Here is a 142,930-nt window from a genome sequence, read left to right as displayed (position 1 = left end):
CAAATACAACATAAATATAAATAAGTTAAAGAAAAATTATTACACATCGTCAAGAGTTTTGGATCTTGGATGCTTTAAATTTGTCATAAATCCATGGAGTCCAAATATACTTAAAGGTGTTAATCTCAACTTGCTCAATATATATTTGAAAGACGCCAATAAATACTTTTTATTGAATATTTTTTTGTTAAATAAATTTTCTATTATAGTATATGTGATTGTGTGATAGTAATGAAATTGCATAAGATTATTTATTTTAAAATATCACTCTTTGATAGTTTATATTTATTTGTAGACTAAAATCATTTTCTTAACATTGAGGATTAAAATTAACTTTAACTTAAAAGAATAAACTTACAAAGGATTAAATCACAATCAACAAGTTTTTTTTTTTCAAAACCCTTTACAGGCAGGTTTGCTCAGCAACTACCAAAAGAAAAATTGGACTCAATTTATTTAAGGGGAATGCAAAAAAACGTAACAATATTCCAACTTAATCTATTTGTTAACCAACCATCAAATTCAAGTTCATTGATTAAACCGCTTCTCATAAAAACTTGTGAGCATACAGATTAATAAATTACTCAGGCAGCTCTATAACAACTTGGTTTCACTCCCCGATGTTAAGCTTATGGAGTCAACATTCACTCAAGTGCAACATCAAAATATTGAAAAGACAAGAATATTTTATTGGAGTAGACAAACTGAACGGGCTTTTGATGCCACAATCAGGACTCACTTAAAAGCAAAAAAAAAATAAAAATTACAATAATAAGACTTCGTTAAAACGATATATACTTTACAGAAAGCATACGTTTAGATAAATATGATATACTGTGTTTATACACAAAGTTCCTAGCATTGAAAGAAAATGGAATGCGGCAGGAGCAGAGATCTGTTCCCAACGGAATGGCCAAAGTTCCCAATTATGATTTGAGAATTATGCCAAAAGCCAACTCCAAGCAAAGTATGAACATTAAAAATCACAACTCTACAAGCACCATCTACTCAAGAGATATAGAAATCATTCTGGTTCCACGATCGTTGATCATTTCCAAAAGCTCCATGTAGTGAATTTTATTGATAGTGAAAATCCTCCAGAAACATGCCCTGTGCATGGGTCAATATGGTGTTTTTTTTGGATCGACGGTCAATATAATAAGTCATGAGCTTCAAGGATAACCAGTAAACATGATAATACAACAGTTTCTGAAGTGCATTCCACATTCCCTGAACAATGAATATGATTTGATAGACCCTTTCCCAGGTGATAAACCAACACAATGGATTCCGGTAGCTTGCCTGAAGATTGACAAACTTCCACTAATCCATAGTTCGGTCATTATCCTAGACGCAACTTAGGAGGCATAAGTCAAAGGATTCACGGGTTCCGTTCAATAAGTCAATATCCAAACAAAGTATGTGTAAAAACATAAGTAGAAGCCAAAGTTTTGAGGAGAGTATTTCCACTGTGATGTATAAGAAACCAGTGGCTGAGAATTTGAACCTCAGCAACCAGAAGAGACTTTGGGGTTTGTAAGTTTCAAGTTTTAGTTGTGGTCCAAAAGCTAATTTCTTTTGCCCCTTGATCAGAATTGAAGAACCTTACCAATAATCAATTATATCTTAAGCTATAGCATTCACGCTACTTACATACTACAGCTCATTATTACTAACTACCTTTGATTCGCATTACAAAGAGAGGTTGATTCAGATAACTGTTTCATTTTGCCGGCATGCCTTTTCGAATTATTGGCATCCTACGACCTCTGAATCAGAATTGACCTCAGTAAGGGTGACTTTAAGTGGTTGCCAGCTCAATTGTTGATGCACAATCCATTTTTTAACGGTAATCGCTATGTTCAAAATTTGTAGGACATCACCCAAAGCATGATTTTTCAAGCACATATTCTTAATCACAATACCTGCTTCGTACCTAGGGAAAAGACAAATATATACTTATAATGAGAAGCAGAAAATTTCAGCAGCTAAAAATAAACTAAGTTACAGAATCCTTACTTGCACTGCGTACTCATTATTGCTAATCTTCCCGAAGAAGTAGATAGAAATTTTTTAATTTCATTCCACGTCTCTTTTGAGTGCTTCTTAGGATTACCACCTATAGTGTTTACACACTTCCAAACTTTATCATTCTTACCAACAAACAACCGCAAAGCACCTACTTTTTGCTTCACCACCATCTGCTGCTCAACTGCACTCTCCAGAGCCTTCTTGACATCTGTACTGCGATGCTTGGGATCTCCACATCGAATACAATCCGTTATATTTGACTCAGTTGGCATAATTTTTTCAGTTTTTAGTGTGTTCAAGGCAAGTAAAACAACCCCTATAAGACCTTGGACGTATTCAGAAGGTTTAGGAAATCCTGGAGATCCCCACATACCATTACCAGGAAGATTATTATTACCCACAGTTGCTGATGTAGGTTGGTGTTTTGGACCATGTGAATGGCCACTATACAAATGTTGTGCATTCTGTATCATGTGCCCATGTGGTTCATCAATCGACTTAATAATAGGATTTGAAGAAATACTGCAAGAACTCCGTTTCAAGTCCCCGTTCAAATGTTTAACGGGGTGTGGATCCTGAGCGTTACTAGGATAAATATTACCAACATCTGGCACCTTCGTAAGTGGTGCTGCAGAAAAGCTGGGCCCACAGGTTCTAGTTGGCACTACTGAAGTTGCAAAAGTTTGGGAATTTGGGAAAAATGAACTGCTTGGTGCAAAAGGAGGCTGCAAAGGAAAATAATTTGATCTTAATGCCTGTGAATGTGGATTTTGATGATTTCCTGGTGGAGTACCATTATTGCCCCGCATTTGATCAGGATTGCCACAAGTAAAATTAGGAGTAGAACCACTTGGGGGAACATTATGGGTAAAATTTGGTGTAGATTCACTTGGGGGAACATTATGGGCAAAATTTGTAGTAGAACCACTTGGGGGAACACCATGGGTATAGTTGCCAGGTCGAGAAGAACTTATATAGCCATAATTTTCTTGAAGTCCAACTGGAGCTGGATTCAAGACCTTGGGTCCATTTGGTTTACTTGAATTTTTCCCATTCGTCTTCCCATGATGTCTAGAATCAAGTTGCCTTCCTGTACCAGGAAATTTCTGATTTCCAGTATGAACTTCTGAATAGGATTCCAGATACTGCGGTATCTGAAAGGCATTATGGACTGTACTTTGTATGGAGTCAGAAGAGGATCGGATGTCATTATTAGCAAGTTGTAGTGATTCACCCTTCGTAAGGGGAGGTCCTCCAGCCAAGAGACTAGTCCAAAGCCACACACTCTTAGCAGCTGCTACTAGGGGTGCAGAAGCTTTCTTAGGCTGTGCAAGAAGAATATTATACCTCCTCAACCGCAGCTGATGAAGAGCATTGGAAAAGTCTCTATCACCAGATATTAATAAGTAATTAGCAGGTGCAGGATTGTCCACAGCCCAGAATAACATGTCAACAAGAATCTTTTTGTCACTTGCATCTTTAACACCTGGCAGTAAAAATATGAAATCATTAATTACACGAATTCATTATTTGAAGTTCACCATTATCAGGAAAGTAGATAGATTTGTAACAAATTATCCCGAGAGGCTCCTAACAAGGTTCTTCAACAGAGAAGACTAACAAATTAGTAAACTCGTTGACAACCCCTTCTCATGATCATTATAAATTGATTGTCACCTCAGAGGTTCATAACATAATATCAACGTACTTCAACAGAGAAGACTAACAAATCAGTAAACCATTGATAGGAGTGGGCATGGATTGGATATTTAAAGATGCAATCCACATCCAATATAGATCCAAATATGTAAATCTGATTTCAAATCCAAATCTACTTATTGTGCAAAACTAGTTTGGAATTTTTTAAAGTCCAAATCCAAATATTTGAATCAATTAAGCAGGAAATCCAAATTCATTTCTAATTTCTAATGAAACTTAACTTTTTTATAAATCTATATTTTAAAAATAAAATAACTATTTCATCTAATACGCAAATATATAAAAAAGTTAAATAATATATAAAATAATAAAAAATTTAATAATATTATAATTTAATAATATTAAAAATTAAATATAATATATTATATAAAATTTCAAAAGTCAAGTCATCTCAAGTTGTGGTAATTTCACTTTTAAATACTTTTTACATCACACAAGTAGTTATAATTTGATACTACTTCAGTTCATCTACAGTAAAGTCAAGTCGATTCACAAGTTGACACGCCTTGTCTGTGTGGGTATTTCTTTAAAACTTGTACCGTCAAATTACATCAATGGTGAAAAAACCGTATTATGATTATAAATAGACTGTCACACCATAGGCTTCTTCAATTCCATATTTAATGTCTTGTTTGGTACCAACAAAATAGGAACGGGAGGATGAAAATAGGAGTGAAAAGAATATCAGTTGTTTGATAAGATCCACAAGAACCATATTCCCCTTTATTTCTCACTATTTCCATTCATTTTTTAAAAATTTCTATCTTTATTACTTTTGGCTCTACCAACATGGTCCTAAAAGATAAGCATGATTGAACACCAAGAAAATCAAACAAACTAATATGGCAGAGAATTCAACAACTGTTAGTTATAAGCGAAAGTACAGAGTCAAACTCTTCTCTCATTTATTTATTTTTTTCTTATAGTACAAAAAATATAACTTTTAATTGATCTGATATAAATGGAGTGGTTTGATCATGGAATCTAGTAAAAGTTCCGTAAGTTTATTCAAGGCTAGGTTACTGGAAACATAAGAGTAATGCATCCTCCTTCCTGAACCGGAGTAGACAAGTCACAAAATCGATAATAATGATGATGATGATAAGCATAAGAAACAAAACCTATGCTAACAAGTAAGTTAGTTCAGGTTCTGTTAACAGTGAAATTCGAGATCAATCATTTTGAAGGAATTGAATAGAATATTTGGATGGTCAGGGAAAAAAACCCGAGTCAAAGCGATATAGGCAAGCAAGTCAAGTTTGGGGATTGGATAGAGATAAAAAATGGATTACCGGCGGGGACATGGTTGAGGGAGATGCCGGTGCTGGAGAGGGCATGTTGGACGGAGGCAGTGATACCAGTGGTGTCACCGTAAGCAGAGATGGAAACAGGGCCGCAATAATTCATCCGAACGAGAGCGGAGCTTATATTCTGCGCGATGGCGTGGGGATCGCACCCTTTGGGCACTTGACAGTTCTCTATGTCCCACCAAACCGAAGTCTTGACCAACGAGTATTGTGCCTCCGCAACTGCCGTCGCCGCTCCGCCTTCGCCCATCTTACTGGTTCTGGAACCTTCCTTTAAGTCTACAGTTAGATGATGTGAAGTGAACCTTAACTTGTCGCTCCAGTTACATTGTGGAAGAGAATGTATCTGGTTGGAGGATTTATGGGGAGGGAAGGCGTGTAATTTGACGTGTTTGCCCTTTTAGTTTGGAATACTTAGGGAAGAAGGAGAGAAGAAAAGAGTGTGGTTGGAAAACAATGGGAATGGACTTGACTTCGAGGAGTGGTTCTTGCAGGTTAGCTTCGATGTGGGACATTGTCTTTCTAATCTTTTATTTTTTCCTTCAACATTTTCCTCTTTTTTAACCCCTTCTTAGAAAAGTTCTTCTATTATGACGTTCAAAGTTTGTGTCTTTCTTTTTCAACGAGTGTGGTAGGTGCCTCGCTGATGGTGGAATAATTGTACTTTTTAATTTATAAAATGACAATTGTGTTAAATTTTATTTTTCTTATATTAGTGTTATTGTTTTCTTCATATTTTGGTAGAGTGTGAGGATAAGGGATACGCATAATCATGAGTGACATATAAAGGATGAGAAATCGCGGTGATTTCAATGTGTGGTTGAGTAAGAAACGAGAAAAAAAATTTAAAATGTTCTATACTAGTCATGCATGTAAATAATTTTTATTAAATATAAAAGTAAATAATTTCTATAATTATTTTATTATATAAATAACTATAAATCGTTATTTAAATTTTAAAAAATATTTATTACAAAAAACTATTATGAATAGGTATTTTTATTTAAAAAGGTGGTTATTAAAACATAAAATTGGAAAAAATATGTATAGAAATTTTCTTTATATTATAATAGTATATATACTTTTAAAATTTTCTTTTCTTCTCTATATTTTTATTTTTTTTATTAAAAATATATTTATAGAGATAAATAAGATCATCACAAAAGTATTTTTAAGCATAATAAACACTGGTTATAAAAAATTGTAATTTATATTTTATAAATTAATTTAACCAATTCATAATTTAATTAAATTGTTTATTGTTACTTTTTATATTTTAATATATTTTTTTTTTATTTATAACTTTTGTCAAATCTCATGAATGTAAATTTTTTTAAATTAAAAAGAGATTTTTCACTCTCATTTTCATGTTTTTTTAAGACTAATTTTAATCATTTATCGAAATTTTTTTTTTCTTTTTTTTCTTGATTATGATCTTTTTCTGAGAAGACATTGGAGAACTTATGACACCAATATCATAAAGAGTTGTAATAGGATAAGTGAAAAAAAATGTCATTCTTAAATCAGTTTTAAATTATATGTAATTGTCTTTTTTCCCTCTTGCATGTGTTGTTAGAGCTTTCTTAGGGGTTTTCTTTTTTATTTTGGTTCTAGGGTAGTTTTGCACTAATTTGAGTTATTATTTATTATAATTCTATATCTAAATAATAGGTCAATGTTAGGTGTTTTTTTTGGAGAAAGAGAAAGTGTCAATAAAAAGGTAATAAAGAAAACTAATTGTTTGGAAGGATTGCTTGAATTGTTGTTTTAAAATTACATGATTAGATGTTATAAACTATATTTTGTGATCGAGATTGTAAATAAACAATATTGGATCTTGCATGCGGGGTTTGGGATCTCTACCAATATTTTGTAGGTGGCACTGGAATACCATTCAGATTTATCCAAGGTATTATTTTTTCAGGCTTGTATTCTGAGTTTTTTTAGTTTGAGGATCACTTTTTTTTTCCCTTATGTTTAATTCAGTTAATGATGCTGGTTTTGTAGCGATTAAGATATGGACACCTTGCTTGAATTGTTTGAATGCAGGTAGAAGAAGGTAGAAGAAGCTAGTGACTGTGTTCTAGATTTTCTGTTGATGTGGAATTACGAGCAAAATTATGAGCAAATGGTTCATTTTTAATTCGATATACCCTTGTAAAGCCTCTTTAGTAATGTGATTATGCAATTTAAGTACTATAAGCTGTAATTACTTCAAGCACATATTTTCCTCTTTAGGATAAGTTGGGTTAGACCTATTTTCATTCTTTTTCTTTTTATTTTCTTTAGTGACTGATTGATTGACTGCTTCGTAATGACTTTGGATATCTTGGATTCATTAGCTATCAATTTTGGAAATTTTAGATTTAGGAATTCTTTTTCACTGGAAGATTTTTGTTTGTAATTTGGCCATAGCAAATTTCACTTTGGATCATGGCGTGTTGCACATATTTCATAACTGGTTAGAGATTTGCTAGAGTTAATGTTTGCATTAGAAGGAATTTAAATTTTTTTATGTATTTCAACTTATGTCAAGTTTATGTTTCTGCTTAGCCTGCTATTGATTATGCTGGGAGTAGGTCATACGCCTAATAATAAACTTTTGAAAACAAACTGTTTTTCCATAGGGATAATTTAAAATCAGCTTATATATATAATTTAAAACGGAGAGAAATTTAGATAAGATATATCATATAATTTATGCATAAGCTAAATTATAGTTAATAAAAAAGTAGTCAATTTTAACTAAAAAGTTAGTTTTGATTTTTCTTTTTAGTTTTTTCTTTTAAAAGTTCTTATACTCAAAATAAACTCTAACTAACACTATGACAGCGTGGTCGGATTGATTAAATCAGCATTAGACACTTTAGTAGCTTTCCAGCAATCTTCTTATCCCATGGTGCAAAACAATTCTTTGAAACTTTGCTGTCAAATTGGACCATGGGGTATGAAGGTTTCAGTTTATCACTGGGTATAAACGTTTCAGTTTATCTTGGAGTGACTATTTAATATGGAATTACTATTTAGCAAATCTAATTTCACTTATTTATTACACCAGATTCTCCGTGCTCGCTCCTCAATTTTCTCTTGAGTCCGCGGGTGAAAGACATGCGAAAGATTCTCCGATGCGAAAGTCAGTTGAGAGCTATGACGTTTTTCTTAGACAACAATAAATGTGCAGTAAATGCAACCTATCTACCACTCACCTACAATAAATGTGCAGTAAATGCAACCTATCTACCACTCACCTGAATCTGTATTTATAGTTTTCGCTATGAGCTTGGGATTAGTGAAAAGTTAATCACGGCCCAAGTCAGCCCAATAGTTTTTAAACCCCTACTTACCTTAAGCTAAGTTGATTAGTAACGCGGGCGGCCGTCCCCAAGGGTTTTTATCCTCATGACCGACCGCCCTTAACGGATCCCCGGTCTGACCGGCCGACTTCGGGCGAGTTGTTTTTTCCCCAAGTGTCAAGCGGTAGGGTTGCATGATTATGGGCATACGGGTGTCCGGCCTACCATGCCCAACCCTTCCTAACAGTAAGTAGAAGGGTAGTCTCCTGGGTTCTATATGTTGACTTGGGTATCCGGTCCGTTTGGTGGTCCAATGACATGGGTGTCTGTTCCGTACGGCGCCCGGTCCCTGCTGGTACAATTAATAATTTGAAAAAATTTAAATTTAATTTGATTTATCATGAATTAAGAAATTAAATAGGTTAGTTTAGTTCATTTAATTATAATTTTTTTAATTAAAAAATATAACAATTTTTTCTAATTTAAATATAAATAAAAAAAATGATCTTAAGTTAAATTTAGGTTTAATACCCTATTTTGTCCCCAGTTTCGTTCGAAAATGTCAAATTAGTCCATTCTTTTAAAAATGCGTCAATTACGTCCTCACTTAATAAAATTTGCATCAATTAAATCCCTTCCGTTAAATCCGTACAAACGGCGTTAATTATTTTTCTCTTTCTTCTGCTTTTTCTGCGTTTTCTGCTTTTTCTGTGCAAGCAGCAGCTTTATATTTAACTATTAATGAAACTAAGATTTTATATAAATTTTCACTCTAGGTGAACAATTCTCTCTGCATCCTTAAAAGAGAACGGATACTTTCACAAACAGAAAATTATTATACTTATTTTACATTATTTTAATTCAGTTTACAAATATAAAAGTTTATATTTTTTCCATATTAATAATATCTTATAAAATAAATATCATAAGTGTAAAACCAGTGTAAAAATTTATTAGTATGTTTCTGGTAATTAGACAGTGTAGAAGATAGTTACTGTTAGAGTTTGTATCTTTGTCCAAGAAGAGAAAAACGACCTCAACAGAAAGTCAAGGTGAGGACAGTGCAGTATGTATAATTCCAGACACAAGACAATCCTCGTTGGAACATGGAAATTATTAGCAACCAAAGTCCACACAAAGCGTAGGTTGTTTCCATAGTTTTGCTTCGCAATGTTATAGTTCCGTTGCAACCACAAATGTTAAATACACAACCCTTTTTCACCAACAATCACCACTCTCTCCGATGCCTCTTTCCAGAAAATCTCTTTCCACCAGAGCCCACCCCAACGATGTCGGACCCGATGACTGCACTCCATCGTGGCGGTTGACCAGGCAGAGGAAGCTCCGCCACCTCAGCGACCATGATATTGGCTTCTCCTTCTTCCACTCCACCGACTCTTTTTCTGCCTTGCCGGAGCCCCGCTACCACTCCGCTTCCGAACACCGCTCCCTCTCTAGTCTGCCGCAGCCGCTGCCTCTCCCAGAAGCGTCGTTGACCCGTCGAGCCAAGTCAGTCAGCTCTGGTTCCATACATCCTCCCCTCTCTGCTTCCGTAGAACATCCTAATTTTTCTTCTTCCGAGTAAACTTTGCTTTGTACTCTAATTCAATGTACAAAATTGAAAACAAGCATGCAAGTGCAGTAATAGCTTTGAATTCAAAAGCCTGCAACAGTAAATTCAGAAGATATTCACACTATGTAATATGGTTGAAAAGAAGTGCAAAATTGAATATTACTTGGGAAAAAAAGACATAAAGAAATAAAATTAGTTTATGTTTTGTAGGTTATATGATTCTTGCATGTCTCGTGCTAATCTATTCATGGAGATAAAAAGATAAGATAGATTAGTTAATAACACATGCATACCTGGACAGAAATCAAACCAGTGTATTTTTGTTGGTTAGAAGAATGATTCCTGCATAGCATGTGCCAATCTTTGCCTAGAGATAAAGAGAGAAAAACTGTAAACTTCATAGGTAGTTTTATGTGATAAAGAAAAAAAAAACAGTTTCAATTAAGTATGTGTATCGTGAGAACTTTCGTATATTAATATCATAACCAAAAGGAAAAGAATGTTCGTAATTCCTTTTACTTTTATTTTTCCTATCCTAATGGATCCCAGAATCGGCTAGAGTTTGAAAAACTGTTTCCTTTTTACTGCCAGGGTATCATGTGTATACCAATTTTATTGCTTATATAATAATCAGTCTGTAGATTAATTGAGTCTTTGATAAGAAATGCTGTGAAATGGGTGGAGTGATTAATCAAGGAAAAGTTATTGTGAAATAATGTTTTAAGGCAATGTAAGAATGTGTATGCTGTCAATCATAATTAAAAGGTTGATGAAAGTTCAAAATTTAATGCTTGGAATTTAGCAGAGAGAAGAAGAATAGTAGAAGAGAGAAAAAAAAGCTGTTGCTTGCACAGAAAAAGCAGAAAACGCAGAAAAAGCAGAAGAAAGAGAAAAATAATTAACGCCGTTTGTACGGATTTAACGGAAGGGATTTAATTGATGCAAATTTTATTAAGTGAGGACGTAATTGACGCATTTTTAAAAGAATGGACTAATTTGACATTTTCGAACGAAACTGGGACAAAATAGGGTATTAAACCTTAAATTTATTATCAATCAAATATAATAATATAATATTTTATTCACACGTAGATATCACAATATTTTTGTATAGATTTTTTTTTGTCTAATTATTTTATACAAAAATAATTTTATTGTAAGTATCCTATATAACTCACATGTTTAATTTGGATAAGTCGAGTTATTAATAAGTCAGATTTAAAATTAATTCATTTTCAAATTTTAATTTTTTTAATTTATTTGGTAAATACTTGCAATTTTAATCCTCAAGGTTGTCACACGTTGTAAAACTATGGTAAATATTTTAAGTAAAGTCATAAAAATCAAAAGTCATTCCACATCTTACCAAGTAGGGCATGGCAAATAAACCAAGCTTTATCTATGTGCTTCTTTTGAAAGCTTTGTCCACGTCTTACCAAGTAGGTGCTGAATGAACAGTCCTTGATGGATGGAGCAGCACTCATGATGGAACTGACATGTTAATTGTTAGCCCTCCTAGTCGCATAGATATTATTAACCACATGATTCCATAGATATTAATAATTTCAAGAAATTAAAATAAATAGATTTGAATTACTTATTCTTTTATTTATTTAAATAATTTGTTTGGATAAATTAATTAAAATATCTTAGATTTCAATTTTTTTTGAATAAAACAATTTAATTTTTATGTTTACGCAAATTTAATTTTATTTTTTAGTCATAGTTGAATTAATTTGATTTTCAATTCAGGACAACTCGTCTTGATTTTTAGTTCAAAGTAACTCTAATAGATTTAATTTGACTCTAATAGATTCAACCTAGCTCCATCTTTGGTCTGACCCGAATTGATTCAACATTCGGTCCAAGCAAACCTAGTTCGGTCTCTGATCCTAACCGACTCAGCTCTATCTTTAGTTCGAATCGACTCAACTCGACCTGCGACCTAGGCCGACCTAGCTCAACCTCGACCTGAGTCAACCTTTGGCCTAGGACGACCCAACTCAACCTTTGGCCTAGGATGACCCAACTCGACCTTCGATCCTAACAAACTTGATTGAACCTTTAGCCCAAGGTGACTTGACTAAGCCTTTAGCCTGGGTTGACTCGACTGAGATTTCATCCTAGATTGACTCGATTAAGTCTTAATCCTGGGTTGACTCAACTCAAGTTTCGACCTTAGTTGACTTGACTGAGCCTTTATCCTAAGTCGACTTGGATTGACCTTTATGAATGGAGTAAAAAATAGCGAAATATCAAATTTCTTATATTTTTGAAGGTCTTTGAAATTATTATATTTTATTAATTTGAAATACCTTCTAAAATTTCTTAAATTTGAATTTCTTTCTAATTTTTTTTATCCAAACAAGTCATTTTGGTATAAAGAACTTAAAAATCTTCAAATAAATAAGTTTCCTTCTAAGTTACCTCATCTAAACACAACATAAACAAAATCCGAATATTGTGCCTAGATGAGACATTTCAACAATTCCAAGAAATTGAAATCCATAGTATTTGAGTTATTTACAGCTGAATTCTCTTAATTTCTCAAATAGTTGTTTAGATAGAGTAATTGAAATATCTTGTATTTTAGTTTTCACGTTTGGATCAAGCAGTTCAATTACTCTTTTAAGGCAAACTCAACTTCATATTTAAGCTCGAGTTATGTCTCGACTATCGACCTGGAGCGACTCGGATTGACCACCGACTCAGATCAACTCGAGTCAACTTTTATTTTGGACCAACTCAATTCAACCTTTGTTAGTGGAGTGAACATGAATGAAATTTCAAATTTCTTATATTTTTTAGAGTTGAAATTATTCTATTTTATTCATTTGAAATATTTTTCATAAAAAAATTAAATTTGAATTTCTTTCTAATTATTTTATCCAAACAAATCATTTTAGTGTAATAAGTTTTAAATTCTTTAAATAAATAAATTATCCTTCTAAATTACTTAATCCAATCACAACTTAAATTCTCTCTAATGTGATAGAGTCGCAACGGGTATCAATCCAATAAATCTCCAATTTTAGTAGCTAAATTGTGTTATGTTATCCATGAAAACTAAAGCAAATGTTGGAGGAAAATACAGAAGATGCTATCTACTCTAGCACAGTGCAATAAACTCAAGAAAAAAAAAACTAAAAACGATGCATGAAAATGCTCAAATCAATACTTGAATGATGTAATATGATGAATGAATATGAAAAACACCTAGAAAATATGAATAGAAAATAATTTGGCTCCTAAATATACCTAAAACAATGCAGCAACATGAAACCCAAAACTGTTGGTGAAAAGTACTGAATGAAAATCTAACTTTCACTAGGTGTTTGATGAAATGCATGTGAGAACCAAAATTGTGTTTTACGCAAAACTAATGCATGGAACATATTTCAATGATTATTAACATGCAATGAATGTATTTAAAACTGTCAAAACACTCATAAATCTTAATTTCACACTTCTAACCAATTTTTGGCAGCAAATGGGCTAAAATAGTGCATCAGTATCTTTTACAGCAAATGTGATATGCATAAAATGGGTCCATATGATATATGATGCATGAATTCATGATATGAAATATTATAAAAATCTAAAACAATGTAGAAATATGAATTACCAAACTATTTGATGAAAATTTTACAAGAAACGCTAATATGCACAATGTGTTCGACAAAATGCCTAATAGAACTACAATGTGATTTATACAATGGAGATGATTGAAACAAGTTTAGATCACTAAAATAATGTATGATATGAATTTAGAAATGTTAAACTACTCAAAATCCACAAAATCATCCTCTAAACCAGATTTGGCAGCCAATGCAAGGTGTATCAGCATTACAGGAAAATTAACAGCAAAAAGGGTCTAGTGTGGTCTGTGATGAATAATGTATTTCTATGTCATGCTATGAATGTAAACATGATATGAATATACAAAACTCCTAAAATTAACCAACTAGGAAACCCAACTATAGGGTAAGAACTGGAAAATGAGGATTAGAACTGTAATTAGATGTATAGACATGAATATAATATGGAAACAAACAATCATGAAACAGTGATTAGAAATGAAAGTAAAACAGAAACTAAAAGTCATCATTCAAACCCAAGATAGAACTATTGGCACAGGATGTAACAAACATAACTACCAAAACTGGAAAAAATAGAGATCTGAGACAGAACTGGAACTAACTATCAGAACAAGTTTAAAATGATTAAAATGCAATGTTGAAAGTGAGATTAAACTGGAAAACAATTGCAGAAAGTAAATCATATGTAAAACTGGAAATCAAAGAAAACAACATGAAGGCAGTAGCATAAACAGATAAAAACTGTCTAAACCAGAATTTCAAAATTGAATTAATGTCCACTAAGATTCACTCATGCTAGCCCGGGTCAATTCTGACCTCTTGGTGTTTAATTAGTCACATTGTGCTCACTAGAACATCAGCATGAATCCATAACCGAGTCTAGTTAAAATGCAAGAGTGAGACCCAAATCTTCATCTATAAAACCTGAGTTTCTGATTTAGAAGGAAGAAACTAACACAATGCATTGAAATATAAATGGGAATGACTTAAACTCAGAAATTAAAGACAAGAACAGTAAAGAAATCTGTAAAAGTGCAAAGGAAAGTAAAATTGCATGAAAAACAGAATTGGATTGAATAAACCTGGTTCAAAATTACAAAGTACAATGAAGTTTGGTTGCCTTTGCTCACATTGTAGTCTAAGACAGCCAAGAGCTCCAAGGCAAATGTTCTCTCAAACTCAGAACTACTTTAGAGAAACTGTATTGTAAACTATACTACTGAAAATATTATAAACCCTACTAAGAAAGCCATATTGTAAACAAGTTTCTACATGAACACCCAAGTCTTTTTATATAGGCTGAAAGTGAAGTCCAAAACTGAAAAGGGAAGAGACAAACTGATTGCACAGGTCATGATTACACTAAGCTCAGACTAAGTTCCTTAACTGCTTTTACTGGTTACTCCAGTTACAAGTCTTCAGGTCAACTGACTTTTCCAGCTCCAAAGAATCAGCTACATGTTAGACTGGTTGTCCTAAGTTGCTTTAGTTGAAGCTAATCTGCCCACTCCACTTCCAACTGGCTGCAGCAAGTAGCCCTCACTGGTTAGACAGGTTACACGTCCAGGTACAGCCCTTCTTCACTTGACAGGTTCAGCTCCCAACCAATCAGCTCTTAAGTGACGTTGACAGTCTTGTCCAGGTTCCATTTTCAGCTTTTCCAGGCAGGTGTAGGTTACTGCTGTCTTTTCCAGCTCCCACTCTTCATAAGTGACCTTTGGCAGCAGGTCAGCACTTGTCAGTCTTTGGCTACAGCAGGTCATTTTATTAACTGAATTCTTCACTGCACTAAATTCTCACAGCACCTAAAATCCACAAGCTGAAAATTCATACAAGAATTATTAAGCACATAAAAACGAAAATTTTCTCTGCACTAAAAATCAAAGGCTGAATTATATGTACAAACTAAACTAGGATGAATCCTCATCTCACTACTCAACTGCTACTGTTATGAACAAAAAGAAGCACCAAACAAAGCATCAAGATTTCCAAACAGGCTGAAAACAGGCCAAGCAAGTAAAGCAAAGTAATATTCATTCAAAAATCAGTTCATAGATCAGAATCACAGCCTCACAAGTCAGTGTATATCTCATCCTCTCATGGGTATGAGGTTAGTGTTTATCCATCAGCATATTACATCATGAATCTAGCACCAGCATAAGCTTGAAGAGCCTCTAACATTGCTACTCATTATCAACACAACTGAAGATCAATAGGACTTTAATCAAGCTTCACAAATTCAGTGTAAGATATGGAAAATTATTCAAAGCTAAAGCACTAAAGATTAAGTGTAATATCATGCTCTAAAAGATTCACAGATTCAGCCATCACTCTCTTTCATTTTTTTCTTTTCATTCTTTTTCAGCTTTTCTCTTTTGAAACTTAGCCACATTTTTTTTTCCTTTTCTCATCTAATCTTTCTTTCTCAAACCACTTACACAATTTTCAGCACTTTCAAATTGATATAATTGTTATAGCAAACTCCCCCACACTTGAATTTTACCAAAATCCAAAACAGTTCCAGAGCCCCTTCACAGCTCAATAATAAGGTATGGCATGGTTTTTCTGGTCTAAGGGCTTGAAATGAGCAGGTCAATCACAAGAACATGTCAAACAGGCTCAGAAATTGGGTTCAATGGGAAAAATTGCAAGGTAGACTTTATTTAGTCAAGTGGATAAAGAAACAACAATGGCCTATATCACATCAAGAGTTGCAACTGAAAACAAGCTATGTCAACTAGAGTCAATTCAAGTTCTTCCAAACACTAGAAATCATGAGTGCATCATATACAAGAAGGAAACAGTAATATGGCTCAAGTCTGACAAGGTCAAATCTGTCAAACTGATCTAGAACTGAAGTTATCATGAAAAATCTACTCTACTATCAATGAATGACTGAAGTTATCATGAAAAATCTGTAAACAAATTTTATAACAGCAAAAGAAGTTCAAAACTAAAAGCTACTATTCAAATCAGCAAAAGAATTATCTAAACCAGTCTAAAAAACAGCAAAAGAAACTAAAAACAGAATCAAAATACTCAAAACCTCAAGTCAGTACAAGAAATAAAAAACTGGTTAGTCAAAACTGTTAGCTAAACACTAGCAAAATCCAGGTTAGTGACTGATGAACTCAGCAAAAAGGGTTAGTGAAACTAAAAAGGGTTAGCCAAAACTGACCATGTCAGAAAAAAGAGTTAACAGAACTGGTTAATTAAAACTGGTTAGCAAAACTCAAACTGCATATTGGACTAAACAAAATACTACTACTATAATATCAAAACTAAGCTAGTTACCATCTAAAAACAATAAATAATACTCAAAAATACCAAGAGAAATTCAAAGTAGCAAGTAAGACTCAAAATAGAAAAATAGAATCAAAAGAGGAGATAAGACTCAAAAACAGCAGTACTGCACTTATCTACTCCTAAAAACAGCAAATGGTTCAAATATGACTAAAAGAAAAGCAATCAAGAGTGTAAAACAGCAAAAAGAAGTTTAAAAGCAGCTAAAATAGATAGCAATCAGCAAAAGAAAATCAGCACAAAAGCAAAAAAGAAACCATTCCCCCCACCCTTAAATCACACATTGTCCTCAATGTGCAAGGGGAGCAATCTGGAAACAGCAAAGGGAGTACAGAATTAAGTATAAAATGCAGAAAGAAAATTGTTCTGAGGTAATGAAAAAGAAAAAGAAAAACCGGAATGAAAACTCTGAAGCTGAAGTGCACTAGTCTTCCACTACTGGTTCTGTCATATCCTTGGATTTCTCACTGGCTGAGCAGGAATTGCTCCAGATTTTTGCTGAACCAACTCACTCACAGCAGTAGCTAGCTGACCAATCTGTGTCTTCAAGTCTTGAATGGTAGCTTCTACGGATGTCTCTTTTCACTTGGTGCTGTGGTGCAAAAGTTTGTGGTCTGAACTGTTGAAAATGACCAGGATTAAGATTCTTTTTACACAATGCTGAAGTATCATGTATCCCCGAGGCCTTCGGCAAGAATATTGCTAACAGAATCTAGTGAGGCAGAATCGTCAAACAACATTGCTTGAGTCATTCCTTTTCTAACATCAGATCCAATCAATAGATTATGAGTGGTTGCATCAGGAACCCAACCTTTTTCTAACATTGAGTCTAGTAATCGACGGGCCTCGTGTTCCCTACCCTCTTTCAACAGGCCAGTTATCAGTAAGCCATACATTGCTGAATTCAAAATGTCCCCACATGAAATTCTATCAATTGCACTAGAAATCATAGATAACTGAGAATGATTGGCCATGAATAACAGTTGATCAAATAGTTTGTCTGGATCAGGTGTTAGACCTTCATTGATCATTGTATTGAAAAATAAAACACATTCCTTTATTTTGTTTTGTCTACTCATACTTTGAATAAGAATACAATATGCTTCCAGGTCAAGATTACTGCCCACCATCAACATTTGCGAGAGGAATGCTAACAAATCTTCTGCCCTCCTTGATCTTAACAACAACTGCATGATAGCAGTGTGTGTGGCAATACAGCAAGAAATAGCACAAAAACAAGCTAATTGCCATAGTCTTATGGCTTCTTTGACCTGTCCAGAGTCACAGACACATTTTATCAATTTGTAGAAGGCCAAGGAGTGAAGAGAGCATCTCTTCATTGACATATAGTGAAACACTTCCATGGCATCTTCAGAATGTTTGATGTCACAGAGACCACCAACTAGTTCAGAATATGAGGCAAAATCTAAAATCCAGCATCTGGCGCAAATTTGATGAAATAGTTTCATTGCTTCTTCATACTTGCCCAATCTACAGTTGCCAATTACAAGAGCAGAATATGTTGCACAGTCAAGAATAACAAATGATTTGATCATCCTGCCAAGAAGTATATGTGCCTTCTTGATGTCTTCATTCTCACAAAACCATCTAATGAGAATGTTCCAAGATTCACAATCTGCAATGTGTCTCTCAGACATTGTCTCCAGCAGAACATTTGCTGCCAGAATTTCACCAGCATTACAGCAACCTTCAAGCAATGTATTGAAAGGAGCAGTTTCATGAACTTGTCTATTTTCTAAAAACACTATAGCCTCCTTAATTTTCCCTAATTCACAGAAGCAATTCATTATATCAACAAGAACATAATGCTTTGGTGGCATACCACTTTCTATCATCTCATTTATAAGGGCAACAGCAGAATCCAACTGCAAGTTGTTGCAAAAACACCTTACTAGAACCTCATAAATGAAAGAATCTGGCTCAAGATCAGAATCTTTCATCATTCTAAACAACTTCACAGCCTCCTCTATTTTATTTTCTCTGCAAAACAGAGGTATTATGCAGGTATGAAAACTCAAATCTGGTTGACATTGAACTTTGAACATTTGTTCTAAAATAATAGCAGCTTCATCCACTCGACCATTTTCAATGAGAGCCTTCACAAGAATCTCAAACGTCTTCGTATTTGGATTGCACCCTTTATTTTTCATTCTCCTAAATTGATCCAAACCTAAGTCAATCTGATTGGTGGCAAACAATGCCTTCATCAAACAATTCAAAGTTTCAACTGTGGGTAACACACATGCCTTCATCATCTCTTTATAAACAAACAACGCCTTTTGAAATTCTCTACCCTTTCCTCCCACAAGAGCACGCAATAAAGCATTAAAAGCTTCAATGGGCAGTCTATACCCACCCAAATTCATGTTCACTAAGACTGTAATAGCTTCTTCAATCCTACAATGCTCCACAAATGAGTGAACCAATCTCACAAAGGCTTCTTCAGTACCAGGGCACCTATCCTTGGCCATTTTATCACAAAAATCCCTCATCTCCACAACTTTCCCAGCCATACCCAGTTTCAAAACTATCCTATAATATGTGTTCGAAGTGTGATGAAAACTCTTTTGCCTTGAAGCCCAATTGAAAATCCTAACCGCTGAGTTCAAATCATTTGTACGGTCCAAGATCCGGATTAAGTTGTCAGGGGCAAGCTTATTTCTCAAAAAGTTGAGATTTCGTTCAAATTCAGATGAATCCTTGAGTTTAACAATCTCAGGGGTTTCTGAAATATCTGCAATACAGCTAGAAGAGAAATAAACCCATCTGAAGAATCGAGTAGGATATGTCAAAGATGGAAGCTTTATTGCCATGGAACAAAGTCAAAGAATAATTGAAGAGATGGGAAAAATTGAAACCCTGACCTGAGAAGGATATTTGTCGTCAATCATGTATGGAATAAAATTTCAGAAGGAGGGAGTTCAGTAGGTTCTCAAGGAAACAGGAACACAGCAAATTTTGTGATTGTAAAAGTTTTATTTTTCAAAATATGTCTGTGATGATTTAGGTCTTCCTGGTTGATTACGCTTAAATTTTGGAGTTTTTCTAAAATATTTGAATGATTATATGTAAGCTTTTTATACCAACATGATCTGAATTAAAAAAAAAAACAGAAATAAGTTAGGTTAATAACTTTTTATTAAACTTTTTTCGAGTTTTCAATTTATTTCTTTGATATAAATTTAACCAATCTTAGTTTCTAAAAGATTTTCATTCATGTTTTATTAAAGAAAATAGAGAGCAAAAAAATAGATGCAAAATAAGTAAAAATAAAATGAAAAAATTAGTATAATATTTTCATTCATGTGTTTACACTTGTAACCAATAGAAATGGTTGTTTCACACAAGTATTAAATAGTTTCTTGTTATTTGCATCTGTCATCAAATGTTTACTAAATTGTTGAGTTTGCTCAAAACAAATATGCTAAATGGCTTCTTCTTTTTTCCATACCAAACCGGTTTTTTTACTTAGTTGTTTTGTTTTAGAAAGTAATTTATCAAATTTTATTGGGTAATTATGTTTAAAAATATAAAAGCAAAAATACAAGAAATAAATGTTTAAATTAGTCCCTGAAACGATGGAACAGTGTGCGATAGGTGTGATAAAAAATTTATATGAATTCTTGAATGATTATTTTTATTATATATGTTATTTCGTTAATAAGACTTTTAATAAAGTATAAAATACACAAAAAGAAATATAACGAGTAAATATTTAAGCTGGTATTAGGAGTGGACAAATAGAATTGAACTGCACTGTATTATTAAAATATATATTGAACTAAAAATCAATTTGTATAAACTGAACTGAGCTATACTAAATTGAACTAAACTACAATATATACTAATTTTAAACTGAATTATACTAATTTTAAATCGAATTGTACTAATTTTTAAACTGAATTCTACTAGTTTTTAAACTGAATTGTACTAATTTTTAAACTGAATTGTATAGTTTTTAAACAAAATAGTATAACAATACATGTTCTTTTTAATTGAAATTTATTTTAATATTTATTTTATTTTATTCATAAGTGTCTTACAAATTAACTTTTTAATTATTTGATATTATTATTTTCTATTTTATTTATATTTCTTTTATTATTATATGTATATGGAAATTATTTTATTATTTATTTATTTATTTAATTTTATTTAATTTTTTATTTTTTTATTTATATTTATTTTTTCAGGAATATTATTTTACTTTTATATTTATTTTTTTAATTTTTTATTTATATTTTTTTGTTTTATATGTGTATATAATTTATTTTATCTTTTTATCTACTTATTTTATTTTAAAATAATTTTTTATTTATATTTATTTTGTTCCCTCGTAAAATTGTTTTATTAATCAATTATTTATTATTTATATTTTATTATGTAAAAATTAAACTAATATTTATTAATTATTATAATATAATAAAAGATGATACTAAAAATTTACTCTTAATAAACGTTTGTTAATTTTTTTGTCATTTGATATTTCTATAATATTAATTATTTTTGCTACATTACTATTTTTTTTATGATATTTCATTATATATTCATTTAATAAAATTTAACGTTAAAAAATATATTTTAGTTTTAGTATGTAAAATACTATCATTTAAAAATAATAATATTGATATTTATTTTAAAGTAAGTTGATTTTTAAAATAAATAGTTATTTTAGTGTGTGCGCTTACACACATTTTAATATCATTAAAAGTTTTTTTAATATACTTTTACATATTTAATAATATGTTAAAGAATATAATATATTTAAAGTATTATTTTTTTTATATAGTCTTTTTTTTATGATTTATATTACTTAATAATTTAATAAAATTAAATTAAAAAATATATATTTTACTTTTATTACTTAAAATAATATTATTTAAAAAGTAATATATGTTTATTGATGAAAAAATAAAAAAATTTGTGATAAAAAAATTGTCTTAAAAAATTCATTATTAATTTTTTATTTTAACGGTTTCTTTTATTAATATTTTATTATTAAATAACGTTTTTTTAACCGGACGGAACAATTGAACGGGAACTAGAAAAGAGAAAAGAGTAGATAATTGAACTGAAACTCTTATAAGTTCAGTTTTTAAAAACTAAACCATAAAATAGTATACTGAACTTTTAGTAAAAGTAGATCACTTTTTTTAAATATAATATAGTATAGTTAATTATAGTACAGTACATATCAGTTATTTTTTTCCAACTCTAGCTGGTATTCATGGGTGCTGTAGTGAAGGATGGAGATTTTCTATAATTTTCATGCAAATGAGTTTTTGAATCATTCATCTTCTTACTTGTAGGCCAATATAGTGAGAGTACTTCATCTTAATTTTAATTGGCTCTTTGTGCTTTTCATGATGCTATGTATTAAAGAGTTAAAAAAGTTAATCGCGTAACCAACAGTTCCTTTCATTCTCAAATTTTCCAAATTTTCCTTTATTTTTCTTTGAAAATTTTGAATTCGGATCTTTCTAATTTTTTTTAGACATTTTCAATATATTTATTCTTAATTGATGTGATTAATTTTTTTTTTACTTAATCTCTTAAAGATTTTTTTTTTTCTGTAAATAATGAAACTTGTGTTCATTGTTTTTCAAATTGTAAGATAGTTTGTTTATACAGGGTATAACATTTCAAACAATAGTCTTTTTCTTTTATTATTTTACATAACATTCTTTCATTTAAAAAGTATAGGTATTTTTTATTTATTATGTAAAAAGAAAAAAAAAACTATTCTTGTGTGTAAGAGTCTAAAAGATTGTAATTTAGAATTTATAATGTAATTAATATTGTGATTAAAATAATATGATTGAATTATTTTAGTATTAAAAATTTTAAATATAAATAAACTTTTTATAAACTAGTTTTATTATTTAAACATATTCTTTCTAAAAAAAAATTCTTATATTTCTTTTTTTCTCTTTAGGTTTTCTTACATTTTGTTCATATATTTGAAGATCAGAAATTGTTCGAATAATTCTTATTCTGTTGGATTAATTTCTCTGATAGAGTATGTTGGTTTTTTGTCTATTTTCTTGGTATGTATGTTCTTCCTCTATATGTGAATAATTTTGGTTCGCATATAGTATTTGAGTCTTCTATATAAGTATTTGCTGCTCAGTTGTTATAATAGTGTACTTTGATAATTTTTATGTTGTTACTATGTATAAATAGGATATCATGTAAGCTTGAAGCGATTTCAGATTCCTTAGAACAATTTCATCTGTCTTTCAAGTGAGTGAAGTTAATTACATAATTTTTATGTGATTGATACGTATAACGGTTAATTGTATGCTTTCAGGTAAGAGAAGCTAATTACATAATTTTTATGTGATTGATATCTTGTAAATGCTAATTGTCTGCTTATACTGTATTGAATTGAAATTAGGGTTTTGAATTGGCTTACCTGAATTGTATGATAAATTGAGAATGATGCTTGATTGGTATTGCAGATAATATTGTTTGAATTAATGAGGATAGTGTAATTTGGAATTTGGTATGTTTTAACATTTGTGATAGTTGTTGAACTATTGGCAGGGTTGGCCAAATATGTGGTGAGAGGTGCAAGAGGTCGTACTCTAGGGTCTTTACCTTGGTCAAAGATATCAACAGACTAACCTTATGTGTGATATGGTGAAACTCATTGACAATGAGTTTTCTAATAAGTAAAGGTCAGCACAAGTGCATACTCACTAGAGTTAGATATTAATACATGTATCCATTGAGTCTAATGTGAGTCTTTATATGTGATATGATTGTTATTATTTATGAATGAGTTATATGTGATAATGTCTCTATGTTTGTTTTATGAATACTCCTTTTGCATATTAGTTTATTTTTTCTTTTATGTTGTTCTTTCTTTTGTGTAGTTCTTGTCTATATGTGTTGTTTTTGTCTATGTGTTTTTTTTGCAATAATTATCATAAATGGTGTGAGTATAAGATGAGGCAACAGTTGATCATGTGCATGATGCAGGTGATGCAACAATTTAATTACTAAGTGAATCTAGTGGTGTATAGTCGTTTTTGAATAACTTTATGATTCTCTTTGTTTTGATGTAGTATATTTTAGTTGTATAAAAGCTGTATATATATTTTTAGTATCATAGTTGTATTTTGGATAACTGGAATAACATTAAATATTTTGAATTATTTGTTTATAGATATTGAATATGCAATATTTCTTTTAATAATTATATGTCATTAAATGCGATGTTACATTGTTTTATATGATTTTTTTTCTTATGTTCATCTCGAAATATTGATCTTAAAAAAAAATAAAGAAGACAATAATTATAGAATATGTGAATTTTAAGATTTGTTTTCCTGTTGTGAACTAATTATTTCTTTGAACCTTGATAGACATTGTTTCCAAAACTAGATTACTCATTTTATTATTGGTGTGAGATTCTTGATTAAACCGAATCTTACCAAAACTTGTAAACATATAATTATAAAATTATTAATTTGCATGGTCACAAATTTTGATAAGACTCGTTCATGAACTTGTATTTGATGTTTGGTGAACAAATAGATTAAGTTGGAATTAGGTTATGTGGTTTCGTATTTATTTGAATAAATTGAGTCCGATTTTTCTTTTGGTAAGAAGTTGAAGCTTAGCAAACCTGCACTCAAATTTTGTCTTGTCCCAAACAAGTTTTACACTTATAATACAAGGATTTTGGAAAAATTGTAGTTTTAGTCTTTTAAGTTAAAAATAATCTTAATCATCGTATTTAAGAAAACGATTTTAGTTTATATTTGATAATTAGTTAACAGCAACAACAGATCATTATTGTATAATTATAAAATTATGAAGAATTATTTTATAACTTTAAAATTATAAAATTTAAAATTTATAAAATTACATAACGACAACTATTCAAAGTCAGTAAATAAGAAAAATATAATTTTGTCAAGTCAGTACATGAAAAAAAAAGAACTTTATTAGGGCATCAACATTCACTCAAGTGCTACGTGAAAATATTGGAAACACAACAATATTGTATTGGACTAGACAAACTTAATGGGATTTTGATGCCAATATCAGGACTAACTTAAAAGAAAAAAAGTTTATAATAATTAGGCTTCATCAACGATATGGTATACTGTGTTTACACACAAATGAAAGGCAGAAGGAGCATACACCTATCCCAACTGAATGGCCTAAATTCCCAATTATGATTTGAGAAATATGCCAAAAGCCAACTCCAAGTAAAGCATGAACATTAAAAATCACAACTCTACAAGCACCATTTGCGCAAGTGATATTGAAAGCATTTTGGTTCCACGATCATCGATCATTTTCAAAAACTCCATGTAGTGATTTGTTCATAAGTAGAAGCCAAAGTTTTGAGGCGGGCATATTCGTTACCAGATAGATCCACTGCGATGTATAAGAAACCAGTGGCTGAGAATTTGTAACCTCAGCAGCAACCAGAAGAGACTTTATGGTTTGTATGTTTCAAGTTTCAGGTTTCATTTCTTGTCCAAAAGCTAATTTCCTTTGCCCCTTCAACAGAACGGAAGAACCTTACCAGTAATCATATCTGTTAGCTATAGCATTCAAGGTACTTGTATACCACAGCTCTTTATTACTAACTACCTTTGTTTAGCAGTAGAAAGAGAGGTTTATCCAGATAATTTCCGATGTCCTAATCAAACTGGCTGCTAATATATTTGGTAACTTTTCATTTTGCTGACATGCCTTTTGGAGTTATTTGCATGCTATGACCTCCGAATCACATTTCTCTGCAAGGGTGATGTTAACTGGTTGCCAGCCCAATTGTTGATGCACAATCCATTTTTTATAGGAAATCGCTAAACTCAAAATCTGTAGGACATCACCCAAAGCATGATCTTTCAAGCACATATTCTTAATCACAATACCTGCTTCGTACCTGGGGAAAAGACAAAATATATAAATATAATGAGAAGCAGAAAATTTTGAGTAGCTGAAAATAAACTAAATTATAGTATCCTTACTTGCACTGAGTATTCATTATTGCCAATCTTCCAGGAGAAGTAGCTAGAAATTTTTTTATTTTGTTCCATGTCTCTTTTGAGTGCTTCTTAGGATTACCACCCAGAGTGCATACAGACTTCCAAACTTGATCATTCTTACCAACAAACAACTCCAAAGCACCTACATTCTGCTTCGCTACCATCTGCTGCTCAACAGCAATCTCCAGAGCCTTCTTGACATCTGTATTGCGATGCTTGGGATCTCCAAATCGAATACAATCTGTTATATTTGACTCAGTTGGCTTAATTTTTTCAGTTTGCAGTATGTTCAAGGCAAGTAAAACAACCCCTATAAGATCTTGGACGTGCTCAGAAGATTTAGGAGATTCTGGAGATCCCCACATACCATTACCTGGAAGATTATTATTACCCACGGTTGCTGATGATGAAGTTCGGTGTTCTGGCCCATGTGCATAGCCATTATACAAATTTCGTGCGTTCTGTATCATGTGCCCATCTGCTTCATCAATAGATTTAACAGGATTTGGAGAATTACTGCAAGAACTCCGTTCCAAGTCCCCGTTCAATTGATTAACAGGGTGCGGATCGTGAGCATTACTAAGATATCCAGAAATATTACCAGTATCTGGTACCTTCGTAAGTGGTGCTGCAGAGAAGCTGGGCCCACCAGTCCAAGCCGGCACTACTGAAGTTCCAAAACTAATGGAATTTAGAGAAAATGAATTGCTTGGTGAAAAAGGAGGCTCCAAAGGAAAAATATTTGATCTTAATGGTTGTGAATGTGGATTTTGATGATTGTCTTGTAGATTACCATTATTGACCCGCATTTGATCAGGAATGCCAAGAGTAAAATTTGGTGTAGAACCACTTGGGGGAACATTATGGGTATAATTGCCAGGTGGAGGAGAATTTATATTGCCATCATTTTCTTGAAGTCCAACTGGAGCTGGATTCTTGACCTTGGGTCCATTTGATTTATTTGACTTTCTCCCATTTGTCTTCCCATGATGTCTAGAATCAAGTTGCCTTGCTGTACCAGGAAATTTCTGATTTCCTGTATGAACTTCTGAATAGGATTCCAGATACTGCGGTATCTGAAAGGCATTATGGACTGGACTTTGTACGGAGTCAGAAGAGGATTGGATGTCATTATTACCAAGTTGTAGTGATTCACCATTCGTAAGGGGAGGTCCTCCAGCCAAGAGACTAGTCCAAAGCCACACACTCTTGGCAGCTGCTACTAGGGGTGCAGAAGCTTTCTTAGGCTGTGCAAGAAGAATATTATACCTCCTCAACCGCAGCTGATGAAGAGCATTGGAAAAGTCTCTATCACCAGATATTAATAAGTAATTAGCAGGTGCAGGATTGTCCACAGCCCAGAATAGCATGTCAACAAGAATCTTTTTGTCACTTGCATCTTTAACACCTGGCAGTAAAAACATGAAATCATTAATTACACGAATTCATTATTTGAAGTTCCCCATTATCAGGAAAGCAGATAGATTTGTAACAAATTATCCCGAGAGACTCCTAACAAGGCTCTTCAACAGAGAAGACTAACAAATTAGTAAACTCGTTGACAACCGCTTTATATATATATAATCATGCTTTATATTTTTTGTTAAATACTTAATCAAAATCAAATATAGAATCTATTGAACATTGATTTAACAAACAATACACACTTGTATACGGACTGTCATGAATTGGATTTTAGGAAATCCAAATATTTAGTTTAAATTTTGAATCCAAATCCATTTTTCCTACAAATTCTAATTTGGATGTTTATATATCCAAATATAAACATTTCGATCAAGTTTTAAATCTAAATCTAAATATCAAGTTTTAAATTCAAATCTATATTTTTATAAAAACAATCTAAAAACAATTTTTTTTTCTAAATCTAATTTTAAACTTAAATATATATTTTTTAAAATAATAGATTCTACTTCATTTAATATATAAAATATTAGAAAATATATTATCATAATTTAATAATATCAAAGACTAAAGATAATATATTATGTAAATTCTTAATATTAAAAGAAATACAACCATCTAAATATCAATATAATATCCAAACAAATAAAAAAAATTCACGTAATATCTATTTTCAGTTACAGAATTATTAAATTAAAAACTAATTATCATTTTCATATATATATATATAGACAAAAAAAGATACAGCATCACATATACATTATACATTACAATGCAAAAGAGAAAAAGCTTGTTCATGATGTCTAACCAATCGCATTTACAGGATCCTAATTGCACTTCTTTTAATATCACGTGTCTATTCATTCCAAAAACAAGACTTTTGTGAGCACGCTGTCAATTAAGATTGGAAATTTGGATTTTTTAATTTTTAAAATCCATATAAACAAAATGGAGATCTGATATGGAAAATGGATTAAAAATGGATAAAAAAACAGATTTAAGGGAATGGATCTTTAATGGAAAACACATACATTTAAGGGAATGGATCTTTAATGGATCAGAGCAGACCAAAATTAAAGAAGTCTAATACAAACAGATTTTTTGCCCACACAGCAATCCCGTATTATAATCATTATAAATAGATTGTCACCCTCTCGTATTATAAGGCTTTTTCACCATTCTGGTATAATTTCATTTTGAAATTACTTGGTACATGTTCTAAAAAAAAATTACTTGGACAAGTCTTGTCAAGTTTACACGACTTCACAACAAAGAAGTCGTATTAAATTGAAGCAACCTCAGATGAACTGTGTAAAGTTTGACTTTTATGAAAAATATATAAGTTGTGTTATGTTGATATGACTTTATTTCCAAAATAAAATAAACCGAGGTCGTATGTGATGATTTCAATTCATTTTATTTAAAACTGAAATCATCTCAAGTTGTAATGCTTGACTTTAGTTTATTTCATTCTAAAAATAAAGTAGTCTCTGCATGAAGAGACTTCATATGAAGTCGTGTTGTCCATCAGCAAACTTTTTTAGTAACTTTAAAATGAAATTACACCAATGGTGAAAAAATCGTATTATGATCATTATAAATAGACGGTCACCCCATAGGCTTCTCCAATTCCACATTTAATGTTTTGTTTGGTAGCAACAAAATAGGAATGGGAGGATGAAAATAGGAGTGAAAAGAATATTAGTTGTTTGACAGGATCCAAAAGAACCATATTCCCCTTTATTTCTCACTATTTCCATTCATTTTTTTAAAACTTCTATCTTCTTTATTTCTTTTGACTCTACCAACATGGTCCTAAAAGATAAGCAAGAACATCAAGAAAATCAAACAAACTAATATGGCAGAGAATTCAAGTACTGTTAGTTCTAAGCGAAAGTACATAGTGAAACTCTTCTCCCATTTATTTATATTTTTCTTATAATACAAAAAATATAACTTTTAATTGATCTGATTTAAATGGAGTGGTTTGATCATGTAATGCAATAAAAGATCCGTACGTTTATTCAAGGCTGGGTTACTAGAAACCTAAGAGTAATGCATCCTCCTTCCTGAACGGGAGTAGACAAGTCACAAAATCGATAATAATGATGATGATGATGATAAGCATAAAAACAAAATCTATGCTAACAAGTAAGTTAGTTCAGGTTATGTCAAGCGTGAAATTCGAGATCAATCATTTTGAAGGAATTGAATAGAATATTTGGATTTTCAGGAAAAAAAAAACCAAGTCAAAGCTATATAGGCAAGCATGTCAAGTTTGGGGGTTGGATAGAGATAAAAAATGGATTACCGGCGGGGACATGATTGAGGGAGATGCCGGTGCTGGAGAGGGCATGCTGAACGGAGGCAGTGATGCCAGTGGTATCGCCGTAAGCAGAGATGGAAACGGGGCCGCAATAATTCATCCGAACGAGAGCGGAGCTTATATTCTGCGCGATGGCGTGGGGATCGCACCCTTTGGGCACTTGACAGTTCTCTATGTCCCACCAAACCGAAGTCTTGACCAACGAGTACTGTGCCTCCGCAACCGCCGTCGCTGCTCCACCTCCGCCCATCTTACTGGTTCTGAAACCTTCCTTTAGTATCTACAGTTTGATGAAGTGAAAACTTGTCGCTCCAGTTACGATTGTGGAAGGGAACGTATCTGGTTGGGGATTAATGGGAAGGGAAGGGACTGTACTGTGCCCGTGTGATTTACGTGTTTGCCCTTTTAAGTTTGGAATACTTAGCGAAGAAGGAGAGAAGAAAAGAGAATGGGTGGGAAAAATGGGAATGAATTTGTATTTTTACTTTTCACATAAATTTGAGGATGAGTGAATAAATGAATGATGGAAGTGAATTTCAAAAATAAAGTATTTGTTATTGTTTTAAAAGATTTTAATATAATATGTAGTATATATTGTTATTATATTTATTTTTGTATTTTTCAGTTATATCAGCAAATATTAAAATTTGTTATTTGGAAAGTATATGTGTTTGATTCTGCTATGGAAAGTAGGTATGTGATAGAGTAATTTTAGGATTATTATGTGAAATATTAGTGGTGTTATCTTTGTATATATCAATAGAATCAGAGAATTTAAGAATTGACAAATTTAAATAAAATTTATTATTAATTTGATTTATTAGATAGATTAAAAAAATTAATAAATAAAAATTTAAAATTATCAAATTATTCTTAATAATAAAAATAAAATAAAATTATATTTATGAGTTACATTTATTTTAGAAAAATTATTTGAAATACTAAAATTTTAAAAAGTTATAATAAATAAATAATATAATAAATTTTGATAACACTGAAAATTACGTTTAAATAATAATATTTTATTACTATATAATTTAGTCACGGGTATTAATTTTTATATTTATATGATTTTGATTGTTTTTTTAGACTTAATTATAGATTTGGTTTTCGTATTTTAATTTCGTCCCCTTATTTTATTTTTATTTTTTTATTCAATTTAGTTTTTTATTTTTTTAAAACATCATTTTTATTAATTTGACATTAAGGTCGTGTTTGAAATTTGTTAATTTTAAATTTATTTTTTAATATTTTTTAATTTAAGAAACAAAAAAAAGGTGTCAATTTATGATTATGTTACGTGTTATTATTTATGTTATATGAACATGCTTGTTTTCGATTTCTCATCGTATTTATAAATTTGATTTAATTTAGTATTTTTTTAAATAAAGTAATTTAATTATTCTTTAATTTTAGACCAATTTAGTAATTAATTTTAATTACAATTTCATTGCTAAAATACTTTTAAACTTTATACATCAAATTAGTCTATCTAGAGATTTTAATGTGACAAGTATCTATGTACATTTATATTTTTAATATTTCTAAAACATTATAAGTTTAACTAGGGATTTTTTTTATGTAAAAAAGTAAAAGAAAAATAATAATTTGAAAAATTAGGTGAATGAAATTATGTGTAAATTATATAAAAAAATAACTTATATATATAAGTTGTGATTAAAATTAATTATTAGTTTATTCTTAAATTGGAGAAGGACCAAAATGTTCCATTTAAAAAAAATAAATTAAATCAAAATTATAAATATGGGATTAAATTGAAAATAGGTACATGTGACAATAAAGTAACACATAGCATTGTCATGTGACACTGTCACTGCCACATGATATGATCATGACTTGACACATGGTAGTTTTTTTGTTTTTTAAAAAAATAAAAAATTTATCCGATTGACATGTAACATGTACGGGACATGACATAACGTTAATGTCAATCTAAAGAAAAATATCAAATTGCATGGTTTTAAAAAATAAAACAACTAAATTGAATAAAAAAACGAAATTGAACCAATCAAAGAAATACATAGAACAAATCTAGAATTAAGCTTGTTTTTATTACTACTATTATGGTTATAAAAGATTATGAATGATTATTGATTGGTTCATGTATATTAAATTTTCATGATCACACGGTTAATAAAGTCAACTTAAAATATGACATGCGAATACATAGATGAGAAGTTACAATATGATTTATGATAAATCAAAGTGAACTTCCTTCATTCATGTAAGAAACTTATTCCAACGATATTGTGTTGGTGTCCTTATTATACATCTTGTACGGGGTAGGTGTGAAGAGAGAAAGTCGTATCATTGTATAAATAAGTTATTATTTTGAATGTTCATTGTCGTTAATAACCTAAAAATTTGCTCTCTGGTATATTGAGATGAAGGGGTTCCACCAATTAGGTTATTTCTTTTAGTAAGGAGGACATTTCCACATTTAATAATTGCAAGTTATCGATCAACAATGTTCATCTTGTTTGAACATTTGCTTCCTTTAGTGTGTTCTTTGTTCTAAAATCATTTGGTGTGAAGAGCAGTAAATTAAAATGACAATAAAAAACATTAATTTTAATATTTAATAAAAAATATAATTAAAGTTGTTGAAATGTAATGAAGCAAAGAGTACGAGGATATAATTGTGCGAGTAGAGTCCTAGTAATCCTATAATTTATGGACAATTAAGTTGACACTGCAATTCACTTTTGCCATTTGTCGATTTATATCTAGAGTCGAATTGGATAAATTTTCTTCAATTCGTTGAACACATCATTGCATTCAGTTTTGCAAGTCTTGCATCCCTTCCCACATTTGAGTTAGCAATTCAGAATTTGAGTGGAGGGGAGGTTGTTGAAAGTGACCACTAAACTAGTGCGTTCCTACAACAAGCTCATCATGCAAAAGAATTTGTTCTTTTGCTTACCCTTCATCATCATTAATTGGACGATCGTGTTGCCATACACTATTGACACTAACAATATAGAACTTCTTCAAAAAAATTGTAGAAAAATGTTGTCTCAACCCAATAGTTGTGCTGGTGTTGGCAAAAAAATATACACTTTAGTGTATTACATAATTTGGGTGATTAATATACCATATGGAAGAGGTGTTTCACTTGCCTTGCATTTAAGAATATGTTGCATGATATGATTAAGCCAATTAATTGATATGTTATTTTTTAGCACCCATATCGTAAAAGTATCTTCTTGCAATATTGAAACGTGGATTCAATATATGTACCACCACATAATGAAGAAGTTTATCATCTATGTTAAGAGAACCAACAGGATACCTAATGGGAAGTATCTTTTGAAACTTAGACTTGGAACAAGATAGCTAATGGAACTAGCATCTTGGATGAAGTTTGACCCATTAGTTGTCTTAAACCCTAGACCTTGAAGTGGGTTTTCTTATTAAGTGTTCAAATGATTGTTTTTTGGTGAGGAACCTAGGCCCTTTCACCTAAGGGATTAGGGTTTCAGTGTTCTTGTGTGTTGACTTTAGTGTTTAGATGTAGAGGAGATGAGTTTGCTTGTGCACAAGAGTGAAGCGCGTGAAATCTACCTCCAATAATGACGTTTCATACCATTTCTAACCCTTTTTCATTCCTAGGTGTCTTCAACCTCCAAAGTCCAACCTTTATTCTTTATTAATTTGTTTTCTTGCACATAATCTTTGATTCACGAACTACTATTAGTTTAGATGAATTATTAATTGTATGCTTATTTAGTATTATGTAAGTTTTTTGGAACCGATAATTGGTCTTACCATTTTATATTACTCAAACGATTCGGTATGTTTGTCGAGAAATTAACAACCAACCCATTTTTGCCTATATTAATTTAAAATTTTGGATGTAATTAGAGCTGTCAAAACGGGTAACCCGACTCGACCCGGCCCGACCCACCACAGGTCGGTCACTTAGTAAGCCAACCCAATCCGACTCACTTATTAGCGAGCTGAAAAAATTTGAACCCGGCTCGACCCACCACGGGTTGGTGGTGGGTTAAATGGGTTGGCTCACTAACTCACTTAATTATAATTTTTTTTTTCAAATAATTTTTTTTTAATTCAAATCTAAATAAATTTCACTCTAAAATGATGTTAAACTTCAAAGACAATTCAAAATAAAAAAATAAAATACAATCCAAGCGTAATCCAAAAATAAACACAAAAGACGAACAAATAAATTTTTAATATTGATAATTTTGGGATCACTTGTCCATTTATAATATTAGAGACTTGAATAGATAAATCTATAATATTTTCCTCTCTTGAAACATCTTTTTTTATCCCATATACAATATAATAAAAAATGTTAACTAATAATATTGAAACACAAAATAATAAATAATTAAATTAAATTTGGTGGGTTGGTGAGCCAACCCGGCTCACCACGGGTTCAACCCGTGTGAGCCGGGTACTAAGTGAGCCAGGTTGAAAACTAACCTGCATAAAAAATTTATATTTTTTTCAAACCCAACCCGGTTCAAACCCGTGGTGAGCCGGATTGGCTCGCGAGTTGCAACCTATTTTGACGACACTAGATGTAATGATGTATGTTACCAAATATAGACTATTCTTGTTAAACAGTGCCACTTTTAAAATTGCATAAACCTATTGTGTTTGTGAATGTCCTAAAACCCTTCATGTTGATGTTAAAATATCAATCATAAACCCTTCTTAAAATTCTTACTATGCAGTTAAAAGAGGTTACATTTGTTTTCTCTTTTCACTTGTAATTGGAACATCAACAATAATTGGAAGTGATCACTATTTTCTTATATTTAGGAATTGATGTGAAAAATAAAAAATATCGCATTTACAAGCGTTGAAGCTTCTTCTCCACCTTCTCCTATTTCAAAGCTTGTCAAACATCCTTTATTAAAAAAATATGGTAGAAATACTCCAATTCCACTTGGCTTGCATAGTCCAAACCTTGAATCCATATTAACCAAAGTCATCTTTTGTTGAAATATGCGAGCCAAAGGGTCAGGCCACTCTGCTTCATCCCAAACATTGGGCTATAAGTTATGCAGGTTAGTGGACTCAAAATCCTAGCCCACCCCACATTTTTTAGTGTTACTTCCTCTATCACCACACAGTGCTTCCTGCACCTCTCCATTCCTCTTTTGCCCTTCCATATTCCATATTTAATTTGGTAGTTAAAAATTTTAACTTTCTACAACTTCCAAGCACTTCATTAATGATTCCCATCAATATATGAATGCACCCCCACACTTCACTACTTTCACGGAAATCAAATTCCTCTTCTTTTCCTTTTTTCCTGTAAAGGTTCTTCTTTAAAAATAAAAGAATTCAAAACAAAATCAATTAACTTTAATTAAATTAATAATTATTAATTCATTAAATAAAACAAAATTAATTTAATTATAAATACATAATTTACTTAAAATATAATTACTTAACTTTAAAAGTATCTAAAAATTAATTTACAAATCAATAAATTAATAAACTAAAAAGTAAAAAAAAAAAGAATTGGTTCAGTTTTCCATGCTTTCTTTTATTTTATTTTTACAAACACTTCAGTTATAAATAAATAATATTACAAAAAATATTAAATTAAAATAAATGTACAAAAATTAACAACCTAAATAAAATTAAATTAATAACAAAAAAAACAAGAAAACGAAACCCTAAAGCCTGAACGAATATGGGAGATCCGTTTGACCTTCAATGGAGGAAAACACCCAAAACGTTGAAAGGTTTCAACGGATATGAGAATTTCATTGAGCCTTCAACGGATCTCGATATCTGTCCGTCCATAGATATTGAGATTCGTTGAAGGCTCAACGGATGTTCCATATCCATTGCAACATGTGGCGTTTATCTTCTTCTTCATTTAACACAAAACAGAGGTGCTTATAGAATCACTAACCTGGATCAGAGACAACAACAAAGAAAACATCAAACTCCACAATACCATGAACTCACCATGAATCAAGCAACAACATGAACCCAGCACGAACCAAGCAAAGGAAAAGAAAACATTGACGAAAATGGTAAATTGGGGAAGAGGAAGATGAAAAATTAGGGAAAGAGAAATAGGAGAATAAGAGAGGGAGAGAGAGTAAGAGTGTGGGGTGGGGATGTGGTGTGCGACTGAGTGAATAAGAGAGTAGATATTAGGGTTTTAAAAAAAGTTAAAAATATAAAAGGTAAAAATAAATAAGAATATTTTTGGAATTAAAAATATTTAGGAAGGTGTAAGAAGCAATGTGTGGTGGTGGAGGAAGTAACACTCCACATTTTTCAATACCGGCCTACGGCCCGACCCACCTAGCATGTCCCGCATTGTCATTTCTGACGAGAACCACATGACCAACACTATGGTCCACACTACTAGCACTGAGGACGCCCACCAACAACACTGACTCCAACAACACTGACTCCAACAACACTGACTCCAACAACCATCGATACACCACATCGGAAAGCACACCACCAGTAAGATCGCAAACCAAGAGAAACACCACCAACACATCAAAGCACCAAAACATTTGCTCGAAACCATCACAAAGAACAATAGTACCACCATTGGAACCACCCACCTTCGTAATTGCACCACAGCAACATAATTTCAGAAACTCACAACAAATCCTCAAATGGAAAACACAAAACCATAAATACACCTTCAAATACTAACTCATGCATTTATAGTGAATTGAAGCCTTTACCTACCTTCGTCAATGGACGTAAAATCCTTTATCAATGCTTTGGAGAGTCAAATATGTAAATGCATAATGTGTGTATAATATTTCCTCATATTCTCTACATCCAATCGGAATGTCTCAGGCCTTCGCTCCCCCACAAATTCATCTCTCTAAATCATTTCAAATTTGTTGAAACAAACTATCCTTCCACTCGCTTTTCAATCTAGGAAATACCCAAAACAAATACAACATAAATATAAATAAGTTAAAGAAAAATTATTACACATCGTCAAGAGTTTTGGATCTTGGATGCTTTAAATTTGTCATAAATCCATGGAGTCCAAATATACTTAAAGGTGTTAATCTCAACTTGCTCAATATATATTTGAAAGACGCCAATAAATACTTTTTATTGAATATTTTTTTGTTAAATAAATTTTCTATTATAGTATATGTGATTGTGTGATAGTAATGAAATTGCATAAGATTATTTATTTTAAAATATCACTCTTTGATAGTTTATATTTATTTGTAGACTAAAATCATTTTCTTAACATTGAGGATTAAAATTAACTTTAACTTAAAAGAATAAACTTACAAAGGATTAAATCACAATCAACAAGTTTTTTTTTTTCAAAACCCTTTACAGGCAGGTTTGCTCAGCAACTACCAAAAGAAAAATTGGACTCAATTTATTTAAGGGGAATGCAAAAAAACGTAACAATATTCCAACTTAATCTATTTGTTAACCAACCATCAAATTCAAGTTCATTGATTAAACCGCTTCTCATAAAAACTTGTGAGCATACAGATTAATAAATTACTCAGGCAGCTCTATAACAACTTGGTTTCACTCCCCGATGTTAAGCTTATGGAGTCAACATTCACTCAAGTGCAACATCAAAATATTGAAAAGACAAGAATATTTTATTGGAGTAGACAAACTGAACGGGCTTTTGATGCCACAATCAGGACTCACTTAAAAGCAAAAAAAAAATAAAAATTACAATAATAAGACTTCGTTAAAACGATATATACTTTACAGAAAGCATACGTTTAGATAAATATGATATACTGTGTTTATACACAAAGTTCCTAGCATTGAAAGAAAATGGAATGCGGCAGGAGCAGAGATCTGTTCCCAACGGAATGGCCAAAGTTCCCAATTATGATTTGAGAATTATGCCAAAAGCCAACTCCAAGCAAAGTATGAACATTAAAAATCACAACTCTACAAGCACCATCTACTCAAGAGATATAGAAATCATTCTGGTTCCACGATCGTTGATCATTTCCAAAAGCTCCATGTAGTGAATTTTATTGATAGTGAAAATCCTCCAGAAACATGCCCTGTGCATGGGTCAATATGGTGTTTTTTTTGGATCGACGGTCAATATAATAAGTCATGAGCTTCAAGGATAACCAGTAAACATGATAATACAACAGTTTCTGAAGTGCATTCCACATTCCCTGAACAATGAATATGATTTGATAGACCCTTTCCCAGGTGATAAACCAACACAATGGATTCCGGTAGCTTGCCTGAAGATTGACAAACTTCCACTAATCCATAGTTCGGTCATTATCCTAGACGCAACTTAGGAGGCATAAGTCAAAGGATTCACGGGTTCCGTTCAATAAGTCAATATCCAAACAAAGTATGTGTAAAAACATAAGTAGAAGCCAAAGTTTTGAGGAGAGTATTTCCACTGTGATGTATAAGAAACCAGTGGCTGAGAATTTGAACCTCAGCAACCAGAAGAGACTTTGGGGTTTGTAAGTTTCAAGTTTTAGTTGTGGTCCAAAAGCTAATTTCTTTTGCCCCTTGATCAGAATTGAAGAACCTTACCAATAATCAATTATATCTTAAGCTATAGCATTCACGCTACTTACATACTACAGCTCATTATTACTAACTACCTTTGATTCGCATTACAAAGAGAGGTTGATTCAGATAACTGTTTCATTTTGCCGGCATGCCTTTTCGAATTATTGGCATCCTACGACCTCTGAATCAGAATTGACCTCAGTAAGGGTGACTTTAAGTGGTTGCCAGCTCAATTGTTGATGCACAATCCATTTTTTAACGGTAATCGCTATGTTCAAAATTTGTAGGACATCACCCAAAGCATGATTTTTCAAGCACATATTCTTAATCACAATACCTGCTTCGTACCTAGGGAAAAGACAAATATATACTTATAATGAGAAGCAGAAAATTTCAGCAGCTAAAAATAAACTAAGTTACAGAATCCTTACTTGCACTGCGTACTCATTATTGCTAATCTTCCCGAAGAAGTAGATAGAAATTTTTTAATTTCATTCCACGTCTCTTTTGAGTGCTTCTTAGGATTACCACCTATAGTGTTTACACACTTCCAAACTTTATCATTCTTACCAACAAACAACCGCAAAGCACCTACTTTTTGCTTCACCACCATCTGCTGCTCAACTGCACTCTCCAGAGCCTTCTTGACATCTGTACTGCGATGCTTGGGATCTCCACATCGAATACAATCCGTTATATTTGACTCAGTTGGCATAATTTTTTCAGTTTTTAGTGTGTTCAAGGCAAGTAAAACAACCCCTATAAGACCTTGGACGTATTCAGAAGGTTTAGGAAATCCTGGAGATCCCCACATACCATTACCAGGAAGATTATTATTACCCACAGTTGCTGATGTAGGTTGGTGTTTTGGACCATGTGAATGGCCACTATACAAATGTTGTGCATTCTGTATCATGTGCCCATGTGGTTCATCAATCGACTTAATAATAGGATTTGAAGAAATACTGCAAGAACTCCGTTTCAAGTCCCCGTTCAAATGTTTAACGGGGTGTGGATCCTGAGCGTTACTAGGATAAATATTACCAACATCTGGCACCTTCGTAAGTGGTGCTGCAGAAAAGCTGGGCCCACAGGTTCTAGTTGGCACTACTGAAGTTGCAAAAGTTTGGGAATTTGGGAAAAATGAACTGCTTGGTGCAAAAGGAGGCTGCAAAGGAAAATAATTTGATCTTAATGCCTGTGAATGTGGATTTTGATGATTTCCTGGTGGAGTACCATTATTGCCCCGCATTTGATCAGGATTGCCACAAGTAAAATTAGGAGTAGAACCACTTGGGGGAACATTATGGGTAAAATTTGGTGTAGATTCACTTGGGGGAACATTATGGGCAAAATTTGTAGTAGAACCACTTGGGGGAACACCATGGGTATAGTTGCCAGGTCGAGAAGAACTTATATAGCCATAATTTTCTTGAAGTCCAACTGGAGCTGGATTCAAGACCTTGGGTCCATTTGGTTTACTTGAATTTTTCCCATTCGTCTTCCCATGATGTCTAGAATCAAGTTGCCTTCCTGTACCAGGAAATTTCTGATTTCCAGTATGAACTTCTGAATAGGATTCCAGATACTGCGGTATCTGAAAGGCATTATGGACTGTACTTTGTATGGAGTCAGAAGAGGATCGGATGTCATTATTAGCAAGTTGTAGTGATTCACCCTTCGTAAGGGGAGGTCCTCCAGCCAAGAGACTAGTCCAAAGCCACACACTCTTAGCAGCTGCTACTAGGGGTGCAGAAGCTTTCTTAGGCTGTGCAAGAAGAATATTATACCTCCTCAACCGCAGCTGATGAAGAGCATTGGAAAAGTCTCTATCACCAGATATTAATAAGTAATTAGCAGGTGCAGGATTGTCCACAGCCCAGAATAACATGTCAACAAGAATCTTTTTGTCACTTGCATCTTTAACACCTGGCAGTAAAAATATGAAATCATTAATTACACGAATTCATTATTTGAAGTTCACCATTATCAGGAAAGTAGATAGATTTGTAACAAATTATCCCGAGAGGCTCCTAACAAGGTTCTTCAACAGAGAAGACTAACAAATTAGTAAACTCGTTGACAACCCCTTCTCATGATCATTATAAATTGATTGTCACCTCAGAGGTTCATAACATAATATCAACGTACTTCAACAGAGAAGACTAACAAATCAGTAAACCATTGATAGGAGTGGGCATGGATTGGATATTTAAAGATGCAATCCACATCCAATATAGATCCAAATATGTAAATCTGATTTCAAATCCAAATCTACTTATTGTGCAAAACTAGTTTGGAATTTTTTAAAGTCCAAATCCAAATATTTGAATCAATTAAGCAGGAAATCCAAATTCATTTCTAATTTCTAATGAAACTTAACTTTTTTATAAATCTATATTTTAAAAATAAAATAACTATTTCATCTAATACGCAAATATATAAAAAAGTTAAATAATATATAAAATAATAAAAAATTTAATAATATTATAATTTAATAATATTAAAAATTAAATATAATATATTATATAAAATTTCAAAAGTCAAGTCATCTCAAGTTGTGGTAATTTCACTTTTAAATACTTTTTACATCACACAAGTAGTTATAATTTGATACTACTTCAGTTCATCTACAGTAAAGTCAAGTCGATTCACAAGTTGACACGCCTTGTCTGTGTGGGTATTTCTTTAAAACTTGTACCGTCAAATTACATCAATGGTGAAAAAACCGTATTATGATTATAAATAGACTGTCACACCATAGGCTTCTTCAATTCCATATTTAATGTCTTGTTTGGTACCAACAAAATAGGAACGGGAGGATGAAAATAGGAGTGAAAAGAATATCAGTTGTTTGATAAGATCCACAAGAACCATATTCCCCTTTATTTCTCACTATTTCCATTCATTTTTTAAAAATTTCTATCTTTATTACTTTTGGCTCTACCAACATGGTCCTAAAAGATAAGCATGATTGAACACCAAGAAAATCAAACAAACTAATATGGCAGAGAATTCAACAACTGTTAGTTATAAGCGAAAGTACAGAGTCAAACTCTTCTCTCATTTATTTATTTTTTTCTTATAGTACAAAAAATATAACTTTTAATTGATCTGATATAAATGGAGTGGTTTGATCATGGAATCTAGTAAAAGTTCCGTAAGTTTATTCAAGGCTAGGTTACTGGAAACATAAGAGTAATGCATCCTCCTTCCTGAACCGGAGTAGACAAGTCACAAAATCGATAATAATGATGATGATGATAAGCATAAGAAACAAAACCTATGCTAACAAGTAAGTTAGTTCAGGTTCTGTTAACAGTGAAATTCGAGATCAATCATTTTGAAGGAATTGAATAGAATATTTGGATGGTCAGGGAAAAAAACCCGAGTCAAAGCGATATAGGCAAGCAAGTCAAGTTTGGGGATTGGATAGAGATAAAAAATGGATTACCGGCGGGGACATGGTTGAGGGAGATGCCGGTGCTGGAGAGGGCATGTTGGACGGAGGCAGTGATACCAGTGGTGTCACCGTAAGCAGAGATGGAAACAGGGCCGCAATAATTCATCCGAACGAGAGCGGAGCTTATATTCTGCGCGATGGCGTGGGGATCGCACCCTTTGGGCACTTGACAGTTCTCTATGTCCCACCAAACCGAAGTCTTGACCAACGAGTATTGTGCCTCCGCAACTGCCGTCGCCGCTCCGCCTTCGCCCATCTTACTGGTTCTGGAACCTTCCTTTAAGTCTACAGTTAGATGATGTGAAGTGAACCTTAACTTGTCGCTCCAGTTACATTGTGGAAGAGAATGTATCTGGTTGGAGGATTTATGGGGAGGGAAGGCGTGTAATTTGACGTGTTTGCCCTTTTAGTTTGGAATACTTAGGGAAGAAGGAGAGAAGAAAAGAGTGTGGTTGGAAAACAATGGGAATGGACTTGACTTCGAGGAGTGGTTCTTGCAGGTTAGCTTCGATGTGGGACATTGTCTTTCTAATCTTTTATTTTTTCCTTCAACATTTTCCTCTTTTTTAACCCCTTCTTAGAAAAGTTCTTCTATTATGACGTTCAAAGTTTGTGTCTTTCTTTTTCAACGAGTGTGGTAGGTGCCTCGCTGATGGTGGAATAATTGTACTTTTTAATTTATAAAATGACAATTGTGTTAAATTTTATTTTTCTTATATTAGTGTTATTGTTTTCTTCATATTTTGGTAGAGTGTGAGGATAAGGGATACGCATAATCATGAGTGACATATAAAGGATGAGAAATCGCGGTGATTTCAATGTGTGGTTGAGTAAGAAACGAGAAAAAAAATTTAAAATGTTCTATACTAGTCATGCATGTAAATAATTTTTATTAAATATAAAAGTAAATAATTTCTATAATTATTTTATTATATAAATAACTATAAATCGTTATTTAAATTTTAAAAAATATTTATTACAAAAAACTATTATGAATAGGTATTTTTATTTAAAAAGGTGGTTATTAAAACATAAAATTGGAAAAAATATGTATAGAAATTTTCTTTATATTATAATAGTATATATACTTTTAAAATTTTCTTTTCTTCTCTATATTTTTATTTTTTTTATTAAAAATATATTTATAGAGATAAATAAGATCATCACAAAAGTATTTTTAAGCATAATAAACACTGGTTATAAAAAATTGTAATTTATATTTTATAAATTAATTTAACCAATTCATAATTTAATTAAATTGTTTATTGTTACTTTTTATATTTTAATATATTTTTTTTTTATTTATAACTTTTGTCAAATCTCATGAATGTAAATTTTTTTAAATTAAAAAGAGATTTTTCACTCTCATTTTCATGTTTTTTTTAAGACTAATTTTAATCATTTATCGAAATTTTTTTTTTCTTTTTTTTCTTGATTATGATCTTTTTCTGAGAAGACATTGGAGAACTTATGACACCAATATCATAAAGAGTTGTAATAGGATAAGTGAAAAAAAATGTCATTCTTAAATCAGTTTTAAATTATATGTAATTGTCTTTTTTCCCTCTTGCATGTGTTGTTAGAGCTTTCTTAGGGGTTTTCTTTTTTATTTTGGTTCTAGGGTAGTTTTGCACTAATTTGAGTTATTATTTATTATAATTCTATATCTAAATAATAGGTCAATGTTAGGTGTTTTTTTTGGAGAAAGAGAAAGTGTCAATAAAAAGGTAATAAAGAAAACTAATTGTTTGGAAGGATTGCTTGAATTGTTGTTTTAAAATTACATGATTAGATGTTATAAACTATATTTTGTGATCGAGATTGTAAATAAACAATATTGGATCTTGCATGCGGGGTTTGGGATCTCTACCAATATTTTGTAGGTGGCACTGGAATACCATTCAGATTTATCCAAGGTATTATTTTTTCAGGCTTGTATTCTGAGTTTTTTTAGTTTGAGGATCACTTTTTTTTTCCCTTATGTTTAATTCAGTTAATGATGCTGGTTTTGTAGCGATTAAGATATGGACACCTTGCTTGAATTGTTTGAATGCAGGTAGAAGAAGGTAGAAGAAGCTAGTGACTGTGTTCTAGATTTTCTGTTGATGTGGAATTACGAGCAAAATTATGAGCAAATGGTTCATTTTTAATTCGATATACCCTTGTAAAGCCTCTTTAGTAATGTGATTATGCAATTTAAGTACTATAAGCTGTAATTACTTCAAGCACATATTTTCCTCTTTAGGATAAGTTGGGTTAGACCTATTTTCATTCTTTTTCTTTTTATTTTCTTTAGTGACTGATTGATTGACTGCTTCGTAATGACTTTGGATATCTTGGATTCATTAGCTATCAATTTTGGAAATTTTAGATTTAGGAATTCTTTTTCACTGGAAGATTTTTGTTTGTAATTTGGCCATAGCAAATTTCACTTTGGATCATGGCGTGTTGCACATATTTCATAACTGGTTAGAGATTTGCTAGAGTTAATGTTTGCATTAGAAGGAATTTAAATTTTTTTATGTATTTCAACTTATGTCAAGTTTATGTTTCTGCTTAGCCTGCTATTGATTATGCTGGGAGTAGGTCATACGCCTAATAATAAACTTTTGAAAACAAACTGTTTTTCCATAGGGATAATTTAAAATCAGCTTATATATATAATTTAAAACGGAGAGAAATTTAGATAAGATATATCATATAATTTATGCATAAGCTAAATTATAGTTAATAAAAAAGTAGTCAATTTTAACTAAAAAGTTAGTTTTGATTTTTCTTTTTAGTTTTTTCTTTTAAAAGTTCTTATACTCAAAATAAACTCTAACTAACACTATGACAGCGTGGTCGGATTGATTAAATCAGCATTAGACACTTTAGTAGCTTTCCAGCAATCTTCTTATCCCATGGTGCAAAACAATTCTTTGAAACTTTGCTGTCAAATTGGACCATGGGGTATGAAGGTTTCAGTTTATCACTGGGTATAAACGTTTCAGTTTATCTTGGAGTGACTATTTAATATGGAGTTACTATTTAGCAAATCTAATTTCACTTATTTATTACACCAGTGATGAATCATTATTTTATTCACTTCATTTAGTTTATTGTGCTAGAATTAATCAGGGAATTGTGCTTAATTGTCAGTATTTTCCCATTTTACTGAATTGAGCCTAATCCGATCAGAAATTCTTATTTTAACTAATTTGAATTATCTGAAACGAATTATTTACATTATTGAGTGCATGAAAAATTTTGGAAAATATTTTTGGACATTTAGACTTTCTGTACAAATTCCCAATTTCTCTCGGGTAATCGTTTACAGGGGCAGAAGTGCCTAAAAGTCAGTTTTTTTGCCAATGGTGACCTGTGTTCACCTGACTGAGTACCTGTGTTGGACTTTCTGTACAAATTTGCAATTCCTCTCGGGTAATCGTTTACAGGGGTGCTGTAAACGATTACCAGTGCTGCGTGAATGTTGTGTCAACTTGTGTGTCTTCGTTTGAGTTCAATTCTTATCCGTTTTGCATGCAATTTTTTTTCATAGTTTCGTCTGGATGTCTATTTTCACGTATAGTTTTTACTTTGTTCAAATTCGTTTTGTGCTGTTCCCAGTATTTATTTTACTCTCCTATGTCAGTCCAGTGATTATTATTTGAGTGACTTCTAATCTGTTTGCATTGTTTGCTTGTTGTTTGATACTTGTGGTAGCTAGAATTGATCATTGGATAGTTCTAAGACCTCTTAACACTCTCAAGCAAGGTTTATGCCACATTCACATAGAAAATAATTTTAAAAGGCTGAATTACAAAGGTCCACGTGAAGCTTTCATTTTGAAAATGCTAAAGTGAATTTTATTGAGTTACTGTAAATGGTTTCACGGCTGCATTAGCTTTGGATGTGCAGATTTGTTTTGACCATATTCTTCCACTCCACATAAGCATTTGGTCTTGGACCTTAATTGCAAAAGAATCTCACGGACCAAATTCAATTGCTGAAATATGAATAAAATTATGAAGACATAGATACATGGGAAGATATTCCCTTGTCACGGATGCTGCAGAGAATGTTGGAAACACAATTTTCTTGTCTTCATTTTAGTTTTTTTAAAAGCATTGTTACATGTGAAAAGAAGTGCACCGTTTGGTTTTGTTTTCTCGGCTTAAACATGTACACATATGGACAATTGTTTGGAAAGCATATGGAATAAACGTGGGACCCTCCATTAGGAAAGGAAATATTGTTCATAACACATGAGAAGAAGAGGGGGGCCACGTTGAAGGAAGCAACCCAGCAACAACGTCCAAGTCCAGCAGCTTTGAAGAGCATCGCGGATCAGCAGAGAAAAGAGAAGTAACATGTTGGTAGCAGCTGGAAATTAGAAGTGGCACACGGAGGAGTCCATCCACACCTTCAATTCTGGTTTTTGTTTGAACATGAAATGGAAAAGAAGACACACACGCTGGAACGAAGGAGGCTGCAGCACGCTCATCTCAGTAAAGCTGGACTTCATGTTCCCAGCTGAATTAAGTGGCCTTTCCAGCAGTTTTCTTTACGCAACCACAAGAGCCTGGGGAGAAGATAAAGGCTGTCCAGCCACGTTGAAAAGAGAACACAAGAACATATGGAAGAAGTCAGGCATGCAGTGAAGAGCACACAACTGCACAGTAGAAGTTTGGAACAGCCACCGTGAGAGGAAGAAATTCACTCTGGTATAGCATTCCAGCTAGCTTCACGGTGACTGTTGGAAGAAAAGAAAGAAGCTCACAGATGGAAGGAGAGCAGCTGCATGGTGATGGAGGGAAGTATGAGAAGTGTTCACGGGAAGAGAATGGAATAGTGAAAAGAGCCATGGTTGGAAGAAAACTCACGTGAATTTTGGCTGGGAAGCATGGAAGCAAACAGACACAAGAATGGAGGGACCCATCCTAATTCTTTTGCAATTGTTGAAATGAAGAAGAAGTCACGGGAGGATGAGTTTTGGCTATAAAATGAAATGGGCAGCAGAGGAGAATTTTATCAGATATTAGGAGAGGGTAGTTAGGAAGCAATTTACGTTGGCTTTGGTTTTCTCCTCCCCTTGGGGAGGTTTTTGTGTTTCTGTAATTTCAAGTTTCAAGTTGAATGTTATCCTAATCTTCATTCTGCATTTTCCAATCAATCTTGAATTTTACTTTCATCTATGCATTACAATTTGTTTATATTTCCGTTTTCTCGTTTAAATTTTGGATGCAATTATTTTCATTTTCATGTTGTGTATTTTTGCATTTTAATTCTGTCTTTCGTTTCCAATTTATGTTTTCAAAAAGTTAAATTCCATTTTTACTGTTTTTTTTTACCGTTCAGTTTTTACCGTCGATAAAATTTATTTCAGTATTTTTAAATTCTATTGTCTTATTTAAATTCCAGTCAGTTTTAATTTAGCTTACCACATCAAAACCATCAAAACCCCCCACTACGTGTTTAATCTGAGACTGAACCCAAAATTTGGTCCTTGAGAGACGACCTAGGAGTCACTTCCTAGTTATACTACATAATTTTTGTATCAAATTTGTATGACGGCGACAGTCGTATCAACCAGATTCTCCGTGCTCGCTCCTCAATTTTCTCTTGAGTCCGCGGGTGGAAGACATGCGAAAGATTCTTCGATGCGAAAGTCAGTTGAGAGCTATGACGTTTTTCTTAGACAACAATAAATGTGCAGTAAATGCAACCTATCTACCACTCACCTGAATCTGTATTTATAGTTTTCGCTATGAGCTTGGGATTAATGAAAAGTTAATCACGGCCCAAGTCAGCCCAATAGTTTTTAAACCCCTACTTACCTTAAGCTAAGTTGATTAGTAACGCGGGCGGCCGTCCCCAAGGGTTTTTATCCTCATGACCGACCGCCCTTAACGGATCCCCGGTCTGATCGGCCGACTTCGGGCGAGTTGTTTTTTCCCCAAGTGTCAAGCGGTAAGGTTGCATGATTATGGGCATACGGGTGTCCGGCCTACCATGCCCAACCCTTCCTAACAGTAGGTAGAAGGGTAGTCTCCTGGGTTCTATATGTTGACTTGGGTATCCGGCCCGTTTTGTGGTCCAATGACATGGGTGTCTGTTCCGTACGGCGCCCGGTCCCTGCTGGTACAATTAATAATTTGAAAAAATTTAAATTTAATTTGATTTATCATGAATTAAGAAATTAAATAGGTTAGTTTAGTTCATTTAATTATAATTTTTTTAATTAAAAAATATAACAATTTTTTCTAATTTAAATATAAATAAAAAAAATGATCTTAAGTTAAATTTAGGTTTAATACCCTATTTTGTCCCCAGTTTCGTTCGAAAATGTCAAATTAGTCCATTCTTTTAAAAATGCGTCAATTACGTCCTCACTTAATAAAATTTGCATCAATTAAATCCCTTCCGTTAAATCTGTACAAACGGCGTTAATTATTTTTCTCTTTCTTCTGTTTTTTCTGCGTTTTCTGCTTTTTCTGTGCAAGCAGCAGCTTTATATTTAACTATTAATGAAACTAAGATTTTATATAAATTTTCACTCTAGGTGAACAATTCTCTCTGCATCTTTAAAAGAGAACGGATACTTTCACAAACAGAAAATTATTATACTTATTTTACATTATTTCAATTCAGTTTACAAATATAAAAGTTTATATTTTTTCCATATTAATAATATCTTATAAAATAAATATCATAAGTGTAAAACCAGTGTAAAAATTTATTAGTATGTTTCTGGTAATTAGACAGTGTAGAAGATAGTTACTGTTAGAGTTTGTATCTTTGTCCAAGAAGAGAAAAACGACCTCAACAGAAAGTCAAGGTGAGGACAATGCAATATGTATAATTCCAGACACAAGACAATCCTCGTTGGAACATGGAAATTATTAGCAACCAAAGTCCACACAAAGCGTAGGTTGTTTCCATAGTTTTGCTTCGCAATGTTATAGTTCCGTTGCAACCACAAATGTTAAATACACAACCCTTTTTCACCAACAATCACCACTCTCTCCGATGCCTCTTTCCAGAAAATCTCTTTCCACCAGAGCCCACCCCAACGATGTCGGACCCGATGACTGCACTCCATCGTGGCGGTTGACCAGGCAGAGGAAGCTCCGCCACCTCAGCGACCATGATATTGGCTTCTCCTTCTTCCACTCCACCGACTCTTTTTCTGCCTTGCCGGAGCCCCGCTACCACTCCGCTTCCGAACACCGCTCCCTCTCTAGTCTGCCGCAGCCGCTGCCTCTCCCAGAAGCGTCGTTGACCCGTCGAGCCAAGTCAGTCAGCTCTGGTTCCATACATCCTCCCCTCCCTGCTTCCGTAGAACATCCTAATTTTTCTTCTTCCAAGTAAACTTTGCTTTGTACTCTAATTCAATGTACAAAATTGAAAACAAGCATGCAAGTGCAGTAACGGCTTTGAATTCAAAAGCCTGCAACAGTAAATTCAGAAGATATTCACACTATGTAATATGGTTGAAAAGAAGTGCAAAATTGAATATTACTTGGAAAAAAAGACATAAAGAAATAAAATTAGTTTATGTTTTGTAGGTTATATGATTCTTGCATGTCTCGTGCTAATCTATTCATGGAGATAAAAAGATAAGATAGATTAGTTAATAACACATGCATACCTGGACAGAAATCAAACCAGTGTATTTTTGTTGGTTAGAAGAATGATTCCTGCATAGCATGTGCCAATCTTTGCCTAGAGATAAAGAGAGAAAAACTGTAAACTTCATAGGTAGTTTTATGTGATAAAGAAAAAAAAAACAGTTTCAATTAAGTATGTGTATCGTGAGAACTTTCGTATATTAATATCATAACCAAAAGGAAAAGAATGTTCGTAATTCCTTTTACTTTTATTTTTCCTATCCTAATGGATCCCAGAATCGGCTAGAGTTTGAAAAACTGTTTCCTTTTTACTGCCAGGGTATCATGTGTATACCAATTTTATTGCTTATATAATAATCAGTCTGTAGATTAATTGAGTCTTTGATAAGAAATGCTGTGAAATGGGTGGAGTGATTAATCAAGGAAAAGTTATTGTGAAATAATGTTTTAAGGCAATGTAAGAATGTGTATGCTGTCAATCATAATTAAAAGGTTGATGAAAGTTCAAAATTTAATGCTTGGAATTTAGCAGAGAGAAGAAGAATAGTAGAAGAGAGAAAAAAAAGTTGTTGCTTGCACAGAAAAAGCAGAAAACGCAGAAAAAGCAGAAGAAAGAGAAAAATAATTAACGCCGTTTGTACGGATTTAACGGAAGGGATTTAATTGATGCAAATTTTATTAAGTGAGGACGTAATTGACGCATTTTTAAAAGAATTGACTAATTTGACATTTTCGAACGAAACTGGGGACAAAATAGGGTATTAAACCTTAAATTTATTATAATCAAATATAATAATATAATATTTTATTCACACGTAGATATCACAATATTTTTGTATAGATTTTTTTTTTTGTCTAATTATTTTATACAAAAATAATTTTATTGTAAGTATCCGATATAACTCACATGTTTAATTTGAATAAGTCGAGTTATTAATAAGTCAGATTTAAAATTAATTCATTTTTAAATTTTAATTTTTTTAATTTATTTGGTAAATACTTGCAATTTTAATCCTCAAGGTTGTCACTGGATAGTAATTTGCTTAATACTTACACTTTTAAGACCATTTGATTGCAGAAAGAAGCATAAAATAACTTCATGGATAAAACATGACATGTACACGTTGTAAAACTATGGTAAATATTTTAAGTAAAGTCATAAAAATCAAAAGTCATTCCACATCTTACCAAGTAGGGCATGGCAAATAAACCAAGCTTTATCCATGTGCTTCTTTTGAAAGCTTTGTCCACGTCTTACCAAGTAGGTGCTGAATGAACAGTCCTTGATGGATGGAGCAGCACTCATGATGGAACTGACATGTTAATTGTTAGCCCTCCTAGTCGCATAGATATTATTAACCACATGATTCCATAGATATTAATAATTTCAAGAAATTAAAATAAATAGATTTGAATTACTTACAGTTAAATTTTCTTTTATTTATTTAAATAATTTGTTTGGATAAATTAATTAAAATATCTTAGATTTCAATTTTTTTTTGAATAAAACAATTTAATTTTTATGTTTACGCAAATTTAATTTTATTTTTTAGTCATAGTTGAATTAATTTGATTTTCAATTCAGGACAACTCGTCTTGATTTTTAGTTCAAAGTAACTCTAATAGATTTAATTTGACTCTAATAGATTCAACCTAGCTCCATCTTTGGTCTGACCCGAATTGATTCAACATTCGGTCCAAGCAAACCTAGTTGGGTCTCTGATCCTAACCGACTCAGCTCTATCTTTAGTTCGAATCGACTCAACTCGACCTGCGACCTAGGCCGACCTAGCTCAACCTCGACCTGAGTCAACCTTTGGCCTAGGACGACCCAACTCAACCTTTGACCTAGGATGACCCAACTCGACCTTCGATCCTAACAAACTTGATTGAACCTTTAGCCCAAGGTGACTTGACTAAGCCTTTAGCCTGGGTTGACTCGACTGAGATTTCATCCTAGATTGACTCGATTAAGTCTTAATCCTGGGTTGACTCAACTCAAGTTTCGACCTTAGTTGACTTGACTGAGCCTTCATCCTAAGTCGACTCGGATTGACCTTTATGAATGGAGTAAAAAAGAGCAAAATATCAAATTTCTTATATTTTTGAAGGTCTTTGAAATTATTATATTTTATTAATTTGAAATAGCTTCTAAAATTTCTTAAATTTGAATTTCTTTCTAAATTTTTTTATCCAAACAAGTCATTTTAGTATAAAAAACTTAAAAATCTTCAAATAAATAAATTTCCTTCTAAGTTACCTTGTCTAAACACAACATAAACAAAATCCGAATATTGTGCTTAGATGAGACACTTCAACAATTCCAAGAAATTGAAATCCATAGTATTTTAATTATTTACAACTGAATTCTCTTAATTTCTCACATAGTTGTTTATATAGAGTAATTGAAATATCTTTTATTTTAGTTTTCACTTTTGGATCAAGCAGTTCCATTACTCTTTTAAGGCAAACTCAACTTCATATTTAAGCTTGAGTTAAGTCTCGACTATCGACCTGGAGCGACTCGGATTGACCACCGACTCAGATCAACTCGAGTCAACTTTTATTTTGGACCAACTCAATTCAACCTTTGTTAGTGGAGTTAACATGAATGAAATTTCAAATTTCTTATATTTTTTAGAGTTGAAATTATTCTATTTTATTTATTTGAAATATTTTCCATAAAAAATTAAATTTGAATTTCTTTCTAATTATTTTATCCAAACAAATATTTTAGTGTAATAAGTTTTAAATTCTTTCAATAAATAAATTATCCTTCTAAATTACTTAATCCAATCACAACTTAAATTCTCTCTAATGTGATAGAGTCGCAACGGGTATCAATCCAATAAATCTCCAATTTTAGTAGATAAATTGTGTTATGTTATCCATGAAAACTAAAGCAAATGTTGGAGGAAAATACAGAAGATGCTATCTACTCTAGCACAGTGCAATAAACTCAAGAAAAAAAAAACTAAAAACGATGCATGAAAATGCTCAAATCAATACTTGAATGATGTAATATGATGAATGAATATGAAAAACACCTAGAAAATATGAATAGAAAATAATTTGGCTCCTAAATATACCTAAAACAATGCAGCAACATGAAACCCAAAACTGTTGGTGAAAAGTACTGAATGAAAACCTAACTTTCACTAGGTGTTTGATGAAATGCATGTGAGAACCAAATTTGTGTTTGACGCAAAACTAATGCATGGAACATATTTCAATGATTATTAACATGCAATGAATGTATTGAAAACTGTCAAAACACTCATAAATCTTAATTTCACACTTCTAACCAATTTTTGGCAGTAAATGGGCTAAAATAGTGCATCAGTATCTTTTACAGCAAATGTGATATGCATAAAATGGGTCCATATGATATATGATGCATGAATTCATGATATGAAATATTATAAAAATCTAAAACAATGTAGAAATATGAATTACCAAACTATTTGATGAAAATTTTACAAGAAACGCTAATATGCACAATGTGTTCGACAAAATGCCTAATAGAACTACAATGTGATTTATACAATGGAGATGATTGAAACAAGTTTAGATCACTAAAATAATGTATGATATGAATTTAGAAATGTTAAACTACTCAAAATCCACAAAATCATCCTCTAAACCAGATTTGGCAGCCAATGCAAGGTGTATCAGCATTACAGGAAAATTAACAGCAAAAAGGGTCTAGTGTGGTCTGTGATGAATAATGTATTTCTATGTCATGCTATGAATGTAAACATGATATGAATATACAAAACTCCTAAAATTAACCAACTAGGAAACCCAACTATAGGGTAAGAACTGGAAAATGAGGATTAGAACTGTAATTAGATGTATAGACATGAATATAATATGGAAACAAACAATCATGAAACAGTGATTAGAAATGAAAGTAAAACAGAAACTAAAAGTCATCATTCAAACCCAAGATAGAACTATTGGCACAGGATGTAACAAACATAACTACCAAAACTGGAAAAAATAGAGATCTGAGACAGAACTGGAACTAACTATCAGAACAAGTTTAAAATGATTAAAATGCAATGTTGAAAGTGAGATTAAACTGGAAAACAATTGCAGAAAGTAAATCATATGTAAAACTGGAAATCAAAGAAAACAACATGAAGGCAGTAGCATAAACAGATAAAAACTGTCTAAACCAGAATTTCAAAATTGAATTAATGTCCACTAAGATTCACTCATGCTAGCCCGGGTCAATTCTGACCTCTTGGTGTTTAATTAGTCACATTGTGCTCACTAGAACATCAGCATGAATCCATAACCGAGTCTAGTTAAAATGCAAGAGTGAGACCCAAATCTTCATCTATAAAACCTGAGTTTCTGATTTAGAAGGAAGAAACTAACACAATGCATTGAAATATAAATGGGAATGACTTAAACTCAGAAATTAAAGACAAGAACAGTAAAGAAATCTGTAAAAGTGCAAAGGAAAGTAAAATTGCATGAAAAACAGAATTGGATTGAATAAACCTGGTTCAAAATTACAAAGTACAATGAAGTTTGGTTGCCTTTGCTCACATTGTAGTCTAAGACAGCCAAGAGCTCCAAGGCAAATGTTCTCTCAAACTCAGAACTACTTTAGAGAAACTGTATTGTAAACTATACTACTGAAAATATTATAAACCCTACTAAGAAAGCCATATTGTAAACAAGTTTCTACATGAACACCCAAGTCTTTTTATATAGGCTGAAAGTGAAGTCCAAAACTGAAAAGGGAAGAGACAAACTGATTGCACAGGTCATGATTACACTAAGCTCAGACTAAGTTCCTTAACTGCTTTTACTGGTTACTCCAGTTACAAGTCTTCAGGTCAACTGACTTTTCCAGCTCCAAAGAATCAGCTACATGTTAGACTGGTTGTCCTAAGTTGCTTTAGTTGAAGCTAATCTGCCCACTCCACTTCCAACTGGCTGCAGCAAGTAGCCCTCACTGGTTAGACAGGTTACACGTCCAGGTACAGCCCTTCTTCACTTGACAGGTTCAGCTCCCAACCAATCAGCTCTTAAGTGACGTTGACAGTCTTGTCCAGGTTCCATTTTCAGCTTTTCCAGGCAGGTGTAGGTTACTGCTGTCTTTTCCAGCTCCCACTCTTCATAAGTGACCTTTGGCAGCAGGTCAGCACTTGTCAGTCTTTGGCTACAGCAGGTCATTTTATTAACTGAATTCTTCACTGCACCAATGCTCACTGCACTAAATTCTCACAGCACCTAAAATCAACAAGCTGAAAATTCATACAAGAATTATTAAGCACATAAAAACTAAATTTTTCTCTGCACTAAAAATCAAAGGCTGAATTATATGTACAAACTAAACTAGGATGAATCCTCATCTCACTACTCAACTGCTACTGTTATGAACAAAAAGAAGCACCAAACAAAGCATCAAGATTTCCAAACAGGCTGAAAACAGGCCAAGCAAGTAAAGCAAAGTAATATTCATTCAAAAATCAGTTCATAGATCAGAATCACAGCCTCACAAGTCAGTGTATATCTCATCCTCTCATGGGTATGAGGTTAGTGTTTATCTATCAGCATATCACATCATGAATCTAGCACCAGCATAAGCTTGAAGAGCCTCTAACATTGCTACTCATTATCAACACAACTGAAGATCAATAGGACTTTAATCAAGCTTCACAGATTCAGTGTAAGATATGGAAAATTATTCAAAGCTAAAGCACTAAAGATTAAGTGTAATATCATGCTCTAAAAGATTCACAGATTCAGCCATCACTCTCTTTCATTTTTTTCTTTTCATTCTTTTTCAGCTTTTCTCTTTTGAAACTTAGCCACATTTTTTTTTTTCTTTTTCTCATCTAATCTTTCTTTCTCAAACCACTTACACAATTTTCAGCACTTTCAAATTGATATAATTGTTATAGCAAACTCCCCCACTCTTGAATTTTACCAAAATCCAAAACAGTTCCAGAGCCCCTTCACAGCTCAATAATAAGGTATGGCATGGTTTTTCTGGTCTAAGGGCTTGAAATGAGCAGGTCAATCACAAGAACATGTCAAACAGGCTCATAAATTGGGTTCAATGGGAAAAATTGCAAGGTAGACTTTATTTAGTCAAGTGGATAAAGAAACAACAATGGCCTATATCACATCAAGAGTTGCAACTGAAAACAAGCTATGTCAACTAGAGTCAATTCAAGTTCTTCCAAACACTAGAAATCATGAGTGCATCATGTACAAGAAGGAAACAGTAATATGGCTCAAGTCTGACAAGGTCAAATCTGTCAAACTGATCTAGAACTGAAGTTATCATGAAAAATCTACTCTACTATCAATGAATGACTGAATCAAACAATTTGGAATTTCTAAAATTTGAAAATTGGCAATGTAACACTATGCTTCACAAGAAAACAGCTAAGGTAACAAGAATAAGGCTCAAACAAACTGTAAACAAATTTTATAACAGCAAAAGAAGTTCAAAACTAAAAGCTACTATTCAAATCAGCAAAAGAATTATCTAAACCAGTCTAAAAAATTGCAAAAGAAACTAAAAACAGAATCAAAATAGTCAAAACCTCAAGTCAGTACAAGAAATAAAAAACTGGTTAGTCAAAACTGTTAGCTAAACACTACCAAAATCCAGGTTAGTGACTGATGAACTCAGCAAAAAGGGTTAGTGAAACTAAAAAGGGTTTGCCAAAACTGACCATGTCAGAAAAAAGAGTTAACAGAACTGGTTAATTAAAACTGGTTAGCAAAACTCAAAACTGCATATTGGACTAAACAAAATACTACTACTATAATATCAAAACTAAGCTAGTTACCATCTAAAAACAACAAATAATACTCAAAAATACCAAGAGAAATTCAAAGTAGCAAGTAAGACTCAAAATAGAAAAATAGAATCAAAAGAGGAGATAAGACTCAAAAACAGCAGTACTGCACTTATCTACTTCTAAAAACAGCAAATGGTTCAAATATGACTAAAAGAAAAGCAATCAAGAGTGTAAAACAGCAAAAAGAAGTTTAAAAGCAGCTAAAATAGATAGCAATCAGCAAAAGAAAATCAGCACAAAAGCAAAAAAGAAACCATTCCCCCCACCCTTAAATCACACATTGTCCTCAATGTGCAAGGGGAGCAATCTGGAAACAGCAAAGGGAGTACAGAATTAAGTATAAAATGCAGAAAGAAAATTGTTCTGAGGTAATGAAAAAGAAAAAGAAAAACCGGAATGAAAACTCTGAAGCTAAAGTGCACTAGTCTTCCACTACTGGTTCTGTCATATCCTTGGATTTCTCACTGGCTGAGCAGGAATTGCTCCAGATTTTTGCTGAACCAACTCACTCACAGCAGTAGCTAGCTGACCAATCTGTGTCTTCAAGTCTTGAATGGTAGCTTCTACGGATGTCTCTTTTCACTTGGTGCTGTGGTGCAAAAGTTTGTGGTCTGAACTGTTGAAAATGACCAGGATTAAGATTCTTTTTACACAATGCTGAAGTATCATGTATCCCCGAGGCCTTCTGCAAGAATATTGCTAACAGAATCTAGTGAGGCAGAATCGTCAAACAACATTGCTTGAGTCATTCCTTTTCTAACATCAGATCCAATCAATAGATTATGAGTGGTTGCATCAGGAACCCAACCTTTTTCTAACATTGAGTCTAGTAATCGACGGGCCTCGTGTTCCCTACCCTCTTTCAACAGGCCAGTTATCAGTAAGCCATACATTGCTGAATTCAAAATGTCCCCACATGAAATTCTATCAATTGCACTAGAAATCATAGATAACTGAGAATGATTGGCCATGAATAACAGTTGATCAAATAGTTGGTCTGGATCAGGTATTAGACCTTCATTGATCATTGTATTGAAAAATAAAACACATTCCTTTATTTTGTTTTGTCTACTCATACTTTGAATAAGAATACAATATGCTTCCAGGTCAAGATTACTGCCCACCATCAACATTTGTGAGAGGAATGCTAACAAATCTTCTGCCCTCCTTGATCTTAACAACAACTGCATGATAGCAGTGTGTGTGGCAATACAGCAAGAAATAGCACAAAAACAAGCTAATTGCCATAGTCTTATGGCTTCTTTGACCTGTCCAGAGTCACAGACACATTTTATCAATTTGTAGAAGGCCAAGGAGTGAAGAGAGCATCTCTTCATTGACATATAGTGAAACACTTCCATGGCATCTTCAGAATGTTTGATGTCACAGAGACCACCAACTAGTTCAGAATATGAGGCAAAATCTAAAATCCAGCATCTGGCGCAAATTTGATGAAATAGTTTCATTGCTTCTTCATACTTGCCCAATCTACAGTTGCCAATTACAAGAGCAGAATATGTTGCACAGTCAAGAATAACAAATGATTTGATCATCCTGCCAAGAATAACATTTGCTGCCAGAATTTCACCAGCATTACAGCAACCTTCAAGCAATGTATTGAAAGGAGCAGTTTCATGAACTTGTCTATTTTCTAAAAACACTATAGCCTCCTTAATTTTCTTACTTGTAGGCCAATATAGTGAGAGTACTTCATCTTAATTTTAATTGGCTCTTTGTGCTTTTCATGATGCTATGTATTAAAGAGTTAAAAAAGTTAATTGCGTAACCAACAGTTCCTTTCATTCTCAAATTTTCCAAATTTTCCTTTATTTTTCTTTGAAAATTTTGAATTCGGATCTTTCTAATTTTTTTTAGACATTTTCAATATATTTATTCTTAATTGATGTGATTAATTTTTTTTTTTTTACTTAATCTCTTAAAGATTTTTTTTTCTGTAAATAATGAAACTTGTGTTCATTGTTTTTCAAATTGTAAGATAGTTTGTTTATACAGGGTATAACATTTCAAACAATAGTCTTTTTCTTTTTTTATTTTACATAATATTATTTCATTTAAAAAGTATAGGTATTTTTTATTTATTATGTAAAAAGAAAAAAAAAACTATTCTTGTGTGTAAGAGTCTAAAAGATTGTAATTTAGAATTTATAATGTAATTAATATTGTGATTAAAATAATATGATTGAATTATTTTAGTATTAAAAAATTTAAATATAAATAAACTTTTTATAAACTAGTTTTATTATTTAAACATATTCTTTCTAAAAAAAATTTCTTATGTTTCTTTTTTTCTCTTTAGGTTTTCTTACATTTTGTTCATATATTTGAAGATCAGAAATTGTTCGAATAATTCTTATTCTGTTGGATTAATTTCTCTGATAGAGTATGTTGGTTTTTTGTCCATTTTTTTAGTATGTATGTTCTTCCTCTGCATGTGAATAATTTTGGTTCGCATATAGAATTTGAGTCTTCTATATAAGTATTTGTTGTTCAGTTGTTATAATAGTATGCTTTGATAATTTTGTGTTGTTACTATGTATAAATAGGACATCATGTAAGCTTGAAGCGATTTCAGATTCCTTAGAACAATTTCATCTATCTTTCAAGTGAAGGAAGTTAATTGTATAATTTTTATGTGATTGATACTTGTAACGGTTAATTGTATGTTTTCAGGTAAGAGAAACTAATTACATAATTTTTATGTGATTGATATCTTGTAAATGCTAATTGTCTGCTTATACGATATTGAATTGAAATTAGGGTTTTGAATTGGCTTACCTGAATTGTATGATAAATTGAGAATGATGCTTGATTGGTATTGTAGATAATATTGTTTGAATTAATGAGGATAGTGTAATTTGGAATCTGGTATGTTTTAACATGTGTGATAGTTGTTGAACTATTGGCAGGGTTGGCCAAATATGTGGTGAGAGGTGCAAGAGGTCGTACTTTAGGGTCTTTACCTTGGTCAAAGATATCAAGAGACTAACCTTCTCTGTGATATGGTTAAACTCATTGACAATGAGTTTTCTGATAAGTAAAGGTCAGCACAAGTGCATACTTACTAGAGTTAGATATTAATACATGTATCCGTTAAGTCTAATATGAGTCTTTATATATTGTATGATTGTTATTATTTATGAATGAGTTATATGTGATAATGTCTCTATGTTTGTTTTATGAATATTCCTTTTGCACATTAGTTTATTTTTTCTTTTATGTTTGTTTTATGAATATTCCTTTTGCACATTAGTTTATTTTTTCTTTTATGTTGTTCTTGTCTATATGTATTGTTTTTGTCTATTTGTTTCTTTTTTTTGCAATGATTATCATAAATGGTATGAGTATAAGATGAGGCAACGGTGAGGTGATGCAACAGTTTAATTACTAAGTGAATCTAGTGGTGTATTGTCTTTTTTGAATAACTTTATGATTTTCTTTGTTTTGATGTAGTATCTTTTAGTTGTATAAAAGCGGTATATATATTTTTAGTATTATAGTTGTATTTTGAATAACTGGAATAACATTAAATATTTTGAATTATTTGTTTATAAATATTGAATATGCAATATTTCTTTTAATAATTATATAATGCGATGTTACATTGTTTTATATGATTTTTTTTCTTTATGTTCATCTCGAAATATTGATCTTAAAAAAAATAAAGAAGACAATAATTATAGAATATGTGAATTTTAAGATTTGTTTTTCTGTTGTGAACTAATTATCTCTTTGAACCTTGATAGACATTGTTTCCAAAACTAGATTACTCATTTTATTATTGGTGTGAGATTCTTGATTAAACCGAATCTTACCAAAACTTGTAAACATATAATTATAAAATTATTAATTTGCATGGTCACAAATTTTGATAACACTCGTTCATGAACTTGTATTTGATGTTTGGTGAACAAATAGATTAAGTTGGAATTAGGTTATGTGGTTTCGTATTTATTTGAATAAATTGAGTCCGATTTTTCTTTTGGTAAGAAGTTGAAGCATAGCAAACCTGCACTCAAATTTTGTCTTGTCCCAAAGAAGTTTTACACTTATAATACAAGGATTTTGGAAAAATTGTAGTTAGTCTTTTAAGTTAAAAATAATATTAATCATCGTATTTAAGAAAACGATTTTAGTTTATAAATATTAATTTTTGATAATTAGTTAACAGCAACAACAGATCATTATTGTATAATTATAAAATTATGAAGAATTATTTTATAACTTTAAAATTATAAAATTTAAAATTTATAAAATTACATAACGACAACTATTCAAAGTCAGTAAATAAGAAAAATATAATTTTGTCAAGTCAGTACATGAAAAAAAAAAGAACTTTATTAGGGCATCAACATTCACTCAAGTGCTACGTGAAAATATTGGAAACACAACAATATTGTATTGGACTAGACAAACTTAATGGGATTTTGATGCCAATATCAGGACTAACTTAAAAGAAAAAAAGTTTATAATAATTAGGCTTCATCAACGATATGGTATACTGTGTTTACACACAAATGAAAGGCAGAAGGAGCATACACCTATCCCAACTGAATGGCCCAAATTCCCAGTTATGATTTGAGAAATATGCCAAAAGCCAAATCCAAGTAAAGCATGAACATTAAAAATCACAACTCTACAAGCACCATTTGCGCAAGTGATATTGAAAGCATTTTGGTTCCACGATCATCGATCATTTTCAAAAACTCCATGTAGTGATTTGTTCATAAGTAGAAGCCAAAGTTTTGAGGCGGGCATATTCGTTACCAGATAGATCCACTGCGATGTATAAGAAACCAGTGGCTGAGAATTTGTAACCTCAGCAGCAACCAGAAGAGACTTTATGGTTTGTATGTTTAAAGTTTCAGGTTTCATTTCTTGTCCAAAAGGTAATTTCCTTTGCCCCTTCAACAGAACGGAAGAACCTTATCAGTAATCATATCTGTTAGCTATAGCATTCAAGGTACTTGTATACCACAGCTCTTTATTACTAACTACCTTTGTTTAGCAGTAGAAAGAGAGGTTTATCCAGATAACTTCTGATGTCCTAATCAAACTGGCTGCTAATATATTTAGTAACTTTTCATTTTGCTGACATGCCTTTTGGAGTTATTTGCATGCTATGACCTCTGAATCACATTTCTATGCAAGGTGATGTTAACTGGTTGCCAGCCCAATTGTTGATGCACAATCCATTTTTTATAGGAAATCGCTAAACTCAAAATCTGTAGGACATCACCCAAAGCATGATCTTTCAAGCACATATTCTTAATCACAATACCTGCTTCGTACCTGGGAAAAGACAAAATATATAAATGTAATGAGAAGCAGAAAATTTTGAGTAGCTGAAAATAAACTAAATTATAGTATCCTTACTTGCACTGAGTATTCATTATTGCCAATCTTCCACGAGAAGTAGCTAGAAATTTTTTTATTTTGTTCCATGTCTTTTTTGAGTGCTTCTTAGGATTACCACCCAGAGTGCATACAGACTTCCAAACTTGATCATTCTTATCAACAAACAACTCCAAAGCACCAACATTTTGCTTCGCTACCATCTGCTGCTCAACAGCAATCTCCAAAGCCTTCTTGACATCTGTATTGTGATGCTTGGGATCTCCAAATCGAATACAATCTGTTATATTTGACTCAGTTGGCTTAATTTTTTCAGTTTGCAGTATGTTCAAGGCAAGTAAAACAACCCCTATAAGATCTTGGACGTGCTCAGAAGATTTAGGAGATTCTGGCGATCCCCACATACCATTACCTGGAAGATTATTATTACCCACGGTTGCTGATGATGAAGTTCGGTGTTCTGGCCCATGTGCATAGCCATTATACAAATTTCGTGCGTTCTGTATCATGTGCCCATCTGCTTCATCAATAGATTTAACAGGATTTGGAGAATTACTGCAAGAACTCCGTTCCAAGTCCCCGTTCAATTGATTAACAGGATGCGGATCGTGAGCATTACTAAGATATCCAGAAATATTACCAGTATCTGGTACCTTCGTAAGTGGTGCTGCAGAGAAGCTGGGCCCACCAGTCCAAGCCGGCACTACTGAAGTTCCAAAACTTATGGAATTTAGAGAAAATGAATTGCTTGGTGAAAAAGGAGGCTCCAAAGGAAAAATATTTGATCTTAATGGTTGTGAATGTGGATTTTGATGATTGTCTTGTAGATTACCATTATTGACCCGCATTTGATCAGGAATGCCAAGAGTAAAATTTGGTGTAGAACCACTTGGGGGAACATTATGGGTATAATTGCCAGGTGGAGGAGAATTTATATTGCCATCATTTTCTTGAAGTCCAACTGGAGCTGGATTCTTGACCTTGGGTCCATTTGATTTATTTGACTTTCTCCCATTTGTCTTCCCATGATGTCTAGAATCAAGTTGCCTTGCTGTACCAGGAAATTTCTGATTTCCTGTATGAACTTCTGAATAGGATTCCAGATACTGCGGTATCTGAAAGGCATTATGGACTGGACTTTGTACGGAGTCAGAAGAGGATTGGATGTCATTATTACCAAGTTGTAGTGATTCACCCTTCGTAAGGGGAGGTCCTCCAGCCAAGAGACTAGTCCAAAGCCACACACTCTTGGCAGCTGCTACTAGGGGTGCAGAAGCTTTCTTAGGCTGTGCAAGAAGAATATTATACCTCCTCAACCGCAGCTGATGAAGAGCATTGGAAAAGTCTCTATCACCAGATATTAATAAGTAATTAGCAGGTGCAGGATTGTCCACAGCCCAGAATAGCATGTCAACAAGAATCTTTTTGTCACTTGCATCTTTAACACCTGGCAGTAAAAACATGAAATCATTAATTACACGAATTCATTATTTGAAGTTCCCCATTATCAGGAAAGCAGATAGATTTGTAACAAATTATCCCGAGAGACTCCTAACAAGGCTCTTCAACAGAGAAGACTAACAAATTAGTAAACTCGTTGACAACCGCTTTATATATATATAATCATGCTTTATATTTTTTGTTAAATACTTAATCAAAATCAAATATAGAATCTATTGAACATTGATTTAACAAACAATACACACTTGTATACGGACTGTCATGAATTGGATTTTAGGCAATCCAAATATTTAGTTTAAATTTTGAATCCAAATCCATTTTTCCTACAAATTCTAATTTGGATGTTTATATATCCAAATATAAACATTTCGATCAAGTTTTAAATCTAAATCTAAATATCAAGTTTTAAATTCAAATCTATATTTTTATAAAAACAATCTAAAAACAATTTTTTTTTCTAAATCTAATTTTAAACTTAAATATATATTTTTTAAAATAATAGATTCTACTTCATTTAATATATAAAATATTAGAAAATATATTATCATAATTTAATAATATCAAAGACTAAAGATAATATATTATGTAAATTCTTAATATTAAAAGAAATACAACCATCTAAATATCAATATAATATCCAAACAAATAAAAAAAATTCACGTAATATCTATTTTCAGTTACAGAATTATTAAATTAAAAACTAATTATCATTTTCATATATATATATAGACAAAAAAAAGATACAGCATCACATATACATTATACATTACAATGCAAAAGAGAAAAAGCTTGTTCATGATGTCTAACCAATCGCATTTACAGGATCCTAATTGCACTTCTTTTAATATCACGTGTCTATTCATTCCAAAAACAAGACTTTTGTGAGCACGCTGTCAATTAAGATTGGAAATTTGGATTTTTTAATTTTTAAAATCCATATAAACAAAATGGAGATCTGATATGGAAAATGGATTAAAAATGGATAAAAAAACAGATTTAAGGGAATGGATCTTTAATGGAAAACACATACATTTAAGGGAATGGATCTTTAATGGATCAGAGCAGACCAAAATTAAAGAAGTCTAATACAAACAGATTTTTTGCCCACACAGCAATCCCGTATTATAATCATTATAAATAGATTGTCACCCTCTCGTATTATAAGGCTTTTTCACCATTCTGGTATAATTTCATTTTGAAATTACTTGGTACATGTTCTAAAAAAAATTACTTGGACAAGTCTTGTCAAGTTTACACGACTTCACAACAAAGAAGTCGTATTAAATTGAAGCAACCTCAGATGAACTGTGTAAAGTTTGACTTTTATGAAAAATATATAAGTTGTGTTATGTTGATATGACTTTATTTCCAAAATAAAATAAACCGAGGTCGTATGTGATGATTTCAATTCATTTTATTTAAAACTGAAATCATCTCAAGTTGTAATGCTTGACTTTAGTTTATTTCATTCTCAAACTAAAGTAGTCTCTGCATGAAGAGACTTCATATGAAGTCGTGTTGTCCATCAGCAAACTTTTTTAGTAACTTTAAAATGAAATTACACCAATGGTGAAAAAATCGTATTATGATCATTATAAATAGACGGTCACCCCATAGGCTTCTCCAATTCCACATTTAATGTTTTGTTTGGTAGCAACAAAATAGGAACGGGAGGATGAAAATAGGAGTGAAAAGAATATTAGTTGTTTGACAGGATCCAAAAGAACCATATTCCCCTTTATTTCTCACTATTTCCATTCATTTTTTTAAAACTTCTATCTTTATTTCTTTTGACTCTACCAACATGGTCCTAAAAGATAAGCAAGAACATCAAGAAAATCAAACAAACTAATATGGCAGAGAATTCAAGTACTGTTAGTTCTAAGCGAAAGTACATAGTGAAACTCTTCTCCCATTTATTTATATTTTTCTTATAATACAAAAAATATAACTTTTAATTGATCTGATTTAAATGGAGTGGTTTGATCATGTAATGCAGTAAAAGATCCTTACGTTTATTCAAGGCTAGGTTACTAGAAACCTAAGAGTAATGCATCCTCCTTCCTGAACCGGAGTAGACAAGTCACAAAATCGATAATAATGATGATGATGATAAGCATAGAAACAAAATCTATGCTAACAAGTAAGTTAGTTCAGGTTAGGTCAAGCGTGAAATTCGAGATCAATCATTTTGAAGGAATTGAATAGAATATTTGGATTGTCAGGGGAAAAAACCCGAGTCAAAGCGATATAGGCAAGCAAGTCAAGTTTGGGGGTTGGATAGAGATAAAAAATGGATTACCGGCGGGGACATGGTTGAGGGAGATGCCGGTGCTGGAGAGGGCATGTTGGACGGAGGCAGTGATACCAGTGGTGTCACCGTAAGCAGAGATGGAAACAGGGCCGCAATAATTCATCCGAACGAGAGCGGAGCTTATATTCTGCGCGATGGCGTGGGGATCGCACACTTTGGGCACTTGACAGTTCTCTATGTCCCACCAAACCGAAGTCTTGACCAACGAGTATTGTGCCTCCGCAACTGCCGTCGCCGCTCCGCCTTCGCCCATCTTACTGGTTCTGGAACCTTCCTTTAAGTCTACAGTTAGATGAAGTGAAGTGAACCTTAACTTGTCGCTCCAGTTACATTGTGGAAGAGAATGTATCTGGTTGGGGGATTTATGGGGAGGAAAGGCGTGTAATTTGACGTGCTTGCCCTTTTAGTTTGGAATACTTAGGGAAGAAGGAGAGAAGAAAAGAGTGTGGTTGGAAAACAATGGGAATGGACTTGACTTCGAGGAGTGGTTCTTGCAGGTTAGCTTCGATGTGGGACATTGTCTTTCTAATTTTTTATTTTTTCCTTCAATATTTTCCTCTTTTTTAACCTCTTCTTGGAAAAGCTCTTCTATTATGACGTTCAAAGTTTGTGTCTTTCTTTTTCAATGAGTGTGGTAGGTACCTCGCTGATGGTGGAATAATTGTACTTTTTAATTTATAAAATGACAATTGTGTTAAATTTTATTTTTCTTATATTAGTGTTATTGTTTCTTCATAATTTGGTAGAGTGTGAGGATAAGGGATACGCATAATGTTCATGAGTGACATATAAAGGATGAGAAATCGCGGTGATTTCAATGTGTGGTTGAGTAAGAAACGAGAAATTTTTTTTAAAATGTTCATTATAGTATACTAGTCATGCATGTAAAATAATTTTTATTAAATATAAAAGTAAATAATTTCTATAATTATATAAATAACTATAAATCGTTATTTAAATTTTAAAAAATATTTATTACAAAAATTATTATGAATAGTTATTTTTATTTAAAAAGGTGGTTATTAAAAGATAAAATTGGAAAAAATATGCACATAGAAATTTTCTTTATATTATAATAGTATATATACTTTTAAAATTTTCTTTTCTTCTCTACATTTTTATTTTTTTTATTAAAAATATATTTATAGAGATAAATAAGATCATCACAAAAGTATTTTTAAGCATAATAAACACTAGTTATAAAAAATTGTAATTTATATTTTATAAATTAATTTAACCAATTCATAATTTAATTAAATTGTTTATTGTTACTTTTTATATTTTAATATTTTTTTTTGTTATTTATAACTTTTGTCAAATCTCATGAATGTAAAAAAGTTTTAAATTAAAAAGAGAATTTTCACTCTCATTTTTATGTTTTTTTAACCACTAATTTTAATCATTTATCGAATTCTTTTTTTTTTCTTTTCTTTTTCTTGATTATGAGCTTTTCCTGAGAAGGCATCGGAGAACTCATCACACCAACATCATAAAGAGTTGTAATAGGATAAGTGAAAAAAAAAATTCATTCTTAAATCAGTTTTGAATTATATACAATTGTCTTTTTTCCCTCTTGCATGTGTTGTTAGAGCTTCCTTAGGGTTTTTCTTTTTTATTTTGGTTCCAAGGGAGTTCTGGACTAATTTGGGTTATTATTTATTATAATTCTAGATCTAAATAAGAGGTCGATGCTAGGTGTTTTTTTTGGAGAAAGAGAAAGTGTCAATAAGAAGGTAATAAGGGAAACTAATTGTTTGGGAGGATTGCTTGAATTGTTGGTCTAAAATTGCATGATTAGATGTTATAAACTATGTTTTGTGATCGAGGTTGTAAATAAACAATATTGGATATTGCATGCGGGGTTTGAGACCTTAAATGTGTATTTTCTTTAGTTCTTGGAACATCACTATTGCGCAACATGTATGCACTGCTGAGTGTGAATTACCCAAAACCTCAAACAGAGGCTAGTGTCACAAACACTGCTGAACAATATCACCTATAGTTGAGCATGGGCTCAACAAAAAGCCCCTGGAAGATTGGTGTTAAGCGACACCTTTTGCCATTGGACGTTGATGAAGTTAGTGACCCTTGAAAGCAGGGCATTGAGTGGCGTTACCTAACGCTCTGGCACTAAACGGTGATTTTGTAACTGCTTTTGTTCTATGCATAACTTATTGAGATGCTTTAGATCTTTTCATATTTTGAATCCTTGGGATCTCGATTGAGGGAGGATTGAGGGTTTATGCTTAAATAATTTACTAGTATTTAATATTATGATGAATATTGGTTGCTTCCAAAAATGGTGATATGTGTATGGTTGTCATTGAGTATTCTTTGAATGTATATATGAAGTTGATATAATTGTCTACAAAAAGATTATAGCCTAGAAATTGCATAATTATCCATGTACCTTGTGATTATAGGCGTGATTTAAACTATTAAGAAAATATGTTATTTGTGTGAGGATCATGAATAAGTGAGGATCAAAGAACATATGTAATTATATTTTATGAATGATGAGTTGAGTTATATGAGAAATATGATGAAAATATTGGATGGTTATATTACAAAGAATGAAAATTAACGATAAACTTACGAAAAGTATTTCAATGTGATAAATGCATAAATTAATTGTATAAATTGCTTAGTGTGTAATGTTATATTCTTTCTAAGGAAGAAGAGTATAACTTGGTACGATTAGTGTGATGAAATTGCTAAGGACGTTCCTTGAAGTTATCTTTAGGATCTACTAAACTCTCATACTTATATAGAGAATGAGATTTTTATGGTGAAAAATGTTGAAGGTTCCTATAGTTATTTAAGAATCATGGATTCCTTCTCCATTAAGTTTTAACCTTATGGAAAGGTTTGTGGACTAGTAAATTTTGGGCTAGTTAGTCTTGGTTATCATATTACAAAATGTGAAAATTTTATGGAAAGTTACTATGGGTGCTTAACTTCTAGTGTTTGAGAAATTGCATCAATCCAGATATTAAGTCTAGTAATGTCTTTAGTCTTATGTCTATAAAGGTATGATGATACGATCATGTGATATGATGAGAATTAAATGTTAATTATAAAATTATAAATTGTGTATTTCTCTAGTTCGTGTTGTGTATTTCTTTTCTTTTGAAATGACTATTTTTTCATGAGAATGTTCAAATAAAAGAAATCAATAGATGTAGCAGAGTCTTTGGAAATGAGTTGTCTCCTTATCTTTTGTGTAGAATGTATTTAATATGAAATAGTAGTCTTATAACTTCTATCAACTTTGTAAATACCAGAGAGTATATATGTTTAAATTCTCGGTTATTACAATTTTATTTTATTTATTTTGATATTATAAACATAAATAATTATTATAATACTTTTAATATTCAATGGAATATTTTAACTTTTATACCGTTTACTTTTAATAATTAACAAATATTTCATTGAGTGAAAATTATACCGTCAAAAAGTTATTAAAAAGTTAGCAAAATAGTAGTTTAATTGAAGAAATTAAAATTTCAAATTTTAAAAAAATAATAATTAATACTTATTAGATAAATTTATTTAAATAAACATATATCTATATGTTTTAAAAATAAATAAAAGTGCTAAGTATAATAAAAATTTCAATATTTTAAAAGAAAATAAATTATAATTACACAATGATATCTTTCTTAAAACATAAATTATAGTATATTAGTTGTTCCTACCTAACCCAATAGATATACCAAAAAACATGATCTAGAAAGGTCGATTAAACCTTTTCATTATAGATCAGCCCAAATCTATGTTTATTGGAACAACATCCACATATCATAATTAATCTCATCAGTTTATTATCATGGTTATTATTTATGATGAGATATCATTATGTTATTATTAACTACATTATTACTTGAGGTAAGTGTTATTTTAATAGCAAAATAAGCTCACAACTCATGTTGATCCTATAAATACAACTAAAAGAATACTCACTTTATAATCATCGGAATGCCTTGGAGAACCCATTACACCAACATCATAAAGAGTTGTAGAAAGATAAGTGAAATTTGTGTTTCTCATCTTTGAACCAATTTTGAATTATATGCAATTGTCTTTTTTTCTTCTTGCATGTGCTGATAGAGCTTTCTTATGGTTTTCTTTTTTATTTTTGTTATAAAGAAGTTTTGGATCACTAAATTAAGTTTTTATTTATTTATTATTATGTATATAAATAAGAGGTTATAAACTATGTTTTGTGATTGAAGTTGTAAATAAACAAGATTAGATATTGCATGAGGTTTAGGACCTCAAATGTGTATTTTCTTTAGTTCCTGGAATATTACTGCTACGTAGCTGATAACAATTTACTTTACGTGTTTTTATGTGTATACTTTCATGAATAAATCATCTCCTTCATAACTTTTACCTTTTTATGTCCCAAGTTTAGTGTGTTTTTATATTTTCTTGTGTTTTAATTAATATATGCTTCTTTTACCAACAATTTCTCTTTGAGTGTGTGAGATAAGGAAATAGGTAGCAATTTTGGTGGAGAAAAACAATCTGGAACTCAAGGAAGCATGATTGGACAAGAAAGAATAATTTTTAGACAAATACCCACTTTAGGGGCTCTAGAGTCGCACTGCAAACATGAAGAAAATACTCACCTGTAGGGTTATATTGTCATGGACCGCCCACAAACAACCAAAAAATCACCATTGGGCGCCAAGCTGACTTGCTAGGCGAGTTTGAGAGTTTAAACCTATAGTATTCGAGTCGTTGGGCACAAAAATGACTTATCTCTTCAATTTTGTAAAACCTTAAGTTCTCCATCATGGAAGATTATTCTTATTTGTTGAGATTAGTTGTAAAACATGGAAATCTTGTGTAATTTTGTGCTATTAATGATATATGTTTTCCTAATTCATGTTAGTATTAAATTTCCATGCTTACTGCTTAATGTGGATTGTTCCCATGCTTGATTTATAATTCTTGATGTGTTGGAAAATGTCTCTAGAATCCAGACTTGAAATTAAATAGTATTTTTAGACTCTTGAACTTAATGCATGGTTGCTTGTTGTGAATTAAAGGAATTAGAACTTAATGAGTTTTCATAGGCTCAAAGGTTGTAGGGATAGGAGTTGAGTTGATTTTGGCATGAATATGGAATTGAAATGTTTGTGAATGTATGAGAGTGAAGTGGATGAACTCTAGTTTTAACAAATTGTAAATACTTTGTGTTACATTTTCTTGCACACAAATTGTTTGATGAAAATACCAAAAAGAGTTTCTTGTGTTTTGTGAACTTTACGTTCTAATTGAGTTAGAGTACTAGATTTGTTGAGTGTTGCACAAGTTCCTCGAGAGAGAATGATATTTATTACTTGCTACGCTGCGACCAATGCACTTGTCGTTGGTTTTGCAACCAACAGCAGCTCGTATGCACTGTTGAGCGTGAATTGCACAAAACCTCAAACAGAAGCTATTGCCATAAGCACCATTAAGCGGTATCACCTACAATTGAGCATGAGTTCAATAGAAAACCCTTATAATACTGGTATTGGGCAACACATTTTTCTGTTGGACATTGATGAAGTCAGTGACCCTTGGAAGTAGGGCATTGAGCGACGTTACTTGACGCTTTGGCGCTAAGTGATGACTTTGTGACTACTTGCATTATATGCATGACTTATTGAGATGTTTTGGTTTTTTTCATGTTTTATATATATTGAGTGTCTATGTTTCAATAAGTGAAAATTTATTATTAATTTTTATATATGATTTTAGTTAGATGAATTATTTTAATAAGTGTGTTTATTGAGATTTTTGGTATTTTTATGTTGTATGAAAATGCAAGATATATGAGAACGGTGTGAATTTGTAGTCACATATATGTGATGGTTTTTGAATTATTATTTAACAAATATTCTCTTATTACAATATTGATAATCTAAGTTACATAAATTAGGATATTAAGTAGTAAAAACACAAATAATGAAGTTCTTACTATGACAGTGTAAATGTACAACTTAAGTTGTATGGAACTTATCTTATCCTTTCTTTTAGATTTATCTAAGTATTAAATATTAGATCAAATATTAATCTCTAATAGAACAAACATAATATATGTATTAGGTATTATAAAAATTGATATTATGCTTACCGAATAGTGTTGGTGTATAAATTCATGTATGGTTATTGTATGTTGGATTTTGAATGAAAATAAATTATTATAACTTATTAATCAAAAATATATATATTCTTAAGTTAAAAACTTGTGTCAATAACTTATTTTTACATGTCTTATTTATATTGTGAATTGCCATGACTGGAATATATACATAAACGTACAACTGCACAGACAAGGTTTGGAAGATCATAAAATATAATTTATTTTACTTTATTTTAACCATTCTTATATAAGTTTTGGTATATGTATATATTTTATGTATTTTATATTGTATCATTTATTATTGTTATAAATTTATAGTGTATATTTTATGTATTTTATCTATTTTAAGTTGTGTTATTTATTGTTATAAGTTTTGTACAAATTCTTTAACGAAAATTTTAGTATTATATATATATATAAATTAAGTGCTCCAAATAGATTAAGAAAATGTTTTTCTAACTAGTTTATCACAATAACTTACTTGTATGTAGACATAACTAATAAATTTGTTCATGTGGGATTATTCGAGCTTATTCTCATTTTGACTAGAAATTTTCTCGTTGACTAGGTATGGGTATGAATATGACATTACATCCTATTTTCATACTTGTCATAATATTCATCTTTACCCTTATTTCTATCGAGTTTAAATTATTAAAATATTAATAGTCATATTTAGATAAAAAAAAAGGTTTCTTTTAAAGTCTTTTGAAGTGAACATTCACATCTAGATAACTTAGTTATCTTAATGTCGAGTGTAAATCTTTATTAGATTTTCTTAATCAAACATTAACATAAATACCTTGTATTCTTAATCTTCATTTTAAAGTCTAAAAACTATTAAACACCACTTGGAGATTACTATGATGATGGATCAAATTAGTTTTAACTTTTAATTCGTTTTGATTTTTATATTTTTTTAATTCAATTGAGTTTGTATTTAAAACAAAAAAAACTCAATTGAATCCTATTTTTGTAAATAGAGAAAAAACCAAATATGATCCATTTCCATTAGGTTGAGCAAAATTAACCTAATTATACTCAATTAATGATTATCTATACTATATTAACCTATAAAAACTAAACTATTTTTACTAAAAACTAAATAATGTCATTTTATGTTTCAATTTCTAAAAAGTGAATTTTTATATTTGCAGTACAGTCAACGGCATAAATTGTCTCTTTTATATTTCTCTTCCATCCTTTACCGTAAAGCATTTTCTCATCACATTTTTTTTTTCAATTACATATTCACTACTGTCACAAGATTTTCACAAAGATTTATATATATATATATATATATATATATATATATATATATATATATATATATATATATATATAATATGGATAAATAAATAAACTAATATTTCCTTAAAGCTTTTTAAAAATTTAACATTTATTATAATAGTTATTAAAATAAAATAATATTATTAAATTTATACTAAAATTGATTATATATTTTAAAAGAATTAAATTTTATTAAATTGTAATTATATTACAAGAACGGATAATTATTTTGTAAATTAATAAAATTAATTATATTTATAAAAATAAAAAGATAAAAATGTGTATATGAGGAAACCGTTATAAAATATTATATATATATATATATATATATATATATATATATATATATAAATAAGTGTATATAAAACTTTATGGTGACTTTTTTTTCTCTTTAAAATAAGTAAATAAAAACAATTTTAGGATAAATGTCCAAATAAAAATATTTCAAATCATGCTAAAACAGAAATATTTTTTAGAAATACAGATTTTAATCTATATATAAACAAATTCATATAAACAAAGATATGTAATTACATATTTTATTTAAGAGTACATTTTTTGTAATTACTTAATGGTTGAATATCAATTTTAGTATAGTTATTAATTAACTCGTAAGTTCAGTTTTTAAAAATTGAACTCTTTTATTTTAGTATAATATAATTAGTTATACTTTAATATAGTTTAGTTTAATATGATCAGTCTTAATCTCCAATCATATAAACATATTTTAAGTTTTCAAGAAAAAAAAAGGTAAATTCTTCAAATCTAAATTTTAAATTTCATATAAGATTTGAAAAAAATTAATAGATGAGGACTAAAGGTCATGATTTGGTTGAATTTTTTTTTTCTTCATAAATTCATACCTACATTCAGGCTTGGTTTGGGTCGAACACATCTTAAAATGGGCTCCACATTCGGCTGTTTTTTCCTATATCTCTTTTTTCTTTTTGCAGCCCCTAAAATCCATAAATTCAAAAATTGTTCTTATTAAAATTATAATAAAAAATCTAAAAATTACTTCCGCACTTCTATTTTTTCAATACATTTTTAGATATGAACGTATTTTTTAAAATGTATAAAATGCATTAAAAAAAATGTGCATTCAATAAAATACTTTTGGATATGAAAATATTTTCCAAAATATATATTCCGTAATGTATTTTAAAAAGAATTACATTCTGAAATATAAATCCCAAAATATATTTCAGATCCATGAATATATTTTGAAATATATTCTGGAAATGTAGTAAAAAATTTATTTCACGCACCTGCATTATTTTTTCTTAGTGTTCTGTAATCCACTAGATATACCAGGGCATCAACTTTTTTTCTTAAAAAAACTCTAAACAGTTTCTTACACCATGTGACTTTTCGTTTATTTTATATACATCAAATTTCATCAATTTAATTTGTCAGTATTTTTATATCATCTGAACGATCATGGTTCCAAACTTTGGATAAATGGATAGTTATATTTACCTAACTTAAAAAAAAAAAACTTGTAATCCACTTATGTTTTAAAACATTAAATTTATTTAAATTTTATAAAAAGTTGTAAACATGATATCCTTATTATTTAATAGGGTGTAACTCAAACGCTGACTTAATATTTATTATTGAACAATTGATAATTATTTGACTCTAATGAGTCCCTTCCGTTAAATAGAGGGAAACGGAGTTAGTTGACTGATGATGTGGCAGTCGTATTTGATGAGGTGTCAATACGGAATAGTTTGCTTGCTTACGTGGTGTTAGGGTTCCCCATTTTCATTTCTGGTTGTATTAAAAATTGGGGATAAAGGTTTTAGGGCTCATTTGTTCGAGACTAGGGCATGACCGAGAAAGAAGACAGAGGCAGGCAGTGTTTCGAGATTACAAGTCATCGCGGGAACTGGTGAGAACGAAAAGCGACTTTGGAAGGTGCGTTTATGGTGCTTACGTTAGGGTTCCCCATTTTCATTTCTGGTTGTATTAAAAATTGGGGATAAAGGTTTTAGGGCTCATTTGTTGGAGATTAGGGCATGTCCGAGAAAGAAGACAGAGGCAGGCAGTGATCGTGGGAAGACGGAGCAGTGAAGACGGAGCAGTGGTGGTTCGCGGTTGGCGACTTGTTCTTCGTTGTCAGTGGTTGTCTCTGTTTGGGGTTCGTTCCTTCGGGTTCGCTCTTTGGGGTTCGCAATGTCTTCGAATCACGGTTGTTCGTCTTGCTCATGGGGTAGCTGTCGCGGTGGTTCATCCAGAGGATTGGTTGGAAGCCAAATTTGCCACTGTGGGGAGGCTGCTGTGTTGAGAGTGGCAAAAACAATTAAGAACGAGGGGAAACAATTCTGGGGCTGCCCTAACTACAAGCGGACAAGAAATGAACAACTTCAAGGATGCAATTTCTTTAAATGGCTTAGTGAAGATTGCGTAGATGATACTGTTGGTACTATTGCAAGGCAAAGGAGGAAGATTAATAGTCTGGAGAAATGTGTTAGGGAATGTCAAAAAAGGGAGAAGATGTTAATAACAATTATATGTTTTCTGGGATTGTTTAATATCATTGTTGTATGTATTTTGTTTAAAAGTCCATGATGTGTTGTGTTAGATAGTTTATGTAAGAGCACTTTGGACAAATTGTAATATGATGTTATCAAATTAAGGTGAAATTAGAATTCAAGTTTCTGAAATTATGGTTTGAATTGAAGGTTCTGTTAGATAGTTTGAATTTACAATAAAATGAGGAAGTGGCTTCAGTGTTTGTAATAGTACTTCTGTAATCCAAATAAAGAGTTATGTAACAGGTACAACACACTTTCAGTGTTTGTAATATAATTGAAGAAGAAATTGATATGCCAAAATCTGTGAACAAAATATAAATATAAATTGAATCCAAAAAGCTGTGATCAGAATATAATGAGAAATTGATATGCCAAAATCTGTGAAGAAAATATAATGAGAAATTGATATGTCGCTCGTTCGGTCCTGGTGCTCCCACTCGCTGAGGACGCTCGTCCTCGCCCCTTGTTGGCTGCTGAAAACGCTCGTCCATGCTTCGCTCGCTCAGGACGCTCAGGACGCTCAGGACGCTCGGCTCCCATTTGCTTAGGACGACCGTCGTCGCTCCTCGTTATCTCTACATGCCGCTCGTCCTCTACCGTATGGTTCCATTCTCGCTCATAACGCTCGTCTCCCATTTGCTTAGGACGACCGTCGTCGCTCCTCGTTATGTCTACATGCCGCTCGTCCTCTACCGTATGGTTCCATTCTCGCTCATAACGCTCGTCCTATACCGTATGGTTCCATTCTCGCTCATAACGTTCGTCCTATACCGTATGGTTCCCTTATCGCTCATAACGCTCGTCCTATACCGTTTGGTTCCATTGTCGCTCATAACGCTCGTCCTATACCGTTTGGTTCCATTGTCGCTCATAACGCTCGTCCTATACCGTTTGGTTCCATTCTCGCTCATAACGCTCGTCCTATACCGTATGCTTCCCTTCTCGCTCAGAACGCTCGTCCTATACCGTATGCTTCCCTTCCCAATCCCTCCTATATCTTCTTCTCTCATACACTCGCCAGGTCCTAACAGCAAAGGTCCAAACAGCATTCATAATTACATCATAATGAAAACAAAAGTTGTCATAATTACATCAGAATGAAAACAAAAGCTGTCATAATTACATCATAATCAAACCAACTAGATGTCTGTGATTACAAAATACATGTCTGTGATACCAAAATACCCATCACTTAAGCTAAACATACTGTCAGTTTTAAACATACATGTCTGGGATTACAAAATTCCTAAATCAGTTTTAAACTTCTGTTGTAGATGCCTGAGTAAGTTGACTTGGTCCAGTAATTGGCTGACTTTGTTCAGCTTGGGTTGCAGGTTGCTCACTTGATTGATATTGAGTTTGGTTTGCTGGAGGAGCTTGTGGACAACTATTTCTTTTATGTCCAACCTGTCTACATATGGAACATCTCTTACGAGTTCCATTTTGCTTCAGTTGTGTGTCATCCTTCTTTAGCTCCCAAGGCTCTAGCCTTCTCTTCTTCTTTGGTCTACCAGGCAAGACTCTTTTAGTTGGAGGCAACACATCAGGGTGAGAAGTTGTTTCCCATAGCTGAGGACCATTGACAGGGTAGATGATTGGAATGTATGTTTCTTGGTAGGTTGACTTTGTAAACCAATGTGGCACGTAGTCTTCTCCATTGATGTTGATAAATGTCATGGCAGCTAGTGCATGACAGCATGGGATAGCTGTTAAAGTCCACTTTCTGCAACTGCATTCCAATTTATCAATGTCAACGACATACTTGTCACTCATCATTGAAATGTGTCTGACCTCAAAAATTTTCTCTCCAGACCAACTGCAATCAGTGTTTAAAAGAGAAATCAGTGTTTAAAAGAGAAATCAGTGAAATGGTAATGTCAAGTGCAGTGAAATCAACATACCTAGGTATCCAGTATTTTGTCAGGTGCAGTTCCTTGTCAAATCTTTTCTTAATCTTTGGACAAATACTACCTTCATATGTGGATATTTTGTTTCTATTTGTTGCCCATCTCTTCATGAGGTACAGACAAATGTCCTCCATCATTGTGATGATGGGCTTACCTCTTGCATGTAAAATTACACTATTAAATGCTTCAGACATGTTATTCACTAAGGTGTCACATACAGCATTACTTGTAAACCTTGACCGTGACCAAAATCTACTTACACAAATAACAAGTGCAAAATATCAGCTATGAACCCAAACAACAATTAATAGGAGCAATGAATTTTAAAGGCATGTGGATTGGCATACCTTGGTGGGATGGCTATTAAGTATTTAAAGGCGTCTGGATTCACCCCTTTAATTTCTCTCATCACTGCTTCCCATGTTTGAGGGTGTGTTGATGCTGCTGCCTTCCATAGTAGACGTTTTAGAATCTTCCCAGGAAACCTCTTCCTGAAATTAGCATAGATGTGCCTCACACAAAACCTTTGCTCCACACCAGGGAGAAGTTCTTGTAAGGCTGGTAAAAGTCCCTATTCACATTAAGCTATACAAGTTAATATAAAAGACATGAAGGTTTAAAACATAAAAAAAGATGGCAATGGTAATAAGTTACTAACTTTTTGTTGATCTGACATAAATGTGATGGTTGAAGAAATCTCCACACAACCAAGATCATCAATGAGAAGATGTAGAAATGAATCTTCACAAATTTAGAAAGATGAAAATTTGAGTAAATATCACAAATCTATTTTCCTCTTCTCTCAAATGAGCACATTAAAATACGATTTACATTTTAAATTCATCGCTCCAAATCTGTACAATAGGTACAAATTTGTACAAATACTGTGTAAAGTAAAAAGACAATTTAATTCCAAAACTTGTTTAAGTAAAATTTTAAAATATATTAAACATTATATGATAGATTTTTTTTTCTTTTTTGGGAAAAAATGATATCTAAAAAAAAGGGGATAATTAAGAAAAGAAAAGAAAAGAAGTAAAAATAGAAACAAAAGAAAGAAAAAAAAAATTTTAAGTTCAAGGCTTAACGAATTTTCATCATCTATATTTTTATATCAACAAAATTCTTAAATTTAATATTCAAATTATATTAAAGAAAATTCATATTCACAACTAGTAATAAAATATAATAGAGATATCAAAATAAAAAATTGATTTTCACAAAAAAAAAGTTATAAATAAATTAAAAATGTAAGTAATGAGAAATAAATAAAAGATTATAGAAAAGTATAATTTTTTCACATAATTTCAGAATAAAATATATGAAAGTAGTGACTTAAAAATAATGTTATTATATAGTTATGTAAAACAATACATGATGTATATCTTTCCTATGAAATTCTTACCAGTGCTATTATATCTTATTTCATTCTATGTGGTTCTATTACACTACATTGATCTTAATGTAAAAATCTTAGCATTTTAAAATTTGTAATTACATTTCAATTTTTTAAAATTTTAAAAATAACTTTTGTTTTTGATCCAAAGTTTTATTCAAAAGCAAAAATCTTAAATTTCACTAAACATTCCCAACAAAATATCCTACAACATTAAATTCTTGAACTTATGAACCTGTCACACGTAGTATAAGCACTCAGTGGCTAAAAATGAGTTTGAATTTGAAAATTCAAATCCTTTAAATGCATTTTCATGGTTCAGTGTCAGTGTGCATTCGGTGTTCCCGTACAAGTAAAATCTATGTACAATAAAGCTCACACACACATCCACGCGTTTCAAAACCCTAAAATTCGTATTTGCCGCGCTCACCCTCTCGGGTCAACCCAATCAATTATCCATCCTACCTGTAGCTTCGGAATTTGTCAGCACCCCAAACCTTACCTTTGGAAACCCGAACCTAATGTCTTGTGGCATAAATATATTTATTAAACATTTTATATATTAAATTAAATAATTAATAATTCAGTACTACTATTTGCTAATGATTAATTATTTAATACATCCTTTAATATTTTGTAACCTATCAATTAATAAACATGAAAATAAGAATTTTTGTATATCATACAAACAGTAAAATTTAAACTCATACAAATTACTCAAAATGTTAACTCCAGTAACTCCACTCATAGGAAATATTTCATATGGCAATTAAAAACACTTAATCTAATATAATACTGTAAATATTTCTCAGCAATAAGTTATTTGATTGACCAAATTCATTGATATTATCATTCCTATACTTTTTTATTTGTAAGATTAATTGAATAACCTGAGTTTTTCCTCGTTGGCCTCTTTTTCCTCGTTGGCCTCTTTTTCCCAATTCGTTTTATTTATTTACATTTACATATAATAATAATAATAAAAAATCCAAATCCGATCCTAAGATGTTTTAATGAGTAAGACTGAGACATGTCGCGAAAACCCAGCCAACTATTACTCGCAGATGAGACAAGAAACAATTTAAAAATATTATTAAAATATAAAAGTAGTGAAGTTGCGACGTGACTCTTTGATTCCATGACTCGAATGGTTACTCAACTTATTTCACCTCCTCCTTCTATTTCTCCAGCTTTTACTATTTCGTCCCAAATCAGAACCAGATACAGTTTCGGCACAAGCAGACCAAAGGTTCAACTCAGAATCTGGTATGTGTGCTATATTCGTGTTTTCTTCCTCAGTACACCAGTTCGTTAAATCTCTCTTTGTGCTGAGAGCTGCTGTTTAATTCGATATGATGCTGGTAGGATTTGATTCAAATTATTGTGAAACTTTGTTAGGAGCAGCAGACACAACAATTAATTTCTATCACGTCTCTTCCCTGATCCTATTTATTATTATTACAATTATTAGTTTTTGGACAAGGACAGATAGATCCATGGGGGGTCACTGCTTCTTCTTCTCTCTCTCCTCTCAATTATGGAGAGAGGAGATGTCTGGTGCAACCACTGTCAGAAAAAAACAAATTTATCCAAATTTCACTTGAACCAAGTTTTAGAGCATTGCATTGAATTTGAATCTTGTAACCTTTTCGTGAAAAGAAGATCCAGTGCTTTCTAAGCCACTTTTTATTAGTGTTTATTTTTATTTATTGACCTACTTCATTTATTTTCTTTTCTTCCTTGTGTATGGTTCTTATTAAATTAAACTTTCAACTACCCTGTTCACATGGAGGAATGAAGTTTTAATTGCTTTCATTTCAAGGGCCGTGAAGTGTTTGTCCCTGGTCCATAGGATCTGATTTGGGGCATAAACGTAGCACACTTTCTTTGCCGTTAAAAGTATCGAGCTTCCATGTCTGGGAAACCATCTTCATCGTCGACACCAACTGTAGCTGCTCGAGAAGTTGATCCGTCTTTGCAGGATTTGAATGACAAGAAGCAGAGTTTTAGACGCAACGTGGTGTCGTTAGCGGCGGAGTTGAAGGAGCTTCGTAGTCGTCTTTCGTCGCAGGAACAATCGTATGCCAGAGAAACTCTAACAAGACAGGTACTAGATTTGTCTTTTTGGATTGTTTCCTCTGTCTTTTTACTTATCTTCAGTATAACCATTTCTTTCTTGTTTTTTTTCTTTCTCTTTTTGGCCTTGCTAGAAAAATTAGAACTTTGATGTCAATTATTTTTACTCTTTTTTTTTAGTATCTGGGGTCGTGGGGTCCGGGAGAAATCATTGAATTTTTTTTCCGGTCCAGCTATTTTTTAATAGATTTTCTTTCACAGGAAGCAGAGACAAATGCCAAGAATATGGAATTGGAAATTGGCAGGTTGCAGAAGAATTTGGAACAAAAAGACCAGGAGCTTCAGGCTTCAGCTTTCTCTACTGAGAAGGTTTTTACACTTTCTCTAGAGTTTACCTCTCATTATTATTATTTACCATTATTTAGTAGCATATCTTTTGATCTTATTTAGTGGTCTGATTAGGATTGTTATCTTTTGCTTATTTTCTTTAAATATTTTCACCATTCGTTAATTGTGTCATTTGCTTGCCTTTATGGCTGAATTGGTGTTAATTTTGCTAGATTTAATATTTTCCTCATCAAACAGTATACACATCTATGCCCATCTCTTAGGATTTTTGTACTGGTTGACTTCTTTCGTTTTAGCCTATCCCACGGAACAATTATTATTATTATAGCCCCTTTCTGCCGTGGATTGTTCTTCAATATTTTTCATGCCACATTTTTTCTGCAGTAAGATGCATGTTTTTACCTTGATTTGAGTGAAAATTAGCCATAATCACTTCTCTAACTAGTAATGGCAACAATTTTTATGATTTATCGTGAACATTTGGCATAAATCACGATTGGTGTAGATCAGCATCTCATTTTATATAAATTAATTACTCCTTAACTTCCTAAATTATTTGAAAATTTTAGTTAGGTCTTTATTTATTTTTAGTTGTAGCCTTAAACTTGTATTTTTCTTAATTGGATCGTTCGGTATCACTGTTACATAAAATAAATTGCAATTACCTAACTATAGATCAGTCAGAGAACTTTTACTTCTAGAGTGTGTTGTAAGCGCAATAGAGTTTGAGAATTTTGTACATGGTTTTTTCAATCTCCACAGATGAACCCAACCCAAGTATTCTTCCAGGTAGTTCAACCCAACCCAGACTTCATAAAAAACAACCTTGTAGAAAACTCTTATAATAACTCACATGAAAAGCAGTTATCATGGACAACATGAAAAGCACTACATATTGATTATGCCTGAACCTCCGGTGTATTCTCTAACGAATCACTGAACATTAAGATGCTAAGTAACTTCATTGTTGGCACTCATTTTTTGACTGCTATCATACACCCTTTTTATATATCTTAAAAGTTTATCTCATGTCTCTGATTACTTTACAAGCTTGTGTGCTGTTTGATAAATATATTCCAAAATCCATAGATTATGAGTGATTTTTTATCTGCATAAATTTGAAAGTGAAACCATTCTGGATAGTAGCCTGAGTATCATTTACTCACAGCATATATGTAATCATGATACAGTATCTGAAGCAGTTGGATGACCTTAGATCACAGCTTGTAGCAACGAGGAAAACTGCTGATGCAAGCGCTGCATCAGCTCAATCAGCGCAGCTTCAATGTTCAGAACTTGTAAAAGAACTAGATGAGAAAAATGGTTCACTGAGAGAGCACGAGGCTCGTGTCCTAAGGCTAGGGGAGCAACTGGACAATTTACAGAAGGATCTTCAGGCAAGAGAATCTTCACAAAAGCAATTGAAAGATGAAGTTTTGAGAATTGAGCACGATATTATGGAGGCTCTTGCAAAAGCCGGAGAGAACAAGAACTGTGAACTGCGGAAAATCTTAGATGAGGTTTCTCCTAAAAATTTTGAGAAGATGAATAAGCTTCTTGTTGTTAAGGACGAAGAAATAACAAAACTTAAGGATGAAATTAAGATCATGTCCGCTCACTGGAAGCTCAAGACTAAGGAATTAGAGTCACAGGTAACAACTATCTTGTTTTTTCCGGTGTGATAGATACTCATTAATTTGTTCAGTGTTTCCTTGTTATTAGAGTACGTACTCTGATACTAGTCTTTCTTGAGGTGCTTGGCTGATGTATTTAATGGCATTGATGTGTTTTTAACTTACAGTTGGAGAAACAGCGGCGTACTGATCAGGAGCTGAAGAAGAAGGTGTTGAAGCTGGAATTCTGTCTACAGGAAGCTCGTTCCCAAACACGAAAACTCCAAAGGGTAAATTTATCTATTGCGCAAAGTGTGTTTATCTCAACTTATTGAAGAAATAATTGCTTATTTACTGAGAAAAGGTGTTCCTACAAAAAGAAATACCCAGGCATGCACTTCTGCTTCTAGAGATACATACTGTTCTTGTTTTGTACAATAAAACAGGAACTTGCACTGAACAATGAAAGAGCGAAACGTGATATCGAAGGAGATATGATTTTTTATATACTAACGAACCATTATTCACGACTTTTCATGAGCTAATGTTCTGTTCAAATCTCATGTTTCATTTTATGGGTTTGTGAACAGATGGGTGATCGACGGGACAAAGCTATTAAAGAACTGAGAGATCAATTAGCGGCAAAGCAACAAAGAGAAATTGTGGGTACAGATAAGCATAATCAGAATTTCTGGGACACGTCTGGATTCAAAATCGTGGTCTCTATGTCCATGTTGGTCTTGGTGGTATTTTCAAGGCGTTGAATCCAAAAAAATTCTTGTGTATAGAGTTACCTATATACTTTAGCAGACTAGAGAACTTGTAGAAGCCTTTTTGGGATGTAGCAATGCAGTTTTATAGATAAACTAGTTTTAGCTTTAGCTTGTGCAGTATGTACATGTAGCATTAGCATCACAAATTTTCCAGTGATCCAGAAAATACATCGCAGACAGTAGTTGCGTTTTCTCATTTATTTATGGCCCCATTACTACTATTTGTTGTGCTAGTTGAGCTTAGTTCATGCATTTCTCAGAAAAGAAAGTGATGTGATGATGGTTCTTTTAACGTGATCATAATGTTACCATGCTGATGGTGGTTCACACTCATTTCTATAGAAAAGAAAATTATGTAAAAAAGCAACTTAATAATGCGCTTTAGGTATTGCCCTGCTGGCAAATGTCTACTCTGCTTTGGATATTAGAAAAGTGGCTCACATGCGTCGGTTTAAAAGTCAATGCCTTTGTAAGATTTGCCTGATTGCTGTTTTGTTGTTTACTCATTATTTTCTTCAACGTTAGAATTGGTATCCAAGGCATTCTTGCTCTTAGATGTCTTTGACTTAATGGCTGGCTTAATTTTCATTTGGGGTTCAAGTTGAATCTGTGCTTTCGGTGTAAATTATTTCCAAACCATTTAGTTTATTTTTTCCTTAATACATAATAGTTTGTAAGTTTATTTGTAATTTACATTGTAATGAAACCTTACAAATGGGTAAAAATATGATAATTGATTTGAATGTATATGTTGGTCATTATAATTAACTTTTTTATATATATAAAATAACTGTGTAGTTTATAAATATTACGTTAAAATATGGCGTAACAATGATAACATAGAGTTGCATAATATTTATTTTATAATTCTTTCTTTGGGGTTCAATTTAAGGTTTTAATTAGTTAATAAATCATGTTTCAAATATTATGATATTTTTATTTGTTTAACATTGTTCAAAATATTATATAAAAAATTAAAAATGTTATTTAATATTTTAATTGACTTAGTAAGTTTTAAGTTATCGATAAATTTGGATATTTTTAATTAAGTCTCTATTAAACTATTTTAGTTTATTAAGTATTAAAGTTTATTCCAAGTTTAATTTTTTTCATTATCTTGTTATCTTAGTTGTCTTTCTATATATATTTACCTTAATATTTAGTGGTTTAGTTTTGTAGTTAACCTAGCACGTGACTTTTATTGTTAGATGAGCATAAACAGAAAGAAAGAAAAAAGTAAAATAAAAATCTAAATACGATGGTGGTTAAAGTTCGATTAAAGATTTTTTTTTTGTCACTAGATAACCTTCTTTGATTATTATGTTTATTCGAAAATCAAAGTTGTCATTTACATCGACCGATGTGTTATCTTGGATTAAGATGCATAACTTTTTATTTCGTAATTATTGTGTTTTTTGTGAGTCGATTCAAGTCTACTACTTGTCTCACAAAATAAGTAGTATTTTATTGTCCAAATGTCCATAACTTCACACCTTTTAAGTTATTGGTTTTATGTAAGACAACCTCTCCTCCAATTTTCAACCTTGATTTTATAAAGTTCACATGCAACTCTAATCCCACATTTATTTTATAGTTCCCAACATAGTATTTAAGTTTTCATTTTATTTTTTTTTTCTTTGTTTTCATTTACCATTATCCAACAATAAAAGTCACAAATTACATTAACTACAAAATTATGTGGTTTAATATTAATACAAAGTAAAATATGAAGACAATTAAGAAATGTAACATAACAATGTATCAATCACGTCAATTAAAGCACACAAACTCAATTGAAAATATAAAGTTTTTTAATACTCAATAATAAAGCAAATAAACTTAATAAGAATACCTAAATTTATCATAAATTTGAAATTTAACTAATTTAAACTTTTAAATTTTGAAAAGTTCCAATTCAGTTTGTTTAGTAAAATGTTTCAACAACTGATATGTGTTAAATTTTTAAATTTAAAAAAACCTTCAACAACTACTATAAAAAAAATCGATGAGCTACCTTGTTTAAAAAATAGTAATTAACTTTTTCTCATTAGTAGTTAATAGTATATGAACTTACTTATATGCAATTTTTTATAGGTTAGTTATATCGTAATTTTACAAATGTATAGTAATGAGTAGTTGTGTGATATAAATGATTAATTTTATTTATTTATTCTGAATTACTTAAAAAATAAAATTACTCATATTTGCATATATAATCATCCACACATATCTAAGAAGTGCTGAGTGAAGAGTTTTTGTGTTAACCATTACTCTTGTGATTGATAATCATAGTCTTGATGATTTGCAGTACAAATTACAAGAACCATTCATTTATCTATTTTTTGTAATCGACTTAGAAGGGTGAAGCATGGAAACCCGAGAAAGCAAACAAAAAACTTTGGAAAGGAAATTCAAGCTACATCAAAATGCATTATAGTTGAAGAGATAAATAATAATTGACTGTCTTCGTTAAATTTGAAATGGGAGTCTTTAAATGAATAACAATCCCCCATTTACGAAGACCAATTTCAAAAACAACTCAGAGCAATTTACACAGGACTACAAACTGCATACTATGAAAAGAACTACAAGCTTTTAAAAACTATGTACATGACCAATATTACTTATAGTTTGTTGTACAACCTAGATACCATAAAGCAGCAATTATTTCCCTATTAAAATTTCCCTCACCTAAGCTAAATTCAGTACATCACTCATAATCACTTAACCTTACTTTGTTCCGTTCTTACTCTAACATCTTTCTGCGCCTAATATAGAATGCTACATTACAACTCCAACGTACAGCTAGAGATACTATTGAGCATTTCATTCTATGATCCTGATTGAAGTCTTGTTTTGAAATCTATGGATGCATAGCAAGTCTCATAGTGACAAATGATACCATCAGAAGAATGCAGCCAGCAGAAGGTCTCAAGCTCATAGAATGCGAGGCTGATGTTGTATTTACAACAGGAGGGCTTTCATATCCAAAATCTGGCATTGTACCTGACGCGGGGTTGCTTGAATTTAACACTGAAGGTGGGGTGCCATACCTGCAAAAGGGGAGTGTTATAAAGGACCATTACTAGTACGCTTAATGGAGCATTAGAGTTATTGAAACCATGAAAAACGTGCTATCTCCCTTACCCAAATGGGCCTGTTACTGATGTTGTTGGTGGTGCTGTTGGAATTGATGTAGGTGTTACTGGACTTGGTGGTGGTAGTAGTGTTGGACTTGATTGTGTAGGTGGTGTTGGGGGTGATGACTTTGGAGATGCTGTTGTTGATGACGACGAGGATAGGAAAACGCATGAACCCGAACCTATTCACAGTTCAGAAGAGCTTATTGAAGTAATATGGAAATATCTATATACATTTCATAAGCTCTCTCAAATACTAGAGTAAATGATTTCGTTACGAGATAAGACTAGGTTTCTGTCTGGATAAATTTCTATGCGGTCTTCCAAAAGGATCTTGGAATAAAAAGAAAAAGGGTTGCTAAAACTATTAAGAATTTAAGATCTTACTTGGATTTGTGTTAACTAAGGTGGCAGTCCCTCCAAAGTCGCAGCTTGTTGGAGCTGGATTCTTTTGATAGTAGCTGTTGAAGGCAAAAGAGGCATGGTTCTGCAATGTAACTGGACTGTAACAATTCCCACCCTGCTGAATTTGAGAACAATCTGACCCACCCATTCCACAAGCATAGTCTAGTGCTGCTTGAAGAGAAGCTTCAGGAGCTCCTTGCTTTGCCACACACCAACTCTGCCCCTGAATGGCGGGAGCATTAGTGCTTGCAGGAGGTGGTTGAGGTTGGGGATTTGTGACAGGAACATTTCCTGATGAAGGTGGAGAAGTCACAGGGTTGGTTGTTGGGGGTGGTATCCCTACAGGAGTTGTTGTAGCCGGATTGCTCACTGGTACTGGTGTATTGGCTGGATTTGTGGGAGGAAAAGTCACAGGTGTGGTAGAAGGAACTGTGACAGGCACTCCGGCAGGATTGGAAGGGGAAATTGTGACAGGATTTGTGGCAGGAACTGTGATGATGGTTGGTGTATCTGGGGGTGTGATTATTGGAGTGGATGATGCTGGATTTGTGGGGAAAACTACGTTTGTTGGACTGGTTGTATCATCTAGACTTCTCCTTTTGTGGGATTCACTTAGCATGTCTCTGCGGGAGACAGGAAACAGTTCTTCCTCTTCCCTTTTGAGTTCTTTACTTGCTAAATCTTCTGTTATATGAACCTCTGCATATAATGCAGCTATTCTTTTAGTAATATGAGCTTTTGCTTCTAGATATTTGGATACCCTCTCACTGAATTGAACTAACTCCATTGAAGTGGAGGCAACTATGCTCTTCATTGTTAAAACAATAGGAACATCTTTGCAAGGAAGAATGGAAGCAGCAAGAGTGGCTCGTTTGATTATAGCCTGATCAAAGTGACTCTCCATGCTTAATTCTCCATCAATGCTGTCTTCTACCATGACAAAGGATTCCATTTCCCTTATGAATGAAATAATTCTGCGAATACTATTTTCATGCGATGTGTTCAACTTTTCTAAGTATGAAAGTGGAAATGCTACTGAGATTTTTACCTCCCTCCCTATATGAAGCTCTCTGAGAACTGAACTAATTGATTTCAAAGCACGTGAGAACAAAGGCATCTCATTTTGTGCTAAGCACTCACTGCCACAGCTAGCAATGATGCTTTTGATGTGTGAATGTGGGAGAAAGTTAAGTAGACGGGCTTTTAGTTTGGAGGGTTTTGAAGTAATTAAACTTTGAACTTGACTTCTGTTCAAGTACAAATCAGTTGGCACGATGGAATTGCTGAGACTGCTCAAAATCCTATGATCTGTAACAAAAATTCGAATCTGAGACATGGAAACGTTCTTCTGCTGGAGGAGCGATATGATTTTAGCAGATGTTGAAGTGTCTCCCCTCTCACGGTAGGAAAAACCCACCAGAGATCCTGCAAAGAGTGAAACAACAGAATCAAGATATTATGAAAAAGTCCAATTTATTTTCACTTGAACTTGAGCTCCCTCCACTGATTTTACAACAAGAGCAAAGTGGAGCACTCCAAAAACAAAAGCCAAAAAATCCAACGTATTGGAATGAATATAATCACTAAGTGTTGCAGATTCAGAAACCAGTTATAAAGCAAAGGAGAAACGGCTAATTTTGGATTTGTGCCATGAATACTTACAGGAATAAATACGATTACTATTCTGAGATATTATATATCAGGGTCGGTTACTCACCAGAACAGGAGATAATGAGCAAGAAGAGAAACAAGAGGCACAGAGAAGCTTCCTTGGCCATTATCAGAGAGTGTAACTGGAAAGTGGAAGAACGATCTGGTTAGGATTTCAGTGTGATTCATGCAGCACCAGTGCTTTAAAGACATGTAAGTATGTCAATGAGAATAAAAGCCCAGAGAGGCGGGGGGGTGTTGAAGATAAAGGTGATGAGTGAGAAGGGGAGAAAAAGGTGTCAAAAAAGAAGGACGACCATGTTGTTATGATAAAAAAGAAAAAGATATCATAGTAAATTGGACTATGTTACTTTGTCTCGAAGAATTGAGTTGGAAATCTTTGGGTCTGATAACAGTGTGGAGAATCTATATCTTTACCAAATCCATTACATGAATGTGCATGGCCAAAGCTAGGACACCATACCCTTCAATTTAGATTGTGATTTATGCACATGTTCTTCGGTAAGGGCTTGTGATATTTGATTCCGTATTTCACAAAACCACGTGTTGGGGGCAGTGGATATTATATTCTGGCATGGAAAATTTGGCAAGAAAAAACCATGCTGCATGCAAGACTCAACTTTGCAACAAAACAAAACCCATACACATTATTTTGGATCACTTTTACAAATTATGAAAGTAATGTTTTGAGGGTAGCAAGAAAAAGAGAGACAAAAGAGGTAACAAAAGAAAATGGTTTTGCTTTAATTCGGATGAGATCAAATATGGATTACTGTGAGCTTTTGATATTAAGGATTAAAAGTTGGTGCGGGGTGTATTTTTACCAAAATCATTCTTCGTCGGGTAGCAAAAACCACTAGGGATGGATAACAGTAGAAGATGAAACTGCTATGAGCTGAGTAGGACCAAAAAAGTTTATTTTGGTTGCTGGTTTTGGACATTTCTTTTTCACATAAAGTATATGCTATGTACCAGTGATATGCAACCTTGTTCAATTTTTCAATATTTAGACAACATGGGTGGGACAACCCATGTGGCATAGCATAGTCTTAATCTTAATCTGCCATCTCTCCTTTCAAGTTTCGACGTAATCAAAAGGTTTGTATGACTAGGTCTCCAGCCAAAAGCAAAGCACATTAGAGAGAGAAATAGAGTGATTGCACAGTCACCATTGATAAGGCTGATGCAAAAGGCATCTCTTCTAAATCTCTAAAGCACAATAAAATACAATAAAATGGAAGAAAACAAATGCTAGGTGAGCTTTGAGCACTGCCTGATCATATGGGGAATGTGTATTCAATTCGTTCATGGATTAAAACTGCTGATAAGTGATAAGAGAAAGGTAGAGAAACAAAGAGTAGTGGTGTTTGTGCTGACAGTGCAATGAAAAGTGGTGTATGCTATTACATGATTACGGAATCACGGGAGATTGGGATGAATTGCAAGTATTATTTGAAAAGTGAAAACACATCGAGATTTTTCCTTTGCTAGTTAGTGTAAGCAAATTTTATCATGTCACAAACTCCAATGGTACTACTTGTAGTGACCTAATAATGAAAGAAACACTCACAAGAATAACAATTCTTTTGCTAATATTCTTAAGGTTTAATAGGTTCGGAAGTCCCTATATTTGCAGGTTAGTTTTAATTGGATCCTTCAATTTTGGAAGTGATCAATTGAGTCCCTGTTTTGGTAAAATTGAATCAACAATGTCCTTGTTGTTAATCTTAGTAGACGGTGTTAACTTTCTAGCGAGGTGGCATGCTGAGGTGGCTTTTAATTAGCACGTTGCACATTGTGTGGAAACCTTCTCCCCTTCCCCTTCCCCTTCCTCTCCAACTCCAACCTCACCTTCTCCCATCTTTGGGAAACTTTCTTCTCGCCCTCCCACACCCACCTCTTCAACATCTACATTCACGCTCATCCCCCAATCCAACCATCAAGCGCACCTCCCTTGCCTCCACATCTCTCATCGTCGCTCGCCGTCTCATTACTGCCGCATTCCTCCACAACCCCCTCAACCTCTACTTCGCTCTCCGTCGTCGTTTCGGAGTTGCGGTGGCCACCAATGTCTACGGTTCAGGTTCGTGACAGAATCGACATATCTGATACCGAGAGAAGCATCTTTGATAGGCTTCTTGCCACTCTTCACCACTTTGATCTTAGCTCTATGTCGCGGGTGGCTGGGTTCGCGATAAGGTCACACACTCCATTCATTTTTAGTCCTAATTCCTTCCTTGTTATTCTTTTTGTCCTCTTTTTATTTGTTTTGTTCTGCAGCTTCTGGGAAAAGAGTGCTATGACATCGATATTGCTCTCTGGACAATTTTTTTTTCTTCCAAACTATTTCGCAATATGCATAATTAAGTGTTTACTTTTTTTGTAAAGTTTTTTTTATTATTATCCTTTCTTTTTGCAGCAATATTCTTGACCAGTCCAAACATTTGCATCAACTCCTTTCTTTTTTCAATTTCTTTTTATGTTGGAATCGCATATATGCAATGTTGGTGTTATTTGTTGTAATGTCTCACAGTGATTTGAGAAAAATAAAAATAATATGGAGGTGCTGCCAAGTGCCATATTCAGGAGGAATCTGGTCGGAGAAAAAGTTGTCGCCGAGGTAGAGGTGGCAGAGGAGGGGCGCGGCGGCGACAAGGAGATGGCGTGGGTGTGGGAGGGCGAGAAGAAAGTTTCCCACAGATGGGAAAAGGTGAAGTTGGAGGGGAAGGGGACAAGGTTTCGGGAAGGGGAGAAGGTTTCGGGAAAGAGAAAGGGGGAGGGGAAGGGGAGAAGGTTTCGGGAAAGGGGAAGAGGAAGGGGAGAAGGTTTCCACACACAATGTGTCACGTGCTAATTAAAAGCCACCTCAGCATGCCACCTCGCTAGAAAGTTAACACCATTTACTAGGGCAAGGACATTATTGATTTAATTTTACCAAATGAGGAACTCAATTGATCACTTCCAAAATTGGAGGACCCAATTAAAACTAACCCGCACATATAAGGACTTCCAAACGTATTAAACTTATTCTTAAATGTCATGTGAGAGAATATAAGTGTGGAGTGGTTGTCCCTGCACCTCTCCAGTTTTTTTTTGCACCTCGAACTTGAGAGAAAATTATGAGAGTTGTGACTTTTTTTTTTTATCTCCACTTTTAAAGGATTTTCTAAAATGGGATTTTTTTTAAAAATGAAATAGGACTGGTCCATAAATCATGATCAAGTTGACGATATTTTGTTTCTTTGATTAATGCTGACGGATTTCTCTTATCTTAAAACTCACAGTGATTATGTTTTTGTTGTTATTATTAAAGTTTTTTGTTGTCTATATATATTAATGTTGTTTTTCTGTTAGTCAAGATTTCTGCTAGTGATTTTGTTAATGTCTGTTTTTATTTTTTTGTCAAACACAATTTTTTTCATTTGATATTAGAAAATTATTTTTGGTTGGGGTAACTTTTGTAATAATATATTGGTGAAGTTATCTTTTTTTGTTTTTGGCTAATTTTTTTTATTTGGGACAATTTTATTGACAATGATAATAGATAAAAATAGAAAATTACAAAAGTGCTTTTATTATTAAAAGTAATAAATAAAAATTTGATTAGTTTAAATTAATTTAAAAATATTGATGAATAGTTTTAAAAAAAAATAATAGGTGTAATAAATAAAAAATACAATGTACTTGATATAAAAATAAATGTTAAATATTTGTGATTAGATATTGTTGTGAATTCCTTTATGATGCCTTTAGTTTATGCTTGCTTTTATAAATGGCTTTTTGTATATATTATATTAAACTTTAATCATTTAATTTAGGAAAAGGGTGTATATATAATCTGAGAGCACAAAAGGCTAACCAATAAACATGCAACACCATCATTATGCATAACGAACGCACATGTGCAACACACAAGAAAGTTAAAAAAAAAATGTAGTCAATGGAAATCGATTCTACTTAAAGTAAAATTGATTCTTCCCATCAATCGAATCCCGGTGCAAAAACCTTTCACCCTTCACCTTTCTCGGTAACCCATGGAGTTGTGGAAAAGTGATTCCCTCATGTAGGCAAATCTATGGAATTGTACAGAATCGGTTCTCTCACACAGGCAAATGGAGTTGCACCCTCCCTTCCAAAATCGTTCCCTCACATGGAAATGATCCCCTATCACCAATGACCCATCGAAAAGCAGAAAAAGAAAAAAACATCTAAAACGTGAAATTATATGCAAAGAGAATTTTGTAAAAACAATCCTTTTCTACAGTATTCATCCGCAAATACCTTTTTTTCAGCAAAAATAATATCTACTCTCAAATTGTCATTTACATTCACTCATAAATCTGCTTAAAAGAACTTACAAATAATTTTTTTATTATAAGTCTTTTCTTTAGAATCAACAAACAACATAAGTGTCCTAGTAAAATTTAAATTTAGCATTATGAGGACTAAATTGATAATGTCCAAGGATGTGTATAAGTGGTCAATTTTAAATCAATTTTTTTCAAATTCTTTTCATTTTGTAAATGCATGAATATGGAAATATTATACTAGTTCCAAACTTACTTGCATGTAACTTATCATATTAAATGTGCCAAACATTTTACCAAGTTCCTCATCACGCATGTATAACTTTAGTATTATATGCATAACAAAATATTTAGTCAATGAAAATATAATTAGTATATGAGTGCTTAAATTTGAATTTATAAAATAAATATGGTTCTCATGTGTATTAGTAATGCACTAAAGCTATGTTTATTTGAACCTAATTTTCTGTTCACGAAGAATAGCACAAACGGATTCGAGAATTAAATTATGTTCATTTACGAGGATTTATGATGCTTTCTTTTGGTCCGAAGAATACATATAGTTAGTCTAGTCTCTTGTAAAAGAAAATTTTATGATATTATTCAAACCCCTTTTTATATTTTATATCATAAACTTTATTTTAGACCACTATAAATCTATTTCTATTTGTTTTTAAATTCATGAAAATCACTTTAGATAAACATCCAATTTGGTAATGTAAACTTAAGAACAACCACATGAGAAAGACTTCTGAATGTTAAATATATTTTTAAACTAAAATTCAAAAACAAATCTATAAAATATTTCACTCACATAACTCTTGTTCCATTGCAGAAAAGAAATACACAGGAGCAAGAGATGTCTCTGCTAAGCTCAAATAATAAAAGCATGTTATCAAATTTATTTGTATAATCACATTTGATTTCCCTAAATAAATAAATTAATATATTAAATAAATAATAAAATATTATTGTAATTGTTTTAATTATTTTGAGGGATAAAATAAATAATTTTTAAAGTTACTTAAACTTATCATGTTTGTTTAGAGGTAATCCTTTAAGGATATAATAATACATTTATAGTTTTAAGATATGGACAAGAGAAACATGAATGAGGAATTTTTTCAATATTCTCAGAGTTTGTGTTAGTTTATTATGTGTAGCTAAAATTCAGCTTGCATATATTATCTTTTGTTAATTTAAGTACACTCCTTCATTTCTTTCCTTGTATCCTTGTTAGTAAATTTATATTTTTCGTAAGAGATTAAATCACTCTTTATTAAGAATATGATTTTGTTCATGGATTCTTTTGTGGTGTTTTTCTTGAAACAATAACTCTTATAAAATACTAAAGAATTGACATTATCCTAGTTAAAGTTAGAATTTAATTACTAAAGAATCATAATTAATAATTTTTATCAATAACCCTACTTATCTCCAGAAAATCTAAATGCTGAGCTGTCTCTGTCTAACCACATTTTTATTTACTGTAATTTTTTAATTTATTAAGTTAAATTTAATGTTCTATAATATTTTTTTATCATAGCAGTACATATGTTAGTGTTTGAATAAAAGAGATATAAAAAAAAGTGTATAATAATAGTTAAAAATTAATATAATAAATTTAAAAATTCTAACCATTTCCCTGTGTCTTTAAAATTGTATAATTAATATAAAACAGTTGTTTTAAAATTAAAAATATCACAAATATTTTATTTTTAACAGGAAATTTTGCAACTAGTAAATAAATAAAGTATACACTAACAAGTGGTATCTAACTTTTTATGTTATGTATTATTTCTGATTATCTCATGGACAACAAAAGCAAACACTAATTAATACCATAGTATATGGGCCGAAAATGTCGACCTGAAAGGACTATTGCTTTCTGCACCTACAATTATTAATTGTAACTTCAAAATATGAGGGGAAAAAAATAATTCAAATACCCTTTATTACTATTTTTGTCTCCGCGACTGTCATCATTACCGCTATTACAAAGGAAGAAGAAGAGTGGAAGCACGTTCTAAGGGAAGAAGAAAGAAAATGGAGAAACAAATTCATTCCAAAAAGCCTTTTTCAGGATGCATATAACACATTATGAAAAGCTTATTGCGAAATATACTTCAACCATTCCAGAAAGTTTAAACTGAAAATTCTAAAATCCTCGTTCCGAAGAGTTTCAAAACATATAATCTTGAAATTATTTTTTCAGAAAATAAAATAATTGTTTTGAAAATGTGAAGGAGTGCGCAAAGAAATTGTGAGGGTGCAGGAAGGAAAAGACCCTAAAGTCTGTAATAGAGTGGGTCTTAAACTCTTAGCCTATACAAAAATTAATGGAGCAGCTCTTTTGAATAAGGGTGTTGCTCCTCTACCACCGCATCTTTCTCTCTCCATCTTCCATTTACTATTTTGCCCTTAAGTAAAATTTTATTTTTAGGGTTATTTTTTAATTTTATCAATTCACAACCTATTCCACCACTAATAACCTATTCTAGTATTTTTCTTTCATTTTAACATTATATTTCTTCCTCTCTTTCTCTTTCTTTTACAAGTTGCAAAGGTTGGTGGTGGTGGAAAGAATTATGAAGCAGTCTCCATCTCGTGGTGCAGTGTGTGGTGCAGTGTCGCAAGGTGCGTATTCAAATAAACCTTCAAATAAAACCCTAAAATAAAAAACATAACCTTTAAGACATCCTTCAACGGATGTCGACATCCTTCAACGGATGTCGACATCCTTCAACGGATGTCGACATCCTTTTTTCCTTGACATATGTTGAAGGATGTCACCTTCGTTTAAAAGTTACGTTTTTTATTTTAGGATTTCTTTTATTAGTTTATTCTTTATTTTGGAAATATTTTAATAATTTAATTTAAATATTTTGATTTATTATTTTTGAATATATTTTTAATGTATTTTAATAATGTAAGGAAAATGAAGAAGAAAGAAACGGAAGAGGATAAGTGAAACACAGATTGGGTTGTAGAGTAAAACCAAAGACAAATTATTAAACAAAAATGAGAGATGAAAAGATTGGGTGCAGGAGGTTTGAAATAAATTAAAATAGTAAAAGTAAAAAAATTTAATATGAGGATATAATTGAAATTAAAATAAATTAAGGAGGTGGAGGAAGAAAGGTGTGGTGGCGAGGGAGTAACACCCTTTGAATAATTGGTATATGTTTGAAGTAGAGGTCGCCAAATTACACTATTTTTTAATAAATTTGGATTGATAATGAAATAATTAAACTCTTTTTTAATAAACTAACCAGTATTTGAGCTGTGTGTGGATATTTTATTTAGAAAGAGTTATAAATTGTAAATTAAATATTTTTTTTTTATAAATGAGTTAAATGAGTGTGATAATGATCAGAAATATTTACGGGTAAGAAAAATCTTATATCACAAATTTCAGTCATATAACAAATAACTCAAACTACCTATTAATAAAATAGTAACAATGTGATTATTTTTCTATTTTCACACGTTTTAACTTCTCGGTGATACGAAACAATTTTAAAAACGACATACTACAAATTCATCTTTATTTTTAAATGATTAAAAGTTCAATGTTGTTTTAATATACATAATCATAAACTAAGGATGTTTTTTTTCGAATGGAAATTCCAACCTTTATGCACTCATTCAACTACACTCAACCTTAGATAATTAAAACAATAAACTTTTTTTTATAATTAATATTCTGAATTGTGAATTCCATTATTACAATAAAAATCTCTTATATAAAGAATTAATTAACTTGAAAAAGATTTTAAATAAAAAAAAGGGGTACATTTTATGAGCAACAAGTGTTGTGGCTTGCGCCTAATGATTGCAATTTCTGTTATGAAAATGGGAATGGCCTTTTATTGGGGCTCGTGACTCATCACTGTAGACCAAGATACATCATTAATTATTTATTGCAATAATTATGACCCATTACCATATTTAGGTAATTTCCATAATGTTCCTTTAACTCCCAAACAGCATTTGGTTTAGCAAAAGGAGATAAAATTTTGTTTTAAAATAAATTGTTTTGGTTTTTTATTGAATGATTTACATTTTTCTTTTGCTTTATGATTTTGGAATGAATGGGCTTATTTTGGCCTAAATTTGCTAACACAGTGCAAAAACGACTGATGATCATATCAATCTAATTCATTATTGTAGCTTTCTAAGTGGAAATATTCAGACCATTCAAGTCGCATCCTTTTGACTATCGAGATTCAGTTATTCACACGATAAAGTGCGAGATTAATATTTTACATGTGAAACAACTTTTGAAATTCATTATAATTAAACCTAAAATTAATTAAAACAATTCTTCAGTTTACGTGCGACCATACAAGGGAAAGCGATATGCAACTAAAATTCGAAATCAAAACGACATGGTTGTTGCTTAAGATTAAGGGTTTATTATGCAAGAATAGTTATGTTCATGTTTATCAGATATTGCTTATTTTAAAAGATATAATATTTTGTCTTTTAAAAGGTGTAGAGAAAAGAAAATTAATATTTTGATAAATGTTTCTGCAAATATATTCGAGTCGAGAGAATAACCTGTTGACGTGTCTTTCCTGTTTTCGAACGCCTGAATCGCCTTCCTTTCTTCAATTTGAACCGCTCGGTTACCTTCAATCTACTCTTGTTGCCCGATCGGTCTCTTTCTGGACGAGGGGTAGGTACCTGCAAAAGACACTCCGATGCTCAAGTTAGGCGTGTAATTTTATATTTGAGTATTTGAGAATGGGTTGAGTGTGAGTGAAACGTATTGGAGTACGAATTGAGCGTGAATAGAACGTACCTAACTTTCGGCTCTGGCTTTGTATTTATAATTTACCTCATGGATCCTGAGCTGCTATAAGTCCAATAAAATATAAACATAATAAGATATAAACAGATTACCTGAAAATCTGGTTGTTTGTTTATAACCAGATTACCTGAAAATCTGGTTGTTTGTTTATAACCTGCTTATCAATATATTTAATTAGATATTCTTTGACTTTATCGCCCGCTGGACTATTCGCCCAATAATAGCTTAAGCGCTGGCCTAATTGCGACCCAATCTTTGACCCGATTAACTGTAGCGAATGGATCCAACGGACCGTAGCGAATGGATGGACCCAATGGTGCTAAATGCTGACCGTTCGGGTGCTAAATGCTGACTGTTCGGTCTACCCTAGGTATGATACAACAAACATAATTTTTTTATATTTATTTGAAACTATCTTTTCTTATTTTTTACTACAAAAAAAAAAATATGAATGAGTTTGAAGAAGGGTTGTTTCCAATCATATGGTTTGGGCTCTTAGAGTATGGTGTCTTTGAGACTCTCTATTTTATTGTATTGAAAAGTTCAATGATTTAGGATTTTCCTATTAAATCAGGTCATTTAGAGATAAACGGATCATTCATGATGAACATGATGATTTAGAGTTTCTGTAGGGTGAAATCATGCAGTACCACACGAGATAAATCTTCCAAAAATCAAGATTTTTATTCGAATAAGTCAATTTATTTAGGATCTCGTAGATCCATTCTTTTTCCTATACAAAAATCAGTCTTTAATATTTGTGTTTTTACATTAACAATTCTTTACTGACGAATAAATGTTAAAAAAACGATGATTCTATGTGATATGAACATACTTAAAACATTAAAATTTATGGAATCAAATATGATACATGACATATAAACAAAACGTTCCAATACATTTAATAATGTAAATAAATGGAGACTAAAAGTAGATTATATTTTTTTTTTAATTTTCTCAAATAAATTTTAAAGATAAATCCATGACAAAATTGACCTAAACAATATGATGTCAACGAACTTAAAATCACTGTTCACGAAATTGATTGTATAAACACAATGTTTGTAGTGAATGTGGGTGTGAGAAGATATGCATTTGAAAAGAATGGATGGGTAGTGAATCCAAAAAATGTGGGTCCAAAAGAACATTATATATGAAATGCAGGAGATGAGATGAAACAATAATTCCAAATTGCCAGCAACCACTTGTTTTATTTTTTCTTCTCCTCTGGTGTATAGAACACAGCATCTTCATTTTCTATTATTTTCCTTTCGTTGAAAATGATTGTAGCTTGATTTGTCAGGTATTGCATTGTTAGAGGAGTGTTGTTTTCGCACAGTATTATTTTATACTCTTTTTCACGTAATTATCGCTGAAAATGTAACTAATTATTGAAAGTTGAAAAGAATGGGTAGTGATGAGAATGACTTGTGAAAGAGACCAGTTATTAGGGAATAAATATATGGATAAGTTATGAGTCAGTGAGTGGCCAACTAATTTACACACCCGACTCTTCAATTATCCTTTTCGTAACTAATACGGATATTCGTATTAATTAATTCTCCTTAATTAATATTAATTTCGTGGTTTTATGGAACTGAAACAACGTCTCAACCAAATTCAGAATCATTTCGCCACATTTCTCTGTCTTTCACGACAATTTCGATTTTCTAAAGTATAAAAAAATATATCAAAATTTTATGATATTATGTATCACACTATCTTTGTCTTTTTTATTCATTGGCTATCTCTGTCTTGTTCTTTAATTTTATCTTTTTTTATATATTTTTTGTATCACACTATCTTTAGTTCATTGAACTGTCTTTTTTAAAATATTACAATCAAATGAGAATTATTTAATTAGCACCGGGGTTCTAAAGAGTTTCTGCTGTTGTTAAAAATAAGGTATTCCTGTTTAGGAGAGGTAGATATTGAAATGAAGTTTATTTTCATAAAAAAGTTTTACGATTTTTCTGGAGAATCAAGCACGAGGAGAATAGGTTATTATTTCTCCAAATTTTTGTAACTTTTTGAAGCAGTTGTGTGAAGAACATAAGAATTTAGACAACAAAATCTATTATTAGTTTGATTCTTATTTGTTGGAATGTAATTATTATTAGAATTGTATTTGGTGTGAAGTAATGTATTTTAAGCTTACATTGGTTTTTAACTTTGTATTTGGTTACGAGAGTCAAAGTTGTGGTATAATTGGTACATATTAGGCAAATTATGTATTATGCAAGTACAAAATGAGATTTCAAACTTGTTCGAGTAGTTAAAATAGAAAAAAATAGATTTGAACAAATATTTTCATCTTTGGCACATTTTTCTCTTTCTGCGTATCTTATTTAAGGATCAATATATGTACTTGAACAATATTGAGAATCCGTGCATACTATTTTTACTTGAGTATTTGGTTGAAAACTCAAACTTAAACATTTTTTTATTCAAGTTGTAGTTTACAAGTTAAGCTAGAAAGGTTATACTCATTCTTTTTCCATTAAGACCTACATCGACCAAGGGATTAAACTCCAATGTTCCAGTGTTATTATGCTAACCAATAAGTCTTATAACTATGATAGCTTAATGAGAGAGGACTAAGAATTTTTTTTTTTTGTTTGAAAATATCAATTAAGTGAGATTATCTCATTTAAATGGTATTTTCTTACTTTCTAAAACATATTTAAACTTAGTTAAAAGATATTCATATGTTCAATAATAATTATTCATATTATATTATATAACTTTTGTTTTGATTCAAGTTCGTTCAAATATTATTAGGATCAATCATTGCATCCAAGGTATTGTCTGCTTTATTGAAACTCAGTTACGGTTTTGTCTTTAAAAGTTGTCTTAGAGGGCAAAATGAGGAAGAAATATTTAAAATTGCGTTTGACCTCGATTCCTAAGCGATGTCAGACTATTGGTGTACCGAGACAAGCTCCCATTTGAGGGTAAAGAGAGTTTTCGTTCCTACAGACGACGTCAATGTTTCGATCCCAAGTTCCTCAAGGCATCATTAGGGTCAATCACTACATCTGAAGTATTATCTGCTTTGAAGACTTCGTTACAGTTTTATCCTTAAAAGATGCCTCAAATGGTGAAATAAGAAATGAGTATTTAAATTACGTTTGATCTCGACTTTTAAACAATATAAAAATGAATGTACCAGAACCTATTGTGATTTTCTTTTTTAAAAAAGGTTGAGTTACTTATGCATTTATATTTAAGTGATTTTTGCTATAATTGTTTGTAATTTATTACTAAATAACATTGCATGTTATGCATGTAGTTATAACTAAACTTAAACACTTTTTATCACCTATATTTATACTGTTACATTTTTATGTAGTTTATTTTTCTAAAATGTTTTGATTTTATAATTTTGTTATTGGATATCTGGAATTGAATTTTGTATGCATATGTACACATATAATTGAAACAATGTGAAGTGTTGGAATATTAATAATATAAATAAAACATTCTAAAGAGAAATATTAATTATGTCTATTATTTAAAATATATTTATTATTATTTGACGTATTTGACTGACTTGATCATAGAAATATCTTCTGACGGTACAATTTTTTTATTATGGTGGTACAATTTTTTATTATGAGAGAATACTATAAAAACTTGTCGACATGTTAAAAATTAAAGATTAGAATACAAAAAATAATTGTTAGTAAATATCTTTCCCTAATATAATTGATTTCACATAACATAAACAATAATCACAATCATAGTAGTTGATAGAAAAAAGTAACAAAAAATTAAGAAATTAAAAGTCTAAAATAAAAAGTAAAATGTCTTGACTTTTTGGTTTATATAATCTAATATAACGGACAAAACATGGGCATAACATTTTACCATATATTTCTAGCCGTTTAATTTTGAAAAATAAATAAAGAAAAAGGTATAAAATTTCATTTCTAACAATGTTTTCGTTGCATTATTCTCATATTAAAATTATAATTTTCCTAATAGTTCAAACAATAAAAAATACGCATTAAAAGTCGAGAGTAGGTAAAAATAAAATTCATAGAACAATCCTCAAAAACACTGAAGATTTAATTTTTGTTTTATTACAAATAATTTCCACCAAGTACTTCTATCTCTTTAATATTAAAGAAAATGGGAGGATAATAACTTTTCTCTTTTTATTTGCCCTCCACACCTCTCAAATTTTCAAACTCAGGTGAAAAATTGTTGTGAAACTTTCTCATGCTTTTGTCTCTTTCAATTAAACCGAATATTAAGTTCTTGCTTTTATTATTTTAAAAAGAAAAAGAGAAAAACTTATGAACACTTCATCAATATTTGAGGTCATAGTCAACAAAGGTTTTTGCTGGTGAGTTTTTGGTTGCTGTCTAAGTCAGCGCTTTAAAACAGAATAGTAATCTTCTTATAGAATAAAAATTACTTGAAGAGAATGCTTGTTTTAAAAACGTGCTTGCAAACTAATTAAAAAATTGTAATACACTCAAAAGACTTTTTATAACGATTTTTTTTCCTTATCGTGTACGTGTTATATTTTAAGCAATATAAACAATTAACAAAATATATTGAACATTTGAATAAGTTTATTTTGCTTGTTTGAAGGATTGCAAAAATTATTTGTATAAACGCATCTTGTTAAGAAAAAGGGATAAATTGATTATACATCTAGATCTTTATAAAAAATTTGATGTGGCTTGAAAACATTTTAAGACAATTTCACTTGTAAAAAAGATTCATGAATTTGTTTCTTCTTGATGCGTAGAAAGTTTTGGTGGTTAGACTTCAGAATTCATCTCCTGACATGATTTATATTTTTTCTTTGAGGAAAGATTTTGTTCCAGTTTCCATGACTCTCACAAAAATTCAATATTGGGTTATATTCATGACCTTCCTTTATCATCTATTTGTATGAATGATTTTAACAATTTCAAGAAATTTAAATATATAATATTTAAATTACTTAAAGTAAATAATTAATATAATTATTTCCAAAAGTAAATAATTGTAAAAATAAAATGTATATAAAACAATTAAGGATAACTTTTATAAAACTCCTATACAAAATAATTACTATAAATCGAAGAAAACTACTCCACATCATCACTACCTTCCATTAGAGGCGCATCAACACTATCCCTCATATGCTCACACTGATAAGGTGATCATTATAAAGGAAAGAAACACACTGACAAAACAACACAAAAGAAATGATAAGCTAACGTGCAAAAAAAGTTTTCAAAAAATATTTAAATTACATAGATTATAAACTAAGCATGTATAAAAATATAACAAATTACATATACATCTAGACAAATAGTTAACACGAGACTCAATTATCCGGATACATGTATTTGACATATGACTTCACCATAGACGTGCACTTGTAGTAGTATTTATGTTTTGCAGAATCATAAACAAAGGGTTATCATCTCACCATTTACAAGGTTAGTCCCCTTTCGTGCTAGGACAGAAAATATCTACAGACTAAGACATCTTGTGACTCTCACCACATAACTCATTCTACTATATTTGAATGACCTCTCATATGTCGATGCATACATTATTATAATTGTTACAAAGATTTTTTTCCTTAAAATTCTTTCAACATAATCACAACTCATTTCCACAAAAATATCATTACCTCAACAAGTCATCATAATACTCATAAACATACATAAAGTCCATTATAAATCTATCTCAAACAGTTAAAGAAGAAAACATATCCAAACATACACACCGGCACTCAAAGGTGGCGTCCAATGCTAGTCATGATGCTCAACACCACTCTTCTCGCAAGAATGTACACTCAACGACATTTTCTAGCACCCAGCGTTCTAGATTGAAAATGCTCTAAACCTACAGTACAATAATGGCGCTTAACGACACCCTGACACCTCTCAACGCTAAACCATTACAAAAATAGGCGTTAAGCGACACATTGACATCGCTTAGCAATATACCAACTATCATTGTATTTTGTGTTTTTAAGGAAACTTATACTTGTTCAAATTGATCAAAATGATATTCCTTTCTCACTAAATTAGTTCCATAATAGTTTTAAACATGAAAAGTTGTATCAATTGTTCAATTGTCCAGATTATCAATCTCTTAAACTCACAAAACCAAGTCCAAACCAGCAAGATTCAAGGATCAAACATTCAAACCACAATTTCAACATATCATATATACGAACAGATTGATCATCCAGTGAATTCATCATCATACAATAATATAATAAAAAATTTCAAAGTATCTATAACTTAAAGACAATGCAATTGTTTGGTTTCTTTTACCTGAGATGAACTTGCTCTAAAGAATTTTAAATCTTTTTCAACTCACAGAATGTCCTATCTATATTTAGGAACAATACAACACTATTAGGACACACCATTATAATAATTGATCAGCGAATATTCATATAGATAGATAAGTAAAAAGACGCATACAAGTGAAAAAAAGACTCATATGCAATAAATAAGAAAAAACTAAAACTCAACTAACACACGAACCAAAAAACTAATTGGTCCAAATTAAAAAACTCATTACAATGATTAATCTTATTATTTCGATTTTCAATTAAACGAATAAAAAAGAAAATCTTTAAAAAATTATTATGTTAAAATCTTTAATATTAAAATAATCAAATCGTTATTTTTAATTGTTATCTTAACTTTATACATTAAAATATCTATCTATTTTTATGATTTATAAATATATGTTTTGATGTGCATTTTTTTTATTCAAATAAAATTTTGTTAATTTAATGTTTGGTAATCATAACACTAAAAGAATATTTTATTAAATGTTTTACAACTTTAAATAATAAAAACAAAATAAAATAAAAAATGTTAAGATAAACATCTGATTATAGATAGTTTATGAATACTGTTGCTATTATATTACTATTATTATTATCAAGATTATACTGACAGTTTATCTGAATAGTATAGTACGGAAAATAATAACTGAAGAATATATAATCACAGCAGGAAGGAGTCTTCAATTTAATTTCATGGTGGTTATCTTTCTTCTTTTGTGGACTGAATCCTTGTTAACTTTCACTAGAAAAAACATTGATTATTATCATTATTTATTTAATTTAATTTAAAATACCATAAATGATCATTATTAGGCCAGTTTAATTAAAATTTCCATAAATATCGTTCAAAACACATGGTTTTGATATTAATAATGGTAATAATAATAATTTAATACTATAACATGATTTTATCCAATATTTATTTAGACAATAAATTTAGTGAAAAAAAAAGACATAACAATGTCTGGATAATTGTTTACGGTAATTTATGAGAGAGGATCGTTTACGCAGCATAGTTGAAAATGAAGGAGAGTAAATAAAGAGGTAACCATGGAGTCAAATGGAAGTATAAGAACATAATAAGAATGGAAAATGTAAAGGATGAGGGTGAATTCAATTTTTGATACTATTAGTCAGTAATGTTTATGTTCGTAACCATGCGATGCCATGAGAATATCTAATCCATCGCAAGAGGACTGACTTACTTCAGAGATATATCACAATCACAATTGCATTGCATGCTTCTGTTCTCTTCTGTACTCTTTCTTTTACTGCACTGGAAATTTTGAATTGGATGTATCTGTATGCGTATCCCTTCTAACGCATCTATTCCCTCTCACTCATAACTCCACCCTTTCTTCTTATCACTCCTACCCACTACTCCCATTCTCAACACTGCTTAGATTTTCCCTCACATTTCCCCGACCCACTAAGGCTTTTCAATTTTCATCACTTTTTCACTACTGGGTTGTCAGGATTCCATCCTTTTGGACTTCTATTTGGTCAAAGATCTGGCCTTTTTCTGTTTGGTGTTCCTTTTTTGGGATGTGGTGATCTGGGGTTTGTGGTGCTTGTCCTTGTGAATCTCGCTCCGCAATCCACGACGATTGGTAATGCTTTGAAGTCCGTGTCTTTGCTTTTAGGGTTCCTTTTTTTGTTTTTCTTGTTGTCTGTGAATGCTTGTTGTTCTGAAATGCTTGTGCTTTTGTATTATCAACCAATCAAGGCTGTTTATGGTGCGGTGAATATTCTATTTGCTTTTTGCGTCGTAGTCTAGTGGTAACAGATACCTGTTCATATTCCTCATACATAATGCATCGACAATTTGAATATTGATGTCATTTTTGGGTTATAATGCAGCTTACCTCTCTTTTTTTTTTTTTATTACATGTATATTGTAGAGCTCAGGGGGTTCTAAGAGATGGGTGCTGATCTTAAAGAAGAATTGTCCGTGAAAACTCCTGTTTTTGATCTTAAGGTTTGGGAACTGATTGGAATTGCGGTTGGACTGTTTATCATTATCATCCTCTGTGTGCTCTCATTCTGCCTTACTTCAAGGAAGAAGTCTAGAAAAGCCAGGGATAGGGTTCCTGTTAGTCATATACCTGCTGTCTCAAAGGAAATCACAGAAGTGCGAGTTGAGCAAGTGCCGGCGAATGGATTTGTTCCACGTGAAGGAATACTTCTGACAATTCATGATAAATCCAGTGACAAGGAATCAGACAAAGTTATGCTCCATTTAGGTGTTGGGAAGAAGAAGCATGGAGATAGTGGTAGTCACTCGGATTCGTTTCATTACTTGGAGAAAGATGGTGGAGGGTCACAATCAGGGGAGGAGATTAGCTCTGGCTCGGTTGGAATGTACATGCCATCTTCTTCATACCCTTTAACAGCTCCTTCACCTCTCTCTGGTCTTCCGGAATTCTCTCACTTGGGTTGGGGTCACTGGTTTACTCTGAGGGATCTCGAACTTGCTACAAACCGTTTTTCAAAAGAAAATGTAATTGGTGAGGGTGGGTATGGAGTTGTTTACCGGGGACAGTTGATCAATGGGACTCCAGTGGCAGTTAAAAAGATACTCAATAACATGTGAGTTCCCGCACAATGTCTAAGGCATTGAATTTATTCGAACTTTTGTTTTTAATTCTCATACTTCTACCAAACTTTGACTTCTTTCTCTTCCCTCTGTTCTGTAGTGGTCAAGCTGAGAAAGAATTTAGAGTGGAAGTTGAAGCTATTGGCCATGTCCGGCATAAAAATTTGGTTCGACTTTTGGGGTACTGCATGGAGGGGACTCACAGGTACCTAACTTGTCAATTATATTGCAGTCTCAACATGCATAGTCTCAATAAATTTCTTAGAGGAATTGAATTATAACTGCCAGAATCATAAAATTATGAAAATACCTTTGAGTTGCATATTCTTCAGGTTGATCTCAAGTTCAACACACAACAATTTAAGTATGTTATCTTAATTATATTTTCTCCCGTATGGTGGAGTATTTCAGGATGTTAGTCTATGAATACGTCAGTAATGGAAACTTAGAGCAATGGCTTCACGGAGCTATGCGACATCATGGATATCTTACCTGGGAAGCACGTATCAAGATTCTCCTTGGCACAGCTAAGGGGTGAGTTGCTGTGTGTATGCTTCTTCAGGCTTCTGTAGTCCTCATAAAGTTCTTCAGGTTATCACTTGGTCCTAATTTAGAGCAACATATTTGTTTCAGGCTTGCATATTTGCATGAAGCGATTGAGCCAAAGGTGGTGCACCGAGATATCAAGTCAAGCAACATATTAATTGATGATGACTTTAATGCCAAGGTTTCTGATTTTGGCCTGGCTAAGTTACTGGGTTCTGGGAAGAGTCATGTTGCAACACGAGTTATGGGAACCTTTGGGTCTGTTACTTATCTGCTCTTCACTATTTCCTTTTTCCACTCTCAATATTGTTGACAAACTTTGATAAGTTGGATCCTTATATTTATTCTTTCTTTTTTGCTCCGTACAACTGACAGATATGTGGCCCCTGAATATGCAAATACTGGTCTTCTAAATGAAAAAAGTGATGTGTATAGCTTTGGTGTTGTGCTATTGGAAGCAATTACTGGAAGAGATCCAATTGACTATGGTCGCCCAGCACAGGAAGTGAGTAAATCCATCTTGAAGAATTTTCTTGATAAAACTTCATTCAATTCACCAAATAATCGTAAAGCATTACCTTTTGAGTTTGACTTGTTCATCCCAAAAAAGTAATCTGTGTTTTTGTCTTGGCATTAGTTGGATTGCAGCTCATATTTCGATATTTTCTGGCCTATGATCTGAACATATGTTTTTAGACATGTAACATTACTTTATCTTACTGAATAATGTTAGCAACATACTCCTCTACTCGTTTTTTAACTCTTGTTTTATCATTCAGCAAATTTTTATGTGCACCTCACCCTATAACAGAGCGTCAGTATGTTGCTAGGCATTTCTCCTACCATATTGTAGCCAACTTCAGGATAAAATTATTTTGATTCCTAAATGGGTCTAGTTAGACACATTTCTGTTTTGATGCTCTGATGCATAGCTAATTTATGAAATATCTTTATAATTGTTCTTTCCAATACTACAAGAAAATCAATTCATGAGTCATTACGGTGAAAAATTCAGTTACCAACTGAAAACATCTAGAGAAGTTGATATCGACTTTGGAAGCTATAATCAATGAAAAATTTAAACATTTTCCAGAACGCGAGCAATTTGATCTATTGCAACTATGGGTCCTTTGGTCCTCTCTACCAAACTTATTACTCTGCCCTTTTTAAGTCATATCCCTGGCCTTAAAATGCTCTAAACATCATACACCATTGGCTAAATATTAGGATATAAAGTTGGAGTGCCTGATCACTACCTCCACTTTAGCTGTGCTACATATGAATTCCAGCTGGGTGCATGTAATCATTATTTGTGGATTCTATTGATAAACATCATAATTTTGGGGGAAGTAAGTAGGTCCCCAGAATTTCAAAATTCTAGAGCGGTCTATATTTTCGGTAAATTCAAAAACCTTTTCAAGACAGTCCTTAAGTCTAGTTTATTGTTAGATCACCGTGTATAGATCCAACGGAAAAAGGTTTTAAAACAATGTCTTCATTCCTTTTTTATCACTTGAACTTGCCTTGGACGTGACTGATGCAGTATTGATGAATCAATTCTATATTTCTTACATTTATAACGTGAATGCAATGATAGTTGCTGCTGTTGTATCGTATACGACTATGATGCCAAATTTAGATGGCTTGTTTATTTAAGGCTTCCGTACGGGAAATAGGGATTTGAAGTTAGCAGGGTTTTAATTAAGGGTTGTAATTCTGATAAAAATATGAGGAGTTGCAACATTATCAGCTAGGGATTTACCTTCCCAGTTTATTGTTTGTTAGTTATTACCTTATTCTCAGTGATTAGTTTCAACATCTTGTGCTTGATTTTTAACAACAAAATTCAGATGCTCTCTGTGTTCTTCTCAGTTGCTTATTTTCTACATCAGTTTGTTATGACAAATTCTGATGAAGGAATTTTGACTGACATTTACGATGAACTACAATGCCCTCAGGTTAACATGGTTGATTGGCTGAAGATGATGGTTGGAAACAGACGATCAGAAGAAGTGGTGGACCCAAACATTGAGGTGAAGCCATCTACCAGGGCTTTGAAACGGGCGCTCTTAACTGCTTTGAGATGTGTAGATCCAGATTCAGAGAAAAGACCCAAGATGGGTCAAGTTGTGCGTATGCTTGAGTCAGAGGAGTACCCTTTAGCTAGAGAGGTTTGTTATGCTGTCACCATTTTTCTAAAAGTGTTTTTTTTTTCTTTAATTGTTAATACTGCCATGATACTCAAAAGCCTTTTTGGCCTCTGACTAATCTTGGGTCAAGCTGATTGGACCTACTTCAGGCAGGATGTGGATCACTCGGCATCAACCTTTCAGTTTTCATACTAGATCATAAATGGATTCATATATCCAATACTTAAGGGACAATTAGTTTTTACTGAAATAATTTAGACTGACATTTGATTTATTTCATTTGCTGGATACTCAGGACCGTAGGCATCGAAGAAGTCATGGAGTTAACTCAGAAATTGAATCCCATAAGGATAGTTCTGACACAGATGGGAGTGACATTCAAGGTTCTAGATCAGAAAGTGGAAGGTAACTGCAGGCATGAGCTAAGAGAATGAGATTCTTTTTTAGGATCAGTGGTGTGTATAAAGTGAGTGATTTATTTTATTTTTGTCTGGTTAGATTCTTGGATTTGCCTACCCGAGATGGGTATGGCAGAGGCTGAGCAGGGGATAATATTAATTTGTGTTTTCTTTTCCTTTATTTTGTTGTAGAAGAATAGGTATTTGTTCTAGAAGGATATATTGTTTGTGTATGAAGGTGGGTGTTATTTATAAGAACCCAAATTATTTGGGGTATGTACAGAATCCCATAGCTTTTTCCTAGATTTATTTGATAAATTCGTTGGCCTTGTCACTGGGGAAAAGTAAAATAAACCAGTTCATGGCTGTACCTTCTCGTGATTTTTATAGCTTAGATCATTGCATTTAACACTACAATAGTTACTTAAAAGTTCCCTGATCCTTATAGTCCTTTATTGACTATTATATTACGAGGGTAGACATTGGATTGTAAACTTGTTATTGTTATTATTGGTGGCCTAAAAACCAGGGAAGGAATGAAACAATGAGGCCACTGTAACATGTGTATACAAGTTAATAACTGCAAATATACAATCACCGTAATTTTTCCCTATCATATAGTTAACGGCTAGCGATCGTAAACAACATATACTCAACTTATCTATGTTTTCATGTGAGAAAGATCTAATAAACACTGAGGTGGAGATAAGAGATAATATATTTTTTTAAGATACAAAAGTAAAGGCAAAAACACCATGGATAGGTATGAAATCGGCTAGAGAGATATAGCATCTTTTCTTGGCAATCAGCTTTTTCATGTCGCTATTCCAACTTAAGAGTCTTCACTTCCCATGTGAAATCCGGGTCATCTATTCCAAAACGGCCAAAAGCAGCAGTTTTCAAGAACCTGACGTTTTCACTCTTGAGCTCCAAATTAATGGTAATCATTCGTGGCCTGAAGTCAAAGTTTTCATTCACAAGCTTCAAAATGTCCTCGTCATGAATCTTTCATGTGCCAAAAGTGTCAACAAACAAATAATGTCTCAGCAACAACAATTGCGTATGATATCTGCACAATGCACCTTCTGGCAAGTCCATTGGCCACATTTCTCTTGGCAGCCTGTCTAGCAATATAGACTCTGCTTCTATCCACTTGGTAGGGTTCTACCCAGAGAAAGCCCCATCACTATGAGCTTCCAACCACCATATGTGTCAACAATGATTTTGCGCCCTGGGACACCTGCATAGCCACGTGGACCACCAATCACAAAACGACTACATGGATTCGGACGTACTTCGCAGCGATAGCAGGCTTAATAACATGCTCTTACAGGTCTGCAACAATCTCATAATTGGTAACAGTTTCATCACGTTGAGTATATATGTATGAGAACAATCGGGACACACACTGGGACCATGGGACCATGGCACCATGGCTCCATGATCATTAGCGTACTCAACAGAGTTCAGTTTTTCCATCACCTCTCAAACCAAGGATAGGTCTCATCTTGCGCACTTCCATGAACCGGGTACCAAGTTCGGCTGTGAGGACATGACTGAGAGGCGTAAGCTCAGGTGTTTCATCTGTGGCATAGCCAAACTTGTGACCTTGGTCACCAACTCCTATGTCTTCTGGTCGCTTGATGAGGTGGCCAGGGACCCCTTTGCAGTTGTCAGCATCAAGCTAACATCATGGGACACAAATCCTATAGAACATGTTCGCTTTTACGGCGATCTCGCCAAATACCATGACCAAGTTAGTCTTGGTGCAGGTCTCAGGCATTTCTTCTTTCAGCGTCTTGCTCCTCCAAGCACTGCATCAGATATATGAACAGAAGGTATCCATTCTCCTCTAGCTACAAGAGGCAAACCAGGTGTTGGATTGAAGATATAAAATTTAGATGCTTCTTGCTAAAATGACTTCTCTGGTTGACTCAAATAAAACACACAAAAACTTCGTACATCATCATGCTCAAACATGGAATGGTGGACATTGAACTACCAACGATACAAATTCAGAACATGATATAAACCCATAAAAGGGACCATATTTGTGCCATGCTAACACATAAAATGTATATAATAGATAAAGATCTATCTGATAAATTATAACGTAGTCATGATTTATATCAAATTTTCTTAAAATTAAATAACAATATTAATATGATCGAATAATTTATATTTTATATTTATTTATACAAACAAGACATGAAATATTTTATATTAATATAAAACTTGTATATATATGTTCTCTGATTTATTCTTTAGAGTTTTTGTGGTGACCTCTCTCATCTGTACCACCATCTAAAGTTAATTTTGAGAAACAAAAAAAATCATAAAGTTTATATAAATAAACTGTAGCATGCAAGAAGCTACATACACATACACATACACTCTACCATAGTAGTAAGACCAGCCACATAGAAATTCACACATAACAATACCTAAGAGACTAATACATAGAAAAGTAAACCAAAGCTTAAACCAGTTTTACAGTACTTTATATTACTTAGCAACAGCATTATGGTCTTCTTCTACCCTAGCCAACAAGACTCTCACATTTTCCTATGCATGTGGTGGCACCGGTACCGACCCTCCAACACCTCCGGGAAGAGTGGGCAGAGTAGGGGTACAGCCACCAGGGAAAGTGCAAAACCCGTTTGGGCCAAAGGTCACACCGGTGAAGCTGAAACCTGGGCTTGGGCTTGGAAATATCCCTCCAAGGCCCCCGGATCCAGGGAAGTTCTGGGGCTGCTCCACGTTCTCCTCCTCCGTAAGTAATCTTCCTCCTTCTACATTGGAAGCACTCACCAACACTACCATGGCCAACATCACCAACACCTTAGTCACTTTCTCCATTTTTTTTATATCCTAACTTCCTTCTTTGCATGATGACAATGCTCACATTTCTCTCCCCTTTTATAGTGTCAATCCTTCTGGCCTTTGCTTTTAATGCACCCTCCCACTATTAAACATTGTTATCTTTCAATTTGAAAATACAAATACTAAACTTATAGTTTTCAGACAACTATTTCTCTACAACCAATGTTTAAAATTTTACCATCGAATTTTTTTAAGACATGTTATTGTTTTTACCTAATATTAAATAGTTCTGTTAAGCCTAGTTGAATTTAAGGGGCAACAAAAAATTTTCCACCCAACATTTTTAACTTTTTATTAGCTGTAGATTTGCTGTTGGAACATCTTCTAAGGTGCACTAGGCCATGCTAACTATAACACTCTTTAGTTGTAAAAATCATGTGGCTGGTGAAGCAGAAGATAGAATTTTTAAGATCATTTATTAGTATAGTTGGGAAATAATGAATTTTCGCAACTAACCAAAGATGGGGGGGTTGAAACAAGGTGCAGGCATCCTTAAAAATCTCTGGACATTGACAGAGGGATTAAATACGTTTCCAGTTTCGACATCTACACAACTCAGGAGGTCCAAAAACATTGTGAGTTCTAACACATTTTATGTCTGTCGGTAGTGCCATTGGTTAAACTGCATTATCTGTTTAAAAATGTATGGAACACTGAAACAAAAAGTGGTCCCGGCGGGGCTCGAACCCGCGACCTTCGGCTCATAAGACCAACGCTCTAACCAACTGAGCTACGGGACCATACGTTCATAGTTTCTAAGTAATACTATACGAATAGTATTACTATCAGTCTAAATTCAGCTTAGGGAAGACTTGAACTCCAACTAATATGAACTCCTTGAAACTTCGTGAAGCATTTGCAAGCATATTCAACCAAAACAGATTATAATTAATGGACATGTCTATGTTCCATAAAAGAAAAACATCATTTAATGATAAAAACATAAATGAGGGAAAAACACAACGGTTTCAACGGCCATAACAACTCGTGAAAGCTTAACGGTACACTTGTAATGGCATGAGAGTTTAATGGCTAGATGTAGACTGTGTAGTGTAAGAATAATGATATTTTAATAACTCTGTTTAATCATATAATTAGATTATAGTTTCATATAACTTATTAATTATTTATTTATATTGTTACATTACTATAGCATAGTTATTAAATGGTTGTTTTGATAGTTTATTTTTCATGTCATAATGTTAAGGTTTTCACAGGACTTTTGTACCATTTATAGATATATTTTGTTTTGTCGACAATGAATCATAATGAAATTTTGGGCAATGTCTTCTATTTAATTAATCTCATTAAATAAAATCATTGTTGATGTCGATAAGCTCACTTGCATTGCATAAGTAGATTAGAAATGTAACTATTCCTTGATTGGGTACAGAGTTGGATCACAACAAATGAGTATATTTTTATGTAGATTGGCAAAAAAATGATTTGTTCATATGCAATGCAACCACTGACATAACATCAGAGTGTCTGCAATTTTGGGTGAAGTAGTTTTCCTTTGCCATTGGTTAGCTTCTACTATATAAAACAAAAGTTGAAGCAGTGATATTTTGGTGAGGTTCAGTGTGAATCAAATAAAGCGAATATGATGTTATGAGAATATAGAGATTGGAGAGCAACGATAATGGTGTGATCGTAGGGTAGGGAGAAGGAGATGGTGGAAGAAGCATTGAGCAAGTGGTACAGAGGATTGAGTATTTCGATTCTGATTCAGCACATGCGTCTCCGATTAAACTCCTCTTGCCTATCGCATCACCATCGGTAAGTCTATCATTCTGTTCTTCCGTGATCTCCATTGCAATTTCACCTTTCTCGATCCGTCTCTTACTTTAACCAATTCGTATTCGATTCTCCTCGTTGCTGTTTGATAATTCATTCCATTTGTTGTCATTTTCCTAAATTGTGAGATGTTGCTTTGCTCTGAATTCTATGACTTGTTAGACGCTTAGTGGTTTTTTCTGCATCGATTGTATCGAATTGGTTTCTCTGTCAGGCTTGGTGACGACGGAGCCGAAGCTCTGAATTAAGTGGTTCGATTGTTGTCATTGTGTTTGCGTAAATTATGGGGACAGAAAACCCTGGTCGATCAGCCTTTCTTTCTAGACCACCCTTTGATGCAGCACAGGGTATGGTATCTTTTTCGTCAACTGCTACCATGGTTGAGTCAGAGCCTCCTTTTTTCAGACCCACTCCTCCTGCTCCTCCCTTGGCATCCACACCATTTTCATTATCTGCGCCACCGGGCCAGTTTAATGGCTCCTCAGTGCCTCCTCCTCCTTCCAATTCCCCACCTGCTTCTGGACCTTTCCCGCGTTTTCCGATTACACCGTTCCCCTCAAATACTCAAGCACCTCCCCTGTTTCCTCCATCCATGGGACAACCAACATTTCAACCTTCTGCGGATCAAACTCAGTCTTTTCCGGCTTCTCTTCCGCCTCAGCCGCACACGCCTTTTGTTTCAATGGGGTCTGCCCCTCCTGCACTTCCAGAATCAACTGTTCCTCCTCCTGTGTTTCAGCCATCTTTTCCTGGATATCCGCAGAAACAGGCTGGCACAGAAATGCAAGCTTCCCCTGTGTATTCCTCTAACCCTTCAAATCAAGGAAATTATGGGTCTGTCCCTGCACCACCTTTGCCTTTTCAACCTCATCAAGGAGTTTATGTTTCGCAGCCCCCAATGGCTGATCTGTCAGGCGTCCAGCCCATGCAACAACCGGGATCTGGACAGCCTACAGTTGCCATTAATGGCTTGGCAGAAGACTTCAATTCGCTGTCAATTCAAACTCGTCCTGGACTCATGGAGCCGTCCATTGATGCTAAAGAATTGCCAAGGCCATCGGAAGGTGATGAGGAGCCAAAGTCTTTAGCTGATATGTATCCCATGAACTGCAATCCTAGATATCTACGACTCACGACCAGTGGAATGCCTGGTTCCCAGTCCTTAATTTCAAGGTGGAATCTTCCTCTTGGAGCAGTTGTATGTCCGCTTGCAGAGCCTCCTGATGGGGTTAGGGCCTCACTATCCTTTTCAATTATTTGTAACTCATAGAGGGCATGCTATTTTTTCTTTGTGCATTGATTTTTATTTGATTTCAGGAAGAGGTACCCATAGTTAATTTTGCTGCAACTGGTGTCGTACGCTGTAGGAGATGCCGCACATATATAAATCCCTATGTCAAATTTACTGAAGGCGGAAGAAAGTTCCGGTGCAACGCCTGCTCCTTGCTTAATGACGGTACCGTCTACATTCATGTGCTTCACAAATTTAGAATAATATAAGAAGGAAGTTGACGTAATTAAATCTCTAATGAGAAAAATGACCTAAACTTCAGTCCATTACATTTTGAAAGAAGAGCATGCTTTATGGTTCTTATTAAATTGAAGTAATGTACATATTTAAAGGAGAAAATTGAAGTAATTAAGGCTCTGTTTATGAGATATTAATATATTATTTGAAAGTGACCAGACTCCAGTCCATCAAATTCTGAAACAAGAACATGCTTATTGGTTCTGAAAATTCATTATTTCAGTATTATTCCCATTTTAACTCCGTAGGGTCACTTGTTACTTTTACAAGGTGGAATTGTAATGTTAGAGACCATGTGATTGGTTTAATGTCTTTAGTAAGATGCTAATATATTGAATCTTATGGCGTCAATCCAGACTTGTTACCTCCATGCTTAATGAAAATATTCTGTGATGAAAGTTGTTTGTTTGTCTTCACTGTAGCTTGCACATTTAATTGGTTTAATACATCTTTCTGAAAATGCTGATTTATTGGCCTTGTGTACAGTTCCTAGTGAATATTATGCACAACTAGATGCCATTGGCAGAAGAGTTGATTTGAATCAACGACCTGAGCTTTCAAAGGGTACGGTAGAATTTGTTGCCCCAGCAGAATATATGGTGCGGCCTCCTATGCCTCCAGTATATTTCTTCCTCATTGATGTTTCCATATCTGCAGTTAGAAGCGGAATGATTGAGGTAAGTACTTCACTTGGAGCACTTTAAACATTAGTAGGTTTTGTTGTTATATAACCTTGATGATTTCATTCTTTTGAGTGGCAATTTTTTTATTCATATGAAATCTAGCTTATGCACAACTGAAGCTTGGAAGCAGTGTATAATTTGCACTGCATTCTATGAATTTCTTAACAAGATCAAGGGGTTTTCAGGTCGGATTTAAGAAAATAATTGTAGAGGTATGTAATATGTTTGTATTTGTGCATGATTTGCGTATTTGAAACTCAGCTCACTGGGTGCATGTGATAAATTTCTTTTACTAACCTGAACAAAAAGATTGGGCAATGTGTCTTAAATGTTTTTATTTATAGTTTAGACAATCCAGTGATCTGCGCGTTAAAATCTGGTTTAACTTAGGTTTTCAATAATTTTCTATATTACCAGCCATATTGTTCTGCTTTTCCTTTTCCCTGCCTGAAAGTTCACTTTAAAGAGTTTTTAGTGTGTTAATTAAAGTTTTTGAAGAAAAAAACAACAGAGTCTATAAAATGTCTGATTGAAGTTTATTTGAAATGTTTTGAGCAACTTCTAAACAAAACTGTAATTATGATTATCTCTCAAAACAGAAGTATTTTTTTTTTGTAATTGTATTTAACCATTAAAAAAACACTTTTCATCAAATCTCTAAGCAATAACTATTTTTTTACAAAGCTGGATCTTGGGTACCCATCTACTTGAGATTCCACTGTTTTGTAGACTTGGGTGGTAATAAATGTTTTTTATGGGCAACTCTAGTTTGTAGACATATATTTTCATTTGGGGATGCCAAAATCCAGTTCAACCCAAAATTAATTTCTTTTGTGCAAGATAAAGTTCAGCTTCAAGTGCATTCTGGAGTTGTTATTCCAACTCACATCATTCTTTGTTGTTGGTTCATGTTGTTCTTATTCCAGGTTGTGGCCCAAACAATCAGGTCATGTTTAGATGAGCTCCCGGGCTATCCACGAACACAAATAGGGTTTGCAACTTTTGACAGCACAATACATTTTTATAACATGAAGGTCTGCAGTATTATTAGTATTAATATTGTTAATATATCTCTATCTTTGCCTTAATTGGCTTAACATTTTGCTTATTATTCTATGTTACACTTTTCCAGTCATCCTTGACTCAGCCACAAATGTTGGTGGTCTCAGATCTGGATGACATATTTGTTCCCCTGCCAGATGATCTCCTTGTCAACTTATCAGAATCAAGAAGTGTGGTGGAAACGTTTCTTGATGGTCTACCATCCATGTTCCAGGACAATGTGAATCTGGAATCTGCTTTTGGTCCTTCTCTGAAGGCTGCCTTTTTGATTATGGTATATTAGTCCCTTTTTGCCTGCTACTTTGAATTGTTTTGTTGTTATTATTATTATAGGTTGTTGTTTTGGTTGCAACTCATAAGTAGTTGTGATCTTTTTGGCTCAAAATTCATTGAGCATAGTATCTATTAATTGAAAGTTAAATGCTACAATATGATTTAAAAGATTGTCTTCATGCTAAAGAGTGGGATGTTTAATGTTAGACAATATGAATGCAAACTTACTAGTTATAATTTTCTATTATCTGTGTGTATTGTGTATTTGCGTGCGCGCTTAAATGTATTTCCTGGGATCATGGCAGGAAAATCTTAACCCAGTTCTAGATAATTCATTTAACATGGCAGTTATTATTGAAATATCTTATTTAAATTTTAATATTCAATACTTTGTTCAATTGCAAGGATGGGCCTTCTATTACTACTAGGCACTCTAAATAACCAAATGTCACTGAATAAATCTGGTAGATCATAATAATGAACCAAGTTACATGCACAGAGATGGAACCCATGGTTTGCTAAGTTTAAAGGAGGGTCCATTTGAATTTGTAGAATTTTAGTGCAATTGTTCCATCCCTTTACAAAATTATACTTTCCTATGCATTTCTGTTTTGTGAATTTTTCCTGCCTCTCTATAGAGTCAACTTGGAGGGAAATTGTTAGTTTTTCAAAACACACTCCCATCTCTTGGTGTTGGTCGATTGAAACTACGTGGAGATGATTCTAAAGTCTATGGCACAGATAAAGAACACGTGTTAAGACTGCCAGAAGATCCCTTTTACAAGCAAATGGCAGCTGAGTTTTCTAAATACCAAATCTCAGTAAATATGTATGCATTCAGTGATAAGTACACCGACATCGCATCCCTAGGTAAATCATTTTTAATTTCTTTAACTTCTCCATGGAATGGATACTTATGATGATTCTCTGATGAAATAATGTTGCTTACCTATGGTTTTCTTAGTTCTCTGTAGATTTCATTTATACTTTTGAATACTAAACTTAATTGAATGAGTACCATGATTTTACTCTTCTGTGGTGTATGATAGTGCTGTGTGATTAAGGATGGGTGAATGTCAACTAAAAGGGACACTCAAATATGTGTCTACCGAAGGGTTATCTCCCTTTCCTTGACTGCTTAGTTGGCATTGGCCAATTATTTGGTGATGCACCTTAATTGGCCGTGAGCAAATGCATGCATTTTCTTTGCCTGTAATTCTGTTAAATTTGCATCCTTCAGTATAGTATAAGTGGTCTTATAAGCACATACTCTTGCAGCTAACAAACTTATATTTATAGGTGACAAAGTGCACTATTTGCTTACAATTTATTATTTATAGGAACTCTGGCAAAGTATACTGCTGGTCAACTCTATTACTATCCAGCTTTCCAATCAGTCATTCACGGGGAGAAACTAAGAAATGAGCTAAGGAGAGACCTTACCAGAGAAACTGGCTGGGAAGCAGTATTGCGAATTAGATGCGGTAAAGGTCTGTGTTGAAAATTTTGACCTTGCTTATTTTTTGTTTTTCTTCTGGCTCGTGCTGCAAGTATTCAGTTATATACAAATATCTACAATATGATAGTTGTCAAATGCTTTTGTGCTTCTAGGTGTCCGTTTCACAACTTATCATGGAAACTTTATGCTAAGGTCCACAAATTTGTTAGCACTTCCAGCCGTGGATTGTGATAAAGCCTTTGCCATGCAGTTATCACTTGAAGAAACATCACTGACAGATCAGACAATGTATTTCCAAGTTGCATTGTTGTATCCTTTCTTCCATAATCCTTGAGATGAGTTATAATTATAAATCATCTACATCTTCATCTTTTTCTGATCATTTTTTAATGATTTGTTTCATAATACTTCCATTTGTGAGATAGATGTATAAGTTCATTCTTGGAGCACAATCATCTATGAATCATGAGGCCTTTCTCATCCATCCCGTTTTCGAATTAAGCGTATGTTTGTCACACATTAAAAACTCATTTCTAGGAATACGAACTTGGGAATGTAGATTCCTCATGTTTGCTACTAATTAAAAACGTCCTAGGAATATTAACTTAGGAATGTAGATTTCCCGTGTTTTGTTATGAGCATTGAAAATGTATTCTTAGGTATTGTTTATTCCCTAGGGACTGTTATGCCATGAATTAAGTCATTTATATTGGAAAAACAAAATAAAATGAACTTATTTTATCTTTTTCATTTTTGTTTTAGCACATTTTATTGTGTATTTTTATTTCTTCTATGCTTTGCATCAACGTAGAAGTCTGTCAGGCTTGTTACTCAGTTAAGGTCATTTATGGGAGTTCAATTAGAATCTGAAACTTCTTCAAGAATGGTGTCATCCTTAACTGAAATAGGTATACTGCATCTTGTGGAGAAAGGCGTATCAGAGTACATACAGCAGCAGTTCCAGTAGTTAAAGACTTGGTAGAGATGTATCGCTTGGCTGATACTGGTGCAATTTTATCTCTGTTTAGTAGGCTGGGTAGGGTGACATGACTTTTATTCTAGTTACATCATATGTATGGATCATAGATTCATAGTTTCTTTCATCTTCCTAAGCAGTTTCTTATATTTGCAGCAATTGAGAAAACATTATCCCATAAACTTGAAGATGCCCGGTGTGCTGTACATTTAGGAATTGTGAAAGGCCTCCGAGATTATCGAAATATCTATGCTGGGCAACAGCGCTTGGTGAATAGGATGATATATCCTGAGTCATTAAAGTTCCTACCCTTGTATGGTTTAGCTCTTTGTAGATCAGCACCTCTCCGTGGTGGATATGGGGATGTTTCATTAGATGAACGGTGTGCAGCTGGACACACAATGATGACCCTAACAGTAAAAAGGATGTTGAAACTTCTCTACCCTAGTTTGCATCGACTTGACGAATATCTTCTAAATGTATGCCTTTACTGCCTCTGAAAACTTATGGCGAAAATGGTTTAAATGTCTGCTCCTTGAATTATTTTTGTCTGTGTTTATGTTCAGGCTGGTGATTTGAAAAAAATTGATAGAAGGTTACCTTTGACTAGGGAGAGCTTGGATTCTAGGGGCCTTTATATATATGACGATGGCTTCCAGTTCATTTTATGGTTTGGTAGAGTGATTTCACCTGACATAGCTAAGAACTTACTTGGGTCTAACTTTGCAGCAGAGTTTTCAAAGGTACTGTATATTCAATAAAGACTAGGAGAAAGCACAGTACATGGGTTTATTATTCTTGTCATTTTAAGTTCTTTTGTTTCTTAAAACTTTCGTGTTTATCTCATCTTTTTCTAATTTCTTCATAAGTGTTTTTGGTTCTTCATTAAGGATTGTTAATGTTCAAATTATTCTCTCTGCAATCTGATGCATGCACATGTATATATGATTGTTGAATTATAAACAATCATTATTATATCGAGCTTGCTTGGTAGTTTTAGAATAATTGATACTTGAACAAATTATTGATGTGTTCTTGCATTTGAGCTGAAAAGTATATTGTATGTGAACCTTGAGATATATCACGGGAGTGTTCAATACATAAATTTAGTATGCATTTCTCAGTGCTGCAGCTTCATGATCAAAAAAATGAATTCATAGTTGATTTTGTGTTAAATTTGTCCCTTAGATGGTTTAGACTTACGCCAGTGTTGATTGATATCCTATTTAATAATTTTGCAGACTTCTGATGTATTCCTCCCCTTTTTCTCTCGTTCAATAACATGTGGCATCTATTTTCAATTGTATATATGTTTTATTTCCTTGAACAGGTTACTCTAAATGAGAATGAGAATGATACTGAAATGTCTCGGAGGCTGATAAAGGTACTTGAGAAGCTCAGAAGTACTGACCGTGCATATTACCAGTTGTGCCGCCTTGTGAGGCAAGGTGAACACCCCAGAGAAGGATTCCTTCTTCTTTCAAACCTGTTTGAGGACCAGTTGGGTGCTAATAATGGATATGCTGATTGGATGATACAGATTTCCAGACAAGTGCAACAAACATAATATAGAGGTACTGATTCTAATCTTCTGTAAGGAAGCTTCAATTAAATCTGGTGATTTTCATGCGGGCAATCAATATTCACCATCGATTTTTACGTTGAATATTTCTCATCCTCTGGTAATTGTCCCTCTTATAGTGCCCAGTCATAATCAACAGTACGTAGACTGTGAAGCAGTTTACATTATATATCCTTTGAATGAAATTTGGATCACCTAAATCTCGCCTAAATGGAAGCAAATTCTCAAAAAAACAGAGAAACAGGATCCTTTGATGTTTTACATAGGGGGAAACATTATATAGAATTTAGTACGAAAGAATTGTAGTATGTGTATGTATGTATATACATTTAGGCAGGTTAATCAAGTGAGAACCTGAGAAGTGAGAAGAGTTTAATATTAAGTATTTAAACACACATAAATGGTAAAGATTGTTCATACTTAAATGAATTCAATATTGGTCATTTATTTGAGATTGAACAGTCGAATTTATTTCCTCTCGGGCTGCCACGTCTCCTCACATTCACATACATTACGTAGTCTCTACCCAATTTGAGATTGATAGTTATATTGACTTGAACATAATCATATATCTCCTTTATGTAGTGATTACCTTGTGAACATTTTCTATGGCTTAATATGGTGGTTTTTTTTTTGTCAGGATTGTTACGTGTATCGTAATTGAAGGAATTTTTCGTTTCTTCATTAGAAATAAATTGAGTTTATGCATGGGATGCATTACAAGCGTGGATGCTTGACTAGGCTAATTGGTCGTTAGAAGGATGTTTCATGGACACTGCAAGTTCGTCCTGGAATGTATCAATTAGGTGAACTGTAACTTAGTGATTAGATTCAAAGTGTTTTTCTTTCCTAGGAATAGAAAATAAAACTCTTTTGGATAGGTTGCAGTTATCTGAGGTATAATTTCATTTTTTAATTCAAATTGTTTTTTGGCTAGGGAGAGTAAACACAGAGAGAGAAGTCAAGTCAAAATCAGTGCTAATTCTTGAATTTTGTTTGCTGGTAATTTTTATTTATTCTGATATTCAGATTTTGGAACTATTCTCTTCCAAATCATCATTTTACCTTTGTCAGCAAACTTTCGTTTTCGCACCATTTTTTTTTCACTCCTGGGGGTTGTCTGTAATATTGGCAAATATGAAAAGTAAAAGTTATAAAATTAGTTGGACGTTATTTTGTAGATAAAAATAAATATTTAGTAATTATATTTTTACATTTTTAGTAAATTTTGATTTCTTATTTGTTTTGATTAAAAAATAAATATTTTATTAAAAATAAAAATTAGACGGTAAAATCAGTATTATGATTAAAACGAGTATTATAATATTGAGGAAGAAATATATAGAATTATCTGCACCATTGTATAATGCATACCTTTTTTATAACTTTCTTTGGTGTTCACTTTTATTAGACTATTAAGACTTCCTAGTTTTCCATGAAGAGTTTTTTTTTAAGTATTGAGATAAAAAAAAACAATAAGGTTTAATGTCTCGGTAGGTCCCTATTTTCGACGTGAATCTTAAATAGGTCCCTTTTCTTTTCGGCGTCTCAATTGGGTCCCCATTTTTGTAAAATTGTAACAATTAGGGGTCTGCCGTCAAATTGAACAAACGGTCGTTTAATTGTTTGTTACGTGGCATGAACAGTGTTTTCAGTAATCACACGTGGCATGATTCCCATCTCACACTGACTTTGTATCAAACACCTTCTCTTCAACCTTGCCACGTCAGCCCTATCATCTTCCACCCACTGAAACCCTAACCCTAGCCGCCACTGCCGTTCCGCTTCCGCCGCTCTCGCCAATGCCGCAAGTCGTCGCCACGGCCAGAACATCATCTCCTTCCTTTCTCGCCGGCGCATCAACGGACCACCACGGTGCCTCAACCAAGACCGCCGCCACCTTCCTTCTCCTTCGCGCAAGGGTTCGAAGCCACCACGACCGCCATCTGCGAGTTCGTCTTCGCATCACCAACATCTCGCCGCCGTCGCACAAAGTCACAGTCCTCTTCTCCACCACCATCAACCACGCCAGCCGTCGCGACACCACTCTTCTCACACGCAAATCATCGAACACGCACCAGCCACCGCAACCTTCATCGCGCCTCTCCTCCATTGACGAAAGCTTGGCACAACCATCTTCATCTTCTCCATTCTCGGAACCCAATCGCACCTTCATCTCGGATCATCACCTCGCGATCTTCACCAACCATGCCGCGACCACCACTAACCTCCCTCACCTCGCGAGCTTCCTCGCCGTTGCCCAACCTCCATGGCAGCCATCACACGCCACCGCACCTTCCCGCTCTACAATCGAACCTGCATAAAAACCAGACCTGCAAAGAAGAACCCAACAATCACAAATCGCGCACTGTTAGGCGCAGGACCCATGGCTTCCTCAAGCGGAACATGTTCGGGTTCATCCTCTCTGCTTCAGAACTCGGGTTGTGTGTGAGAAGGAGAGGGGAAGATGAAGTGGGAATTACCACTGTGCCCTTTCTCTAAAGCTGATTTAACTTCATAGTTTTTAATACAAAACTCTTTTTTAATTCCACCTATGATTACTGAAAACACTGACCATGCCACGTAATAAACAATTAAACGGCCGTTTGTCCAATTTGACGGTAGGCCTTTAATTGTTACAATTTTACAAAAATGGGGACCCAATTGAGACGCCGAAAAGAAAAGGGACCTATTTGAAATTCACGCCGAAAATTGGAACCTACCGAGACATTAAACCAAACAATAACAATAAAAATGTAATTTATTAGGAAAATGACATAATCAAAATTCAAACTCTGGACCACTCAATTGACTAACTCAAACACAAGTGAGTACCATTTATACTTATGTCAACAACCAACATTGATAAGTTCAAATGTATATTTAAAAAAAAATCTATTATCAAAAAATGGAATAATCGAGAAATTTGTTTAAAAAAACACAATACCAAAATTACGGAAAAGTTCATTTATTACTAGTCAGTAACTTCAAAAAATATACTTGGGTCCTGGTTATCATTTTCTTATAAGAGATTGATCAATTCTTTTATATGACACTTTATAGTTTCAATACAATACTATTCTTTTCTTATTTGCCTTTATTAAATATTACGACTACATGTGTATTTTATTAATGAATTGTAGAGAAATAATTTTAAAGTTCATTGGTAACGAGTATATAAATGTGGTCAATTGGTATCATTTAAAAAAAAACAAATTCCACATAATTAGTCTTATTCATATTAGTGATTCTGTTAAAAAACTTATAGTTGTTATTAAGAACTAGAAACACTATATTTTATATGAAAAAATATCTCAAATTATACACATTATTTGTGGAGGCAATGACACCACATCTCAACTTCCACAATTATTTAATGCATTACGAATCCAAAAATGTGTTAATTTGTCTTGATTCAGTGTTGCTTATGAATAAAATATCTGCATATTGAATTTCTCAACTCCAAAATTGGATTAAATTGAAAAGATAATGAGCAAGTATAATTAATACACTTATGTTATTATAAATAATTATTATCCAAATATTGAATGTTGAAATTGTGTACCATGGATCAATTAAAAATAAGCAACCACTATAAAAATTGAATAGGTTATGATTTTTTTTAGTTAATTAACTACTAAATATAACATAAAAGAATCCATCTTCTTCTTATTCTAAATGAAGAAGTTATCTTAGATGGGTTGTTGGGTTTAAACAACATTTAGGATCTTTATTTTTTTAAAATTATAAATAAGTATAAAACTAATATTTAATGTAAAGAATTGAAAAGAAAAACTAAATAGAAATTAGTTTCTTTACTTTCAATGTTTATGTTCTTTTTTCCTATTAGGAATTAATTGCACGTTCTCATTTGCGACAATTAATATAACTATGTTATCAAATTTGCCATTTAGAAAACTTATTTAATATTCAAAGTTTTAATTGCCCATTAATGACTATATACTTTAGATATAACAATGAGAATAAATTAGTAAGAGTTTGATTAAAGCAATGATTAGTCAATTATCAATATTGCCTTTTAAGGATATTTATTCAAGTGCTAATTGACTTGGGATAAGAATAACTAAGTTAGTTTTTTCCAACATAAAATTAGTTAATGCATTCAAAAAATTCATATAATTTTTCTAAACTTTTTATTCTATTTATACATAAATTAATTTTATTTTGTAAAGAAACTCGCTTATTTTTTATTTTTATTTTTATCGAAAAATACTCAGAAAAAACTTGTTTAAAAGCAGGTAATATTAAATTATCAATTCTATTTTCATTTTATGAAATGTAATGTTGTTACCTTCATGTAATTTTCTTTAAACGACCGAGTTATATGTAACAGCCGTAACTTATTACACATTTTGATCAAGACAAATATATACCTTTACTTAAATAATTATTAAATAATAAATAAATTTAGAAAAATTAATAATTAATCACTATATTAATCATATATTTATTTATAAACATAATTATATATTATTTTATAAACTAGAAATTATTAATATTTGAAATAATATTTATTATTTATAAAAAAATATAATTAATTTGTGAATTGAAGTCCAAATAATTTTTAACATTAATTATTAAAGTTTTTAAAAATAAAGAATTTATAATTAATAATAATAGTTAGTTAAAACATTAATAACTAATGTTATAGATTAATTTAAATTATAATCTATTAATTAATTATAATATTTATTAATAATAAAGATTATTTTATGTACCAATAAATTTTAGAGTTTGTAAAATGGTGTATAATTTAGTTGATATAATGACTAATTATTTTGGTTTATAAATTTAAGGTTAAACTCATTCGAAGGTCCCTATTTTCGTGGGGTTGTCCTAGTTACATTCCTGTCTTTTTATTTTTGTCAACTTGATCATTTTTATTGAATAATTGACTCAATTGAGTCCCTGCCGTTAAATCAACTTAACCCCGTTAAGTTTTTGATGACTTGTGAGGGTAACGTGGATGTAATCTTAGACGTGGCCTGCAGAGAACGTTATACGTGATTTTTAATAATCATGTGGCATTTTCCTAAAAGAACATTTTAAAAATTGGGGTTTTTCTGAAACATTTTATGATTCTCACAATTGCTCGAGGAGGAGAAACGAAGGCGTTGGAGCTCTCACAGCGTGGTCTCGTGACGACGCAAGGAGTTCGCGACGCGGCGGCGCTAACCTGGAACACCCTCTAGCAATTTCAATCAACCCCATATCATCAAGGTCCGCGCAGTTACCAATAGACAAAGACTGAAGCCCATGGCAGAGAAAATCCGAAGCGATCTGTGCAAGGGTTTCATCAATTAGGGTTTCATATTGGCGAGGGGAAAATGCTCTCTTGCTTCTCCGGCGGTTGCTCGTGTTCTGTCATGGCTTCAGTGAATTGGACTTGTGTTGATGGTTTCCTAGGTGACACGATTCTGGTTTGATTGGTTGCCATGGTTGCCGGATGAAGGTTTGAGTGGCGCGAGATGGAGAAGAGGGGTAGATGAAATTTGCGCCTAGGGTTCTTCGTAGGGTTTGATTTGGGGTTCTTGGGCTGTTGCGCGAAATTGCTTTTCTCTGGTCCCGATTTCTGATGCAGGTTGTGCGAAGGAGATGACAGCCATGGGAGGAGCTTCGCGTCTTTTGGTTCATGATGAAGATGGTGCTTTTTGGTTGTTGATGCGGAGGCGCAATTCTAGGTTGATTTCTGTTTGCAGGTGAATCTGGGCTTGATGATGAACGCAGAACGGAGATGTTTCCATGGTTGACGTCCTGCCAATTTGAAGCTTCGGATTTTCTCTTCTCAATTCAAACTTCAATTAATCATAATTTTAAAATCTTTCAAAAAAACCCCAATTTTTTAAATGTTTCATTTAGAAAATGCCACATACAATAGTGTTTCATTAATAAAAAGCCACGTATAATGGTATGTGCACGCCACGTCTCCAAAATTATCCACGTCACCCTCACAGGTAAGCAAAAATTTAACCTCGTTAAGTTGATTTAACGGCAGGGACCCAATTGATTCAATTTTTCAATATTAAAGACTTAATTGACAAAACTTAAAAGACGGGGATGTAACTGGGACAATCCCACGAAAATGGAGACCTCCGAATGGGTTTAACCTAAATTTAATTATTATTTAATATTTTTTATAGTATGTTATTAACATTTATTTTTATAATATTATTATATCAATTATATTATCATTATTTTTATTATTTTATACAGTCTCCATAATCTTTCTATCTATTAATTAGAATTTATGTGTTCACTCAAAATTTCCAAATTTTACACATAACCTATCTAAATATCTGTTTCTTAACAGCATGAATCCACTTATACTAAGCATTACAACCATCCCATTTTCTATTTATCACCTAATATGATAACTATTTAAAAATAACATAAAATGCATGTGAATAAAACTTAATTAACTCTCTTTTAATTAATATATGACTATCAACCTCAAACAAGATAACATTACCCTACTAACAGACATGTAAACGTATTTCCAACACTTTAGGTCAATAGTTAACAGCAGACTGTATTATGTTTTATAACCTATGTAGAATGAAACTTCATAAGTATATAAATGTTTAAATAAATTTAAATACTGATGCATGCAGCATGTTTTCCAAAGGAACAGACAGAATTTGGAGTCTTTGTTGTGTTGTTGGTATATGTATATATATTTATATATTATTTTTCTTCCCTTAGATATTGGTTTTAACTCTGCATAATTGGTTTTAAGAGCATGTTTGGATGAACAGAAGTGAGCATGTGAGTGATGGACTATATAAAGAAGTTTTTGAAGCATATTTAAAGGTTGCACATGATTCATGCAGGCTGATATGCAATTAGGCAAATAAGTCAGCTCATTTATTAGCTGCTCTGTCTTTTGGTAAATCTTGGACAAACCACTCAAAGGAGGTGCCTAATCTCCCTTTGACTCTTTTTGTTCTTTGATTTTTCTGTTGTCATTTATCCTCTTTTCAAATTAATGTTGTTGGAATCACTGTTCAATATTAAATGTACCTTAACCAAAGTTATACTATCAATAAACAAAAAGTTAATAACTATACTGATTAAATGATCTCTTAAAACAACCAGTTTTTCTTTTTTTTCTATGTATGGAGAGTTGAAAAAGGTGAGACAGAAGAAGTGAGGAGTAGTTAGACGGAGCATTGTTCTGCATGAATAATTAATTGCTTGAGTTTTGAGAAAAATTAGTTGTTGACTATGAAGAAGAAGAGCTTTATGTGTACAAAAATATAATTAATGGATTATTTGACTATTATAACCGCCCAATAAGTGGTCATGATTCAGACATGCAGCACCGTCCTAGACCTACAACAACTACACACCAATGCTCCTTTTCACTTTTATTTTACCTTTTCTTCAAAATTTATATGCTATTGCTACAATCATTTACAGTAAGATTATAGCTTTTTACAAATTTTATTGGAAATGTTATGCTGTCAAGAAAAATTGTTTTTCTCTTTCTGTCATGTTAATTACAGCATATTACTTACTAGAGTACGATGTTCTTTTATATATTATAAACTTTAAATGTACCACACATGATGCATTGAATAGCTTTGTCGTGATTTTGTTATGCAATTCTATTTAAATAATTAGGAAGTCAAAATATATAAATTTGTATATTTCAAATGTCAATATTCTAAGAGCAAAGTTAATTTGATGTTTCATTCAACATTAAAAAATTATCTAATTAGACGTTTCAAATGCATATTCTAATGTATAATTTTTAAAATATATCATAACTATCGGAAGTTCTATAGTATTATTAGAAATGAAGCCAATTAAAAGAGAATCTCATTTTATAAATTAATTTTATGATATTGAATTAGGTTTTCATTTTAATAAACAAAATCTTAAATTTTAATTGAAGTTAAAGAGTCAAAAGTAGACAAACTTTTCTATTTCAAATGTCAATTTCCTAAAAGCAAAGTTAAATGGGCACTTCACTTTATAAAATAACATGAAATTCTCAAAGTAAAACTATAATAGTATTTTCATCCATATAATTTTAGTTATTGAGGTAGATATTACTAGTATTATTAAATTTGAAATTATTACTCATTTTAATAGCAAACAAGATATTTACTCATTTTATTACTCATTTGAAATTATTAAATTATCTAGATATTACTAGATATTACTAGTAAAACTATAATAGCAAACTAGATATTTAGTACATTTAATTTGAAATTATTACTCATTTTTTATACAAATTTTAAACGACCTATTTTTCTCCTAGTTAAACTTACTAGTATTTTAAATATTTTGGCAAAAAATTATAAATTGTTCTAATCCTAAATTCGTCGAATAATATAATTAAATTCATCGTCACACATGTGAAAGTTAAGGGGAATAATTAGTCATCTTTAATGGAGGGTTTAAAAAACTAATAGATCTTGTTAGAATCTGTTATCAGTCTAAAGTGGGTATCAATGTTTTGATTTAAGTTTATAGAGTGATATTATTAAGGTCACACTAAATATCTCAAACATTCCACTTTGGATAGTGTATTTCTGTTATAATTTTGTCTTTAAAAAGTATTTTGTAATAAGATTGGAATGAGGAAAAAATATTTAAATTCTGAATTGAGTTAGTAAAAATATAAATAAAAGTACAACTTTATTTTAATTTTTTTTATAATTGAATCTTTTATATATATATATATATATATATATATATATATATATATATATATATATATATATATATATATATATTATATTACTTTTCACATGACGCTTGATATATTTTTATTTGGAATTAAACATTTTTTGATGTATTAAAGTTTCACTAATTAAACTTTTTGTGGACAAAAATGTTATGATTTTATTTTTTATATATTAGTTATATTCATTTTTGTATTTAATTTATAATAGTTATTTTAGTGTATACAATTCTTTACTAATTCTTTTAGATAATATATTTTATTTTATCCTTTTTTTTGTAAACATTTTTTAATTCACTTTTATAATCATTTTACAACAGTTATTATTTACTAATTTTATTATTTTTTAGTATATTTTATTTTATTATTATTTTTAATATATTTTTAAATTTAATTAGTTGTCTCTAATAATAAATTATATAATAATTTTTTATTATTTATAAAAAAAAGATAAATTTACGTACATGTGATTCTATTACTATATAATGTGTTTCTACTACTCTATACTAATAATAACTACTTTTAAATAAATTATCCACGTTAATTCCGAATTTTGAATATGCAGCTGCATTTAAATAATTTTCTCATAATTTCTACAAGTTCCAAACGTAGAATAATAATCGAAATCATATCATGCATGATATGTTTTTTTTCAAACAAAAGATTTTCTGAAAAAAAATTTACAAGCATAGAAATTTAATAATAGTCCTATTTATATATTATCATGGTGATATTTTTTAAATTTTACTGATATTTTAGTAATTTTCATTTATATAATATGATAATGAGATATGTTTGAGTTTACTGTTATTCATAACTTCTCTATGCTTAGAAAATTATTGTAAGAGATGAAAACAAAATAAAAACATTACACTACTATTATGATTAGCAATTCAAGTTAGTAATAAAACAACAATATTCTATCTTTCTTCTTTTGAATTTTTAAATAAATTTATGGGTTAAATATGTTTTTCGTCCCTTAAGTATCACACGATTTTGGTTTTAGTCCCTATTCAAAACTTTGATGGTTTTTAGTCCTCGTAGTTTTGAAACTCTAGTCCTTAAAAATGGATGGCTTTAAGTTTTAGTAGATGTGGCAAATGGCGAGGCCAGGTTTGATGCCAGCTGTCGTGCCACGTTGATTGTTTCATTTTCCAAGTTGAACCTAACTTCGTCCTCTACGGCAACCCAGAAGCTTCCCGTTTCTGCCCCTCGCCCTCCACGCCCTCCAGCAGCACCGTGACCAGGAAGGGGTCTGCACCTTTTGATTCAATCACCTTTGTAGTTTACTAAAATTCTGCACCTTTTGAACTCCCCACCCCTCCTCCAAAAATAAAAAATCGCACCTTCCTAAAACCGTGGTTTATAAATAACTCAGCAAATTAGCAGACAAAAACTGTTTTTCAAATGATACAGTATGTATGAAGTTTAGATTCTGGTGCAATTAAAACAGAAAGTTCCAAACTCATTAACTCTATTAGAAAGAGGGGCGAAAAAAGGAAACCCATGAATGAAATTCAGAAGAAGAAGAGAAAAGCTTGTTGAGAAAGTCAATGCTAAGGACATACATACCTTGTGGCCATTGAGGAAGGGGTGAAGGCAGAGAGAAGGGAAGTGGATCAAGGTCAGTGAATTCAGGGACAAAGTCCCAGCATAGTAAACTCTTGCACCCAAACATCACTAAGAGAGACAAGTATTCTTCAGAGACCCCTTCCACAAAAGAGAATGCTTCTGGCCACGGTGCTGCTGGAGGGCGTGGAGGGCGAGGGACAAAAACAGGAAGCTTCTGGGTTGCCGTAGAGGACGAAGTTAGGTTCAACTTGGAAAACGAAACAATCAATGTAGCACGACAGCTGACATCAAACTTGGCCTCGCCGTTTGTCACATTTACTAAAACTTAACGCCATCTATTTCTAAGGACTAATACTAAGAGTTTCAAAACTACGAGGACTAAAAACCATCAAAATTTTGAGTAGAGACTAAAACCAAAATCATATAATACTTAAATGACGAAAAACATATTTAACCCTAAATTTATTATTCAAAAGTATTTTTCTTTTAAAAGAACAACAAAAATACTTATAAATTTATTGCCTTAATTTAATATTTTGAAAAGCATCAATTAATAATAAGGAAATAAATTACAAATTTATTATTTTATGATTTTTAGGAAATAAATTACAAATTTATTATTTTATGATTTTTATTAATTTTGAGAGATTAATTATTTTAGAGAATAATCTAACTCTTAATATTAATTTAACTTACCATTTAATTTTAGAGATTAAATTAATTTGTGGTAAACACTATTTGATTGCTTTATTAATTTCATTAACCCATTTTACTTATAATGATTCTTTTGAAAATTAAAAACTAAATAAACTATAAATCTTTATTTAGTTAAAACTCTCACACTATTTTATTATGAAAGGAACCCACATCTTTATTTATTTATTGCATTGATCTTATTCAATGCTGATAGTGTTTAAAACATCAAAATACATGTCCATAAAAAATAAACAAAATTAATTAGACTTTATCTAATCACTTTAATTATTAACTAAATTTATGAAGACTTAAAAGTTACATAAAAAATATGAAGAATGTATAACTGTAAATTTTGTCCACATAAATATTCTAAGACAAATTATTGAGCTCACTGATTTATTTGACATGCTAATTTGAGAACAAAATAATAATATAAATTATTAAAGTGTCTATTCATTTGTTTGTAATTTTTCACGTGTCGTTGTAAATATTATAAATATATATGATTTTTGGAACTATAAAAAAACGAGAGCACTAAAGAAGGCGCCTAAAACACACATGCCGCGGTGGCCAATTAATAGTTGTTACCATTTCAATACAGTGAGTTTGAACTTTGAAGTTTGAACGGTCAAAAGTGATGGGAAAACTAGGTTACATTTTTCTATATTTTATTTACTCCAAAATACACAATTATTTAATTATTTAATTAATTATTTAATTAATTATTTAATTAATAATAAATAAATAAATAGTTAGAATGGGTTGGTTTTCTTCTTTGACTGTCACCAGCGCATTATAGCACACCACACAAAAAAGCAGAGAACAACTGTTACTCACACAAATCCAAACACGCCATGGGTATGCCTCTCATGGATCTAACCCTCTCTTCCTTCTAACCGCCCTTTTCGCCTCCTTCTTTTCCATTCCAAACTCTAGATTCCTTATCTCTCTATTTTCTCCTCTTCATTTTCTTCCTCTTCCGTCGAACTTTTCTTTTCTCCGACGTCGCTGCTTTTCTTTCTGCTTTTCCTGTGTTTTGAACGCTCTGCATTTGTTAATTTTGTTTTGTGTGTTCGGATCGTGTTATTTCACCTTCAGTTGCGGGGATCTTCGGTTTAGGTTTGTTTAGGGATTTTTTTTTGTTGTTGCCTGTTTCTGTTTCTGTTGGAGTTTTCGGATGGATTTGTGGCGTTCTGTGAGATTGATGGAGTTTTATGTTGCTTTAATGTTTTCCTTTTTCACATAATGGATATTTATTTATGGACAAAAGGGATTTGCGTTTTTTGTTTCTTTAATTCGTTTTCGAACGGTGCTACTTTCCTATTTGGTTCAGTTTTTATTATGTCTGTTGATTCCACTTTTAATGCTTAAATTAAACAAAAAAAGTTGTCCATTTTTTTTAATTATGGTGTGATTGTTCATTCTGGCAGGTGTATGAGCATAAGTTAACGGAGAAAGGGATTCAGTGAAGATGACATCCGTTGGTGTGGCGCCAACTTCGGGTTTGAGAGAAGCTAGTGGGCATGGAGCAGCAGGTGTTGATAGGTTGCCGGAGGAGATGAACGATATGAAAATTAGGGATGATAGAGTATGAATATTTGCACCTTTTTCTTATTTTAGCTTTATTTCAGGAATGTCTTTGTGGTTGATTTTGAATTTCAAGCTAAGTTACTTTCAATTTTCTTCGTCTTTTAGGAAATGGAAGCCACTGTTGTTGATGGCAATGGAACGGAGACCGGACATATCATCGTGACTACCATTGGGGGTAGAAATGGTCAGCCGAAGCAGGTATACGTTCTCTCTTAATTTTTCTACTGTCTGTTAAATGTGTACGTGCCATCTCACTTGCTGTGTTTACCATGAAAGGCTGTAAACAATCAATGCTCCAGTTTCATATATTATTTATGCAAATGTTTTCTCAATTTCTATAGCTGCTGTGATTTAGAATATTGATATTTGAATTGAGAATGATTGTGTTTGTCCTTGAAGTCAAAAAATGAAAAAATAATTCTCAAAATTTGGCTATGATGCCGAGTCACTGTTTGCTGACTATAATCTTTTTATGTCCATTCCCATAACTTCTTGCTGTGTGCAACTTGTTTTGTCGTGTCTTACCTGGTTGGTGATATCATTGCTGTCTGGTTTCATGAAGCTCATGATGCTATTGGATAGGATGAGAATGCCGTGATCTTGTGATGCACCTTTTTACGGTGTCTTACATAACTCCTTGCTGTGACGTGTTTTGTCGCTTCTTTTGATTGGCGATTATTCTTGCCAATTGGTTTCCGATTGATGAATCTCATGGTATTGTTGGATAGGATGATAGTGCCCCGATGTAGTTTGTGATATTCTATTTAACAGTCTACTGTACTCCTCGCCACTTTTTTCTATGTATGTTTATTACTTCAACATAAATTTATATCCTTGTTAATATTTCAGACTATAAGCTACATGGCAGAGCGTGTTGTAGGTCATGGATCGTTTGGTGTTGTCTTCCAGGTAAAATCATGTTTATAGTTGACTAAATGAGATGCGTTTCTTTAGCCTTTTTAACTCAATTGAAGATAATTGTTCCCTTAGTTCTGACATTGTGTATGATTATAGGCTAAGTGCTTGGAAACTGGTGAAACCGTGGCTATCAAAAAGGTTCTTCAAGACAAGAGGTACAAGAATCGGGAGCTGCAAACAATGCGCCTTCTTGACCACCCAAATGTTGTCTCTTTGAAGCACTGTTTCTTTTCAACAACTGAAAAGGATGAACTCTACCTTAATTTGGTACTTGAGTATGTTCCTGAAACAGTTAATCGTGTGATCAAACATTACAACAAGTTGAACCAAAGGATGCCTCTGATATATGTGAAACTCTATACATACCAGGTATGCTTGTTGTCCTTCCTGAATTCAGCTTTCATCTATGTTCAGGCTTTAACAATAATTTTGATATATTGCAGATCTTTAGGGCATTATCTTATATTCATCGTTGTATTGGAGTTTGCCATCGGGATATCAAGCCTCAAAATCTATTGGTATGGCCTTTGTTTGGTTATTTATCTGGATTTTATTTTGGTTCTCATGCTTCATAGCTATGGTTGTGTTTAGGGTGGCTAAAAGATAGGAAATGACGAATTGAAACTCTGATGATTGGACTGTTGGGTGGAAGATACTAATTGGATGTTTTTCTGCGCAGGTCAATCCACACACACACCAGGTTAAATTATGTGACTTTGGAAGTGCAAAGGTTTTGGTATGTTACATATATATCTCTGCTTTTCTGCCTCTTCCTCAAATAATTTCTTTTCATTTAAACTTCTTTTTTCCTGAGCTAGTGATAGGGAATAGCAGCTAGATTGTCAGCTTTATTTTTCCTTACTTAGTTTGGACTTTGACAGGTAAAAGGCGAACCAAATATATCATACATATGTTCTAGATATTACAGAGCACCTGAGCTTATATTTGGAGCAACTGAATATACTACAGCCATTGACATCTGGTCTGTTGGATGTGTCTTAGCTGAGCTGCTGCTTGGACAGGTTGGTGGCTGGTGCTGTGATCTCTTTTACTTTTGTGGTTTAGCATATTTAACTAAAATCAATATTTTCTTTTTACACAGCCTTTGTTCCCTGGTGAGAGTGGAGTTGATCAGCTTGTTGAGATTATAAAGGTAATCTTCTGATGTTTAACTTGTTTCACTACTGTTGTACATGTTTCTTATTTGCAAATGTTTCGAACTGTCAATCTCATTTTTCTGTAGTTTTTAATATTGAAATGACCTATTTGATGATTTGATCCATCATACAGGCATGTGAATGATACCATTTGTTGTTTGTGTTGATAGGTTCTCGGCACTCCAACAAGGGAAGAGATTAAATGCATGAACCCTAACTATACAGAATTTAAATTCCCACAGATTAAAGCACATCCATGGCACAAGGTATCCCAAATAAATTTAATAGCATTTCATGCTTTATTCTTGAGCTCATCATATTAACGCATTTAAAAATCTTTATTGAACACTGTACTAACATATATTTGATGTTTTTCTTCTACTAGATCTTCCACAAGCGCATGCCTCCAGAGGCTGTTGATCTGGTATCAAGACTACTACAATACTCCCCTAACTTGCGGTGCACAGCTGTGAGTATCTAACTTGTCAAACGTTTAGTATCTCACCTTAGGAAAAATATAGCATTGGTTCCCTCTTTCAGATAATAGTTTTGCAAGATTCTGTTTGGCAATGACTGTTTTTCATCTTCTGATAATGTCTGTGTAATTTGAGATTTTGCTTTATGTGGTTCAGTTAGATGCTCTGACGCATCCTTTCTTTGATGAGCTTCGTGATCCAAATACTCGCTTGCCAAATGGCCGATTCCTTCCACCACTATTTAATTTTAAATCTCATGGTATGTTGATTTTGGAATAGGCTATTGTGTTTGTGACTCCGCTCGTTTTTTCTTTTCATTAAATAGTTTTTTGCTGAATTTTTGTATGTTATCTGTGCATGTGTACCAGAACTGAAAGGAGTCCCAGCTGAGATTTTGGTGAAATTGGTTCCAGAACATGCGAGGAAGCAATGCCCGTTTCTTGGCTTGTGAAAAGTGTAACAGAACTTCAAGTGTTTCCGTATGAGAATGCTGCGCTTTCTTCTATTTGATGATATGATATGATATTTGTTGGTATCTTTATTGTATTCGGTTGCCCTGTAAAAGCAGATCTAGAGATACATGCTACTCCTTATTACCCAACCCCCGAAGGGTATGCAGAATACCCTGTTTCCTGTATCACAGCAGATTGTAACATACAATAGAAGACAAATGTCTGCAATTATCTAAATGTGGCATCAGTATTTGTATTTGTTGAGACAATGATGGGTTGTTTAATTTAGTTAATGCTTAACGTGGTGGTTGGAAGTTGTAGTGGCCTTGTCTGTGCATTGTTTATTTTCCATTCTTTAGGTAGTCTCTGGCCGAACGACATGGGACGAAGTCTCGGGCTTGTCTTCAATGAATTGGCTCGATTGACAAATATTAAACGTAGTAAGTGAAAGCGATATTTCTCATAGTTTAATCAAACAGTTAGAATAGAAGACTGGCTCTTTGTTTATTTTCTATTCGAGGCTGAGGTGTCTGAGTGGACTGATGCGGACACTGAAAAAAGAATTTGGATGTGTCTCTTGCCATATGTACAAAGAATATATACAAGAATATATACAAGCGCGTTCTGGTAAGTCACAATTTGCTTTGTTGTTTTATTCTCTCTTTCCCCTACGTTAAGAATATCTTCGTCAACGGAGGCTATATTTTCCATGAGGCATTTTCATGTTAATAGCTATTCTTTAACAACTTTGAATCTCAGTATTCATCAGCTACTTTGATTAAGGGGTCTAACGTCAATTTGGATGTTTCTGTCGTTGGCTTCTTTCTTAGCATATGGGATGACTATTGACCACTATTTTCTTGCATCTAATTTTTTGTCTCTAATGATGTAAAAGTGAAAGTAAGTTTTCATTTTATAGATTAGAATAATTTTTTCATCGTAATCATATGTTTCCCGTTCTTTTTTTAATATAAAGTCAAGCAAAATATCTTTACTCTTTATGTAACTCTAATCAGAGGATTTTTTTTATTCAGATTCCTTGGTTATTTTATTAAAAACTCAATTTTCAATCAATAGAAAGTGCAATGAAATATTTTATAAATCACTTGCTAGAAAACGTTTTATTATCTAAACTAATTTTTAATGTATATTTTAAATAAAATAATTTTGTTCCGTGTTTTTCATTAAACGTAAATTTAGATGTTTTGATAAGATAAATTATAAGCTAATCAAATAAATTATAAGTTGGCTGATATAACCAGTCAAACATGTTTTTCGATAAATATTAGTAAATAATACATTATATCGTTAATAGAAATTCCAACACCTAGCTATCATTTTCTCCAAAAAGATATATAAAATATAATGTGTTTCGTTAATAAATATAAATAATTTATTACATTTCTAGTTAATATATAATTAGAAAAATACTAAAAGTCGGTGGCCAAGCCGTAGAGATATGGAGAAGTTTCCGTGAAATTTAATTTATCTACTTGATCTCGCTTATAATAAAATAATAGAATTTGTTAATTTATTTAGACTGAAAGCGAAGGTGGTGGTTGAGTAAGTGCGAGGGTGAAGATGCCAGCAAGGAAATATTACTGCGACTACTGTGACAAGCAATTCCAAGACACACCAGCTGATCGGAAACGACACGTTAATGGTATTCAACACCTCCAAGCCAAAGCTCGCTGGTACGATTCCTTCAATCAGCACCACCAACAAATCCCTAATCCTCCCCTTTGCTTTCACTTCCTCAACACGGTACGTTTCCTTACGTTACCACTTCTCTTCCTTTTTCAATTTTCATTTCTCATTCACTCTCTCTATTTTAGGGTTTTTGCCGTTACGGCCACTCTTGCAAGTACCTTCATCCCACTCCCAACAATACTACACAGCACGCTCCAATTCCCTTACCAGGTAATTAACCAATCGCTTATCACTTTCTGCCCTTCAGTTCGTCTCCTATATGAAAGTTAGTCAAACATAACAACTACAACTAATTTTACGAATACGTCGTTTAATGATGTACAAATATTATATATATGTGCAATTCTGCATGCAGGGAATGTGGTAGGAGTGTCATTGGGAAATTTGCCCCCGTCGTTGCAGCCTCCGCCGGAGGCTGGATATCCCCATCTCCCCTTTGTGGATTGGGGATAGATTTGTAGCTATTGAGTCTCTGTGTGTAGGGAAGAACTCTGTTCATTTTTCTTTGTTATTATTATTATATTATTATTTAACTTTTTATCTCCCATCACATAACCCCACAACTTATTTGGAGTTTTCATGTATCAAACGCTATCCAAATCTATCTTAATGTTCAATCAATACTAATATAATATAATTTGATAGTGGACCGCTGATTTTGCTTTGGCACATTACCAAGTTAAAGGCATGCCAGCTTCTTCATTTGTAAGCATTCTCCACCTCATTATTATCTAAATATTATAGCTTGAGGACAAAATACTTCTGATTTATGTCTAATTAATCTTTCAAATTACATTGTAATAATAAAACAATCCTACGAAACTTAATAGGAAGATGCAGTCGTAAAATTTGTTAGGATTAGATCATCTTTATGCTTCGTTCAGGAACTAAATTAATAGCAACTCATTTAAAGTACAAATTGGTTATTCACATCAGACGGCTGCCTGCCTGGAAAACTTTTGGTGGCAGTCATGTCAAATTCATAAATTATAAACAGTAGTTTTGATTAATAGAGTGGGCACCAAATGTTGTCAGCTCACAAGGACACATCTATTGAAAAATTGGGTATTAATAGCTCCACAGAACGAGTTCTTTAATACCCAAAACAAGGTTTTGAAAAGGTAGGTTAGTGAATGTGATCTTGGTTGTCAAGATTTTTAGGATTTTCATCGTAGTTGCAGAATCACAATTGTAATTGCTTTGGTAATTTTTGTTAGCAATTTTTTTGTACTATTAAAATTGATTGGCGACAAAGTTGACCCATTCCCAATTCAAGAAGACCTTGACATGAAACTATTGGTTGGTGACGGAGTTGACCTATCCCCAAGTTAAAACCTTGACACGGAACAATTAGTTGGCGGCGGAGTTGAGCCATCCCCAAGCCAATATTGGTGTATAATGTTTAATAACCCCATCATTCAGCTTTGCTGTATATGACCGATTCCTAAAACAATAGTCAGAAAACATTTGGTTTTGGACTGAAACGCTCAACATCTTCAGAAGAATTTATGAATTTACAATGATGCGAAACAATTATGTGAATGAAGCATTATATGATCATGTAACTTTTAAGCTTTTTCGATAACAGCAAATCATGAAACTGTTTGTGTAGCCACCAACTAGGAAGAATAATTTGCTTTTTCGCTGCCTGTCCAAATTGAGGTGAAAGTGAATGATGCCAAGTAAGTTATTTCACGAAAGTTATTACTTATTACGATTAATTTAGTGATGATAAATTTGAATAATTTGCATAAGCTAGTATCTGCATCCAGAGAAGGGTCCTCAACTATGATTTTAGCCTTCTGCTTTCCATTTTTAGGTTTCCTTTTCATCATTAAAAATGGAAAAATGCGTCTTAGAATGAAATGGATGTATAATAAAATAGCATTATAGTATTATGTACTGGAACCCTATTTAGGCAAACGAATTATGGTTTGGGGGAAAAAGAAATAACATTAAAGCACACACCATGCGACCAGAGTACCCTCAACTCCTTTCGATCATTATATAGACTCTATTCAACATTTGTGATAGAAGAATGGATCAAACTAGAAACGGATAGAATGAAAAGAACACACACAAAAAAATATATACAAATTAGCCTACCCTTCACTTAAATAAGTGAGATACACAAACTTTAAATATTTGAGCATATTCTCATATAAAAAGGAGTAGAAAAATCCAAAAAATCTCTTATTACGGTTGCCAAAACAACAATCTCATCGAATTTCAAATTTCCTCATATTGTTGACTTAATCAACACATCACCATCATTATCATTAATATAAGTACTTGCTAACTTTAACAACTTAAGATCTAAAGCTTCTTATATATATTGATATCACATCAATATGTTTAAATATTGAATAAAAATTCAAACTCTTTCCAAAATGAAGATGGATAACACTTTGACTATCTACTTGTGTAGATATTTTTTCTTGAACAAAACCAAACTTGTGTAATAATTTCTTCATCTATAACATCTTACATGTTTTTGTAATAAAATTCTGGTTCTTTACCATTTGTCAAAATCACAAACTCGTAAGCAAAGTACATATTAGATGGTATCTTCTCCATGTTAGACCTCTTGGGTTGAACTTAAGAAGGTTTAGTAGCATCACTAATTTTTTTATCCTGTGACACTTCATGTTCCTCTTCATCATCATATCCATGAATAAGGACATCGATCCATCTTTATAGTCATAGTCATGTTGTTCTTCATTCTAAACACCTACATAAAAAATATTGATAGGTTTTGAATTGTTCAATGTCAGTCAAAATCTTGTGCTCCTTGACTATATATCTCGTTAATGTCTTTAATGGTTTTTCCATGAGTTTCTTATCACAACTTGTTACAAACTTTGTTATTTTGTTCCATTGGCTTTTTATTTTTAGTTCATTTTCCCCTTCTACTAATAATAATTTTCTTTATTTAAATAAGTCATTTTTGTAAATGTCGCAAAAGACAATACTTTAACTAAGGAACTTTGACACACTTTGAAGGGAAAATAATAATAATTCAATAACAAAGCAAAGAGGAATGAAATAATTATTTTCTCAACTTGTAAGAATATGTGAGGAGTACCAATAAAAAGTAGATGACAAAAAAACCAAATGAACAAGAGCATATGAAACACAAACTTTTAAGATAGAAAGCCCTCAATGTAAAGATAAATATCATAATCAACAAGAGTCTCCAGCAAATCCATAACCAATATACATAATCAAAGACAACAACCTTATATGAAAATACCAGTGGTCTGTAGAGTTCTCTGAATGTGCAAGCAAAGTTTTTGTTCGGTTTGCATGTCTAATCACATATTGAAGCTCTTTTGTGTTATTGTTGAATATTACAAGAACTTAAAACCAAGAACAGCCCTTAAATCCATTTCCGAATTGATGTTTGTGTCAAAGTGTCCACACAGAAAAGCTTAAAATAATATCACCAACTGAGTCCCTTCACTCATTAAAAACACAAATGATGTCAACTATTACAATTCTGTCATTTCCAACTGTAACTCTATTAACTACTTTTCAAGATATTTATGGAAAACAGGCATTGTGGAGCATATGGACACTATTGTCAAACGTTGCCATCACCTTGCGTTTAATGAGAAACTGTAGACAGATTACAATATTACATTCATGTTCATTCCGAGCTATGTTTATGTTTCACACTTAAATACGAGGAGCTTTTAACCAGAAACAAGAGCAAATGTTCTCAATTTTCAACAGTGTTCCATACTTTTGGAATTCAAGTTCCAGTATATTTGTTTTTCTAA

At 32.4% G+C, this 142,930-nt stretch overlaps 12 protein-coding genes, 2 non-coding genes and 1 pseudogene across 28 annotated transcripts; 5 read left to right on the top strand and 10 right to left on the bottom strand.

The window, feature by feature from the left end:
- Positions 1–778: 778 nt before the first annotated feature.
- Positions 779–5,537, bottom strand: LOC128195736 (uncharacterized). Its single transcript, XM_052874130.1, has 3 exons — positions 5,043–5,537; positions 2,020–3,517; positions 779–1,936 (listed from the first exon to the last, which is right to left on the bottom strand). Exons 1-3 carry the CDS (start codon positions 5,305–5,307, stop codon positions 1,750–1,752), a joined length of 1,950 nt encoding a protein of 649 aa, XP_052730090.1. The 5' UTR covers positions 5,308–5,537; the 3' UTR covers positions 779–1,749.
- Positions 5,538–14,572: 9,035 nt separating this feature from the next.
- Positions 14,573–19,866, bottom strand: LOC108324687 (putative pentatricopeptide repeat-containing protein At3g16710, mitochondrial). 5 transcript variants are annotated; one of them, XR_008247545.1, is made up of 2 exons: positions 17,221–19,858; positions 14,573–15,341 (listed from the first exon to the last, which is right to left on the bottom strand). XR_008247545.1 is itself a non-coding variant. In XM_052874128.1 (2 exons), exon 2 carries the CDS (start codon positions 19,357–19,359, stop codon positions 17,494–17,496), a length of 1,866 nt encoding a protein of 621 aa, XP_052730088.1. In that variant the 5' UTR covers positions 19,360–19,612; positions 19,711–19,866; the 3' UTR covers positions 14,573–17,493. The 5 variants fall into 5 exon arrangements, 3 of the variants coding, with proteins under 3 accessions (XP_052730088.1, XP_052730089.1, XP_052730087.1); XR_008247546.1 differs by having other exon boundaries at positions 14,573–15,327; XM_052874128.1 differs by having other exon boundaries at positions 14,573–19,612; positions 19,711–19,866.
- Positions 19,867–24,911: 5,045 nt separating this feature from the next.
- LOC128195735 (uncharacterized) lies at positions 24,912–30,248 on the bottom strand. Of its 3 annotated transcripts, none has more exons than XM_052874126.1 (4): positions 29,591–30,248; positions 26,231–27,265; positions 25,840–26,098; positions 24,912–25,754 (listed from the first exon to the last, which is right to left on the bottom strand). In XM_052874126.1, the coding sequence occupies exons 1-4, from the start codon at positions 29,853–29,855 to the stop codon at positions 25,571–25,573; spliced, it is 1,743 nt and encodes a 580-aa protein (XP_052730086.1). In that variant the 5' UTR covers positions 29,856–30,248; the 3' UTR covers positions 24,912–25,570. The 3 variants fall into 3 exon arrangements, with proteins under 3 accessions (XP_052730086.1, XP_052730085.1, XP_052730084.1); XM_052874125.1 differs by having other exon boundaries at positions 25,840–26,524; positions 26,651–27,265; XM_052874124.1 differs by having other exon boundaries at positions 25,840–27,265.
- Positions 30,249–37,318: 7,070 nt separating this feature from the next.
- On the bottom strand, positions 37,319–42,078 carry LOC108318778 (uncharacterized). Its single transcript, XM_052874123.1, has 3 exons — positions 41,583–42,078; positions 38,560–40,057; positions 37,319–38,476 (listed from the first exon to the last, which is right to left on the bottom strand). The coding sequence occupies exons 1-3, from the start codon at positions 41,845–41,847 to the stop codon at positions 38,290–38,292; spliced, it is 1,950 nt and encodes a 649-aa protein (XP_052730083.1). The 5' UTR covers positions 41,848–42,078; the 3' UTR covers positions 37,319–38,289.
- Positions 42,079–48,324: 6,246 nt separating this feature from the next.
- LOC108325963 (uncharacterized) lies at positions 48,325–57,149 on the bottom strand. 3 transcript variants are annotated; one of them, XR_008247544.1, is made up of 4 exons: positions 53,451–55,217; positions 50,393–50,541; positions 49,225–49,298; positions 48,325–49,023 (listed from the first exon to the last, which is right to left on the bottom strand). It is a non-coding gene; the product is annotated as an uncharacterized LOC108325963 (transcript). The 3 variants fall into 3 exon arrangements; XR_008247543.1 differs by adding an exon at positions 56,433–57,149 and having other exon boundaries at positions 48,346–49,023; positions 50,393–54,468; XR_008247542.1 differs by having other exon boundaries at positions 50,393–55,248.
- A 3,286-nt stretch (positions 57,150–60,435) lies between these two features.
- Positions 60,436–65,689, bottom strand: LOC108324222 (uncharacterized). 5 transcript variants are annotated; one of them, XR_008247541.1, is made up of 5 exons: positions 65,177–65,668; positions 61,826–62,860; positions 61,435–61,693; positions 61,057–61,350; positions 60,436–60,963 (listed from the first exon to the last, which is right to left on the bottom strand). XR_008247541.1 is itself a non-coding variant. In XM_052874122.1 (4 exons), exons 1-4 carry the CDS (start codon positions 65,439–65,441, stop codon positions 61,179–61,181), a joined length of 1,731 nt encoding a protein of 576 aa, XP_052730082.1. In that variant the 5' UTR covers positions 65,442–65,668; the 3' UTR covers positions 60,436–61,178. The 5 variants fall into 5 exon arrangements, 3 of the variants coding, with proteins under 3 accessions (XP_052730082.1, XP_052730081.1, XP_052730080.1); XR_008247540.1 differs by having other exon boundaries at positions 61,435–62,860; positions 65,177–65,666; XM_052874122.1 differs by having other exon boundaries at positions 60,436–61,350.
- A 10,728-nt stretch (positions 65,690–76,417) lies between these two features.
- On the bottom strand, positions 76,418–77,911 carry LOC128195800 (uncharacterized). Its single transcript, XM_052874476.1, has 5 exons — positions 77,899–77,911; positions 77,726–77,808; positions 77,415–77,638; positions 77,062–77,319; positions 76,418–76,976 (listed from the first exon to the last, which is right to left on the bottom strand). The coding sequence occupies exons 1-5, from the start codon at positions 77,909–77,911 to the stop codon at positions 76,418–76,420; spliced, it is 1,137 nt and encodes a 378-aa protein (XP_052730436.1).
- Positions 77,912–79,578: 1,667 nt separating this feature from the next.
- Positions 79,579–83,439, top strand: LOC108324032 (nuclear envelope-associated protein 2). Its single transcript, XM_017556822.2, has 6 exons — positions 79,579–79,729; positions 80,286–80,570; positions 80,801–80,908; positions 82,078–82,539; positions 82,689–82,790; positions 83,091–83,439. Exons 2-6 carry the CDS (start codon positions 80,376–80,378, stop codon positions 83,262–83,264), a joined length of 1,041 nt encoding a protein of 346 aa, XP_017412311.1. The 5' UTR covers positions 79,579–79,729; positions 80,286–80,375; the 3' UTR covers positions 83,265–83,439.
- Positions 83,440–85,846: 2,407 nt separating this feature from the next.
- Positions 85,847–88,962, bottom strand: LOC108326668 (protein transport protein sec31). Its single transcript, XM_017560279.2, has 4 exons — positions 88,536–88,962; positions 86,801–88,243; positions 86,421–86,595; positions 85,847–86,326 (listed from the first exon to the last, which is right to left on the bottom strand). The coding sequence occupies exons 1-4, from the start codon at positions 88,594–88,596 to the stop codon at positions 86,137–86,139; spliced, it is 1,869 nt and encodes a 622-aa protein (XP_017415768.1). The 5' UTR covers positions 88,597–88,962; the 3' UTR covers positions 85,847–86,136.
- Positions 88,963–105,039: 16,077 nt separating this feature from the next.
- LOC108326464 (probable receptor-like protein kinase At5g18500) lies at positions 105,040–109,955 on the top strand. Its single transcript, XM_017559987.2, has 8 exons — positions 105,040–105,541; positions 105,833–106,520; positions 106,628–106,732; positions 106,939–107,061; positions 107,161–107,331; positions 107,449–107,578; positions 109,032–109,244; positions 109,519–109,955. The coding sequence occupies exons 2-8, from the start codon at positions 105,853–105,855 to the stop codon at positions 109,630–109,632; spliced, it is 1,524 nt and encodes a 507-aa protein (XP_017415476.1). The 5' UTR covers positions 105,040–105,541; positions 105,833–105,852; the 3' UTR covers positions 109,633–109,955.
- A 7-nt stretch (positions 109,956–109,962) lies between these two features.
- Positions 109,963–112,480, bottom strand: LOC108324688 (S-adenosylmethionine synthase 1-like; annotated as a pseudogene).
- A 690-nt stretch (positions 112,481–113,170) lies between these two features.
- On the bottom strand, positions 113,171–113,244 carry TRNAI-UAU (transfer RNA isoleucine (anticodon UAU)). Its single transcript has one exon. It is a non-coding gene; the product is annotated as a tRNA-Ile (tRNA).
- Positions 113,245–113,874: 630 nt separating this feature from the next.
- LOC108326272 (protein transport protein Sec24-like At3g07100) lies at positions 113,875–122,923 on the top strand. 2 transcript variants are annotated; one of them, XM_017559666.2, is made up of 14 exons: positions 113,878–114,283; positions 114,516–115,529; positions 115,619–115,757; positions 116,316–116,506; positions 117,439–117,546; positions 117,645–117,848; positions 118,486–118,717; positions 119,188–119,337; positions 119,459–119,615; positions 120,215–120,342; positions 120,439–120,761; positions 120,849–121,025; positions 121,613–121,856; positions 122,505–122,923. In XM_017559666.2, the coding sequence occupies exons 2-13, from the start codon at positions 114,585–114,587 to the stop codon at positions 121,847–121,849; spliced, it is 2,991 nt and encodes a 996-aa protein (XP_017415155.1). In that variant the 5' UTR covers positions 113,878–114,283; positions 114,516–114,584; the 3' UTR covers positions 121,850–121,856; positions 122,505–122,923. The 2 variants fall into 2 exon arrangements, 1 of the variants encoding a protein (XP_017415155.1); XR_008247577.1 differs by lacking the exon at positions 122,505–122,923 and having other exon boundaries at positions 113,875–114,283; positions 120,893–121,025; positions 121,613–121,750.
- Positions 122,924–133,592: 10,669 nt separating this feature from the next.
- LOC108325964 (glycogen synthase kinase-3 homolog MsK-1) lies at positions 133,593–137,707 on the top strand. 2 transcript variants are annotated; one of them, XM_017559139.2, is made up of 13 exons: positions 133,593–133,703; positions 134,276–134,433; positions 134,541–134,633; positions 135,285–135,344; positions 135,450–135,722; positions 135,797–135,871; positions 136,033–136,089; positions 136,235–136,375; positions 136,456–136,506; positions 136,681–136,776; positions 136,896–136,979; positions 137,143–137,245; positions 137,355–137,707. In XM_017559139.2, the coding sequence occupies exons 2-13, from the start codon at positions 134,317–134,319 to the stop codon at positions 137,435–137,437; spliced, it is 1,233 nt and encodes a 410-aa protein (XP_017414628.1). In that variant the 5' UTR covers positions 133,593–133,703; positions 134,276–134,316; the 3' UTR covers positions 137,438–137,707. The 2 variants fall into 2 exon arrangements, with proteins under 2 accessions (XP_017414628.1, XP_017414629.1); XM_017559140.2 differs by having other exon boundaries at positions 133,646–133,964.
- Positions 137,708–137,859: 152 nt separating this feature from the next.
- LOC108324689 (zinc finger CCCH domain-containing protein 3) lies at positions 137,860–139,797 on the top strand. The gene is made up of 4 exons (XM_052874902.1): positions 137,860–138,065; positions 138,978–139,202; positions 139,274–139,358; positions 139,504–139,797. Exons 2-4 carry the CDS (start codon positions 139,020–139,022, stop codon positions 139,599–139,601), a joined length of 366 nt encoding a protein of 121 aa, XP_052730862.1. The 5' UTR covers positions 137,860–138,065; positions 138,978–139,019; the 3' UTR covers positions 139,602–139,797.
- Positions 139,798–142,930: the final 3,133 nt, after the last annotated feature.

The sequence above is a fragment of the Vigna angularis genome, chromosome 3, assembly GCF_016808095.1.
Source record: "Vigna angularis cultivar LongXiaoDou No.4 chromosome 3, ASM1680809v1, whole genome shotgun sequence".
NCBI classification, from domain to species: Eukaryota; Viridiplantae; Streptophyta; class Magnoliopsida; order Fabales; family Fabaceae; genus Vigna; species Vigna angularis.
This window is presented reverse-complemented; position numbering and strand designations above follow the sequence as displayed.

Coding starts and splice junctions, on each gene's coding strand:
- LOC108325964 (XM_017559139.2), top strand. CDS start 134,317: ATGACATCCGTTGGTGTGGCGCCAACTTCGGGTTTGAGAGAAGCTAGT. Junction 136,376..136,455: donor CTGAGCTGCTGCTTGGACAG/GTTGGTGGCTGG, acceptor CTTTTTACACAG/CCTTTGTTCCCTGGTGAGAG. Junction 136,507..136,680: donor AGCTTGTTGAGATTATAAAG/GTAATCTTCTGA, acceptor TTGTGTTGATAG/GTTCTCGGCACTCCAACAAG.
- LOC108318778 (XM_052874123.1), bottom strand. CDS start 41,847: ATGGGCGAAGGCGGAGCGGCGACGGCAGTTGCGGAGGCACAATACTCG. Junction 40,058..41,582: donor CCTCAACCATGTCCCCGCCG/GTAATCCATTTT, acceptor TTTTACTGCCAG/GTGTTAAAGATGCAAGTGAC. Junction 38,477..38,559: donor ATAATGAGTACGCAGTGCAA/GTAAGGATTCTG, acceptor TCTTTTCCCTAG/GTACGAAGCAGGTATTGTGA.
- LOC108324687 (XM_052874127.1), bottom strand. CDS start 19,659: ATGGCAATAAAGCTTCCATCTTTGACATATCCTACTCGATTCTTCAGA. Junction 18,534..18,668: donor AAATGAGATGATAGAAAGTG/GTATGCCACCAA, acceptor CATTGCTTGAAG/GTTGCTGTAATGCTGGTGAA.
- LOC108326668 (XM_017560279.2), bottom strand. CDS start 88,596: ATGGCCAAGGAAGCTTCTCTGTGCCTCTTGTTTCTCTTCTTGCTCATT. Junction 88,244..88,535: donor GCTCATTATCTCCTGTTCTG/GTGAGTAACCGA, acceptor CACTCTTTGCAG/GATCTCTGGTGGGTTTTTCC. Junction 86,327..86,420: donor TCAGTAACAGGCCCATTTGG/GTAAGGGAGATA, acceptor CCCCTTTTGCAG/GTATGGCACCCCACCTTCAG.
- LOC128195800 (XM_052874476.1), bottom strand. Junction 77,639..77,725: donor TTATGTCAGATCAACAAAAA/GTTAGTAACTTA, acceptor TAATGTGAATAG/GGACTTTTACCAGCCTTACA. Junction 76,977..77,061: donor ACAAAATACTGGATACCTAG/GTATGTTGATTT, acceptor CACTGATTGCAG/TTGGTCTGGAGAGAAAATTT.
- LOC128195736 (XM_052874130.1), bottom strand. CDS start 5,307: ATGGGCGAAGGCGGAGCGGCGACGGCAGTTGCGGAGGCACAATACTCG. Junction 3,518..5,042: donor CCTCAACCATGTCCCCGCCG/GTAATCCATTTT, acceptor TTTTACTGCCAG/GTGTTAAAGATGCAAGTGAC. Junction 1,937..2,019: donor ATAATGAGTACGCAGTGCAA/GTAAGGATTCTG, acceptor TCTTTTCCCTAG/GTACGAAGCAGGTATTGTGA.
- LOC108326464 (XM_017559987.2), top strand. CDS start 105,853: ATGGGTGCTGATCTTAAAGAAGAATTGTCCGTGAAAACTCCTGTTTTT. Junction 107,332..107,448: donor CGAGTTATGGGAACCTTTGG/GTCTGTTACTTA, acceptor TACAACTGACAG/ATATGTGGCCCCTGAATATG. Junction 109,245..109,518: donor AGTACCCTTTAGCTAGAGAG/GTTTGTTATGCT, acceptor CTGGATACTCAG/GACCGTAGGCATCGAAGAAG.
- LOC108324689 (XM_052874902.1), top strand. CDS start 139,020: ATGCCAGCAAGGAAATATTACTGCGACTACTGTGACAAGCAATTCCAA. Junction 139,203..139,273: donor GCTTTCACTTCCTCAACACG/GTACGTTTCCTT, acceptor TCTCTATTTTAG/GGTTTTTGCCGTTACGGCCA. Junction 139,359..139,503: donor CGCTCCAATTCCCTTACCAG/GTAATTAACCAA, acceptor TTCTGCATGCAG/GGAATGTGGTAGGAGTGTCA.
- LOC108324032 (XM_017556822.2), top strand. CDS start 80,376: ATGTCTGGGAAACCATCTTCATCGTCGACACCAACTGTAGCTGCTCGA. Junction 80,909..82,077: donor CAGCTTTCTCTACTGAGAAG/GTTTTTACACTT, acceptor ATCATGATACAG/TATCTGAAGCAGTTGGATGA. Junction 82,540..82,688: donor CTAAGGAATTAGAGTCACAG/GTAACAACTATC, acceptor TTTAACTTACAG/TTGGAGAAACAGCGGCGTAC.
- LOC108324222 (XM_052874120.1), bottom strand. CDS start 65,441: ATGGGCGAAGGCGGAGCGGCGACGGCAGTTGCGGAGGCACAATACTCG. Junction 62,861..65,176: donor CCTCAACCATGTCCCCGCCG/GTAATCCATTTT, acceptor TTTTACTGCCAG/GTGTTAAAGATGCAAGTGAC. Junction 61,351..61,434: donor ATAATGAATACTCAGTGCAA/GTAAGGATACTA, acceptor GTCTTTTCCCAG/GTACGAAGCAGGTATTGTGA.
- LOC128195735 (XM_052874124.1), bottom strand. CDS start 29,855: ATGGGCGGAGGTGGAGCAGCGACGGCGGTTGCGGAGGCACAGTACTCG. Junction 27,266..29,590: donor CCTCAATCATGTCCCCGCCG/GTAATCCATTTT, acceptor TTTTACTGCCAG/GTGTTAAAGATGCAAGTGAC. Junction 25,755..25,839: donor ATAATGAATACTCAGTGCAA/GTAAGGATACTA, acceptor TCTTTTCCCCAG/GTACGAAGCAGGTATTGTGA.
- LOC108326272 (XM_017559666.2), top strand. CDS start 114,585: ATGGGGACAGAAAACCCTGGTCGATCAGCCTTTCTTTCTAGACCACCC. Junction 117,547..117,644: donor TACATTTTTATAACATGAAG/GTCTGCAGTATT, acceptor ACACTTTTCCAG/TCATCCTTGACTCAGCCACA. Junction 117,849..118,485: donor AGGCTGCCTTTTTGATTATG/GTATATTAGTCC, acceptor GCCTCTCTATAG/AGTCAACTTGGAGGGAAATT.